This window comes from Oxyura jamaicensis, chromosome 2, assembly GCF_011077185.1.
Source record: "Oxyura jamaicensis isolate SHBP4307 breed ruddy duck chromosome 2, BPBGC_Ojam_1.0, whole genome shotgun sequence".
Taxonomy (NCBI): Eukaryota; Metazoa; Chordata; class Aves; order Anseriformes; family Anatidae; genus Oxyura; species Oxyura jamaicensis.
In genome coordinates, this window is record NC_048894.1 from 15,370,698 (window position 1) to 15,514,876 (window position 144,179).

General features: G+C 42.3%; 1 protein-coding gene across 9 annotated transcripts; it reads left to right on the forward strand.

Moving 5' to 3' along the window:
* Positions 1-13,484: 13,484 nt before the first annotated feature.
* ARHGAP12 (Rho GTPase activating protein 12) lies at positions 13,485-90,992 on the forward strand. Of its 9 annotated transcripts, none has more exons than XM_035318829.1 (19): positions 13,485-13,553; positions 19,311-20,065; positions 46,385-46,648; positions 51,919-52,059; positions 53,645-53,725; positions 61,399-61,524; positions 65,305-65,379; positions 68,553-68,614; positions 70,232-70,313; positions 72,754-72,876; positions 77,378-77,482; positions 77,865-77,963; positions 80,321-80,420; positions 81,345-81,464; positions 84,339-84,437; positions 86,447-86,524; positions 87,590-87,724; positions 87,993-88,095; positions 88,527-90,992. In XM_035318829.1, exons 2-19 carry the CDS (start codon positions 19,397-19,399, stop codon positions 88,699-88,701), a joined length of 2,637 nt encoding a protein of 878 aa, XP_035174720.1. In that variant the 5' UTR covers positions 13,485-13,553; positions 19,311-19,396; the 3' UTR covers positions 88,702-90,992. The 9 variants fall into 9 exon arrangements, with proteins under 9 accessions (XP_035174720.1, XP_035174722.1, XP_035174723.1 ...); XM_035318831.1 differs by having other exon boundaries at positions 77,381-77,482; XM_035318830.1 differs by having other exon boundaries at positions 13,486-13,549.
* Positions 90,993-144,179: the final 53,187 nt, after the last annotated feature.

Here is a 144,179-nt window from a genome sequence, read left to right on the forward strand (position 1 = left end):
ACATCTGTAATTCAGATCTCCCAGTGCACAGCTCACCACTTCTGCAGCTGCATGAGGTCAGTGGGACCAGGGACCACACAGGGCACATGAGGCTGCGCACTTCAGGGTCTGCCCTGGATTCGGCTGGCCAAGAAGGGATGGGGATAAACACAGGGGGCCCCAGTGCCTCAGGAGAGACATCCCTGTCCCCTTGGATCTTCTCTTTCCCAACCCTGCAGGTTTCCAGGGAATCATATGGATAAAGCCTGTGAGGAGAAGTGAGGGATGGTCATGGGGACGAGGTGGAGAGGAGGAAGCCACACTGACAAACCCACCAAGCCATCATTGTGCTCGCTGCATGATAAGGGTTCTGCCAGGTTGTCATGCTGACCCAAACCATTGCAGCTGTGTCCAGTTGATCAATAAATCATGTCTTGTGAGGAGACCTCTCCTGAGTAGCTGGGAAACTGATGCTTGTTGCTTCCCCTTTCCCCATCGGGGATGTTGCGAGTGGACATGAGCCTCTGGTGCAGCTGGAGTGCAGGTCCCATGGCGCACAGACCCAGCACTACTGAAGAGGACGGAAAAATTGTCTGTAAGGGTTATTTGGTTGCCTATGCAAAGGCCAGAGGTGGGAGCCTTCGAGCAGGTGGAGACCACGTGCAAGAGACAGCAGTGAGACAAAACATTTTCCAAACAAAAATCTAATTAAGGATTAGAGAGACTGCTGCACAGTGTAATTAGGAGATTACCCCCTGGCATGGTTTGAACACAACAGAAAAATCTGTGCCCTGCTCTATAAAATCTTCCAGGCTTGGAAATGGAAATCCATAAGCAAAAGTTCTTCACTGCCATAACCCTGTGTCCTGAAGCGCTGCTAAGGCACTGTGAGGCTTGCTGGTCACGGAGAAAATCGGCACCTGTGAGGTCTCCTGGGCTGGAGGCAGAGAAAGCCCCGTCAGGAGGTGGCCGGCGGCTCCATGGGCTGCTGCCTTGTCCCTGCAGGGAAGTGGTCACTGCTTGGCCTGGCATCGGGAGGGAGGAACGGGCCTGTGCCCAGCCCAGGTGCTGCAGAGCGTTGGCCAGGCCAGACTCAGTCAGTTAAAGAGAGAAAACGTGAGAAACAGCCACAGCAGTTAAATTCCCAAAGCATTTCTGAAATCATTAACTAAAAATAAAGCCAAATTGTTCCTGAAAATGGACTCCCAGCTGGATGGGTTGTCTGGAGAGGAACCAGAGAGGTGGGGGAGTCTCTTCCTCAGAGACCTTCAGAAGCCGCCAGGACATGGCCCTGGTTTCCCTGCTCCTGGTGGCCCTGCGTGAGCTGGAGTTGGGCCTGCTGGGCCCAGAGCTCCCTGCCAGCCTCAGCCACTTTGCGGTTCTGTGATTAATCCTCGCTAAAGGTGAATGAAACATCGCAGTAAACATCCCTTGGATCAAGCGGCAAGACCAATGCTGTTATTCAGCCTCAGTGTCTTCGATGGTGCCCACAGCTGTAGATTCACCAGACGAGAGCAAAGGGGAATATGGAAGATCAGCGCCCTCCCGCAGCTCCGATCCCTTCCCTGTGTTTCCTTGTCACACAGTAGGGTTGCAGGGTTCCCACAGCATTGTCTTCTCTCCCCATACCACTTTTTTCTTTTACCTAGTATCAATTTTTCAGTGTAGGATCCACCTACATTGTTTACTGTGGTATATCTATGACTCGTTTCCAGCAGTACAGATCATAAATGCTTACAATTTTAACTAGTTCAGGTAACTCCTCATATACTCTCCAGCACACAGGTGTATAATAAAATAGTGATCTTCATTTTAGTGCCAACTAACAATGATAAATTAATGAATGAAATGCACGTGGCAAAATGCCAGCTAAGGGAAGGCCCTGAAACCTCTGCAAAACTAATTTATTTTCTCTTTTGGAAACTCAAAAATAAATGTAAAGTTTCAATGCCCATCACAGGTGTCAGGTAATAAGAGAAGATCTTGAACAAATCAAAGCTTCTTTTGCTTTTGGGAACGTTGATTTTAACCAGGTCATTTGCCTTTATCTTGCTGTGCAATCACAGAATCAAAAATTGCAGAATTTACAGAAAATAGATAGTCATCAGCACGCCATCTTGTCAGACTGATTTGTCTGGAGACGAATGCCTGTCAGATTTCCTCAGCCTTGGAAGCTGATCTGAATACTGTCTGTGGCCTAGCAACCTCGCCAAACACCCCAGCGCTCACACCAACAAAATATTCAGGATACTGAAATGAAGATATTTAAACATGTGGTTTTGATTAAACCATCCTCTTTTAAAGTATAAATTGGGATTGTTTTGCAATTTTTATCTATAATATGAACTAAATCCATGTCATACACTGTAGGCTTGCCTAGTTAGGTTAATTGTCTCCCACCTGCACCGTACTTTCTTGGTCGAGATTATTGCTTCCTTGGGTACCTTACTCAGCCTTTTGCTACCTGACAATCCAATCAAAAAATAAAAAATGTTTAAAGTTGTAAGTAAAGGAAAATTTTAGAACTAGAAAAAGTAACCTGCTTGCCTCTATAAAAGCACCTATCTGTGGGATATTTAATGACTGCAGCATACAGTCAGGAAAAAAAAGGTAACAGAAAATTGGAGCTGTCATCTCACCTGCCATTAAGAGATTAATTAATTTTCCTCTGACAGTGATATCAGTTGAGCTTCAACATAAAGACACATGATATGAAACCATAAAAGTTCTTTTTAAAAGTGTGTGTTGGTAGTCATCTGCCTCGATGCTACAAAGCACAGTAGCTGTTTTTTTTTTTTTTTTCCTTCACTTTTGGCCTACCAGGACCATTGGGTGGTTTGTCAGAGGCCACAGAAAGGCAACATCGGTGCTATGCTGGAGCTTAGCAGCTCTGAAAATTAAAATGCATTCCCATTTCTGAGTGCTTTTTTTTTTTTTTTTTTTTTTTTTTTTTTTTGTAGGATATTAAAGCTTTTATTGCTTATAAAATATCTAATTGCTTAGGGGAATTTTAAATGAGAGTCTTCTCACTTGTTTTTGGAATTAATTAACCTCTGGGAGGAAAAAAGTCTTCTTGTGTATCTAAACAAACGCCCTGGAAAGACCTGTGCTTAAAAGAAAGCCTCCCAGCTGCATGACAGCCTTGCTCCATGTAATAACGCCGTCGCAGCAGCACTTCAGTTGCTTTATGGTTCCCCCAGGGCTCCAGGGACAACTTGCGCCCAGAAAGCCCCTGGAGATCCCACCTTGTGCTGCCCCAAGGCCCAGCTCCCAGCTCAGCCTCCGACTTGCTGGCATCCATCTGGACTGAAGCGTGCACATTTCACAGCTGTGATGACACCCAGCCAGTGCCTGCTGTTAACAATTTAAGTGGCCTGACTCTATTTCCAGGAATTTGGGTGAGGTTATCTGGCAGTCCACCCTGCCTTTCCGGCAGATGGCAATAACCCATAGCGGGTGAGCAGGAGGGTGGGAATGCACCCACGGCGCTGTGGGGCATCAGCAGGGCTGGGGCAGAGAGGGCAAGGCAGGAGAGAGAGCAAGCCCATGAATAATAGATGACTAAAATCTAGCCAGGCTGCAAGTGCATACACAGGAGAGGGGGAGAGTGCATAATTCATCTGTAATTGCTTTGGGGGGAATTTTAAATAAAGAGGAGAGACAAGTCACAGAGTCCCTTCATTTCTTTCCTAGGTTTTGCAGCTCTGGAAGCATGCTTTTGTGCACCCATGCAGGCCCTAGATCGCAGAGGTGACCTGGCTGCAGTCGGATATCTGTCAGGTGGTGTGGTGGCCACACCGGGGTACAAGTGTGACTGAGGCACCACGTATAAACGACTGCTGCATGCACCACTGCGGGCTGAAGGTGGTGAGTGTAGGGGATGCGCCTTCAGGAAGAGCAGGATGCAACAGTGCCTCGCTCGTGGCAACTTCATAGCTCCTGGAAATACCACGGAGGAATTTCTATCCTGTGATTCACTGTTAATTATCCTGCTCACTTGGCAAACCGTCCCATTTATGTCAGATTGGTTTTTGTCACAGCAAATGGAGACCTGTTTAACTGTTTTGTTTTTCTCTGGAACAAACAAGGAAACAGGAGGGTACACTACAGAGTGACTAACCTGGAATCTATAAGTAGTTATTTCCTTGGAAATCAAGCATACTGGTGTCTAGAAGTGATAATTTTATGTGATAAATCTATATCCCTCATTTGTTAAGATTCAGTTCTTCAAAATCTTGCTGGCATTACAGACCCATAAACACAGACCCATAATGCCAGATCAAAGGTCTGTTTGTGCCGAAATCCCGGCTCTAAGAGCCAAAACATTCAAAGTTCTTTTGGAGTAAATGAGACAACCTGCCCTGGTTTTCTATTCACTGAGGGGAGGTACAAAAGACCGGTTTATGCTGTAAAACCTGAGGGTTTACAGCCGCTGCTGTTACACAGGGACCTGTGTAAAGCTCCTTTGTTTTCTGAGCTTGCTACACTCCTGGCCTCAGTGAAAGACTCGGGCAACAAGTCCTGTGTTCTCATCTGTGTGAAAAACATTCTCAGTTTCTAATTTGTAACATTTCACTATCACTGAATGTTCCCTTCTTTTTCCTTCTTTTTTTTTTTTTTTTCTTTTATTTTCTTTTATGAAAAAGAGCAATTGGCAACTCTTGATCTGCTTTCCTTCTTTCTTTGTACAGCGTTACATTTTTTCTTATCATCTTTCCTTGTATGGGTCTCTCCCAAAAGGAAAGTCTCTTGCCTGTCTCTTAAAAAAAGGCAGAATAAAGTAGGAAGAATGGTTAATGCCCAGTCATAAAACATACAGAGCAACCCTGAAATATTTTTTATAAGTTCTTCTTTTATGTGTCACTTGCCCTCTCCCAAGAAGCAAATTAAAAATGCTGAGGAGAATTGCTTTGGGTGGCGGTGTGGTTGAGATCCTAATAATAACATAACTGAAAGTGTAATAGCCAAAGACCTCTATCTGTTAAAATACAGTGACTTTTTATTATTCAGCCACCGCCACGCCAGCAGACCTGTTTTAACTTCTATAGTCATGACAGCTTCTCAGCCTGCACAGCAACAAGTTGTTTCATAATTATTTTTGAACGGTTGGGTGTTCAGCACCTCATGAGACATTCATCTTGTGGCATGCATGGAGTACGTGCTCTGGATTGCCAGCTCTGCCTTTTTTGCTGTTCTGCTACACAGGAGCTGCTGCAGTGACGAGTGCTGGTGTATCACTTGGTGCTGGACGGACTGACCCAGAAAACTGCAGTCTGAGAGACCTGCTACAAGTAAAGAGGAGGAGTGGGTGATACATTTCCCAGTCAGCAGGAAATTCACAAAAAATATGCTCTCATTCATTCAAAAACGTAATCAATTTGATCTGAATTCATTTGAATGATGCTGTCTAGGGAGAGAAAAGGACCAGGGATGTGACTGCATTTCCATCACAGAGCTGGGGGAGGAGGTGCCTCTTTTTTCATGTTCACTAAAGATCTGGAAGACGCAGGTTCAGTGTCTGCTCAAGGGCTTTCAAGACCCCTCCAACTCCTCTTTCTAAGCACGTCACCACTAACCCCTGTGCCATTAAATGTTCGGGGGGCTTGCAATCCTGTTGCTGCTGTTACAGTTAGCATTAATTATTAAAGATTCACTGGCGGAGGGACGCCGCTTCAGATATCTCCCCTCCTGGAGGAGTGCTCCAGGCTGAGAAGCATCCGCAGCCTTTGTTTAAATGACTGCTGATGTATTTTCCACGATCCATAGTGGTGCCAACCCAGGGGAATGAAAGTAGCCCACTTCAGAGCGACTGCCCCATGGCCAGGATGCTAATCTGGGGGAGATGGCAGATGGTTTTCAATCCAGTTTCTGCCGCATTTAAACTGAACTACAAGGTCTTTGTTTTGCCATGAAAACTCTCACATTTAAATTTGTTTGTCCCAAGCTGGGGCTTGTTTTTAATTTCATTTTCCCCCTTACTTTTTTTTTTTTTTTTTTTTGTCTCAGCAGGATGCCTGAGAACCTTCCCTCCCTTTTCTTTCATTGCAAATGTAACGATAACAAAGCTCCAGGCCAGTGAACACCTCTTGCTTGGCTTTGGAGTTTATTTCTCCCTAAGGTGTAGTTATTATTTCGTAACTGAAAGCGCCTTCTAGGTATCCTTTTATCAGTGGGATAATAGATACTTGTAGCTCCGCTGTTACTTCCTGGTGAAGCCGCCGTGATGCCACCGGCTTTCATCTCGGCTCAGCTGTTTGCAGTGGCTCTGGGACTCCTCCCTTTCAGGAGGCAGTTTCATCACGAACGAAACCAGCATCCTACGCAGCCTGGTTCTGTCGCCAGGGCAGACTGGTGCCGCACCAGGAAAAGATCATGATCTTCACAGTTGGAGCACACGTATTATGTATTGCTAAAGTCATTACCTAGTAGGCACAGTGCTCCCAGACTTTCTAATTAGGTACTGAGCTAATTAAAACTGGCTAAGGTGTCTGCATTTTGGACATACTTTTATTGCATGGGCTTCAAGGGAGGTATAAGGCTCACCTCCTTCCAAAAATGTTTATGTTCACCATCAACATTTTCACTAAAAGCTTTAGAAATTATTAAACTGAAACCTGACTTTTCAAATGAAATGATTACATCATCCAATGGTTTTGATGAAGAGACTTTGGGGATTGGCTTAATGAGCGTGGTACAAATAAGAAGTTTCCATGAATGCTTTAGGGAATGCCAGTGCAGTGAACCGATGTGGCCGGGGGAAAAGGAATTAGGCAGAGGCTGTGGAGGAGACGTGCAATGCAGGGCCATGGCTAGCACAGTTGTTCTTTTCTCCCTTTCTTCAGGATGTGCCAGTCATAAAGTCAAGCTATGACCCAGCTCAAACATACCAGGGGATCCTTCACATCGACTCAGTGTGTAAACAGATGCTGGTCCAGCCAAAGTAACAGTAGCTTTCCATTCTTTCTAAAGACAAATCAGTTTTACTATTAAAAAACACATACAAATAAGGAAGACCGAGCCAATCCCTTTTTATGAGCTTTTTTCATGATCTGCTCTCCAGTGAAAAATGTGAATGACTCATTTCTGGCTCAAACCAGCTGATCCAACAGAACGAGAGACAGCATTGACTGCCATCACCAACAGTGTTATTGCTACGCCAGCCTTAGAGCAATAAAATACTTTGTAAGGGTTTCTTTTCTTTTGTCGGTGGAAAACAATTGGGCAAAGAGAAAGAGCAAGGAAAATCAGCAGAGAAGCTTACAGCAAAATAAACATATGACAAAATGAGGACTTGGATTCCTGAAGATAGTGTTATTGAAGGAAGGAGAGACGGGATTGGAAAGGGTCTGTTCCCTGAACTCCAGTGACTCCTCGGGAATGGCTATGATATGCTGAAATTACTAGGAACCCCAAGCCAGCACATAGTTTCCTTCATACCAGCCCACTCAGGGACTTGAAATAACTTTTTTGTCAGAAGCAAAACACAAAATTGAAAGAAAGAAACACAGCATGCCGTGGAAATGTCATAACCTTCCACCTGCTAATTTCTGCAGTAGCTGTCGGCACAGAAAGTTTCCTTTATCTTTTATGAAGTAGGAAATGAAACAGGCAAGAGGTGGTGCAGGGGCTGTAATGGAACAAAGGGACTGGATAAGGAAGAATAAAAGTTGACATCTATACCAGCAGATTGAACATGCTCACTGGCACTGGAATGTGATCATCCACGTCGTTAACTTGTAAGAACAATCCCTTCCTACGGTTTGGCTGGAGGGTAGCATACCGTGTCCCACACACCTCCTGCAACAAGACCTTTCCAGTTCTGATGTGAACGGCAGATTTTGAGGAGTTAAGAGCATTTAATGGTGTGGCTGTGGGCCCAGCAAGGACAGTTGGCTTCACTCTCCAAGGCCTGTTTAACCCTGTGGTATGGACACAGCCACAGAGGATGCAGGGACGCCCACAGGGATGCCTTCCTTTCACATACGCAACCCAAGTCACATCATTGTCTTTTCTCTAAATGCACCTTGAAAAGAGTTAGATTTTTCCTGACTTCAGTGTTCCTGATGGCAGGAAGCTTTTTCTTAGGAAAAAAAAAATAGAGAGAGAGAGAGGGAGAGAGGAAAAAAGGTCAATTTGCATCCAATTTGTTTAGACAGAAAAGCTTCTGTTGGTGTTTTTCCTTGACATATTTACATGAAGTATTTTTCTGAATCACCTGGATACACAGAGGGCAACATCTTTCATCAGGATTGCTCTCTAGATCTGTCCTCTTCAATCCCAGCCCCAGGGGTTAGCATGGCCACCAAGCAGTGAGAGAAAGTATCACACATTCAGAACAAAAAGATGTCAGAGAAACTGAAAACCATTACACACACATCCATGTTTCTGAAAACATGTAGGATTAAACTCAGTGTACACAGCTGAAAATCAAACATCTGCCTCTCAATTTTTTCTCATGAATTTGTCTATTTTTTTGAACATGTAAACTTCTTGAATTCACTGATTCCATTCATAATGACTTCCACTGTTCAACTACATCAGCAGAATCTAGAGTGTGCTCGATCTGATCACATGCAGGCATCCACGATGAGGTGAATTATTCTCCAGACTTTTGACTTCTTTTTGACCCCTACTCTTTGAGTAGAATTCTACTGGTCATCAAGAGAGCACAGACATCTGTCTAGATGTAAATACATATTAATAGACACCCACAAACTTTAGGCAGAATGGATCTCTCACCTGTCTTGAAGCTATGCCTGTTAAGATGACTCCTACCTTGTCTACCTATTCTGGTGTTCCTCAGAAATAACATCCAGTTGAAACGGGACAACCTCAAGCAACTTCTCTTTGACAGTCAAGCCCTTGAGAAGCTGCTGGTGGTGCCTGGGACTCACAAGGCTCAGAGTAGCTTTCTGCTTTTAATTGCAGATGGGCCTGGAAGCAAGCATGTTGCTGCTGAGCCAGGCCAGGCCTTGTGCTGGAGTCAGCTTTGAACCTCTATGATTTGGGGAACCAGGAACTCCCCCATTTTTCTTCTTTAACATTGGATTGCATGCATTTTTACAAAAGGAACTTCAATATAAACAAAACATTTAACACAACAGATTCATTCTTTTGGCACATCTTTACATTTCTTTTGACTCTGCTTATCAGTGGTTCACAAATGCAATTCCTTCCTTTTCCTTTAACAAAAACAAACAAACACAAAACCAATCTACCTACTTAGAAATTAAAGAAACTGCTGCAGGGCCCTCCTTAATTCTCCAGTGTATAAATGGACATTTATGTTGTGCTTTTTGAATGTCAATACCTTTCATTATAGTTTTATCCCAGGAAAGAGACACTAATATTTAAAGGATTAATTGTGCCTTTTGTATGGTTGTCTGTTAGTGCAAACCATGACTACACTAAGACACAACTGGCTGTGTGGATATGACTAAGGTCCGGCTTAGTGTTTCTGTGCTAAGGCAAAGGGCTTGAGTCAAGGCAGCAGCAAGGAATGACCTCCTTCACCTATTGCTTGCTCTAGAGAGTGTATCTGAAATAGATTTGGTACCTTTCACCATTTTTAATTCTGTGCTGTGACTCGGAGGTACATTTTCATGCTCAACATAAAAGGGATTAATTTTGGAACACCATGACCAAGAAGAGAAAGGCGACAAACAACGTAATGCCATGGGTGACAATGTCACAAGTGTCAACAGTGAGCCTGTTCCTGGCAGGAGCAGACCTAAAGGATCTGTTTGACCAAAACAAGTACTACTTTGTACTTTAATAATGCTGGCAATTGGATAGTTGATAGACTGCTCATGCAAAAAATAGTCATATTTGAATTTTTGTCACAGCTTCCACTAAATGGTCTCAGAGAGAAATACAACTATTAAACACCACAGTGACCCTGTGGCAAATGAACAGAAGAAAGTAAAAAAGCATGTGCTGACCACAGTCCATTCTTACATGATTAAAAAAAAAATGTGCTGGAAAGATGGAAGAATCTTACAAACTCTTCCCTGCTTTTTCATAGTAAAAGAAATTATCTTCTCTGAACTGTGGATAAAAATTCCTGCTTAAGGTAGAGAACATTCCTCTGCAGTGTAACAGTGAAAGAAGCTCTTCACTGAACTTCTGAGAAATCTGGGTTCCTTTGCTATATTCCTTACTTTCTTTGTTCTCCTTTCAATTGATTTTCCTTATAATGAACGGTTATATAAATAAAAATGGCTCATCTCTGAGTCGAGGCAGGAGATGGGGAGTAAATTGACAAGTTCATGCAAAAAGCCCACAGCATCTGCACGTCGTTAAAAAGTGCTTTTGTAGTAGTTAGAAAAAACAGAAAGGAAGAATTGATTGTATGTACATGTGTGGGTGGTAGAAGTATTTTTAGCTAGAGGTGAGAGGCTAGAAGCTGTCAAAAAACTGAGAGTAGGAGCAGAGTAGATAGATAGGAGATGCCCCAGGTGATGTATTTTAGATCAGGCTAGTCGAACCATTTTATAAAATAAACCTGTAAGTAGTACTGGAACTAAAAAATATTTCCTATTTATATCAGAACAGTTTGCTAATTAAGTGCATTTCTTTGTCTAAATTTGGAATGGTTTCTCTATTGCATAGCACTATTGAGGTCATAGTTCCAAACACAAAATCTCTGAAAAATGGGCTGAAAACCCAAGGAGAAAGGAGAAGGACTAAAGTGGATACTTGCAGTATCTGCCCATTAGATGTAAGAAAGCCTTTTTTTTTTTTTTTTTTTTTTTTCCTTTTCAGCCATTTCTGAAAAAAGGAATCAATGTAGGTCATAATGAGCTTAGCCTGTGCAGTGTTAAATCCAGGTTGTTCATTTATTGTTTCCCATCCCCTGATCGCATTTTAGGCAGCACATTTCTGTTATCTAACATCAGTTCTGGCACTATGAATAACAGGATGGCAATGTCCAATCTTAAATATGCATTTCAAATGAATTAAAACACAGTGTTCATCTAGCATTACTGCAACTGAGTCATGACCAAAATAATGGACAGCTGAACTTGTAGAGATTTGAATTTGAGGGAAGAAGAAACATAAGTGGGATTTTGCCCTTCAAATTTAACAGACTCAGGTTTTTATACACATGACCTTGCTGTTTCAGAACTCTTAACCTAAGGAGAATAAGTATTCTTTCTATTTCTAATTCAAACACACAAAAAAAGATTTTTCCAAGACTGGATTTTCAGAACTATGACACTTATTTTCTGTGGATTTGTGTTTTATCACAGAGGTCATCAATGAAAGTACAGGGTCAACTTTTTCTCCACGATTGTGGATTTTATAATGTCACTTTCTTAAGTGTCTTCTCCTGCCTTTCTATATGGCTGCCTGCTTTCACAAAACTTTCAAGAGTTTAGCTACCTTTACGACAACTCCCTTTTGGCAAACACAGATAAATTTGGACAATGGTATTGGAAGATATGAGGTAGCAGGACCGACAGAAGCAGATTGAACACTGGCTTTATGTAAGGAATCACTTTACAAAGGCAGAAATTGATGTTTAATGTTCAATTGATGATATAAAACATTCCAAATGCAATAGATACAAGAATTAAGAATCTGTAAATTGTATAACAGTTCACATTAGTACCTAAAGCAATTGTATTTAGCAATTCTTTCAATCCCAAATTCATGAGGTAACTGCACGTACTGGATATTTTCACCTAATGTATGTCTCAGTCCTACCTGAGGCATCAAGTGTGACAGCAACACTGCAGTTGCACATCTCAAGGAAAAAACCAAGTCACAGTGAGTACAGGTTGTGAACTCTAGCTCTTTTTACTCCAGCAAAATTATAGAGAAATCCTTTATACGCAGAGTACGTAACATGCTAAAATTGGAACTTGAGCTGGACAGTTTGTGTGTGTTGTGGAATCTTTCATGACTGCACTTGGGCAGGGACTCAAAATTATATATCTTCTGGCACCTTCGGCTCTATTACACATGTTAGCATTATGTGGGACCATTGGTTCAACACTGACTCAGAGGGAAGAGTGCCTCATTCTGAATCACTGATGCCATATCCTGCAGCACTCTAGCGAAGCCCTGGCAGTAAGAAAGGATAATTACAATGCGGTTACTAAGACTGATTTTTGAGATGCTTTTATGCATACCTCAGGCATGTCAGTAGGTAAAATGCAGTCAGCTTGCCTAGAAATACCCAAGTGCCTTAAGTATATTATTTTCTACCACAAAACCGGGCATGCGAGCTGAATCTTAGTAGAAAAAAAAACAACCAACTGAACACTGTATCCGGAACTACTGTGCATTTATTTTCATACATATATTTAAAAAATACTAGGTATGAATACAAAACGATTTGACAAGTTTCTTTTGCCTTTTAAGGATAAATAATGAACATCAATATAAAAGATGTTGTTTCCCTTGCAGCAGAAATAGTAGTCTCTATTGTTTTTCTGGACTCTTTGAATAACTTCTGAAGAAGAAGGTGTGACAGTGGTATCAGCCTTGCTCCATCAGCAGACTTCACAGGATTTTAGTGATGTTCTGTGAACAGTCAGCCCAAAGTCAAACCATCCTTGGTGTGAAGGGACACTCGCATAAGTATTCAGGCTAAGATACACAGAAACAAAGCTTCAAGATATTTGCACTGTTTACCACTTGTCTTGCATGTTGTCACACATCACCGAATACAAAATTGCAGGGAAATAAAATTCCTGGGAATATGATTCAGTATGAAAAGGTGTCCACATGTTCATTTATACATACTCATGTCATTTTTCTTTTTTCCCCCTCAAATACAGCCTCTGCTTCTCTTTTCCTCACGTGGAGTCTGTTTCTCTTGCTTGCACCCTTCAGGTGCTCTCTTCCCATTGCCTGTCCTTCCCTTCAGCGAAGCCTCTTTTTCCCACCTCCTGGCGATTTTATCGTCTCCTTCTGTATTCCATGTGCTAAAATAATCGACACAGAAGTTAGGGCCAACGTGAGTGTTACAGGAACAGAGCGCAGTTTACATGTCTCAGTGCCATTGTTTCAGGATGTTTGCAGACCCACGCAGATACCCCTGTGGGTTACGCTCCGTTCATGCTTTGTAGTCCATGAGGACTAGAAACTGTTTTTTCGAAAAGATAAATCACAATTTGAAAATGCCGCTAAGGTCACGTAAACGTCCCCAGACTGGACGTGTGACGATTTTAACTAGCCGAGGAAGAGACACCACACGAACTCTGAACAAGCGACGCTGTGTATTTTTATTATTTCACACCAAACACCGTGATTTTTTTCCACAGGTGCCCCCCTGACGGACACCCCCCCGTCCCCTCCCCGCTCCCCACGGCCGCCATGCGCAGGCCGCGCCCCCCTTCCCCCCTCCCCCCGCGCTGCCCCGGGCCAGGCCCCAGCAGCGTCCCGGGGCCCGCCCGCCCCCGGCACGTGACGCGGGGCGGTGACGCCGCCGTGCCCGGGAGCTGGCACTGGGCGGCGGGGACGGGGCGGGGACCGGGGCGGGAGGGGAGGGGACGGGACGGGACGGGAGGGGAGGGCACGGAGCGGCCGCCGCCGGATCGGGGCCCGCCGCCACCCCGAGGCAGGTGAGGGGCTGCGGGGCGAGGGCGAGGAGGAGGAGGAGGAAGAGGAGGAGGAGGAGGAGGAAGGTGGGGAGGTGCCGCCGCCACCGGGAGGGCTCGGGGCACGGCGGCGCCCCGCTCTGCCGCCGCCATCCCGCTCGGCGCGGCGGGGAGGCGGCTCCGGGCCGCGGGGAGGCGGCGGGGAGGCGCACCTGGGCGCTGCGGGGCCGTGCTCAGCCGAGCCGAGCCGAGCCGAGCCGGGCCGTGCTGGACCGAGCCGAACCGTACCGAGCTGGACCGAGCCGTGCTGATCCGAACCGAGCCGTACCGAGCCGTACCGGGTCGTACCGAGCCGTGCCGAGCTGTGCCGAGCCGCCTGGCGCAGCCTCCCCTCACCTGCGCCAGCCGCAGCCGGGCTGCAAACAAAGGGAGCGCGGCGCTGCCTCTCCCCGGCTCCCCCCGCTTACCCCGGTTCCCCCGGCTGCCCCCCTCCATTTTGGGGGTTCTCGCCCCTCTCCCAGGAGCTCAGCACCGGCAGGGTTTTGGAGCCGTTTGGAGGCGGTGTGTGAGCCCGCAGCCCGGTGCCAGGCGCGCGGTGAGGGCAGGTGGGCTGGCGGTGTGCTGGGGGCTCGGGCAGGGGTGCTCCAGGAGCCCCAGAAGTGGCCCTGGGCAGCTGTCTGAAATCCAGGGCTTGTGCAGGGCTCTGAGTCAGTAGGCGATTGTTAAATGGTTACTTATTAAGCTTTTTAATTTTGAAGGAAGTCCAAGCTCTGGGAAGCTGCTTTGCTTTGCGCTTGTGCTTGATTCCTAACCTGATGGTAGGTAGCTCTGCGAGGAGGCAGTGCAGGAGTGAGCTTGCCTTCAGGAGCCTGCAAGTTGTCTGTGCTGCGTCTGTGTTTGTTGGTTGCATTTGCATTTGGCATCTATTTTTATACAACTTCTGTGAGCCACGAGCGCAGACATTGCAGGCAGCAGGTTTGCAGGTGCTGGTTGGGTGCTGGCTGCTCGTCTGACCCACCAAGAAGGTGGCTGGAAGGGGTCCCCAGGGGAAGAGCAGCATCAGCAGGGAGAGACTGGGACAGACAGGGCTGCTGTGGGGTCAGTCTGTTCAGAAACCATCATGCGATACATCTTGAAGTGCTGAGAAAGCTGCCAGTGGAGAAGCAGAAGCACAGAATCCAGTGAACTGCAGCCAGTTTATCTCATCTGGCCCAAACTGATAATAATTTATCCTGATTTAACCTCAGCGATTGGGTTTATTTCTGCAGCAGGACCTCAGAAGGGTTCATTTCAGTAGTGGGTGAAGTTTGATGCTGAAAATGGAAAAAGATGGCGCAAGTCAACTGCTGCTCCTTTGTAGGGCATCATGAACAAGGTCACAGGAAGAATTTTAAGGAGATCAGTTAATATCCTCAGTGTTTTGTATTCAGTAATTTGCTGTGTTTGTGTTATAAAGTAAGTAGTTACATAGCTGTGGTGAGTAAGTCTCTCCCAAGACAAATATAGAAGAGAAAGACTTGAGATATACCAGAAAGGCTTTTACTTAATTAGTTGGCTCTAGAAGATCAGGAGAAATTACTCTTGTGTGTAATAACTTCGGGAGAGGTAGGAATCTTACATTTTGTACCTCCTGATTTTTATTTTTGTCTTCAGTTCTGGGCTAGTGCTGAAATTAGGGATCATCATACTTAATGCAGTACATAATCTTACGCACATTGTACATGGTCATATCTGTGTGCATGTCTGTGTGTGCTAGGGCTGTGCTTCTTTCAGGTCCATTTGCACGCGCTTCAAGATTAATTTAGTGAACATCTTTCTGCAGTTAGAGTGAGAGTTCCAGGCAGATGAACTGCAGGGTTTCAGTTGCCCTAGGAAAGGCCTCCTTCTAAACAAAGATAGCTAAAACAAACCACTCCAAGCAGGGCTGAAGTGGCATTGCAGCTGCCTGGATTTGGTGAGAAAGGATCTTGTTTTGGTGAGAAATGCCCAAGTTCCAGCTGGGCTCAGAGGTTGGTTGCAGAGCTGATGTGTGCCCGTGCTGAGGGGTGTCAGGGCTGGGTGCAGGCAGGGCAGAGTTGACCTCATCGAACACAGCGGGCTGCCTGCCTTGCTTGCTCTTCGCTGAGTAACAGCTGGGAATGGTTTGTATTGGGAACGGGAACCTGAAGAGATCCACACCACGATGTTGAGTGAGAGAACTTGTAACCATCGGCCCTGGCCACGTGGGGATGCAGACACGGGTGTAATCGTGAACGTGCTTGTTCTTTGTAGCAGCCCAAGTGCTCTGTTAAGTGGCAAGATGTGTTTCTATGTGGGGATGTGGCCCACCTTAAATTAGTTACCTGTAGCATTCAGGTTTCACTTGCCAGATGGAAAACTTGGCCTGAATCTGATCATTGGCATTTGTGAAAAGTTTTCTCATGTTTTTGTTGTTAGTTGGGGGCATTCATTGTTACTAATCTGTTCCCAGGTATTAAGACTTTATTTAAAGTATTAAAGCTTACAGAAGTCCTCTGGGGCAGTTGATGGCTTTTTCATGCCTATTGTCCTCTAATTAGGATTCCTCAGCCTTCTTTACTGACGTGGGTCTCATCCAGCATTACAGGTAATGCTTGAGAAAACAGCTCAGGGGCTGCGAGGCCTGACCTGCTGTATCGCTTCCGTGGCTGACCAGTAGCAACAAACTCACGTGCTCCAGATGTCACTGCTGTGCTCTCAGGTCTGAATTCTTCCGTGCCCTCTGCTGTAGAGGCTCAGCCCAGGCTCCCAGGGCTCTGTAACCAAAGCTCCACGAGGCAGGCGGCTTCGTCCTCTGAGGATGTCACCAGTAGCTGTCCCCCGGGCTATGCACGGTTGTAGGCAGTCTTGTCTTCTGTGGTGCAACAGCTGTGTAAAAAAAATTGAAGTAAAACTTCCTGCGTTTGGATCTGTGAAATCAAGGCAGTGCTAGTTGTTTGCAGACTTAGAGGCTTAAGTCAATATTTATTAATTAAACTTGGTGAGAAGGATTTCCCACCTCTACCATAGGTGTTTCTCTCAGGGGAGGTGGAGAAGTAGAGCCTGGCTTGATCCTGATGATGTGAGCTATTTATAAATCTGTTTCAGTGTTCTGGCCAGCCGCAGAATACAGCCTGTCTCTTTTCATCCGATGTTCAGTGTTACAAAATGCTTGCTATTGACTTGATAATTTTGCAGCTCAGCTGAAAGAACAAAAAACTCTGCCTTTTTTTTGTTTTGTTTTGGAAAAGGCATGGGGTTACAGAACTGACTTCAGAATTGGGTAGAGCTATTTTTGTAGCTGTTGCATTTTATTTAACTTCTATTTCTTAAAATTCTATTAACTTTTTTGAAGTGTAAAATACAACTTACATTGAGCCTATCTATCTTGAAGAAAAAAATAAACATTAAGCATGCATTCCCACTGAATAGTTATATGAAACAGGCAAGAGAATGAAAATTCCAAGCTTTTAAAATGCTTGGGAGCCCTGTGGGAAACTACGGGTATACATTCTTTCTTTTGGGAGAAGTAAAACCAGTGTGAGTGGGTTGTCCTCTTACATTTTAATATCCAAGGCAGCATACCTTAATGGTAGACTGTAACTTGGAATTGCTTCTATTTTTCTAGTATATGACCTTGAAGCTGTGAAAGGGATTGGTAGCAATGCTGAGGAAGTGTTGGGAGAAGTCAGATTTAGTAACAAGGAGCAAAATAATGTTTTATTTGAGAGTTTCCAAAGCTACTAAGAGAGTGGGCATGTTTACCTGCTGCTGGAGTTGCTAAACAACTGCAGAAGTGCACTTAAAAATACCTATTTATGTTGAACAGCAGGTAGGCTAGCTGTTCTGTACCCAGACTGTAAATAGACAGCAGTGCTGCAAATGTCAGGGTGCTGTTTTATGGGGGAGAGAGTAAAAGGAAAAAAAAACAAAACGCGCACACAAAACCCCAGACAATCCGAGCATTCTTTTCTACTGCTTTGTGTCCCTCTCATCAGCTTTGTTTGAATGTGGTACCATCTTCCTTTCTGCCAAGTCCTGCAATAAAATTGCAAGCCTGATCTTATGACTCCATTTGGAATCTGGTAAGCACTTGTGGCTTTAAAGCTACCCGTAGGAAGTGTGTCCTGGGTGTCGGTGATGGACTGTGGGAGAAGGAACAACATGGTTTAAACATAGACCGTTCTTTCTAGGCTTCGTACTTGAGCTTTTCAGGGTTGTCCCTATTGAGTTACGTGGGAAACGCAACGTATTCGAGGATGCGATCGAATAGCAGAAATAGTGAAAGAAAAATCGAGGAACTGTTAGGGGTTTCTGCTTCAACTCTCCCCAGAAGTCCCTTTTGTTGTTTGTGCACTTAGTCCCTCTAACAGCCTGCGTCTGTGTGCCTGCATGGAATTGCATTAGTTCCGCAGTGTTTCAGGGTAAACACTGCAAATCTCATCATGAAGTCTCAACTTGCAGAGCAGCGAGTTTCTGAATTGTTTTTCTCATTCACGGAACGTGTGGGATTTTTTTAGATTTATTTGTTAATCTTTGGGGTTAAATATGGCAGCATTTTATTGAATTCTCCTAAACTCTATTTGAATGTTAGAGGTCTTCCCCATTTACTTATCTTACAATGAACACTGTAACTAAACTGTATCTTACAATGAACACAACACAGTGAAGTAATGTGGAAGTTGCTAAGCCTGACACTTACCAATGCATGAATCGTGACTTTGATGTTAACACGATTAACTAGAGGAGAAATGGTAGTTCATGGATATGGGTACAGCTGTAGTTGTCTAGACTGTAGGATGCTAAAAAATCCTCTTCAAAATTGTCATGTAGTATCCTTTTATTATTTATTTTTAGTTTTGCTTCATAATCCTGTTTCATGATTTTTTTGGTCTTTGCTTTAGCACATATCACTCCTGGTTATATCAGGTTTTCTGTGAGGTAAATTAAAACTAATAGCTATAAAAGTAATTAAAACTTTCTTCTAAGAGCAAAGTAAATATGTAGAATTTAAACTGCCAAAACCAGAGTATCTTGGAAACTTTAAATATTTCTTTTTAATATTAAAACAGTTTCAGATTAAATAGTATATTGCAGTTATACTAGCAGTTTATAGAAGTAAATCAGCATTTTTAAAGACTGGCTAGGTGTAGAGGCAACAGTGTGCATCCTCAGGTGGCACAGGTTGCATAGCTCCTTGGGGATCAGTTTTGGCACTGAGGTGGAGGTCAGCAGAGCCTGTATACAGCGTGCAACACGTGGGGCAGGGATTGCCAGCCCATGCTGAACTTGGTGACTGGTGTGTAGCACTGGAGGAAGAATTAAAGGATTTTGTAAGGAATTCTGAGCACTCTGAAGGGACTTGTGAACTGAAGGGCAGCTCAAAATAAGCAAACCATAATCTCTTCCTTTTAAATATGTTAAACCCAGAATAGTGATGCAGTTTCATAAGAAATTAAGCCTGTATATAAGCAAGAGAGAGACTCAGACTAGTCCCCCCAGTGATGGTTAACCTTGTGTAGTGATAGAAGCAACAGGGTTAACGGGTAACTTGGTAGCAAGAGGCTTGTGCGAATACAAGGGTTAAATCAGGGATTCAGTTGTTTTGATGACTTTGTTTTATTGCTGTGAAAGGTACCTGAAAATCTTGCCTTTTTCATCAATCTCTGTCTGAGATTGACACAAATTGAATATGCAGGGTTATTTTTGAAATTATTTTCCTCTAAAGTGCTCTTGGACAATTACTTCATTATGTAGATATAACTTTTTTTTTTTTCCTTGCAGCTCTGATTATTAACAGGAAAATAACACTTCTGAAGCAGAATGTCGCTTACTGTTTGCCGGAAAAGGTGAAATCTTTTCAAAGAGAGATGGCTGATAAGGGTGGGAAGATCCTTCCAGGACAACTGTACATTGAAGTGGAGTATGACTATGAGTACGAGGCCAAGGACAAGAAAATTGTGATTAAGCAAGGAGAGAAATACATCTTAGTGAAGAAAACTAATGATGACTGGTGGCAAGTCAAAAGGGATGAAAATTCCAAACCTTTTTATGTGCCAGCACAGTATGTGAAGGAAATACCACGAAAAGCACTGATGCCACCTGTTAAGCAAGCAGGAATGCTGTCAAATAATGCTTTAAAGTTGACACATGGATTACATAGATCGACAGAAAATGTGAATAAGTCACCAGAGCTTTCTAGTTTTGGAAAATCTTCTCCAGTTCAAGTGTCTTGCTTAGTTCGAGATGCCAATCAAAATCTGGGACCGAACAATAGCCCTGGTCAAACTCTTGGGTTGAGTCTGGACCTTACTCAAAACAATGGAAAACTTAACAATGAGTTGCAATCTCCCAAGATTTCCAATCAGTATAGAACCATCTCCATGGGTCATTTCCCGTGTCCAGAGTTCTTGGAAATAGAGAAGACCAGCTTTTTGCATGAACAATCTTGTGATTCAGCAGGAGAAGGCTCAGAAAAAATTCATCAAGATTCAGAATCTGGAGATGAACTCAGTAGTAGCTCCACAGAACAAGTGCAGGTAAGCTTAAAAAAGGTTTGTGTAGATTTGTGGTTTTTTTTTCTTCTTCTTTTTCCGTGTTACCATAATAGTTTGTTACTGTTTTTTTTTTCCCGTAAATAAATTAAGTCAAAATGTCTTGTCTCAGCATGAACTAGCTGTTGAAATTAAATGGTTGGTGTATGTGGTTCTATTACTTGCAGAAGTACTTTGGTTTGGGGATTAATTCCATTTACGATTCATGCGATTGAATGTTACAGAAACAGCTCTTTTTTATTAAGTTTGTTTGGAGATGATGCTGAATTTGGATTATACTCTTCCACAGGAAGCGAGCCTCTTGCAGTAACTCGCTTGGATTTGTGAAAGCAGAGGAAGATAATAGTGCTAGTTATCGTCAGCTTTTTCTAAATCTGTGTGTAGATTGTGTACGAGCTGTAAATTGACGTGCTAGAGGGTTTAATAGCTTAAAAATGGTACACTTAGATTTGTATGGAGTTTAATTTCTGGCTTGATTATTTTATTTGTAGACTTGTAATGAGTCAGCCTTGCCAATTCTGCTTCTCACAACTTTACACTGGATTAAAACTCAAAACATGTGAGTTTTGTTAATTAGTATGGAAGAATCTCAGGAATGATGTACTCCCACTTCAGGCTAAAACTGAGCATTGATTTCCCTTTTCTTTGGTAAAATGGAAGTAATTTCTTTTACTTCTTTTTTTCCCCTTATTTTTAATACCCCCTTTAAAAAATAAAAAGCACTGATTTAGATAATTAGGTCATACATCTGGTATGGATAACCAAGTTAATTGGTCTGTTGTAATTCCAGATTTGTTCTTGAAGTATTGATGTGTGTGTACATGTGTATATTTATGTATTTGTGTGATACAGAAATTCTATTCCCCAGTATACAGAGATTTTAAAACAATTTTAAATGCCCTGCTCTTAAACTTCCTTACACTTTATTGTTTGCCTGTGTACAAACCGACTCCTGTAATAAATCCCATTTGTCAGCCCCTTGCTTGCCACATTCAGGACTCAGTTAAGGGTGGTATTCGAATGAATGCTGACGTTAACTTTAGAAATGAAAATATTACTGTGAAGGGTTGTGCCATCAGCACTGCTTTGCTAATAAGACACAACTCGTACAAAGCTGCTTAGTTAATGTGAGTATAGAAGGTCTTAAAGATACAAGATAGATGGGGTGACTTACGTAGTCATGAACTCTTAATATATATTATTATATAATATATTGATATTTACTGAAGTACCCAGAATCAGGAATTCTTAAATATCATACTCTATGCTTGACCTCTTGAAAGTCAGAGTTCCTCTAGTTAGGGGATTTCATGCCTCTAATATTTGTTACTTTTTCTAAAAATTGTACTTCCACTTTTTTTTTAATGTGAACAATATGGAATAAATGGGATTACTGAATTTTGTTTCTTCATGCTTTTAGTTTTAGTTTCACTTTGTACTTTGTTAATGTAAAGATTGGTTTTCTCCACTTTGTTCATAACAATGTGCTAGTTCACAGTGGTTGATAGCTGCTGCTTAGAACTAAGGATAACTGTTAGGCATTTATTTACTTTAGAAACGTGCAGTGGCTCATCTGCTGTTGGATTAATTGATTGCTGAATGAATGACAAAATGCTAAGGAATGGTTTGAAAGTATATTTTACACTAAATAGTTTGTCACATTTACGTTTATGTTGTGTGTCAAGACAGTTTCCTCTACTGTGTTGAATAAGCGTCACCTTTTCTAGTTAAAGTAGGTAAGACTGACATTACATGGGTGTCTTCTGCCACACAGTAATTAACATTCGGGCCTGCTGTTCAGTTTTCGTGCAACTTTGTGGTACTGATACAGTGACACAACCTTTTCACCCTTCTCTTCCATCCCACTCCCCACTGCCTCACCACTAGAACCTATATGTAAGTGTGGACTTCGGTGGGACAAGTATGCACGCATATGTAGACTTCATGGGGTTATAAGGAAGGTCTGACAATGGAAGGTTTCCTAGTGCTTAATATGCTATGTCCTAAAAATGTGATGTTTCAGCTGTAGGAAAAATCATGGTGGTGTTTGACGTGTGTTGCCGTGGAACTTGTCCTAATCACAGTCTCAGACATCAAGAGAGCGGGTGATCAGTATGCCTTGCAGTTGTCTTATTTTAAAACCATGAAGTAACTTCATCTCGTCATGAGGAATCATGGGCTCTTTCAATATGATAAAAATATTTGACATTTCGTAGCCACAGGGATTAAAGCGGTAGTAGAACTGATGTCACTGCAGCTTAGTCTAGATACTATGAGTGCCAGCCTTCTCTGGAACAGACCCATTTTTTTATAATTCTTTCAATAATGAGCATTGTTTAGTACAAATCAGCTGTGCTGAAATTAATGGCTTAGAAAGCTGTTTTCATTGCTTTTTAGTCTGTAGTGAGAACATCAAGTTCCCTGCTTTCGCACACAAATAGGATTTCACTTCCCAAGTCAGTCTGACAGTGGCTCTTCCTTCTCTCTGCCTGCTGTGGAATTCAGTTTTGTGCTGTCTGTATTGCAATGAACTTCAAGCTACAGGTGTTTTCTCTTAAATTTGTCAGGTTAGAGTCTAGACTGGCCTTGATAGTATCTCTGTGTGGGTGACTTTGTATTTCTTCCTAGACTCATGATTTAAGAGTGTGGCTGGAAGGGGAGTTATCAGGGATGTCAGCAGAGAGCTGGTAGTGAGGTAGCCTGAGAGTTAAGGGGTGTGCTTTTGTGGTCGAGTTGGTTTGGAGAAGGAAACTTTGAACTTACGCAGCCCAGTGGCATGGTTTCCAGCCAGCCACGGAAGTGAGGAATGGGTTAGTTTGAGGTGACGGTAATTTTTTATTCCTATAAAAAACACCTGCAGTGTTTTTTCAGTATCCTGAGTATGAATATCCAAGAGGCAGAGGAGTGCTTTACTATGAAATACTTCTAAGAGATGGGTACGCTATTCTCTGCAGATTATCCTACTTCTCCTTTCCAGTAAAGTACAGCTTCTGTGGATGAACAGCCTCCAGCCCATACATTTGTTGGCTGTGGAGATGTTGGAAGATCCAGTCTCCAATGTACTGCATAAAGGAAGGATTTTTTGAGCAGCTGAGATATGATATGAAATGGAGGTTAGGGAGGTGACAATGTGAGCAGAAGAAATTGTTAATGAAGATGAGTGCAAATGATCTGATCAAGAGGGAGGAAAAAAAAAGGAAAGGGTAATGAATACTTCTGGCTCTTTGTATAAAGAAATTCTAAGTGCTGGGTGTAACTCAGATGCATAAGGTGTGCTAAGAATCAGATGTTTGCTTCTGGACTTGAACTGTAGGAAGGCTGGAGGTAATTAGAGAAAGCAGGGCTTGAGAGGAAACGTTCCAATTTAACCAGATTTAAATCTGGTGGAGATAGTACCTGCCAGTCGAACTGGTATTGAATGAAGTGGATCAGGATTGCACAGATGGAATCACTGGCATGCTGATTGTGCTTGAATCTGAGAATCCATGAGTGTTTCCAACAGAGTTTTAGGACAGTGGTGTCACGTATGATCTCCTGATCCTATGAAAAGCACAGAAAAGAATCCTTTGAGATGCTTGCAGTGGCAAAGAAGGAAACTGAGAAGAGAATTCTGTAGCAGAGGAGGCACAATACTTGAGAGAAGCAGCTGAAAGGTTAGTGATGTGCAGTAGAGGCCAGAATAATTTTAGTGTAGGTGTGTGGGGGAAACCCCAAACCTACGCATTTAGGCACACCTGATTTCTTAGGAAGGAAGGGTTGAAGCAAAAGTGGAAAAAATTTAAAAGTGGTTTAGAAGACTTAGGGTCAATGTTTGCAAATAAAATCTATTTGCAGGTTTTGAGAGAGGGTGTGCAGAGGTGGAAAAGTTGGTTATGAGATCATGCCAAGTATGGTATATTTATATAAAGATGATGCTTTGGAATAAAATAGCTGCAGACCGAAATTAATCTGCTTTCAGCAATGTTAATGTATATCCTACCTCAAATACTTTTTCTGATGAGCATGAGTGTAACTTCCTCCTGTGTCATAAGAGACAGGGATTACATATGTGATTATGTATGTGTATGAGTAAAATATTTGCTCTAACTTAGTGTTACTTCTTATGCTCATTAAAAGTTACTTTTAGTAGCAGGCTGTTTTTAATCATTATAAATATAGACGGTGACCCATTTGCAAAGATTGTTCTGTCTTTCATCCTCTTTAGTAATTGACTATTGCATAAACTGTCAAGTGCTAAAGGGGATTATCACTAGGATGACTGTTTCGCTTTGATTAATTCTGAGTAGTAAAGATCTCGCAAAGAGGTCCTTCTGTTTTACTGTAGAGATTTCTGTGGGAATTGCTATAACTTTTTAAATGGAGACAACAATTTTGTGTGTGTGTATGTTTTGGTAGATAGTGTGAGTGCATCATCTGGATGTTTTAGCATTTTTGTCTATTTTACCACCTAGTTAAAAGGCTGGTGGTAAATCTTCAGCATTAGACTACCTTGGCCAAATACTAAAACTCTAAATAAATGTTTGTTACTTTTTTTGTGGCCCTCAGATTTAGTTTGCATAATAACATTTTTTAAACCTCATTAACTAAGTTAGAATATGCTGAAATATAACTATTATAATGAGGTGAAGAATAAAACTTTTAGTTCCTTGTTGTTAGAAGTTATCTGTGGTATTTTGTAAAGCATTAAAACAATTCTTTTTATGTGATTCCAGTAACTGCTGTTAGAATTTAGAAAACATTTCAGGCTGGTTAGGAAGTTGTATAGTTACTCTGAACACTGACTGTTCAGATCCTTTCAGGTTTATTTATTTATTTTCTTTCTTTCTTTCTTATCCTATGCTAGCAGGTCTGGATAGCTTGCATTTATAAGGGCTCTGCTTTTGAGCAGCTCTGTTAATATTTTTAATATGCAACAGCTATTAAGCCAGCTAGCAGATAGCTGTCCCTCTTTGTCTCAATGAGCAGTTCTGGATGTGGTTGTCCTCCAAAGACAAGATGCCATGTCCCGCTATCACTGCCTATAGCCCTTGTGCTCCTCTGAACTTCCCTGCTGCAAATCAGACCGGCCTTCATTAAAATAAACAAATAAATAAAATCCATATAAGGCAGCTGTGGGCAAAAGCATAACCTGGGAGACAAGCTGGGTTTTGCTGACTAGCTTGTTCAAATACTGGTGTATGAATGCTCATCTGGGTGAGGTACAAAGCTACCTGGATATATGTGGTTTTGTGCTTTCAGAGTTTAAACAGGATCTACAGTGTGGCTGGATTTCTGCAAGTACCAACGTAGTCTTCTGACTTGATGCCCTAGTTTACATTAATTTAGTGCAGAAGATGGTAAAGTGGAACTTGCAAGGCATCAACTTACATGCATAAACTTCTCTATGCCTTTGTTCTGGTGGGGCTACTTACTAGCTCAAATGAAGCCCAAGCTTCAACAATCATAATATGGAAATGAGTTTTGTTTTTCATCTAAAGTGCCATTCCTAGTGTGCAGTTTGAATTTTGGTGCCTGTTGTCCTACCTGCCTTTTCTTTTAAGCAGTACAAAATACCTCCTTCAGCTCTGACAATGGCAAATCTCTGCAGCCAGTAAACACTTATACAGAAAAGCAGCACCAGGAAAATGAACTGATGTTTTGTCTGGCTGCTGCATAAACTTAAAGCAGCAGGCGATACTGCAGAGTTGCTTGTTCTCCATTGGCAGTGCTTCTGTCGGTTTTTGAGCTGGGAACTTCCAGATGCAGAACAAACTCAAATTGCTTTGTAATAAACAAAAACCCTACTTGAGAGTATTTGATCCTATCTTGTTCTTGCACATTGCGTAACTCTGAGAATAAACAATTGCATTCTGTATATATTTACCTAGTTGCTTTCTAGACAGCTGTTTAATGTTCCAGTGCTTGTATGTTAAATAAATGTGCTGTTATTTTGTAGAATTCTAAAGAAAGTCTCACTTGTTTCACAGCAGTGTGACAAAACAGTAGGGAACGTATGACTGGATAGAATAAAATGCAGAACGCTTTTTTTGTCAGATGGGCAGCTCTGGAATAGTAGACATTTGTGCTTAAAAAAGGAAAGTAAAGTCTATGCACATCTAGTACCCAAACAGCTGATATTTCTGTGTGTCTTCTCAGAGGTGTTTGATTTAAAAGTGATAGACAGAAGTGGGTTTTGTCCTTACATGGATTTTATTCTAATACTAAAGCACAATACTTTTAAACAATATAATTTTCTTCTGAATAGTAAGAATTGATGATGAAGAGTTTCAAAGACTTCTGTGATAGTGAGTGATTGGGCAAGGCAGTGTTAGATTACAACTGTAACTTTGCATTTAGTCTATCTTTGTGTGGCTTCTGAGCTAGTTCTTGGGAAAGATTGTAACTGTTCAGTACACCACTTTATGGAAGTGTTAGGTTAATATAAAGAAGTGATCAAATAAGTGTGGATAACGTCAGTTGTAGAAAACATTAAAAAAAAGTGCAGAAGTTTGTAACTAATTCCGTGGTATTTCAGTATCTTAAATACTTTGCAATTGCAGTCATCTTTCTCACTGAAAATCTCTCTCATGGAAAATGAGTGCTGAAAACAGCATACAGAAAGGTGAAAAGTATGAGCAGAGGCATGGAACAGTTCCCATGTGAAATCTTTGCAAAACCTTTTCAATCCGGGTGCACATTTAGTGTTACAGCCAGAATTGGTGTTGTAATTATTGCTGAAATGGCTGAGAGATTGTTCAGAAGTAAAGTAGTCTTATTTTTTTTTTTCTTTCAACCTTTTTTATCCTGCCTGTCTTTTCTGGTGTAAACTCTTGAGGGTTGAGAACTTGTGTACAAAGATGTTCTGATGATGGGTGTGGGTATTCTGAGTGTCTGTTTCAATGAATTGTAGTTCTCCCTCAGATAAAAGTTTTGTAAATGAAACCTTAAAGCTGAGGGGTTGAGCTTATTGCTTATGTTGGTTTTTGATGTTGTATTATCTGGCTTCAACTGCTGTTTGTAAGCAAAGTTCCTGATCAGAATTTACTGGCACCCCTCTTTAATCTGAAATTACATATGACTTTTGAATTTAATTAATAGTTTTAATTGTTCCCTTTTTAAATGGTTTGCCTGGGGCTTCTGGATGATCTTCAGATCATCCAGTTAAATTAAGTAGCTTCCCCATGTTCTGTTGAAAGGCACTGCTGAAGAGCAGAGTGTTACACAGGTTTTCTGGCTGTGGCTAGCACAAGCAGATGTCATCTTTCTCTTGCTTTCGTGGATTATCATTCAGCTGAATAACTTTGCTGCTCTAGTCACCGCACGGCTCTGTAAATATTTATTGCTGGTTGAGCATGGAGATGGAACGGTGCTGGCTGGAGGAGTGCTGTGATCGAGTATGTAAATAGCGGTGCAGCAATACCAAAGGCTGCGTGTATTCCTTTATTACAACTTGAATAGCTATAAATAGTCTCATGCAAAGTTTGCAAGCCTGATGGACTGAAGGACACACTTGCCTTTTTAGTACAACTTATGGGCTGAGATACCTACAACAAAGGTACTATGTAAAGGACAACGTACTGCCTGATAAAACCAAAAATACTACTCCCCAAAATCTTTCTGAACTTGTTCAATATATATAACAGTGTTGTATACAAATTTATTTTCTAGACAGCTTGACAGGTTGCCAGGATGTTCAGAAATGACGTGTGCTACACAAATTTCACACCATGTTGCACATAACCAGTGTGACTACTTTGTCCCTACGCTCACACCCGTGCAGATAAAGCTGGAGGCTTTTTTGCTTCCTGCCCAGCCCACTTGTCGTGGCCGGGCCCTGTGGCTGTGGGGCGTTAGGCCTGAGGCGAGGCAGCCCGGCCAGAGCTCCCTGCCAGCGGCCTGCCATGGCTGTCACACTGCGCTCTCCTTCCAGCCCTGTGGTGCAAGGCCTGTCGTGGCGGGCAGCCCCTCACGGGGCAGGTGCTCGTCAGTCACCCGCTGCTGCCCTCGCAGCTCCCGGCTGCGGCCTTTGGTCTGACTTGCTTCCTCCCCCTTGTTGACTGGAAGGATTATGTTCTTCGTTTCTTCACCTTTGAGAAGAGAGGACATTTAATGGGGGGGGGGGGGGGGAAAAACTTGGAAGGGATTTTTTTTCTTGGTATTCTTCCATGCCCTTCTCCCCAGAAGAGAACTGTCTGTTCCTTCTCTCCCCAAGTGTTGGAGTACTTGTTCTTATAGCAGGACGTGGGTTGTGGTGTACCAAGATAGAAACTTTAACTTTGTTTTCAATTAACTGTGTGTGTAAAAACTGTATTGCATCCCTTTCCTTCTTTTCTAGTTTACAAGCTGCTATTGTAGCTGTGGACTGAACAAAACCGGGGTATGTGCATTTTTTTTTTTTATGGAGAAAGAGAAAAAAAAAAAACAATTCCCAAGTGCTTTGCAAATATCTTGTTTCTTGCTTTGTAAAGCTCTAAAGCCTCAGCAGACTTTGCCCAAACTTAGGGTCTGACGAAACTCCGTGTAATATTTATGAAGGATGTAAGACAGTGCTATCCAGCAGCTGCAACTCTTTGGCATGCTGTTTGTTAAAACAAATAAAGAGAACATTATGAGGAAAGATGATGTTGCGCTGGCAATTTATTTCTTTGCAATTGATTTCAGAGGGAAGACTTTTTTTCTTTATTTGCGACTCATCAGTTAACCCTTCTGTTAACTCTTCAGTTAAACCTTCCTGTGGCTACTTTCACTGTCTGTTTTGTGGCTCTTCCCTTGCCTTCTTGTAATGTGCTTGCTTCCTGCAACAAACGGAATCAATATCCATAAGATATTTCCAATTTTACTTCTCCAGCACTGTATACTAGGCCAGGCCATACGTTGCTAATTGTATGCTTCTTTGTGACACATTTTGAATTTCGTAGCAGGAGAAAACGATGCAATACTTCACATCTTGAGCTCTATGTGTATACTTGTTACCTATGTAGTGATAGCTGGTGGGTAGAAAGGATAGATCAAAATCATGTTGCTTTTTACACTTCCATAAACTTTCTCTTTAGTCTTGACTGGTCATAGCTATGCTTAAAAGGATCCAGTTACATTACTGCAGCACATAAGGATAAAGCTCCAAATCCTGGAGTGCGAGTCTCATACTCAGTCTGTGGGAACTGATGTTGGTTGATAAGTCTTCCTTTTGATTAGAAACTTACCCACCTTTTTCACCTACTGAGCATCTGCTGAAAATTGTAGAGCATCGTTTTGGTGTTTATTCTGCAACCAGTTGTTAAAGGCAAACACAGAGGTTGGGTAGAAAGAAGACAGACCAATTGCTGTAGCTTGAAGGGCTGAATTTAAAAACTCTCTGGTGGTGGTCTCGGGAATTGCATACACTTATCCTCCCCTCATTTCATCTTTTCACCGTGCCTCCTTACTGTCTGTCTGTCCAGAGTGCTTGCTGCTTTACTTCACCATATATTATGTGGTAGACTGTGATTTGTACACCGAGGGCCAGGCTTCTCTGTTGCCCTTGCTATGGTTGGATTTGGGTTGAGTGCAGCCTCCGAGCTGTAGTAAAGTTAATAAAATTCCACAAATACTACATTTTCTTTATATGTTTGCAGCTGTCATAGGGGAAAAAAAAATCTGGTTTAGTATCTAATTTCATTGAAGCATTGTGGTAGCTGCAGACTTGGTTTAAATTATTTTCTAATGTTGAAACACAAAATGAAATGACAGAAAGTATACTTCTTTACTCTGGATACTGAATTGCAGAAATAACTGTTCTTAAAAATGAAAGAAATTCTTGCTAGTGTAAGGAAAATAAAGGGGAAGAAAGAGTACAGAAATGTGTGGCTGTTAAATGCCTTCTGCCCTAAACCCAAGTGCCAACAAACTGAGTGCAAGTAGAGAGAAACAGTGAAGAATACAGTCACAGGACAAATATGTATATTTTTAGTTGTTGCGAGGGGGGAAAAAGCTGCAACCTGCTTGAGATTCCCATGAGAATTTTCTTGCATTGCTTAGCTCTCCTGTAAGCATTATGTACAGACTGTTGCTGTGTTCGTTGGGATTTCAATGTAGTTTTTAACAGTACAATTATGTACTTGTTTTTAACATTAAAAACAAAAAACAAAAAACAGGAAACTGAAAAGTGATCTTAGAAATCTCTAACTTGCTGAAGTTATGTTCTGTGTTTTGGATGTAATTCTAAAAATATTGATCTATTTCTAAAAATATTCATCCTGCTTTGTACTCTTTGCAAAATGGAATCAGACCATTAAAGTCAGAGGTACTGTAATCTATTCTAGCACAACTGAAAATGGAGAATTAAAAAAGAAATCAGAAGCAACATGGCACAACTTCTTATAGGCTGTATGACTTCAAACAGCAATTAAAGGAAATATTCTTTGCTCAAATTTTTAAATACTGTCTGAAGTACGCTGACAATTAATATTTCTTTTTGTTGCTCTTCATCCTATTGCATCTTTTAGGACAGAATTTGAAGCTGAAATCTTGATGTAAAATATTGCCTATGTATTGTCTGGCAAGAGACTTGCTTTCCTACTTCATAAACAGAAAAAAAATATGCCTTGTTTAACAGTAGACATTCTTTTTCTTATGCCTCTAGAATAAATGAGTACTTTGGGGGGGGGGGGAGGGGGTGATGTGAGGTGTTCAAACAACCCTAACAAAACTTCAGAGTTTCAGTTTTGTGTTCAAGAGAATATGTTGTGTAGGCAATGTTTTCTGAATTTAGAAGGACTTGGAACAGTTTGCCTTAATTCTTCATCTTTTCAATACATATTTGTTCATATTCTTCCTTCTCTCCTTCTCTTTCCCATCAGTGCTAATATATGTGGGATTTTTATGGTTTATTGGGAACTTTATTTCCACAAGTGTCAAAACCAGAAGTATTTTTCCTGATCAGAGAGGTTTTAAGCAGAAAACTCATCTAAAATGTGTTTTAATGCCAAACTGTATGTTTTGCCATTTTTTTGCTTTTTGCCCTCAAGTTTTCTTGATGAAGGCTGATAAATGTCCTGTTCCAAAGTACTCCAAGAGAATAAGGATGACAAATGCAGTGTCTTGAAATACTAAATTCCTTTGAAAGTTAAATTACAATCTCTGATCTTGGTTGTTGTACCGTGACTGTCTTGCACCTTCTACAAAATCGTGCTGTCTGTCATGGAACCCACTAATTAGATGCAGTGTTAGCAATAAAGATGTGAGAGAATACTGCATATGAATGCAGATTCAGGAAAGGGACTGGTATAAAGCAAATGGTATTTAAAGACAAAGTCCAACCTGTTCACTGTTGGTTGAAAGCTGCTAGGTAAAAATCAGTTTGGATTTTAAATACAGAAATGTAAAATCTGTTTTAATAGTGTGCTAAATGATTAAGGGGAAGCGTAGTGTCTTGTTTTAAATTACATATTTAAAATGAAATAAAAAATTAAATGTTAGTTGAAATAATGTTTAAATATGTGAAAAATGAAGTGTGTGTGAAAACTACTTCTGTATCATCTGTGTGCTTGGCAGAAGGTTTATGTGGAGAAAAGCCTGTGGAAACAGGCAATCCAAAACCTATCAAACAGCTCCGTGTCCCCAGATTGTTTTCAAGTGGGGAACTCTTTTCATACCAACTTATGCTAGGCATCTCAGTAAAGGTAGTTTTCCTTGTAGTGACAAAAATGTGGGTGTGGCATGTCTTTTTTTTAATGAATATTTTCTAACATTGCTGTTACTAAACCCATTTTGTTATGGTGTGCCAGTGTGGCCAAAAGCTCTATGTTGTTGCCTTGGTTAAAGGCAGCATAAAATGTTAACTTCTGCTCTTAGATTACTTTATATGCTACGGTGTGAAGTATGCACTGGGGTTCTTAGCAGTGATTAGCGATTTAAAATCTTCCTGCAGCTCTTCTGCGTTTCTCTGTAGGACAAGTGATGGCTGCAAGGCTCGTGGTACCGCAGGTCCAGCTGAATGGCTTTGTTGTAGGTTGTGTTACGATTGCTGTGCCAGATTGATTGCCCATCCTCTAGTCCCTCGATTTTAATGGCATTCTAAGAAGCATAATTATTAATACTGCCGCCTGCAGATAGATCTCAGTGATTGGATCTCGTTAAGTGTTGAGAAGATGCAGGTAACCCCCTAGATACTCAATTGCAGCTCTTGTGAAGACAAAATAATTGGGAGCAATGCTGCTCTTAAGCATGTATTAAAAGGTATTTAAAGCTTCCCAGTAAGCCATCTATGTTTAATGTAGCTGTTGTACTTGATGTGACTGGACAGCAAATGGAGCTTTATTTAATGACAGTGGTGTTCCAGGAAGGTTTCTGGGTAGCTGGCTGGTCAGGCGGCAGCAGCACTTCTGCAAACCATCCTGGGACCTGAGCCTTGTAACAGCAGGCAGGCACTGTGGGCCCTCTTTTTTTTTTTTTTTTTTTTTACCATTTTAGAGAAGCTCGATGGTAATACTGAAAATATCTCCAGAAAACAGCATTGAAGCCAACTGAGAAGTATTATTGTCAAAACTTACACATGGTAATTCTAAATCCATTTTAACAACTTGCTTTTCTGTCTGCCTTAATTCATGGCAAATTGTCATTTTTCCAGAAATGGTAGTACTTTAAATTTCACTTGTGATACTTGGCTTTAGCTATATCATCAAACAAATGCAATGGCCTTCTAAAGGTGCATGTTTATAATAGAGAAATAACATGCCCTTTACCCTATTACCTATTTTTCATGGAGACTCCGAGAAAGTTCAGTTTTCATGGAACCTGGTTTCCATAGCTGAGCAGCTGCTTTCCATCAGCTCTCAAGAAAACCTTCACATGCTGAGCTTTGCCATATTCCTCAGTGCAGAGATTTGCATGCATAGGAGTCCTTAAAAGCATTTTTTTTCCGATAACTTGGCAGATATTGCTGTGATGCTTTCTAATGCTTGCAGCTTCAATGGGAATGTTCTGTAGAGGCTCGTGGCTTGCTGATCCGCTGACTGCTGAGCACAGGGTTGTAATTCAGCTGCCTGGGGGAGGGTGCTGTTTGCTCTCAGTGCTCGGGCACCCGCTCGCTGTGTGTTGCTTAATCAGCATGAAACTATTAGCAAATTCTTGCCATCTCAGCTATAATGCATTGCTAATAGGTTTGCTTTATTGCACAGTATAGTCAAAAAAAAAAAGTCTGGAATGTTTTAGTAATTTTAAGTAGCACAACATTCTGCTTAATGACATTAGACGTCATTTTCTGAACTCCCTCACTTAGTGCACTTGTACTCCTGTTGTGTGTAATGCTGGTAACTTACTTGTACCTTTTCTGAAGGAAGGTTTTAGTACTTAGAAGCTTTCTACGTAATTTGAATTTATAATGTATTACATAAAATAGATTCCTGCCAACAAAAACATCTGTATAATTAGTTCTTTTTAAAGCACTATCAGTTGTCAGAAGATCTTTCAAATTTTACTTCAGTCCAAAATTTTGAGTGCTTTTTTTTTTTTAATTGACCGCCCTCATATTTTAGGAAGTGCTTTGTACTTTGTAAACAGGCGTGCAATGCACAGGGAGTGCAGTGGCCTCACTTGCACCATCAGCAGTATATTTCAGAGGGGGCTAGTGTTAAATGTCTTGATCCATCTTTTTCTTTTGCCTGTTCTCTGCCTTTTGCTTTAGAGAGAGCAGTAACTTTTGGTTTTTGTGGCCGTTTAATCGTGTCATCCTTTTACCAATAAGTCAGAATGGATCTCTGACATGTAGAGGTTGGGACAGTTTTTGGCTTTAGTTGTCAACATTGAAATTATGTGGCAGAAAGCCAATTTAATTGTTAGTTTATTTTGCTTCTTTTAGTAATTTGAGAAATTGGTTGTGGTCTCCTAATAATCATGGCAGAAACTGGAAGGGTGCCCTCCCACCCCACCACTTGCCAACTCTGTACTGGATAGACTGCATGAGTTCTCTGCGTTGTGGTCAGAAATGTGGCAAAGAATGAAGCTTTCAATTTGTACTGTGAGATCTGGTCCGCTTACGGCTGCATTAACTCATTTGGAAGTGTCCTATCCCGCTTCTGGAGCCAGACTTTGAAATAGACTTTTACAATCTGAATCCAGAGATGGGCAGACGAGATGCCACCTTCCTGATAGGTGCAGCTGTAACCGACCCTACCGGGATTGATCCCAGCGTGACATCAGGACTTTGGAGATGGAGCCTTTACTGGAAATACCAAAATGCTTTTTGTTTTTCTTTGCTATTTCTGGCAGGCTGTATCTGTTTGGTACTGATCTTCTTAAGGGATCTTTCACTGTATGCAGGCTTTGTTTGAGAAGGACCTGCTGACAAGAGGATTTCTGTTAAACCTCCGAGTATGATTAGTTGCTGATACTTGTATGAGGGAAAGAAATCAATGCAGAAAGATGGAATGAGATTTTAAAAGTCAGTTTTACTTCTGTGTACTGTTCCTTAACAGTTTCCTGCTGTTGTAAATGCAGCATTTTTTGATGAACAGACAGTTCCCAGCCTTTAAATGAAAAACTTCAATTTAGGATGTCAAAATTTTAAATAGTTGGCTAATTTTTTCTTTTCTTTTTGAGTTATCGAACAACTCAAAGATAGCACACTCAGTGATACTTGTAATAACTTCATACGATGATCTATCACTAACATTGTACACCTCGTGAAACATCAAATATTCTTGACAATGTTAATTATGTCCAGTCTGTTTTCACTGCCATATACCCTTTAAAATGTGTGCATAAAAAGAAAAAATAATCCATGAGCTATGTTATGGGAAACTTGGTTGATGTGCTCTCCAACCTTCCTTTGTTTCAATTTACACCCTAGCATACAGCTGCAAATTCTGAAGTGGGGCTGTTTTTTGGTATAGTAGATCTATTTATTTATTTATTTATTTTCAGTTTAAAGCTTTTGAATTTGAATTGTTCAATAGTTCATGTAGGACGTAAGGGACCATTAGAATCTGTGCTGGCAAATCTTCTGTAATGCATACCAGTGAACATTAAGCAATAATTTTCTTTGTGAAATGAAGAACCGCTCTGATTGAGGAAGATTGCTGGAGGAGGGGAAATAGATAAATTTTGTTTTTTTGGGTGCGGATGGATGTGCTGAGTCTGTGGGAATGGGCTTAGTCCATTGCTGAGCAACCAATTCATTATTTCTTTGAGTATTTTGGCATAAACTTTTTTTTAAAAAGTAAATTTCTGGACTGTGACTCTGCCTTGTCCCTTCACCAGTTCTTTTAGCTAAGACACTGTAGACAGTAGGCATTGATGCTATTTTGTGGTTCTTTCTTGATTACTGTAGTATACAATCCAAACTTTTTATCTTAATGGCTACATTAAAATTTTATTGGAACTTGAAAAAAACAAAACCAACTGCTTCTGGAAAAAAATAAATACTTAAGTTTCGATTGCAATGCAGTCGAAAAGCCCTAAGCCCCAGTTCACTTTGTTTGCAAGACCTCTATTTTGTATTACAAATGAGCGAATGATGAAATAAGTTGCATTTTGTAACTTCTCAAGGAAGACCAGGGACTTGAAGTTTCCTGCACTGCAGCTGTGACAGCCAGCGAGGGGAAATAGTTGCAGGTCTCCGTGAAACTGCTCTTCGTGAAACGTGTGGTTTTACCATCTAACTTCTAAGATTTTGTTTTTTTTGCAAATTGCACCTGAGTTGTCTTACCCAACTCTATTTCTGATGGTTGTGAAGTGATAATTCGTAGTTAAGGAAAAGTAACTTCAGTACAAGCACTGCCTGTTGTCTGGCACATTACAGGATACTGGAACGGGTGATTTTATGTTCTGTGCTAGAAAGCTTTCTAATATAGATATGGTTTTACTGCCTTTCATCATCTCGGAACATGAAAGTGGGTTTGCCCCTTGATGCACTTCCCTGCTCTAACAAATCTACCTAATAACTCCAAAGGGTAGTATTATTGAGTTGATTTTCCTGTCTGGTTTGGTTTGCCATCATCTTGCTAACTTTTTGAGTTAAATGCCTGGATTAATGGGACAGGAACCACTGTGGGGTTGGTATGACAGAGTGAAGGGGTACAATTTGTCTGAAACCAGAGAAGCCTGACTCCTGAGCTCTGCTCTGTGATCTGTGACAGTGTCTGAAGGCAGAAGCACGACCAGATCCAGTGGAAAATTCTTGCTTTATCCAGGAGAGTTTTGCTACAGGTTCAAGAAAACCATCTTCAGCTTAAAACTAGCTAAATATATCCCCTTTCCTTACTGGCACATTTCTGAACGTGTTATAACTCTTCTGGGTTATAACTTATTTTAGGTATTGATACACCCTGGAGGTTTGAAAAAAAGAGCCAAAAATATAACATCTCCCTTGTTTAAATTGATGAAGATATTCCCAGCATACCTGACCCAGGATTTTTCTTTCTGCTGAATATTAATATTAGTAATACGGGTTTTGTTAATGTTACAAGAAGTGACTAAGCACTCTGAGCAACATAAAGTTTCTTTCTTCTGAGAATAAGTCTATAGACACAGCAGTTTCAATTTACACCCTAGCATGTAGCTGCAAATACTGAAGTGGGGCTGTTTTTTGTTATAGTAGGTCTAAGGAGTCAGAAAATACTTATTTTGATTACTGAGCACTTGATGAGATGCTTGTTCTCAAGGCACCTCATTTCTTTTTTTTTTTTTTTTTTTTCAAACCAAGTAGTTTTTTTTAGAGCAGGCCTGTAGTCTCTTGATTCTCTTGGTGCTTGGCCACCAGTCCATATGGTTGCCTATTCCAAGGTAGTCACACCAGCATGAAACATAATGTTTCGTTCTTCTGAGAAATAAGAAGTCTATAGACACAGCAGTCCAGCAGAGGTAAGAACGTACGTTAGTCCTTTACCTAGCTCCATCTTCTGTTCGATGACAACTGTGGCAAAAGTATCCCGTGTCTTTCTAATTCTGTAAAGTACCACATTAGACAGAGGGATTGGCATTTTTTGTGCTGGTCCATGCAGACCTTTGGCATACTGGAACCAGTGATTGCCTCACGAGGAGACATGAAGCTTGTCTCTGCAGTAGCTGAGCTTGCTGAGGTACCTCGGTTTATCTGTGCTTGGCTCTTTGCATGGAGTAGAGGGGCTGGCCGACCGCTGCTGCCAGAGGTCAGGGGGCAGCCACTCGGGGCTGTGGGGTCGGGAGGGGGCTCACCCCTTGGTAGCGGTGTGCTGGCCCACCCGCTTGGCTCTGGCATCAGCCTTCTTCAGAGGTCTTTTATTTTCTGAGATAATTAAATTGGTGTTTTTTTTATGTTTCCTAAACATTGAATCGTTGGCCAAGTCCTCTGAACGGCGTGCTGTATTACTCTGGCGACACGAACTGAATTAGCAAAAGTATTTGCTGAACTCTGGGTGTAAGCAGAAGTGTCAGCGAGGCTTCTGCCTTTATGCACAAAGGAAATTCTTCTCGGGCGTGCAGGGGGAGTTAGGGTAACTAACGCCTCTAAAACAGCAAATTACTTTACTTGGCGCTTCCCGTTCTGTTAAGATGAACAGACCAGTTTTTCAAAAAGGAAAGAAGAGCAGAAAACTGTTTTTTAGAGTAGATGTTTTGCTGTGTTTAAAAGGACAGCTGTTGAAAAAATTGGCTGAAGAAAGAACTGTGGAAACAATTGGGACTTCGCATATACAGCCTTGAGAACGGTTGCGTCCTGAGATCCCTATCTCCCTACCATGCATCTGGTCTGTGTTAGGGTATGGCTAAACTACTTGATGAAGAGTATTCATCGTAATTTTTCTAGATTTTGGGTGTACAATTTGATTTTTAGGTTTGTGGAGATACAGAGCTAGCTTGGCAAAATGTGGTGTGTCAATCAGAAATTGAATAGCTGTGCAGAATCCTGCGAGCATACTTCTGGGATGTTGCTCTAGTTTATGAATGGTGTGCCTACTGGCGCTTGGTTGTCAAGTTTTTGATATGATTGCTTATGGAAGTTCATTTAAGTGTTTACAGGAGTTGTTTTCTGAGGTGATTTGCTCCATTTCATGCCAAGTGGGATGCCGATCAGCTGCCCACCGGAGGTCTGGGGAGCACGCGTAACGTGGTAGCTCCAGGGTAGTAGTTGCAAATAATAACTGGAGAAACCTCCGAGCAGCAGATGTGGGGTAGCAGCTGTCTTAGCTGTGTGAAGTACAGCTGCCTGTCTGCTCAGGAGCAGGTAAAGCCCGCTGCTTACCCAACAGGTTATATTCTTGTCCATATATGAGTAAGGTAAGACGACAAATTATTCTAGCATCTGATTTCGTACTGTACTGTGGCAGTTTTCTAGGCCAGCTAGCTGTGTTAGTAACTGGGTTTTGCTTTTATATCAATAAGTGTCCTCGTACTTTAGCATTTTTTCATACTGTTTAAATACTGGTGATGTCCTGCAGCTGCGTGTTATTAAAAACTTAATAAATGTTGCAGTTCATAAGAGCAACAAGGTGTTTTGAAATCAGTCTAACACCTAACAAAAAACTACTACCATAACAAATTTTTACAGAATTTGCTGCCACAAGCAACATTCTGTTGAAGTAGTTTCACACAAGTGAAATCTGCTGTAAAAGCAGAGTAGAAGGACAACAGCTGTAAATAAAGTGTGTGGGAGTTCTGCATTTTCTTGTGAAATGCTTGGAATTAAATACCCTTTTTGACAGAATGCAGTTTTGATGACTGCTATGTTTTGGAACAATAACTTGCAATTTTTTTTTTTAAAGCTTAAATATTTGGTAACAGCCCTTATTTATATTAAAGCTCTTAGTGCCGATAGCTTTTTCTTTCTCTTGAAAAGTGTAGGGCAGTATAATTTCTGTGCCAGTGCATCACAATTTTTAGTATCTTACATAGTATTAGATTTCATTATATGTTTGATCAAGTGGTTCTTGAGCTATCTTTTAGGCTTTCTGATCTATTAATGCAACTTCAGTATCTTCTCAATAACCTGGGAATCTTACCAAAGGTGATGTTTACTTTCCCATCTGCACTTTCTAGGGGTGCCTGGCTTTACTCAGCTTTGTATAAGCACTGAACTCTCAAAAGTACACTTAAATGCTATGGGATCTGTTCTTCTGAAATTAGGAAGTTTAGGAAAAAATGCTGTTCAGTCGGCAGTGATGTAAACTAATGGAAACTTTTTTTTTTGACCTTTAAGCTACCAGGAGGTCAAATAACACCATTCCAGCCCCCCATGGTATGTTGTAAGAGAGAATTTTGTGGAGTTGCTGTTGTACTGTGATGGTGACAATACAGAGGAAGCTCAGAGTTGCTAATAAGCTCTCTTAAATTATTTTGGCTGCTATGAGGCAAATAAGATTTGGGGCTATACATTATTATTATTATTATTTTTTAAACAGGGAAATATCTTGTGAACTGAGAATTTCTAGTACTTCTGAAACTTTTATTTAGAGGTTGTTCTAGTGTACCAGTTGCTCTGCTGTAAGGCTTCTGAAATGCCTAAAGCTCTTGCTCTTGTGATGCTGTCCTGCTGAAAAGGTGGTAGCTGCTGGCACATCACACAACACTTTTCCACTGGAGAAAGGAAGCCAGGTTTCTGTGGTGTTTTCTTAATGTGCTTAGATTTTTTATTGGAAATGAACCTCAGGAGACATCACAAACAATGCCAACAGCTTTCTTCTTTGCAAACCTGCTTTTAAACATGTACTTCAGGTTCCACAGCGGTCAAGAATTGCAGGCAGTTAAACTAAAACACAGAATAAATTGTGTTTTTATGAGTTTTGTTGACCTTTCATTACTATAGGACCAACTTTACATCACTTTTATGAAGCCTGGAGGAAAAACAAATGTGTCAAGTTACTACTGCATGGCACGTCCAGGTTGTTGAAGATGCTGTCTACATTTCTGAAATATGTTACAGATACTACCTTATGTTTGTTGAAGGCATCAGTGCTTTGTATGGTGAATGGACAGTTGAAAGTGAAGGAAGTTTACTGGCTGACTCTTTAACATGTTAAATTTGGCCCCTCTTTCCTAATTGGGGTAAACTTTCTGTGTAAGCGTGCATGAAGTAAAGTGTTTCATATGGTATTTAAATTTCCTACTATAGGAAAAGCAGCTTTGTCTATAGCCTTGGACAAAAGCTTCTTTATTAAATGGACAAGCTAGATTGTGCAAGTGGTGGAGAACAAGTATGGTAAACACTGTCATCTTTGTGCATATTTTACAAAGGATCCCATTGTGAGGCCTTACTTCCGCTTTTCATAAAATATTTGACATCACTGTTGCAGTCCTTCGATCAATTATATACGCCCTTGTATTGCTACAGAACTCATACGCTGATGTAAGTGGTCCTCACTGAGATGGTCAGGAGCACTACAGAAATGTGAATGATAAATCTGTGCTGTGTAAAGAGGGGGAAAGAATGGTTTTCCATCAGTTTTCTTTGATCAGTCAATTATGATTGATGGAGTGTTGTCTCTGGCAGGGAGTGGAGTAGCCAACCACTGCCTGCAGCAACTGGCCAAGTCGTCCCAGAGCTGTCCTGCTGGAGAGGCTCTCCGCTTCTCTTCCGAATTGGATGTGAATGTGACAGGAACAAACCTCTTCGCTTTCTGTGCTGCAGGATTTTTGCAGTGCAGTTTAATGAATCGCTGCCTTGATGACTATTAAAACAATTTAAGTTACTTTTTTTCAGGTTACCGGGAAAAGGGAATGTGTTTTACTTTGATATTAGTCAAATAATTCACTGTATCCCACTAAGGTGCGTGTGTAGTTTTTTTTTTTTTTTTGTTCTTTTATTTAATACTATTCTCAGAGTGTTACACACTTTTTGTTGAAAAGACATTATGATATCACCAGATAAAGAGTTATATATGGGATAACTTTTTTTAATGGCTGAAACAGCACAAGAGCTTTCTGGCAGATTGTGATGTCCTATGTTCTGCAATGCTTTGCTCTGTAATGTAGTTTCATAAAGCAAAATATGAATAGACATTTGTAGTAAAATGTAGATAAGTATTTCCAGAAATAGAACAAATAGCTTTGGTTGTAATTCAATGTAAGTAAATGCAAAATTGACCAAAAAATGTAATTAGCAAAAATAAATTACATGCTTGCTTTTTATTATTTTCAGTCTGATGAAAAGTTATTGGCCAGACGTTTAAAAAAAATTACTTTAGATTATCTGCTTATTTTTTTTAAGTGGTACACTAAACATTTAACTGTCAAGTCGCCTTTAATAGATAAATATATACTGAGGAATCTATATAGAATGCTTTTCATTCTGTATTACTTCACTAGGTCATTTAAATTTTCTTATCACTTTATAATCACAACTCAACATGAAAACTGTAGTGGAAATATTTAACAGCATTAATATTGCTTGCCCTAAATTCAAAGTCAGCTGTAAACAGGCTTATAATATTTGTTTCCTTTTGATGCATACTGTAAGCTTAAAGTTTAAAGCATTACCCAGCTAAAAGTAATAGGTTAGTGCATACAGAATTGTCTGGGATCCCATTCTAACTTTTTTTTTTTAAATTAATTTAGCTTTACCTGTGAAGTAGCAGCAAACTTGTTGAAAATCGACCTCAAGTTTGTTGGGCATTAAAAGAAGTTTTAAATGTGCCTGAATACGTTAGAAAGAATTTAGGATCCTGAACATGTTTTAGGAACCTAGGCCATGAGCAGAAAGAGGAAGGAGGAGGTAAGCTAATTATTCCAGCTGAAGCTGTCACTTCATGAAAATGAAAATGTAGAGATTTTGAGATTTCTTTTATATCATTATTATGGAATAAAGCTGGTATTGAAGTCCCAGGCCTTGCTAAAAGGACAGTGGCAATTCCTTGGCAAGAAGCTCGGTTGTTGAGGGAACTGGGATTCTTCGGTCCCCCTCTGGATGCTGGAGAATAAATAGCCTGTGCATCTGCCTGCTCACTGCTGCAGAGCACCAGTACACCCACGGGTTCCTTCAGTGCTACGCTGCTCTTTTGCATGCTGTTGAATGTAACTCAGGAAGCATTAACATGAGATTTATATATATATATTTTTGTTACTTTAGCAGCGCCTCTCAGCAATCTGAATGCTGTTACTGAAATGGAAGCTCTTAATTCCAAATTTTTAACATTCAGAAAAGCTGTGAAAAGAAGCAAGACAAGTAAAACTATTTGTCATGGAGGGAAAGATCACGTATGGTTTATTCTGAAAAAGCTTATATTTTGAAAGCTAGCATTGCAATCATACTTGAAGCAGTTATGTTCTAGAAGATTTGTCCTAGGATTTAAGTGCTGTTAAAAGAAAAAGGTAAGCATCAGATTAAAGGGAATTTTGTCTTTTAATTGCAGGCATCTTTAATGCAGAATGTTCTCACTGGATTTAAAAAACAAAACAAAACAAACAAAAAAACAACACGTTTTTAGGCAGTGGATAGGAGGCATGTGTTACCCTTCTCCCAGAACAGCAGTTTTACACTGTGGTGTGCATCGAATTTTATTTTTATTTTTTTGAATGCTTGAACAAATACTGGCATCTGAAGAAAGCCTTTTGTATAAGGTAATATTAAAACCTAAGGTATTCTCTGAAAAACTGATAATGCATTTTGGTAATGAAAAGTACCTTGTGAAGTATAGCAAGCTGGCTTTTCATTGCACTGAGTTCAAGTAAGTGTTCAGAGGCCTGATAGCATATCTGGCCGTTGTTGAAAATGTTGACTGCTCATTCATGAATGATTAACAAGTTGTTTTATTTAAAGGCACGTATCTGCTTCCTACTGTGTCAGTGTAAAAGCTAAGTCCTGAAAAAGCTGTGTGTAATGTCTGTATGTGAAGAATGTTTTGTGTTGATCCTGGAAGCTTTGTCCTGCCTGTGTGAAAGTCTTCATTGTCAGTTTGCAAGTATTTATTGCTAGCAGTTTTTTCTGTGCAGATATTGCAACAAGACTGAATTTAAATACAGCGGACTTGTAATGCTCGACATTTTAACACATTACTGAGTTCAGGGAGAGGTCCTTGTATTCATAAAGTTGTCATTGTGCTTAGTGGGCTGTGCAATTTTCACTCAAGTTGTGGCACTGTAGAAATACTTCTGCTTTCTGATTTTCCTTTATCACTTTCTACCTAGCAAGAATTCTTACTGGCTTTAGTAGGAGAAAGCAACATGAAAAAACTTGAAACCATACCAGGCAGCAGATGAAGTTTGAAATGTTTTGAGTATAAGCTACCTTGTGTGTGTACGTGTGTGTGCATGTTGAAGGACATGTTTTACATATTCTCTCACTATCAGAATTAAAAGAACAAGAAGTCTCAGTAGATTTATTTCCACGTTTATGAGCATTCTGAGTCCTTCAGGACAAAAATGAATTTCAGGGAAGGAAGTTCTAACTGGAGCTCCACATGTACATACCAAAAGGTTTGGTGGTTAGCATACATTTAAGTTTCCCCTAACTGCATATGTCTGGATATGGGAAAACAGCCAAGGAAGCTGTTACAAATTATTTCTATCTACGTAATGCTTTATCTATTTGGACTTACATACTAGTGATGAGTAATGGATTAAGTAAAAGAAACTTAAATGATTTTAATACGCTTTTTGGCTTGAAATTAGTAAAGGCTTTTGCAGTGTACAGTCTTTCACTGCAACCATTCATCTTCAAGGCAATGGCAAAGTTGTTCGAAGCCTGAGAGCTCTACAGGGCCACCTGGAGGGAGCTGGTCCCTGTGGCAGTCCCCTTCCCAAGGGGGAGAGGGACCTGCCTTGCTGGCACCGTCTGGGAAGTGCCATAGGGGTACTTCAGGAAGTGACAAGCTTTGTAAAAGTTGCGTTGATTTGTCAATAAACAAGAAAATCTTATTGTATAAGTTTAGCACTGATGTTGGGTGCTGCTGAAGGCAGCATTGCAGGGAGCAGTGTACCTTGTTGCGTGTCCTGAGGTATGAGGAAGTACTGCTGCGTGCTACGTGGTTATTGAAAGTAGTTCCTGATAAGCATGTCGGATCCCTCGTACGTGTACTTCATAGCTAAGCTACGTGTTGTACTTAAATGTATTTTTGTGTTCTCCATGCTTAGCTGAAAACAGTAACTTGGAGGGTACGTTTTAAAAATCTTGAAGTTGTACCAAGGCAATCTCTCAGGAGAGAGCTTGGCAGGGAATGGCGGTAGCTGGGCCTTTGGTTAGCAGGATGCTTAGCTGGCCTGTTTGTCGTTCAGCTCAGAGGTTCTGGCTTTCCCACTTGCAAGCCAGAGGTTGGTATTACGAGTTTAGTAGTACTAAACATTCAGAAGAAAAACACTCATTAAACTTTAATCTCACGTTTCTGTTTTAAACTCAACCAGAGTGTTGCTTGGGCTACGTGGCTGTGCATCGGCCACGAGCTCCCTATATCTGTGTAGGGTAATACAGGTCCTGCAGTTTCATCCGGCGCTGTTCTGGTCATGATGCTGAGACCTTGGAAGACCTCAGAGTGGAAACTCTGAGCCCTGGGCCTCCTGCCTCCAGGCCACTTCTTGGTGCCTGAGGAGAGGGGTGCCCTCAGGCCTGTGAGCTGCCACCACTGCCTACAGCCACTCCGCACATGCTGGGACGTGTTTCACAAGCTGGTTGCAGTCACGCTCATGGCATCTGGTGGCATGCTCAGGCATCCCTGAGGACAGTGGGACAAGTCTTTACTTGTGGCAGTGCTCCTGGTGGCATTCTCGGGCATCCTTGAGGACAGTGGGACAAGTCTTTACTTGTGGCAGTGCTCCTTATGCTGTTAATGCCCTCGAGAAACAGAACTTTACCAAAGACAGGCATTCCCCCTGCCCCTCTTAAAAAAGGGAGACTTTAGATTTCTTTCCTTGCAATTAATGGAAGAGGATACTTATTGTTTTCAGCTGATTTTGTGAGTGCTGCAGAAATCCCCCCCCCCTCCCCCCCCGCCAGTTTGCCTTGTATTCTTGTTAAACATACTCACTATATCTAATAAATTGCCTTTTCTCTTTTAAAGCCTCGCAAAACAAGTCCATGCCTGTTCTAATCTCATTAAGTTCCTCTCTAGCTATTTCCCCTTTTGGTTGTGGATATTGCCCATATTCGGTTCTAGCTGTGGCGCAATCAGTTTATATCTGATTGTGTGGTACAATATGCTGTCTTGCCTGAGCAAACCCCAATAATTTATGATGAGATGTGGCTTAGATTAGCAATTTAAGATTTTGATGTTTAAAAGCACATTATAAAGGATCTTTTATGTAATGCAGTATGTTCTTTTTTCCTTTGAAAGATGCAACAAGAGGCACAAGGACTTGCCTCCAGCAAAGCTTCTGAATTAAAACTGAGTGGGGGGGAGGAATGGTATGAATGTTATTTTTGCTTCCTTTGGATGCCTAAATGAAGTGACCAGACACAGGGAGATGGCACTGTGTGAACAGGCAGCTATTCAGTTTGGTTTAATAACAAGTTGCTCCCACAACCTCTTAGTTACAGCTTTCGTGAACTACTTGTCTTCTGTGTGGTGTGCTTTATGTACTTGTATTGCACTTAAAAAATTGGTCAGAAAGAATATTTTTCTCTTAAACACTTCTGTGACTTATATGAAAGTACTCATGGTTTCGGTAAGAGCCACAGACTTAACATGAAGCACAGCAGAAAGCATGGTTATCAAACTATGAATTTGAAATTGTCATTGGTGTTTTGTTTTCTTGTGGACATCTGTTATCCTTATGTGCATATGTATGAACAAAATTATCTGCATAAGAATAGCTGCTTAATTTCTGTAAGAAGGGAGTGGTAATCAGAACACTGTCAGTAATATTACATAAACTACTTAAGTAAGCATCTACTTGGAAAGGCTTGCAGGTAAACCACCCAGGTGTTCTCTGGAGTTTCCTTGTCATAACACTGTGCTCATCTTTCAAACTGAGAAGTGCTGCTTCATATTCGCCATCATCTATATAGCAGTAGGAAAAAGGCTGGGGAACCATCTTTGCTTAAAAAGTGACATGTAAGAAATGCTATGTTTGGTCTTGAACAAAAACATGTTACTTATAGTTACTGAGCAATACTGGAACTGTAAAGCTGAAGTTTTTAAACATACAATTATTTTGACGATGATGCCAGTGTATTTCAAATCCACTGCAAGACATGATTATCAGCTGTCAGCTGGAGAAATGCTAAAAAAATGTTAACTATAAGGTTAGCATCACAAGCTATATGTATTTAATATTGAAAAAATTTAATGTTTTCATGCCCTGGCATCTTGTGGCTGTCCTTTGTGCTTTTATATGTAACAAAACGGGAGTTTGTTGGTTTGTTTTACTACTGTAATATATACTGATTTGTAAGGGAGCATTATAAAATTCATTTGCTCTTTAATAATACATTTCTTCTCTCAATAGCCAACTACTCCACCAAGCCAAGGGAGGCCTGATTCACCAGTTTATGCTAATTTACAAGAACTGAAAATATCTCAGTCTGCACTTCCACCACTACCTACAAGTGCTCCAGTCCAAATAAATGGGGAATGGGAAACCCATAAAGATACTACAGGACGCTGTTATTACTACAACAGAGGATCACAGGAACGAACTTGGAAACCTCCGCGTTGGGCCCGAGATGCAAGCATTAATAAAGGGGATTCCCAGAGCCATGCAGATCATGAGGTAGTTTGTTCTGAGATCACAAGCAATGAGATTGTAATGCATATGAGTATTGTTTTGTTATGGAACTTGATATCTCTGAACTTTGAGGTCTCAAGGAGTGTCTTTTTTTGTCTTTTTGGTCATGTGGCTTGCTATGAAGTAGTAAAGATCAACAGTTTCTCTCTTCAATTTCGTGTATGAGTGTGTACATGAAACGTGTACGAGACAGGTCAAAAATCTGAGTACTAGTTGTAAAAGTGCCCAGCAGTCCCTCATTAGGTGTTGCAGCATTGCTTTTAAAATTAAAGGAAAGCTAAGAAACCTTGAAACTAACAGGACTTCAAATGACAATTGAGTATGAAGGCCATCATAACTTTCCTGATATGACGTGTTCTCTTTTTCAGTATATTCAGCATATTTTGGGGTGAGAAGAGGGAGATGGGGAAGGAGAGGGAGGGTTGGAAGGGGGATGAAAAAAGCCAGGGGAATTTTTCTTATCAACCTCAGTTAACTATACAGTAAAACAAAGGCAGATGATATATAGGTACTTCCTACTGCTTGCTTACTGCTGTGGCAGTAAATTTAAATATGGATTATTTTTCATAGAGGAAAATATTTCTTTTTTTTTTTTTAGAGAGGGATTTAGGTGGCTATAGAGATGGAGTCTAGGTGTCAAAACTAGACTTTAGAGTTCCATAGCATGTTCCTCCAGGGTCAAAAATACTGATGTAATTGAGGCTTCTATTCAATTCCATTCATTAGATCTAATTGTTTGATTAGGAGAAATGAATTTGCACACTTTTCAGTGATTTTTGTGTCGAGCCTTGGATAACTGTAGACCAAACTAGAGGAAAAGGCAGTCAAAGGAGCAATTTTTGGTTATGGAAGTGTGTTAACTGAGAAAATCGTTTTCTTCATTCTGTGAATGATAACTGGGTATCCCAGAAAAGAAGAGAAGACAAATTATGGTGCTAGCAGGTCTGCCAACCAAATGTATAGGTCCAATAGTGACAAATGCTTGGGGTGGGGAGGTTCTGTCCCAGCTTTTGGCAGTTGGCTATAGGAACTTTGACTTGAATAGCATTCATGGTTGGAATGTAATCTGTAGGTATATCAATAGATATTTTCTCACTGTGCAAATGTTTTACCTTTTGAAGCATTTTTCAGTTGTTCAGCTTTGCCACAGATTTTGCTTAAGAGAATTGAAGCTTACTATGAAATTATTAATGTTAAAAGATTGTTTAGGATAATATTTGAGGTGCAAATCTGTGTGGCTGATTGCTAGGGAAAGGCAAACAGTAGTGTTAGTCTATTTGAGCTTCTGTCGTTCAGATAAAGAAATGGAATAATTGGAAGATGGATATTACTGTTTAAATATGCTTAAAATAGTGCTCTTGTATTCAAACAGTGCTTAGGTTAATCAGTTTCTTGATTGAAAGAAAAAGCAAACATATTTGTCAAAAAGTCTTCCACTTTTATATACCCTTTTCAAATATGTATAGTTTAGGTGGATTTCCTCCTGAGCTATTACATTATTTAGTTTTAAAATTTAATTGTGTACTGCTCAAAAATTTTAGATTGCTAGGAGTCCTGTTGTGGAAGTCTGCATTTGGGCCAGTAGTGCCAGAAACAGGAAAGAAAAAGGGAACCTCTTCATCACCACTGGGAATGGCCTTCCTAGCAGCAGTGACATTTGCAAACATTTAAACAGTCTTTTCGTGTCACGAGCTAGTGGCTGCAACAGGTAAACTGGCAAAATGTCTGCAACCGTCTTACAGTTAGTTCTCTGTTCATTTCTCATTGGCTGCTGTTTTGCTGTTCTTAGTGAGGATGAGATGATTGCTTTTCTGAGTAGTAACTCACCTAGCAATGGGAGTAACTGGTTTTCTAGTGTGATGATTATTCCTTCTTCTCATGGAAGGACTTTGAATAATTCTTCCTTTTCTCCACCATCTGCAAATAATGCCTGACTTCTATGCCCACGTCTGTACCAGCACTTCACTGTGCAGTTGCATGCTCAGAAAGCTTAACGTTTACTGCCTGTGTATTATATCAGACAGCTCGCTTCTTCCATTTATTTGTGATGCTTAAGGTATCACAGCTTGACCTTCAAACAATTTTATCTGTCAAAATCTCATTCTTTGTAAGATCAATGGATGATGCGTACTTAGATTAACATAAACTTGTTTCGAGCTGAAAAAATTGCAGTAGCACAAATTCCTTACATTATTTGTCCTCTCTGACTAAGGTATTAAAGTTTTTGTTGTTTTTGAAGCCATTTTTCTTCTTCTGTTCTGCATTTGGGAGCGTACTTCACACTCCACTGTTGGTGTTCACCATTTCATTTATGACCTTTAAGTACTTTAAGTACTCTAATACCTTAGAGTACAGGTTGAGATCCCAGGCTAAGCTACAGTAAAATATAGAACATCCCAGATTTTGTCTGACCATGAGGATTTAGATTGCTGTTAGAACAAATATATCTTAATAATTAGCAAAAACTGATTTAATTTATTTTCATGAAATTAAATAGGCTTTTACATACGAGTCAGTTCTCCTCATTCCCTTCAGATTTAGCAATACAGGAGCATATGCAGAAAGGTTAAATGCTAGTTGTATCTCTAATGATTTGTCCTCAGACGAGGTTGTATCTTATTAGGGAGCAAAATGACAAGGTGACATCAATATGAGAACTGTACATGGCTATATATTATAATGTATGTATTCATATGTAATTTATTGGAACATAAATAGGTTGTAGTTGGTCTTAAAACTCTGGGGTTAGGAAACGGATTTTTTTTGATAATTAAGAACAGGCAAAATTATACTTAGCATGTTGAAGCTGATAAACAGGTATGACACAAAAAAAACACCCTTAAGTTATGGCAGTTATGTGGACTTGGGGGTGGGGAACAGTGCAATCCTAACAGGGCCTTTGGTAAAGTAAGGCTAAGTGTGGATAAAATTGATCAGAGGCAGTGACTTGCTAATCTTTTTGAGGAAAGAGCTCCAAGCGGTAACTGGGAGAAACTGGTCAAACTGTGAAGTGGTTTAATTAGGGTGGGACTGTAAGTGGAATGAGATGTGATGTTGGATCAGAGAAGGGAAAGCCTCTGATGCATAGCTAGGAGACCTGAATGTGAAGTAGAGACCCATGAATTAACCAACAGCCTGTTGAAAAGCAGTACTATTTCATTTACATTGAAATCCACATATAAAAAATGTGGCCTAGATGCTCTTTCATTCCCTGTTTTTAATTTGTTTCAAAATAAACAGGGTAATAAAGGGATGCTAGTTTCTTTAAACACTTGTTTTTTCTCATTGTTTTTGGAAGTAGTGGTAACTTTCAAAACTGGTTTGATTATAGAGAAGAGACCGTAAATGTTCCCTTTTTTCTAACTGCAATATGCCCTGGTCTCTGCCCTGAAGAATTTTCAGCATAAATGGAAAAAAGGCAAGAAAGGCAGTAGAAATGATGAGGTGGGGGACATTTTTGTAGTTTGCTTTGAAATGTCACAGCAAACTTCTTAGGAGGTGTAAGGTTTTGGCAGCTGCCTGCATAAGATGGTTTTAGCTAAATGTGGTATCCTATAATTGAGGATGGGACTCCACAAACTATCACGGAGGTTACGTGAAGGGAGGGTGAGTTAGAGAGCTCACAGGCAGTTAGTGCTGACAGAGAAATTGAAAATAGCTGAGCGTGCTTTGGCCGGTGTTCTCTTTAATCCCCATTTAGGAAGCTTTAGCAGCTGTTCCTACTAGCAGGGGGATGAAGGATGCCGTGGTTTGATAAACTTTGAAATGACTCAGGCATTTCATTTAAGTTTGTCAGCCAAGGTTAAGGTCTAAGATAGTGTGGTAGGTGGGGTTAGCTCAGTCTTGGCCCTTCAGACATGATATAGTGGGTTACAGACACGTGTTAACTCATTCTTACTGAAAAACAGTTTTGTTTTCCTTTTTTTTTTCTTCGAGAATTTTCATCTTTAAGTCTAATGGTTAGTTTTAAATGTGTACAGTGCTTCTTTAGCATCAGAATTACGTGGAAGAAGCATTATGTTATTTGTTCAGAATTCCTGTTAAATAAAAAACAAAACCAATAAAGAAACAAAACCAACAGAAACAATACCCCCCCAAGTCTACTGCTTTGATTGAACAAATGTCATCAAGTCATTGGTCTCAATTCAGGTGTAAAAGTGTGGCTGAGGACTTCTTGTAGTCCCAATAGTTAGAAACTGGCAATTCAGATTTTCATGTTACCGTGCCTCTGAGAGGTGAGGTTGTTTAATGCATAGTTTAAGTGCACCCATCCTTTTCACTGTAGAAGACACGCTTATGTTGCTTTGTTAACGACCAAATTGGTCATGGATTTTGCTATGGGTTTTGCTGTGTTTGGTAAGCTAGTTTGTGTCAGTTTAGGCAGTCTCCCTCATGCATGTGGTAAGCTATTCAGAAAACTAACACCAAAAGCCCATATAATAATTTGGAAATGTCACTAATTATGTAGTCTCTAAAAACAGTCTCTTTAAAACTGGTGAATTTCTGATGCTTGGATTTTTTATTTTATTTTTTTTTTTTTGTTAGGGGAGAGAAGCTTCCCGCCCCCCCCCCCTCGTTAAAATGGGAATTTGGAAGGTGATCTTACAGTTCAGCAAGCTGTACCTTCAGTTGGTGGAATGTCTTGCTTTTTGAATCACTTGTTGTCACATTGGTCAGCACTGGAAGGAGAAAGGTGGAAATTCCTCATTATGGTAGGATGCACTGCAGACCTAGACAGGTGCAAATGAAGTTTGAAGTTATCCTAAATGACTATTGTGTTTCTAGGTACTATTTAGGAGGGAAAGGAAAGAATCTAGGTATGAAAGCAGGGACGTTGCATGGAAACCAGTAAGTCTTCTAGGTTTTCTGGGGCAACAGAGTTTACTGAAGCTGACTTTCTTCATCAATCAGTAATGTAAATTTGTGGGAATAAAATTTAGATTGTCAGAAAAATTGGAGTCAAAATTATATTTGAAATTATTGTATGGCATTTTTTAAATTTGAGAGTAGGAATCTGGTATGGTAGAATAAATAATTATCAGTATAAACTCTATTCTAAAAATGTTTTTGAATTACCTAGCAATTTTCAAATCCTTATGAACTGTAAAAATGTCTCTTATTTTCTGATGTAAGGTATAAAAATGTGAACTTCTCTCAGTTATTGCTATTCTTGTTCTCTCCAAATAATCTTTGATCTTTCAGATTTTAAAGCATTTTCATTCTCAAAACTGCCTTATGTTTCTGACTACTTGTAGCATCTTTCATCAGAAGAAAACGACCACAGTTCTTGTTACAGCCAGTCAGATAGTCAGTATGGTTCTCCTCCAAGGGGTTGGTCAGAAGAGTTGGATGAACATGGTCAAACCTTATATACCAATGACTATACTAATGAAAAGGTACTTTTTCCCTTCTTCTCATCACATGTTCAGCTAATTCACTATTAGAAATTCAGATTTCATTTCTAGAAGTCAAAAGCATTCCTTACTGGTATCTCCTTTTGTTTTTAAACTTGCATGAAAATTTCACAACTGAACTAACATTTTTTTCTTATGTATGTCCTTTGCCATACTAAGGACATATTTTTTTTCCTCACCTGCCATCCTCTCGGTTACACTTCAGGAAATTAACTTAATACCAATATGATGCTTTTATCTTTTAAGAGTTGTTCTTGACTACGAAATAGGTCTTCCAGATAGGATGGTTTCAAACTGAAAATAATGCTGCGTTCTCAGTTTCATCCTTGCCTTATTTGAGGTTTTCAGTACTGGTTTCAGATACAGACAAACTTTTTATATCAACCATAGCAGTATCAGTAGATTGATGTTCTATTCTAAGGAGATAATTGCTACTGATAACTTGGTATGATTCTGGGCATATCCTAGAAATTTCTACCATGCAGGAAAAATGATGATGGTATTTGTATATGTTCGTAAAGAAGTTTTTTTTTTTTTTTAAAAAAATTGTTCACTGAAGTTGTGTTTTGATTTTTAGCCTTCAAAAATGTTTATGGCAACAGTAGTATAATTACCATGTTGTAGCACTACTTCGTCTGTACTTGATACATGTAAGTTTTTTAAAAGAAGCTTTTGAAGATTGAGTTTTGTGTCAGCTTTGGAGTTGTGTTCTTAATCTATTTCTGCTAAAAATCTATAGCTCATACCTCCTTTGGCAAACATGAAAATATTGTTAAAAAAAAAAAAAAAAAGGGACCGATAGAGAACAGTATTTCCTATCACAAACAATTTATTGGAAGGCAGTTTTGTGAAAACTACTTGACCCAAGAAGCTTGATGTGAGTTTTTCTTCTCTTTTTTTTTTTTTTTTTAAGAGACCATCTTGTAGAATTTTACTCATTACAATTCTGTCTTTTCTGCACAACTAGTCATGATCACTGTAGTTTTACCTCTTTGGTTCTGGGAGCTGCTGATAGAGGTTACATAAATTATATTCTTCATGATATATTTAGATACTGCATCTCATGCTCGTGTCGATGGTACAAAAATGTAGTTGTTCAAATTGTGCAATAATCTCTGAAATTATCAGTTGCTGGTTGAGCTTCTTGTAATTCTGTAATTTTATCTATACAGTTCTTACTCAGATCTGGTGCAAAGATTGTGCCTCCTTAAACTGATGTCATAATGTTGATAAAAGCGAGATGTAATCTTCAAAATATCTGTTGATCACATTCTCTTGGTAGGTTATGTGAGTCATCAGGAATTCCATAACTGTGATATTGCAGGTGTTTTTCCTGAGGTGTTCCAGAAGGAAAAACTGATAGTGAGCTCTGTTCAGAAAGCAGAAAACCAAAATGTTGTTCTCATTGTTAACTAACCTTGGTTAGTTAATGGAGGTTGCTCGCTAGGTACTGCTGAAGTGGATGGAACTTTATTAAAAATTAATTTTAAATCCCAAATACCAGAGACGAGCTATGTTATGCCTGTCATGCTAATTATATTTCCTGTCATCACATTTCTTTCTGCAGTGGTTAAAACATGCAGATGAACAAGGTAGACCATACTACTACAGTGCTGATGGTTCCCGATCAGAATGGGAGTTACCTAAGGTGAGTGACTTCATAAAGAAACTAACAGTTTGGGGTTTTCCACTCCTCCCTAGGAGATGTTCTATGAAGCCCTTAATGGGAGTTATTTGCAAGAAGAGGGCTTAGTTACTTCTAGCATTTTTGTGGAATTTCTGATTGAGGAGAGAAAAAACGTACTAAAGGACATACAAAATAGATGTATGTAACTATTCAGATGTCAAAAAAGATCTTTTCTGAAGTGAGCTTTTCATTTACGACTGCAGAGTATTATCTGTGATTCATCTGTGAAATAGAGAATCTTTGTAGGAAAAAAGTTTTTTTTTTTTTTTTTTAAACTACAAAGTGTTCCTTAAAAACTGCCGTCTATTTTTGTTACCCTCCGAAACGAATGTTTTTTTGTCATATATTTCTAAATTTGGTGATTTAAATCTTATACTGAGAGGTGTTGAAAAACAAATTTCAACAGTTTTGTGGTGTTTTTGAGGATGATACTTGAGAGCTTCACCAGAAGTGTGTTCTGGTATTTATTAACTTTGGAATAAAAATAAAAATTTGTAGGAGATTGACGTACTTAGGTACTCTGAGAATGTTCCTATTATTACTTCATTTACATTTTCATGTTGAAAAACTATAGCACATGTCACAGGCATGTAGTTGTAGAACTATGAGGGTGTTTGTTTGATCTCATGTAGTAAGGTTATCATAAAAAATGGTCCACAGGGAATTTCATGCATTGAGCATATCAAAGCGTGTTATTGCTTTCTCAGTACAAAAATTGCTCAGCTATTGCTTTCTTCAGTACAAAAATCAATGTCCTTTCTACTTAAAAAGGAGCAACTGTAATAGTGCTTTTGTAATACTTGTGGAAAAATATATAAAGTTACAAATGAAGCTATACACTACCCTATTGTTACATCAGCTAAAGGATTTGCATCTGAGCTGAGCTGACATCATGAATTTTCCTATGTTCATCTGATGCGTTAAGTATCTTGAATTTGGTAACATGTCAAAGCTATTTAATCTTTAACTATTGTTTTTAAAAGCTACTTAGCTATTGATTAGCTATTAGATTAGCAGTGTGCAAATCTGCTAGGACAGGTTTTACCAGAAGTAATTGGTAGTCTATATAGTTGAAGGTAATTTGGGGGAATGATGTCTTGGGTACTTCATTTGGTGATTTCTGAACAGAAGGTTTTGACTGTGAAGAAGTTGCTTTCCACCGAAATAGATTGGATTTGGATTTAAACTAAATACCAAATTGAATTGGCTTTAATCCAACTGTAACAAGTCACAAAGAGAATCTAGCACTGTTAACCCGAGGCACCTTAACTACAGGGGTGAGGTCTAGTATTTGTGTGTTTGTGCATGATGTTCTAGTGGTTCTACTGAAACCTCTGGGCTCCCTGGTATTATTAACCACCTACAGAATGAAACAAAGCCTCTGTTTCTTGGAGTTAATGGTCTGATATGGTTTAGTTGATATTTATATGAAAATCATCAAATATTGTTGTTAGGATTTTTGTCTAAATTATTTACCTTGGGCTATTTGAGTAGCAAATATTCTTAATTTCCTTACTGAGCATTCCTGAAAGTATTGAATTGTGGTTGGAAGCAAATACAAGGTTAACAGAAGTGAATGACCAATCGACTTCTCGATTCACAGTCCAACTGCCCATCTGTTGACAGAAATCCCTAGCTTTTAGCTTTGAGTGCGGTGGAATATATTAAATGTTTTAGCAAAACATTTAGCTAGTCTGTGTATCTGAAAAACATACAGTAAAAACAAACGTTAAAAACTTGTGAGTAGTTGAAGCATGATGGAAAATCAGTCTTTTGAAAGACTCGCCGAAGCGTGTTCTAAAAGCGCTTAGGAACAAATGAACTGGAAAGACAACGCAGACTGCAGAGCGACGTTGAAGAAAAATAATATCTATCAAAAACTCTCATGAATGGTGAGACGACCTTAGAAAGACTTGCATTTTAACTCCTGCTTAAATGAAAAGTTAAGTTACTTGGAAAAAAAGATCTCTAAGAAGAAATTAGATACAATCTACAGTAATTCTCTAGATCAGTTTTTTCCCAAACATATTTTGGAAGGTAATATATGAACCACATATTTTGTGAAATAAACAAATAGAATAGTATGGTCATGTAGTGTTGTTAAACCAGAAAAAGATGGTAATCCTTTTTGAGGAGATTCTTAGAAATCTGGACATCGATAGAACTAAAAAAACATCCAGAGGCTTCTGGAAATAGCACATTAGCTGATCTAATACATTATATGAAAAAACCTCACTTCTATGGCATTAGCTGTAAATGTGAACATGCTCCGGAATAACACTTCAGTAGTCTTGAATGTGTGTTTAAAAAATATCTGATGTTAGAGGATGGCGGGAGAGTTAAAAAAACAAATTACTTCAGACAGTCTCATAGAAAACCCTCCAGTCATGTATATTTAAATGACATCTAGGAATAGCTGAATGCCTCTGGCTAAAAGCAACATCTCGGATGGAGTAGCTTTGACAACCGCTGCAAAATTCTATTAAGACTCATGAGTGTGACCCAGCTTTTTGTAGTGGAACAGAAGAACGTGTTGAATTATTCTTTAAATTGGTTAATAGTATTTACTTGTACTACCTCTTCCAAAAGACTTTGTTTTCGTCTGTGATTTCTGCTGTATTCAGTTGTCAGTTCTTGCTGATTTTTTTTTTTTAAATATATAAGGTCTTTTGTGAATACTTACCATGATAAAATTTTTTTTTTTTTTTTTTTTTTTTTTTCATTTTTAGTGAATGAGTAATATCTAAATCATAGCGAGGAAGGATATGGCCCTATTCTGTAAGCCTAGTAGTTTTCTAATACAAGTTTTATATTTCCAGCAAGTGAAGAACTCTGTATTAAGGGGGAGGAAAGTTAAGTTGGTCTCAGGAATAGAAACCTTCTAAAGTTTTTAAATGCAACTTATCAAGATGACAAAAAAAAAAAGGCAAGGAAACCTATATAATAAATATTGAATAGATAGCTGAAAGGGGAGGAAAAGAGGACAGCCTAATAAAAACTAGAGATACTGAATAACTGTCTTCCCAGTTTTCCAAATGCATTCCTAGTCTTATATCTAAAAAGAAAAACAGCGTAACAGCATGGTTATTGGACATCAGCTGGCTGAGTTCCCTAATTCAAGAGTAGACATCAGAAGAAAATGCTATAAGCATCAGGAGTGAACTCATAGTTTTGGCTGTTACTATTTAGAGACCAATATCCCAATTACACTTTCTCTTCTCAGAAGTTAGCTCACCATTGGCTTCCCTCACTTGCTGTATATACAGAGGAGGCAGCAGGTAGAGGAGCTTCATTTTTGGATGTCATCTTAGACTGACAGTTTTCTTTTGCCATCTCTGTGCTCCAACATCAAGTGTGAGCTCCGGGGCCTCAGTTCTGACGCTCAGGGTTTTGCTACTGGAGTCCTCAGTGCTGTCAAACAGCGAATGCCACCTGAAAAATTATAATAAACCATGCTGGTAATAGGAAAAAGATACTGTGCAGTCAGATGGCGAAAGAAAAAAGTGAAAATACGTATACATGAACTTGTCTCATGGCCAGGATGTGAACAGGTCTTATTGTGAGTAGTGCTACTTGGTTTGAGGTAACATAATGTGCATTGGCATTCGTGTCTACTCTAAGTCTGTACACATTAGTAATAGAGAATAATCCTCACATTCTCTATATGAAGTTTGGGATAGCTTGGAGGAAGTTGAGACTGCCTCAGCAGATGTGATGATTTAGAGGTATTTAAGGACAGAAGTGCAGGTGGTATTCTGACAAACCTGAGATAAATCTGAAAATGCAGTCGTTTGCTCGTTTCCTTTCTCTTCAATGTGTGTACCTGTATCAAAGAGGCCAGGTCAGTACTGACTTGGTGCTGGTCTTCACAGGCTAGCAGTTATAGTGAAACTGTGGGTAAGAAAGTGAAGCAAAGAACATCCAAGGCAACAAAGTCAATAGGGCAGGTATCCAGAAGGGTCTCCAGTCGCTTCTGCTTCAGGTGGAGCTTCCTTCTCCAGCAGCCTCTTGCCCCTGCACAGCCTCTGTTCCTTCAGCACAGCTGCTGCAATGCAGATCGAAAATGAGTCCCATTTTCTCCAAGGAAAGAAGAGTATTAGGTAGAGATGAGGTCCATGAAAAGACCAAAAAAAAAAAAACAAAACACCCACAAACAAAAAACTTACATTTATGTGTTAAGGAAAATAGTGTATTGATTTAGCTAAGAAGAACAAAATATGTACATCAGTGGTACATTGATCACAGCACTAAAAAAAATGTATTCGAAGCCAACGATTTTTCTAGCATTGGAGAAATACTTCTGATGCAACATTAATACAGTTTTTTTTTAATATGCGATTTCAGACTATCTGTTGGGAGAACTTCAAATGGGTAGAATAAGGTAGTAAAGAGGACTAGGATATCAGAACATTCTTAAATGTCCCTATTTTAATCTCTAACTGCAAGAAGGTAGAGTAAAATATTTAACTTTGGGTCTTTACCAAGTTTCGCTGTCAGTTGCATTCCAAACTTCTCTCCCTTCACCCGCCTGTTCCTTTCATTTGGCTGTGGCTGTTGTTAGCGCAAACAAGAATCTTTGTTCTGTTTCTTGAAGCTGACAGATCTGTGTCATCTCCCTAAAAATGGGGACAACTGCTACAAATAACTCGGAGGTGTTGCATTTATTCCAATCACAATTAGGCTAGGACAGAGCCTTGAGCCATGCCATATTATCAGGTTAAAATTAAATATAAATAATTAAGCTAGTTGTGAGGGTTAGAAAATTTTATACCAAAGCAAAGAGAGATTTCAAGTAGCTGGTGAAACTAGCTACTTGAAAAAATTCAACAATGAAAATAACCCTCTGTTACCCAAACTTACACCATTAGTGTCCTTACCCTGCACCAAGAGCTGGTGTAACAAGAAGCCAGCTTCACTTGGCACATGCCGTAAGGTTATGAACAATTTGCTGATGTTCTTACTTCCTCATAAAAAGAAACTGGTAGTAAAATAGGGAAAAAATGAATGCTATGTGCTGGAGGGGGTGTAGTATAATGGGACAAATTTTGATTTTCAGGGAAAAGATTAAAGGAGCAGCAGCCTGCATTCTTAGGATTCTCGGTCACGTTATCAAAAACTTTAGGTTTAAGAAAATAATAGCATCTTCTGATGTTTAGATGCATAGTATCATCAGATGATCTCCGTATGGCCCTTGCTTAATCTCTTGCTTCAAGATTACATCAGAAATGCCAAGGAGACATCTGACTGCATCACCAATAGCCCTGGCTACTTCTCTGTATCCAGTGGCATCTATCTGTGGTGTACAGGATGGCTAGTTCAGTTGGGTAACGCGAAGCCTGAAACCGTATCTTTATCTCACTGTGATTCTCTTTGGAAAATCACAGATCAGACCATTTATTTCAGAAGCTATGGCTTGTCTTGAGCCCAGAAATAGATTTTTTTATTTTTTTCCCTCAGTAGTTTATTCTACTGTTTGCAGAGGGTGGGGAAAAAAAAACAAACCAACCCACACCTGACAAACAGGCATGAACACTTGAGTGAAAATTGTTTACTTGACACCTATATTGTGAATAAATGGGGGAAGATGTCAAATGTTCTCTTTAAAGAGCTGTCAGTTTATTAACACTGTTTGTATCACCAAAGCAAAGTATTGAAGCTGCTAAGATATGTGGCACATTGTTCCCGAACTGTTGGAAGTGCTTTGTTAATGAGCTCCATATATACTGTTTCTTTACTTTCTTGCTAAGTGTTTTGTTAAACTGGAATGTCACATTGTGTTAAAGGCCCTTTCTCCTTCAAGATGGGGTTGTCTGTAGAGATAAGTAGACTCCTGGTGGTTTGTGGTGGTACAAAAGGCACCTTTTAAATATAGATCACCTGTAAGTAGGCTGTGCCCACATTCTGACTCTTAAGACAGATTTAAATTGAAGACGCTTGAAGTCTGTATTTGACTGTTGTTCGAACCTGAATTCTTCAAGTTACTCAAATGGAAAGTGCATAGAGGATTTCCATAAATAATATTCAACCGTGTCACTTCAGTATAGATATTTTAAAAATAAATAGTTCCTTTTATAGCAAAACATGTTTGAACTGTCCATTTAAATTCTCTAGAACTGTTGGTGAGGAACACTGGCAGCTTTCTGTGGTGTAGGCATTGTTTCATCAAAACTCGGTTAGATTTTAGTTGTAATATGGGCAATTTTTTGCATATTGCGAATTGTATATTTGTTGAGTTGTAAAACCATCTCCAGAATGGATGTTTCTAGAACAAGGAAGTCAGCTGGTTGTAGATTCCTTGCAGCATGAATGAGAGTTCAGCTTTGATTTAGCAAACTAAAAGTTTCTTAAACCTCACTGTTACAACATACCTGTTGTCGTATGAATGTAACTGTGCAGAAACCAATGCAAAGTCACTGCTATCTCCGATGTGGATCTCCACAATGATACCAGTACGCTTCTGCCTGTACACAAACCACCATGGCGCATTTCTGTTATTTAACTTAAATCTTACTGTGCTTTGTCGGTATGTGTTACTGTCTTTGAAGGCCTCAAACTCCAGGATTACAGTAGTAAATCTTCAGCAAAACTGTGGAATTCAATGTGCTTACAAAGATTATTGTTTTGTCCTTTTTTAATAAAAAGGACATTTGATTTTCATGTGTTACATCTTACCCAGTGGGTTTCAGTCCTTTATGTGACTCCACAAATACTTCCATGTGTTCCTATGTGCAGATTTTGGTCTTCTAACACTGAATAGAGAGAATGAGAATTTTATTGCCCTTGTAAAACAAACAAAATTTATCTTGTTTTCCCTTGTTTGTATTTTCAGTGTTAAACTCTGCTTGAAATATTGTTATAATTCTTTATAATGCTACCCTGGTGATGATGATGATGATTTGAAATGGCTGTACTACTGACAAGTATGCTGCAGTGCCGAGACGAAATTAATTGCTAGGTCCTTCTCACAGTTTTCACATTTTCTTAACCTCTTGATCTTTTTGGATGCTGTTGAGTTAGTGGATTTATCAGAACACAGGTCTTCTATTTCCTTGGGCTATTACAGCTCTGCCAAGTCTTAAAACTATTTCCTGCTAAATACTTACTTTCTGTGCTGAGGAACAGCAAATCCTTCTATCAGTAATTCTGTGTAGTTATTCTGAAAAGCAAATCCTCACCTCTTTGTGTCTCCTCTCCTAGCCATACCAAGCCTTTGGGTCAAAGAGAATTATATTCAGTCAATCACCACTCTCAATCTGAATGGCTTACAGTAGAAGGGTTTTCCGTGTTTTACACAACACCTGACAGGTGGTATAGTACTGCTGGTGTAGTACCAAGACTGAATGTTTGTATCTTGTATTTATTCTAATGCCATGGTGGTTCTCTATGTGCCAGTTGGTTGCAGAATGATACGCTGTTGCCTAAGAAATCAAACATCTGTCTGTTGCCCAAGAGAGGCACTACAGCAGACAGGAAGTTCTGAAGACTAAAAATAAAAGATAAAGAAGGCTATTTTCATACCCTTGAGTGAAATAGGGAATCTGAACATTTGTACTGTTAATATATATGAATGGCATGCTCAGGTGTTGTTTGTATACATTAGATTCTACTTATAGTTTGATTTTTCTTTTCTTTAGTATAATGCTTCACCACAGCAGCAAAGAGATATAATAAAGAGTAGGAGTCTGGACAGGAGGCTACAAGAACCAATAGTTTTAACAAAATGGAGGCACAGCACAATTGTGTTGGACACCAACGATAAGGTAGGAGTGAGTTAAACAGCATGCTCCAATGTGAATCACTTCTGATTTCTAACATATTTAACAGCAAATCGGTGTGCATGAATTTCTGAAATCTCATTTGTTTGTATTCTGCTGTACTGCTGTGTATAACATTCACTGAATACAAGGACTGTGAGATAGCTTCACTATTGTTTGTTTGTAAGTAGTAGCCTTTTTCTTGTTATCCTTGAAATATTTTAGTTCAGGTTTTGATGTGTACAGCCATTTTACTTATAATTGGGAATTTCCTGCAATTCAATTCACGCTGTAGAGCGTAACCAGGGTTTGAATTCAAGAATTATGTGGGTGAGGTTCCCATGTAAGGTATATTGATATTTCATCTCTGAATATCTTAATTACAGAAGACACCCAGTGTAAGTACACCTTAAGGATTGCAGATGCATAACTGAAGTGAAATATTCATAGAATTGAAATAAAAGTTGCACTTGCTAAACTAAGAAATCTTCTCTAAAGGTAGCAGTAATGCTATTACACAATGAATTTATCCCTTTAATGACCTCTCTGCCAATCTCCATTGTGATATGTAAAGAGGAAAAGTTGTGCTTGATTGCAGCAGGGCTGTGATGTTAGTAAAGGACAGAGGACGGTACTGAAAATGCTAAAACTCTTGGTTTTAATCCAGAGCTGAGCCAGGAGTTTAATCTGAAAAGAGCTGTGAGTCAGGGATAACAGAAGCTGTTTTCTGTGCATTGTTTATGGCACATTCTTGGAAGTCTGTTTTGGACTATATGCTAACAGATGCTGCTTGAGCAAGCATGGAGACAGAGCCTCTCCCTTGTTCTTCCTCTGCCTGTCTCTTCTGACTTCTGTCACCGCTGTTTCTGCCCGTGCTGTGATGTTCCGTCAGCACGCTGATGTATATAAGGAAGGATGTATACAGCAGAGCTGATGTATGTAGGGAAGAACTGAAACTGGTGGCGTAGGGTGATGACTTGTTTTTCCTGGAACTTCACAGGAGTCAGTCCCAAGTTTCACGGAAACTGAAATATGTTGTAATGCTGAAGTCTTAGCGCAGGCTACTCAGAATAAGATGCCAGCAAACTGGCTAATAGACTTCCTTTTTCAAAAGATGCAGGTAAAAATATATATATATAAAAAAATAATGTAATTTTGGGAGCATGGCAAAACACCTCTATAAGTTGGCCTGTGTAATTGCAGATGTTAAAGACAAACTTATATAACAAAACACAGCAGTAGTCATGAAAGTGGCTCTGTTGCCCAGAATGTCACATTCTTGACCTGTTGTTTCTGGTATGTTTTAATAATTCTCCTTGATGAAATGAAGAGTTCCTTGTGGACAAGGAGTTGAGTGGGCTATCAGGAGTTGATGTAGTTCCTCAGAATTTATTGGATTTGATCTTAAGCTTTTGAGCTGTCAGTTTAGAATATGTCATACGTGGTGCTGAGGAGCCAGGGACTGTGCTTGGCTAGCAACGGTTCAGCACCTGAACATGTCAGTTCAGTGATTGCAGTTCTGAAGTTCCTCTACTGCTACTTCACCCTGCCTTCATCTCCTTTGGCATCTTTCTGCACCAAATGTGCTGTCACATGTACATAGAAGGCTAAATGGAGTCCTGCAAAATTGAGGCTGAGAGGACCCTCCTAGCCTCATGTGACTTTTACACTTCATAGGTACGAACAATTTTATTGGTGAAAACTTAAAAATTTGCCCTTGCTTTAAAAGGAAGATTTCATTTTTTTTTGGTAAAGATTTACTTTTGGAACCACCTTTATGTAGCTCAGCACTGAAGGAAGAAGCTCTTGTGGAACATTGAATAAGAGGAGCTGTTTACTTTTCATCAGGACCCAACATTCAATACCAAGGCCTTAAACCCACTGAAGCAAATGTGCAACTGTACAAACGTCTGGTGTAATAACCAAAAGAAACTGTGTATATAAGTCAGACTTATAAGTCTGATAAGTCTTATAAGTCTAAGGCAGCTTGAAGTTACTTTAACAGCTTCAAGATATGCGGGCAATGTGCATTTGTTAATAGTAAGGAGTCATGTAAAGCACAACATTAATGCTTTTGGAAAATTTAAAAATGTGTAGTGGAGCAATAAGCTAGTGTTTTGTGAAAGGACCCGTGGGTCTTAAATTTTAGTGCATTGATGGACCCATTTTATTACCACTGGTACACGCACTCTTATATGCACTGCTTAGAATTAGCATCTGGTAAAGGAGTAGTTCATGCCTATTATGTTTGGCTTCTTCCAGAGCTCCTTAGTGTATGAAAGCTATCTCAAATTTGGAATGAAATAGAAGGAGAAAAAACAACTGGTATTTGGCTGGATAGGTGCATCAACCCCAAAATAGCTTTTAGCTGACTCCTAGGGAATTTGTTTTTTAAAGATTTCTGAATTTGTTTTTCCTGGAAACACAGCAGAATTCAATTCTATGAAAACGTGCTGGTGAAGAGTGGTTAAATGTGTCAGAGGGAAGGCTATGGGTTACCAGGGCTGACTGGGACTGGATGACACCAAACGTACTTGCTGATTGTTTAGTGGCTGTGGCACATACCTGCATATAGCCATCAGGATTTACATAGCTAAAAAGTTTAATTAGCAGAGAAAAATATACGTCTCTGAGTTATCAACAAAGGTGATTTCCTTAGTTTGAGCTTTCTTTTTTTCCCTATGAACATCTGAAAATATGGAATACTTACTCTGTTCTTAGGAATGTTAGTGGCGTTTATCAGTGCAATAGTAAAAGAAGTGGTGGGCCACTACTGCAGGTAGATTTATAAGTGGATTTTAAATTGCAGGTGTGCAGGGTTTTTATATAATACTGGAAAAACAAACATTTTGTTTTGCTCAAGCTGAAGCACAGAATTTGGGAGAGCTGTCAGGGGAATTAAAAGAGGAGAAGAGGAGAAATGTACAAATAACAAGTGTTGGTTTTCTTCTATTTGAAATTCTTTATCAGATTTTCATGCAGCATAGTTCTGCAAAGCAGCAGTACTTCAGTGGAAACATGCATGCCTTTTGGGTTTCAGTATTTTTTCTAGTCTTCAGAGATTTAGTAATTTTCTTTTGATCCATCATTAATGTTTGGTTTAAAACAAGAACCTGAATCAGTGCTTGATTATATGGAAACAAACTGTCACGACTCACAAAAACTAAATAGAGCTGGTATACACTGAATGTATGAACCATGCATGTATAACTATTTATTGTGTAAATTTCTCTGCATGTATGGGTATTTATTGTACTAATCTTGCATGTATTGACCACACAAACATAATCTGTTCTTTAAAATCTTTGTGTTTTTTCAAATGTGCCCTGTAAAAAGTTAGTATTATAAACATGCTTAATAATTTGATAGCCATGTCATGCAGAAAAATCTGCTTCTTAATAAGGATGGAAGCTTTGCTTTAAGCTCATGAAGTATGTATTAATTTTTTTTCGAATGGACATCTGCTAATTAGCCTGGATTGATTGGTCTGTAAATCTTTTCATAACACTATTTGGTAAGCAGGTTTATAATACAAGCATTTCAGAATATCATGAATACTTAAGAAATAAAACAAAAACAACCAAACAACAACGTAACAAAAGACACAACTTTTTCTGTAAAGTGTTTTAGAGGTTGGACTCGATGATCTTGAGGTCTCTTCCAACCTAGAAATTCTGTGATTCTGTGTGTGAGTGGGGGGAGAGGAGAAGGGTGTCTTTAGGTGTGAAAAAAGTCAAAATTGTAAAAAAGGAGAATAACTTATAATTGCATTTTTAAATTCTGTAGGAATCATCAACTGCTTCTAAGGCTGGTTTTCCTGAAAATGAGTCCTCTCCTTCTTCACCGAAGCATCAAGCCACAGTCAGTATGAAAATTGTTTAAATAAATAAGTAGATGTTGTAGAAACTTGGCTGTTCATGATCAGATAATTGAGGGCAAATCTGCTTGTTACTGGGGAAAGTAGTGGAATAAAACTAACATTTTAAAAGGAATGTGCTTTTTTTTAAAAAAGGGGGGGGGGTGAAAAAAAAGCTGGATATTTTTGATTTAAAAACAGCTTTGTGATGGGAGATTATTCCGCAATGAATTTTTAGCTTAAAGTTATGCCAGATTACGTAGTTATTCCCCAACAGACATGTCTTCACACCTAGCAACTTGGAAGGTTACAAGCAGAAACAAACTGTCCTTACCCACAGAGTTTATCGTTGTCAGTAAATGTTTGTAGGATCTGATGTCTTTATTTTTAACTTCTATTTTTCATCTGCTTGAAAAGATGTAGGAATCATGAAAACATTGCATAAATAAATCCTGGTCTTTTTAATAGGATATACACTGGGAGGAAAACCTAAGCTTGCTAAAGTCTTGTTTTGAATGCTTAGATGTTTTTGCTTCAGTTTAAATTGTAAATGTGATCTTTTTTTTTTTTAAACAGTAGGGGATACTTCAGAAATATATATATATATATTTATATATATATATTTCTTTTTGCTTTAAGCACTGCATTGCAATAGCATTGAAATGTGTGCCTTTATCAGTTTTAGCATTTCTTTAGTGGGTAGCTCAGGGCATTAAAGGCAACTAGTTGTGTTTCATTCATATGCTGCACACAGAGGAATGGTTCTCTGGCTTATTTATGCCGATCCATTCTTACAACTCTTAATACTGCTTTCCACAATGAAATTAGCATTGCTTATTAAGCAAGCATAGTCAACAGCCTTACAAGCAATTCTTGCAGCATATGTTCTATTTTCTTTAAATATGTTTCAGAAAAATTTTCAGACCTTGAAATATTAAAAACTGGATTTTTGTAGCAGAACTCACTTCTGGCTTTAGATAATAGAAAAAAATTCTGTGTTTTCTTTAACCGTCCCTGGAACATAAATATTACAAAGAAGCTCTTGAATTTTTGTTTTGATCCATAGACTTTTCTTCTTTTCCCTAATTAAATATTACGTTAATTTTCCCATTAGTACCCCAGGTGTTTCTGCTAAGTTCTGTGTTATGATACTTTTTCTGAATAGTTCTTCTTTGGAGCATTCCCACAGGTTCCATATGTAACTTGTTAATGCCATAGAATGTTTGAGAAAGTGGGCATGGGTTGCTCGAACACTGCAAAAGGTAGTAACAGCCTGTTCCACTTAGTAAAGCCAAAAGTTTGTTAGAAGGGTGGAACACACAGGACTGCTAGTGGTGTTCTGCATGGATCATGAATAAAATGATTTAAAGAATTTACTAATTTTTCAGGGAGGGGAGGGAGATGTGACTAATTTCTTCTGTTGAAAATTCTGGCCCAATGGAGACCTTAGATTAAGAGTTGCAGTGGCTGATGGATCAAAACAACATATGAATCAGTAGATAAGTGGTGTTATCCTTGGAAACATCCCCCTTGTTTTATCCACGCTGCATAAAACATACAGATAAAAGCTGTAAGATTCCTGAACTACAGATCAGACTCTGGTAAGAGTACTGTCAGAGTTTTTGAGTAAGAAATTTCTATTCTGTATTCTGCAGTTCTGGTCCACTTAAATTTGAGATTTAGAGAGAATGTTGGAGAGAATATATCTTCTGTTTTCACTGGATCTAAAATTGAGGACATTTTTGTTATGGTAAAGCTAATTTGGATCCTTTCCCTAGTTGATTATTCCAACTAATAGCTTAGTTCTTAAATTAGGAATTATTAAGAGCTATTACTGAAAAGGAATAAATTAAAAAATAATTTAAGATTCCTTTAGTGCAGTTCACGGGTAGGACAAAGCTGGGGTGACAGGAGAAGATGATAGAATTCATTACCTCATTTCAAGAGAAACAAATAGTACAATTTTACAATTCCCTTTTTATCCTAGAATATTTTTTTAAACATGCCTTAGTTTTCTTATTCTTCTATAGAAACAAGAAACATTCACTCCTTTGAAACTTGAAAATACCCCTCTTGTTCAATGTTCTTCTTTTTCCACCACTCACTGCCGGATCTCCAAATTTATACAGATGCATACAAATATAAATGATTTTCATCAACAAGACATAACTAAGCCAATTAAAATTCTAATGTTTTGCTTGGGGTTAGGAAAAAATAAGTCATTAAATGTTTCACTCATCTGTTTTGGAAATGAATATATTAATATGAATTAATAACGAATATTATCCACAAAGATGATCAGAGGGCTGGAGCACCACGCCCATGAAGAAAGGCTGACAGAGCTGGGGATGTTCAGTCTGCAGAAGAGAAGGCTCTGGGGAGACCTTGCAGCTTTTTCTTACAGGGAGCTTGTAAAAAAAAGATGGAGAGCAACTTTTTGCTTGGGTAGATAATGACAGGACCAAGGGGGAATGGTTTTAAACTAAAAGAGGGGAGTTTTAGATTAGATGTTAGGAGGAAGTTCTTCACTCAGAGGGTGGTGAGGCACTGGCAACGTTGTGGATGCCCCATCCCTGGAGGTGTTCAAGGCCTGGTTAGATGGGGACCTCAGCAACCTGATCTGGTGGGAGGTGTCCTTGCCCATGGCAAATGGGAACAAGATGATCTTCAAGGTTCCCTCCAACCCAAGCTGTTACATGATTCTATGAACATTATTATGCAGTTCAGGTATTGTTTATTTAAAATATACAGCTATGTTAAAATAACTTGGGAGAGTTCTGTCAAAGAACTTGGGCTGGCTGTTTGTCAGATACCTCTTCTTTTAATAAAAGACAAACACAATTTTGCTATTACACAAATTATTATATCCTTGTTTAAAATTTCCAATGTATTGTACCACAAAGGATTTAAGTTTGGCTTGTCAAAAGAACCTAGGCCATGAAGAAAGAAGGCTTTTAACCTCCTTCATGTTGATACGTACTTTCCCAGAGTAATCTTGACTTTGCTGATCTCTGCATATTTAAATATAACTTCAAGAAACTGCCATATGTAGCCGTATAACATGTGCAAAGATGGCTTGTTCCCAGAAATTGATTATTTGAGGGATTTAATTCCGTGATGTGATGGCAATGGAAGCAGATTTTCTTTTTAATGCATTATGCCTTACTACATCTTACAGGGTCAAGAGAAGTACGGGTTATTGAATGTGACGAAAATTACAGAAAATGGGAAGAAAGTTCGGTAAGTCTTGGAGTTCTAGAAGTACATGTACATAAGACTTTGTGTAAGATATCTGACTTCAATATTAGGACAGCATTGAGGCCATTGCAATTACTTATGTTAGGACAGCATAGAACATTTTGCAATTTTTTAGTTTTTCTCTGAATTTCCCTTAGACTCTCCTGTAGGTTGCATATCTCCTTGTCCCAAAGTGAAGTATGTATTTTTCCCAGTGACTTAATATTGGGCTTCAGGCATCCAGAGGCTTGTGTGTGCCAGGTCTTCATAGAGGGCAATGATTTCATGAAGGTGTACTGATGAGAGACAGCTTTTTTTTTTTTTTTTTTTTAAGGGATTTATTTATTTAAGGAAAAATCTTTGTAGCTTATAGCCTGTCTTATTCCTAGAATAAGAGGGGTGTAAGAGGGGTCTTTAGACTTTCACTTCATCTTGTTTAATATTCAAGGCGAGTGTATTTCATGTTCCCCCTAATTCTTCCTTCACTTCTCCTGTGAAGGATTTCCTACATAATGTCTTACCCAATGTTGTTCTCCCTGTAGGTGATGAATGACCTCATTTCTAACTCACAGGCAGACATCTGCATAAATCATAATGTAAAACCGAGTAATGCTGTGCAACTTAAAATTCTAGTATTTTGCAAAGAGTCAGTGCTAAATAACGTGTAAGCGTGTTTTTTCCTCGGGTTTTATTTAGGTTGACTTTTTTTACTTTTAATTAAATTTTTATCTCTAGTACTGTGTTACAGAGATCAGTGTTCCCAGATTTTTGATATATAGAGCATACTTTTCTTCAGGATTAAATTGTTAGCACATAAGTGATCTTCAAGAGCCTCCCTGACCAAGTCCAGTGCAGATGGGCAGCAGATCTTGCCCCCAGCTTGGTTCCTAAGAGCCTGCTGGGAAAGGGTGGACAGTGGCTCACGCAAGCTGCTGCTGGTGCAGTATAATCTCACCACTTAAGTCACATCTGTTGGGAATCACTGATCTGGATTACAGGGTTGCTTTACAGAAAGATGCAGCCTGTCACTGTGAGAGCTGTTGAATAATAATTAATGTTTGGGCAGTAGGAATAGATTGTCAGGGCCTGTCAAACTTTTTTTTTTTTTAACCTCAGGACAGGTATTCAGGCACAAAAACATATCATCAGACAGCTGGAACAACTGATTTGTTCTTTTTCCATATCTTTTAAGACGCGTAACAAGTATTTCATTGCCAGTGTAAATTAGCTTATTGCATACAAATGGAACAGTTGCATCCCAGTTAGATGTGATCAGTCAGTTTCAGAATTATGCAGTACTTTGGCACAATCTCCCTAGTACACAGTAGGCTGAGCATTCCAGATTAGCCCTTTTGAAATTATAATTGTATGGTATTCCTCCTGGTAAACTGCCTCCACTGCTAATTAGCTTTGTTTGATTTAGATTTTGATGGTCAGGCTGGGACTATTAACATATGTTACCTTCTACAAATACGCTAGCAATTAAGACTTACTGATGGCACTAATGACTGTATGTATGGTTAAGTTTTATTAACATGCAGGTCAACTGGGCAACACTGATAGCTTAAATATCTGCTTTCAAAGTCAATTTATCATATGTTTGTTTACAAATATTTACAGGAAGAATTGGATGTCATCATGGGCGGTATTACAAGGTTCATCACTGCTGTTCACTAAAACCCAGGGAAGCGGAACTGGCTGGGTAAGCTCAGGAACAAATCCTTGCCTCCATTTAAGTGTTAATCGCATAAACCCCAAGAAATGAAAGCACTGTTTGGGCTTGAATACCAATATATATGCGTAATTTAGAAAAAAAAATAAATCACAATGTGTGAGTATGGGAGGTAGAGTGGGGAGACTGGAGAAGTTACCAGGAAAATAGTTGTGATGTAGAATGAGAAGAAAAACAGATGTACTTTCTTGTAATTCAGAAACATTTTCACGTTTAGTAAGTATGAAACAGATGAAGAGGTATTCAGGTGGTCAATAAGCTGATTTGTTTTTGCTGCAGACCAGGTATTTTTGTGTTCCTTACTAGTGTGTTTATCTAAACAGTTCTTTTGCTTTACTGTTCTAGATATTTTGTATAGAATACAGATAATTTTTGATGTGGCACACGTAATTAAAGTCTGACACTGACACTTGGCTTATTGCATTGGAGTGTTTGAATAATAATATAAATAAAATGACTGTCTGAAGTGGTATTGGTAGGCAGCAGTGCTTTGAACTTACGGGAGAAAGTGTACGTTTAGTATTGTTGTCTTTCTGTTTAGTGGTTGCCTTGTTGAACTCCTTGTTTTGTTTTATATCTGTGTAGTGGGTGACAAGTATTTGTATCTATTCTGATGCCTGATAAAGACCTAAAGATAAAATATCACACCAAATGTGTTATCTATTCAATTTTTTATATCATTTCTAGTTTAATAGCACTATAATTAAATTGGCTATATTTATCCAGCTACATTCCTACATTAATCAGTATAGAAATGGTTCATTAACTATGTCTTAATTACCCACTTTTGGAGGTCTGATACTAAAATTGTATGTGGATCTCCTATAATACCTCAAGATAGGTCAGATAAAGTGTTGGTTATTCCAGGATATTGTCATGCTGATTCCAGCAAATTTGCTGATCTTTCAACTTGGCTCACTTTCTCCTGCTACACTTCTTTTTGGACAGTGAGTTGATACTGACCATTCTTTTGTAAAACACTGAGTTCATTTCAGAGGTGTAAATGCCATTTTTCTGCCCTTCTGTTGCTGTAGAAGAGGTGGTTGCAGGAAAATGGGTGAGAATGGATGAATAACAACATTGGGGATAGCAGAAAATGGAAATAGGGAAGTTGAGCGAGATGGTCAAGCAGACTGAAAGGAAAGGGAGGAAATAGAATTAGGATTAAGACATGGAATAAAGTGAGCTGTGCTGTCTGTCGCAGAAAATGGGCTTTGAGACCTAAGGAGGTCTGCCTGTGCTGTAAGTGGGCAGGGGATGAGGATGTAATGCACAGAAATATGAATAGAAACAAGTATATCCAAAAGTGACTTTCACAACTATAAACATAGGGACACTGGGTAAATATAATAAATATTATTTGTGAGAGAAATATTAAGAAAACTTGTAAACTACTTTTTAATATATAAATTCCATAACAAAATATGTTGAACAAATATTGGAGGGTTTTTAAAAGGTGAACATCAAAGTAGGAAGTACTGGGATCAGAAGGCTTAAAAACTTCCTCCCTTGTCTTCCTTCATGCTCTTCAGTTATTGTCTATTGCTCAGTCAAGTTCAGTTTTATCACCCTACTTTATGAATTGGGAAATTCCTGAACATTCAGGGGTGAGGTTTAATATTAAGTCTCTGAACACAAAGAATACTATTATTATAGCAATAGTGATGTTTTTATTCTAAAATTTCTTAATATTCTTGATCCAAATTTAGCTGTAGATTAAAAAAACAATTAACAATATGTTGATTATATCATACTGTTCATGAGTGTATGATACAGTTATGAATGGATGTGTGCCTGTCTGAATTATCCATAGGAGATAGTCATGCAGATCTACTTATTGTTTAAGAAGACTAGTGTTAGTTGTGTTACACCTTACAAATACAGTCATTCAGTGAAGAGGGGAAAAAACAGTTATCAATTCTGATAATTTAAGTGCAGCAAAAAGTACCACGGTCAGTATCTGGTAAGAATATTTCTGTGTGAAACTGTCAGGTATGTGGCGTACTGTCAACTAACTACCTGACACTGTACACAGCTTTATTCAGTTCATACTGTTCATGTCTATGATTAAGTCGAAAATGTCAAGGGAGAACATCTTTCGAGGGCTGTGTGTGCATACTTACCCTGTTTTCTAAATGTGTAAACATTCAGCACACATTCTTTTTCATCTTTGTATAGGAAATTTTTTTAGGATGTTAAAAATTCTGCCTCACACGTCATAAACTTGGAACTGTATCAGTATTTCAATAAGGTGGAGCCAAGTCTAAGTCTGACATGTGAGAAGAATTACATTTCTTTCATCTTAAGAGAAGAATATTTGTTTAGCAGTGGTCTAGTAATTGATATAACCGTATCATTTTTTGTGCATTGTTTTGTGACTTCATCACTTTTCTTCCTTTTTCTCATCAAGTCATTTTGCCAAGTGGGCTCAATCCCTGAGCTTTTGCTCTCGCTGCTTTCTTCTTGGAAAAATGCTCTCAGTCGTCGACCTGCTGTCACCTATGTAAACTCTGACCGAGTTTCAGCTATCAGTGTATGTGTTCTTGTTGCATGTCTCTTGTCGCTGTAAGGCTATTTGCCACTAATCTGGAAAGTAAAGCCGAACTTTTTCCAAGTTTCATCTCTTCATATAACATCTTATGAATACTATTTGTTATTTTTTCAACTTTTTTTTTTTTTAAAGGTAGAAATTAACAAAAGTGAATTACAATAATCCTGTAATTGTTCTAATAGAACAAACTACAAAGATTGTCTGGTTCATTCGTGCCAGAATTATATTACAACCCCAAATATAATTATAACCCCAGATTTGCTTACTGTTTGAACCATTAGTGTCTTGACTACTAAACAGCACGATATAAAATATCTGTTAAAAACTGACCATTTCTAATTCTTTCTAACACAGCTAATTTAGGATGTTTGTAATGTGCCTATAGTGCATTTGATACAGGGATGCACATGGTATTGGTTAATTCTAGCTGTAATTGAAATACACAAAAACAAATTGTATACATTAAAAAGCTGAATGGAAAACTCAATGTTCTGGCTATATACTACATATAGGAAGCAGATCTAAATTTGTAAGACTTCTTAAGTATAATGTAAGCATTTGTGGTTAGTCATATTTTGAAGTGTAGCTGCCAAGCTTAGAAGTGGTACTTACCAGAAACTGGCAAATGCAGGTAGCTAATACAGTAGTTTGTCTAAGGTGGATGAGGAGAAATTAATAATCCTCTTTGTAGAAGAAACAAACATGCTTGATGGGCTGTAGTAGTTTTTGACATCTTAGTTCTGATTATTGATATAATTAGAATCAAACTAAAGGTTTCATTTTAAGTTATATCCTGAAAGCATTAAAAGCGGTTTCATTTATTTGCCTTCTTGAGGACTAAAGTATTGGTGGTCATTAAAACTGTTTTGGTTGTTGGCTGTATTCCATGAAGAGTGGAAAGTGCTAAACCTTTTGAGTTTAGGTATGATTCCCGAGACTCCTTCAGTAGTTGAAAAGTTCTGTCTCTTGGTGTGAATGAGTTGCTGTAGCTACTGACAGATTTTAGTGTTGGGGCTTCAGAAATCATGGGAAATCGTAATTACTGAAAGGTTTCATCTATCAAACTTCTGCAACAGCTGCATGTCACCAGTGTCAGGTATGGTGGCAGTAAACCAATAGTGGGTAAACTTCCCATTTAAAGATCAAGGAAGTAAGCAATCTTCAAGGTTGATTTGGGCAAACTGTTTACTGTGTTATACCACTGCTTATAGACAAGTGTGTGATACTTATGTTACTACAGTTCATCAGTGTTGCACGGCTGAGTATTCAGGAGCTCAGATGATTATCATAAAAGCTATTGGTAATGTAAATACTACTATTGGAGACAAATTTCCCCAAACTTCCAACATTTTGCTATGACAGTAAAGAATATCTTAATATTTTTCGTTTTTTTGTCAAAGCTGTAAGTTCTCAGTCTCTGTTACCAGACCTAAAGCAGCCACTAAAGAGCCCCACAGTACTGTTTCTGCAGTTGATTGCAGGTGAAGAAGATTTGGAATTTATAAGTTTTACTAAACTCTAATTAGGAACAGAATATTGAGAATGGCAGGTGTCATTTGTACATCTCAAAGCCTTCCTACAAGTAGTATCTGACTGTTTCCAACGATTGCTGGAATATATCACCATACAGACTGCATGGTTCCTCCTCTGGAGGCTCCCATGATTTGGAGACAACCTCTAGAAAGCCTTTTCAGTGTTTTTAGCTATTGATACCAGCACACATCTTCAAGGCAGTCCTTAAGCTACTCAGCATCTACTGCGTCTGAAGCAACAAAAAAAAACACCCTGTGCTTTCCAGAAAGTGAAAGGTATCTCTGCCATGGAAATAGCATAAGCGCATCCCATGACTACTGTTTTTTGTTCCTAGAAAAAACCCGTCAGAAGTGAATGTAGGACAACTTCCCTACACAGGACAGCTCACAGCACAGTGTTACAGACCTCTCCCCTCTTTCTGTCTCATTTCTGCTGTCCTTTCCAAACTTCCCAGACAGCTGAAACAAGAAATCTGGTAAGAAGCAGAGGTCTGCCCAGTAAGAACTGAATGTGACCTGACCAGTGCTGGCTTGACAGCTCACACTGAGAAAGCAGACTTTGTTTAGGTGGCAGCAGGTGCTAAAGGGACGAGCTTTCTTTTTACTCTTCTCAACAAAACCTGCATGCTGCAGAAAGATTCGATTGCCTTTAGCTAACCTTTGTATGCTGAGCACCTGAACAGCCATGGATTTGCTTCTGGATTTTTTTCAGGAGGGAAATGACTGCTGGCTTCTCATTTTCATGCAGCCAGGAGCAGAAAAGAAAGAAGCTCATAGGAGAGACTGAATACTAAATTTAATTTCTTTGTGCAAGGAAATTCTAAGTTTATGGCTTATCAGAGGGTAGTTTTGCAGAGAAGCTGGAGTGTTTGCTTTGTTGTTTTCACCTGCTTGGATCCTGATAATAGAGTTTTGACACTGCTCATGTGAAGGAGCTGGGAAAGAATTATTATTATTATTTTTCCTGCTCAGGGAAACACGGCTTTTGTTTTTTGTGTTCTGTGCTCCTCTGATATGCTGTAGGTAGACAGCCAGAAAACAATGGTAGAGTGCAACAGTGTTTGACGTAGCACTGGGATCTGTCACCTGGAGTTCAGCGAACTGGACAGTATTGCAGGGCAGGAGGGAAGCTCTCCTTTTGGTCAAAACAGTAATGACTGCTGTTTGTTAACTTCCCCTGTAGCAGGTCATCTCTTGTGCTGCTCAGCATCATGTGGGAGGTGTTTGTAATAAATCCCTTGATCTTGTAGAGAACTTTGGCACTGGTCTGCTGTCTCCAGTGGCAAGCTCTGTAAATCTTTTTCTTGTCTTTTCCAGCATGCAACAAAGCTGTAGGCTGTCAGGTGGTGGTGTGTGGCTGGTGCGCTGCAGTTGTGGGTCTCCTTAATAGACAGCTGTTGCACCGCTGCTCATGATTGCAAGAAGTGTATCTGTCCAACATTTGTTTCTAGCTTCTGAGAACTCCATTTCTGAACTGGACTACCAAAAACTATTATGAAATATTCTTAGATGAGATATCTGAGAATCAGGGTAGAAAGCAGAAGGTTTTTTCAGACATTAGTTTGCATTGGGTAAATTAGAAATATTCCCCAATTCTGATATTTCACACGTTAAGTTGTTTCTTTCCATTCAATGCTTAATTGCCCTTAGGAATCAAACAGGGAGATTTTCTAGTGGTAAACAGCCTTTCTAAAACACAATTAGCATTAATTAACATCCTTGCTGGGAATTTAATCAGAAGCAGCAGATTAATTCTGTTTTCTGTTTTTTTCCTCACTTGGGATATGATTGTTGTGGTACAGACTGCAAGCCTTGTGTTCACAGCAAGGAGGTTGTCCTGAGGCTCAGGTCATCCTGAGCTCTTGCAGAAACATCAAATTTATTTTTCTTTTCTTTTTGGTTTCTTTCCAGAAATCAAAAAGAATCTTTATGTTGGATCAGATACTACATACAGGCTGTCCTCAGATGTACAACATTAAATTTCTGTACTGCAGCCACTTGACAGCTTTTCCTGTTCATTTTTTTGCTTATTTTATTCACAGTTGGAGCTTCTTGTTTGTGTGGTTCCCTAAATTGGTTTCCTTGAGGAATGATATTTCAAAGCTATGTGGTGTATGCTGAAACCCTAGTAAAAGTACTTGGCTTTAAAAATTCGCCATACCCAGCATAAATGTACAAGTAGGAAGTAAAAATAGCTCCCTCATGCGTTCCTCGATTGTTAACCCACCAGCAGCCCTTCAGAATGCTTTTTAAAATCACTTTGCTTATTTGCTGTTTTTCTAAGTAGCTAGACAGTGAAATTGATCTGTGTTTACTTAGCAGGGTATGCTCCAGTATCGCATTAGAAGCATTAAAGGAAAACATCAAATAGATTTAATATAGAAAGCATCATTGGAAAAATTTAAAAAGAGTATTTGTTCTGAAAATGTAAGGACTGAAAGTGCTTTTTCAGTGCAAGAGGGATGTATTGTGTGTAGTGATTCCTATCTGGCAAAGCTACTGTTTCTGGGGGGATTTTTGTTTTTATGTACTGCTGTTGTTAACTGACAGAGTGATTTGTGTTTGCTTGTGTTAGCCTTATTTCTTTAAAACCTGGGACTTTTGACTAAAATCAAGCTGTAATCAAAATCTCTATGGACATCTACTACTTTAGACAGAAAAAAAAAAAAAAGCTTCTGCTAGAATCTGGCATTTAAAGGGATTGAATTTTAAAGTTAAAATTTAGACCGAGCAGTTTCTAATAGGCATGCTTAAAGATTTTTTTTTCAGTATTTTTTTTTTTTGGGGGGGGGGTTTCCTGGTATCATGTCAGTTGGTTTGTAGCAAAGTGCTGTATATGGGTTCAATCGTTCAGGCTGCAAATAAAGTGCTGGTTTGTTGCATTTAGAGAATTGCAAGGCTAATTGTTAGAAGCTTTTTTCTCTTTTCATCATCATTGTTCCTTTTTCCAGAAGTTTGGTGTCAATCAGTCTAAGCCAGAATTTACAGTGGATCTCAAAGGGGCACTGATTGACTGGGCTTCGAAGGACAAATCCAGCAAAAAGAATGTTATTGAGGTAAATTATTTTACTTAAATGCAAAATTATAGGCACTTCAAATGACTTCAGAAAGTGTCTCTAAGCTTAACGTAAACTTAGTTTAGTTCAATTAGTTCAATTTTCTGCATTTCTTCTCTCTCAAATGTACATGTATGTTTTTTCTAGTACCTGCAAGGTACTAGACTAGACTACAAATGTCCATTCTTGCATGTCTGCATAGGCTATGCATGCATTTAAATTTTAAGCAGATGTTTGTACTGCTTTCACTGATCGTTGAGTAGCTATGTATCATCTAAAAGTTGTGTCAAGGAGATGTTTAACTTGGTTTAGGTAATTTCAACTGGGAGTTCAGGTAAGTTTCTCAATTCTGATGACATCTATTTTTTTTGTTTCTTTAAAGCTAAGAACCCGCCAAGGAACTGAGCTCTTAATTCAGTCTGATAACGACAGCTTCATTAATGAATGGTATAAAGTTCTTAACTACACCATCAACAATCAGGTATGTATTGGAATTGTGAAGGTTCTGTTTTCAAGGTAATACTATTTAGTAAAACGATTTATGTAACGACTCCAAGTGCTTCATACATATCTTGTTTCTTCATTTTTCTTGACCATGGGCTGGTGGTTGAGGATGTGGCAGTTTCTGGTGATGACAAGTGAAATCTAACTAATAGTGACAAGGGAAGAAGAATGGTCCACTGGACTAAGGACCAGGAGGTGTGGAGTGATCTCCAGCTCAGCAATGAGCTTCCTGCTGTGCCCAAATACTTTTTCTGTCTGAGCAAGCTGAAAGGTTCTGACAGGAAGTAAAAGGGGGAAGGACTGCCAAGGGAATGCTTACCATAGTGACTTACCTTAGTCAGCATCCGTTACTGCTGTTCAATTAATAAGACTACATTAAAGTGTAAATCAAAAGCCGTGGCAAAATACTGTGTTATAATGCCAACTCCTTATCAACAGAAGGGTGATCAAGCATTTGCTCTTGACTCTGCTGAACAAGATTGTACTATCTTTGAATTCAGAAGTTGGAGGAGGCATTGGAGAAAATATTACCCTCAAATTGAGTTAATGCACGTTCTTAATTTGTGTAGCTACAGGTCTGGCTCCTTCCCAGAAGAGCTCCATTTATATTGTCATCTCCAGGCAGCCGATAATTAAAGTTGATGCTTTGTCAGTCAGTGGCCTTCATTTCTCTTAACCCTTGATAGCGTTTTCCACCCAAACACAGCAGGTTAATACCAATTGTTTAGTTTCTTTGTGCTCACAGATTGGGCCCCTAAACTTCTGGTTCAAAAATGTCAAGACTGTTAATAACAGGCAGTCAGTCACTCAGCAACACCTTCCTCCTGTCTGTCACACATAACACAGCTGCAGACACTTCTCCCTTGCTGAAATACAAATGAAAATGGAAAGGCTGCGATACAATTGAGGCAAGAGTAGGCTATTACGTATGCTGAGGAAGTAGAACAGAACATAACTTCGAAATTTATCAACCCTAAGGAGCTTAGAGGCCTCTTGAAGAGAATATTGTCCAAACGATATCAATGATGGAGACATCTTCAGGAGGTCCAAATGATGTCAGTGACAGAGATCCGTAGCAGGGACATTAACTGAACTGCTGAATGTATTGAACTTTGACATACAAAAAATGCTATCCAAAGCTTTTGAAAAGCAACAAGGAATTAGTTTTTTTTAAGTCTTCTCAACCCAGCAAGTTAAAATGCAGCCTGATTTATGTCATGAATAGTCATGTTTCTGCTCATTTGGTGTGTTAAAGTACACAACCTTGCATTATTTTTAAGATGCGAGGCACTTGTAAGAAAAATAGATTACTGATGTTTTTGTAATTGCATAGAAATGAAGTCTTTCCGCTTTAGTAGAAGAGCGGTTAGAAGAACTCAATTACAGAATGAATATTTTGCACTGAGACCAAAGAAAATTTCTTTTTCTATTCCTTTTCTATTTATTGATTTGTCTGATGTCATGTGCAGTGTAGGCATAAGATTGTAGATAGGCAGTTGTACAGACTTCGGTGTCTGTCTCCACACTACAGCATGATTTACATTTTTCACTTAAACATGTGTGTAGTTTTTTTTATTGGCGCCCCCCCCCCCCCCAAATATCAAAGGGTGGTGAGGCCCTGGCACAGGCTGCCCAGAGAAGTTGTGGATGCCCCATCCCTGGAGGTGTTCAAGGCCAGGCTGGATGGGGCTTTGGGCACCCTGGTCTGGTGGGAGGTGTCCCTGCCCATGGCAGGGGGTTGGAACTGGATGGGCTTTAAGGTCCCTTCCAACCCGAACCATTCTATGATTCTATGAATTTGCTGAGAGAACAGTAACACATAGAGCAAGGTTTTTTTGGACCTTGGAATACTTACTGTGCTGGGGTGAATTCAGTGTATGTTCTGACAGTGAAGAAGTTTTCCAACTGAATGTTCTCTTTTCTGTCACAGAAAATGTTAGTTAGAAGTTACAGATAGGGTAAATGTTCTAGAAGTGGTTTTTAGACCATATAAACCAGATGCTTCTGTAGTAGACCATATGAATAAAATAGCTGTTGCTTGCCTACTGATTTGAGGAAAAAAGTCATTTATTAGTTTATGTAATTGAGGTTTTGTCTTTATTGGGTCTTGTGATCAAATAGTTTCTGGCAGAGTTACTCAGTGCCAATGAGAATGGTATAATATCAGATACCAGCTGAAAGATAACTTTCGCATCTAGAGTTCAAGAAAGAACCAACTGAATATTGTTAAGGGGGGAAATAAAAAGTATATTGTAGAACTGTCTTCATGTAGTGTGTTTTAATGCTATGTTCTATAAATTGGTAAACTGACCTCTGTTGTCTTAAATCTAATAGGTAGAGTCTGATGAAGCTTTAGAAGATGAGGTACCAGATTCACCTGGGGTAGAAAAACAAGACAAAGAGAAAGAGAATAAAGACTCTAAGAAACTTCGTTGTGAGTAGAAAATTCTCCAATAATTGATTTTAGCAATGAAAAAAAGTCTTCACTATTAAGAGTAAATAGAAAAGAAATGAAAAGGACATTTAAGAATGAAACAACTCCAATTTGTAAAGATGCTTTGATACAGTTCCTTCTCCACCTTGGAGACAATTACTAACTTTTTATTCATGTTTTCCTAATCATACTTTAAAACTAGGAGAGAACAGGCAGTAGTGAAATGGATTATTTTCAAGGTGCTGTCAAATGTACAGAGGTAATCAGATGTTTTCTCTGACTCTTATGAATGGTATGGATTAAGAATCTTTTTGTCCTGTTACCTATTCAAAATTGATTTGGGTAGTTTTACTCATTTTATTTGTGGTACAGCACCTGCAAATATTTTCACTTAAACGTCAATTTCACTAAGTTGTTAGTGATGTTATTTTGTCTTTCTTACAGAAACTAAGCATTTTTAATCACACCTTCAGGGAAATTTCTTTTTGCCACAAATTTCTGTCTGTGCAGAGAAATATATTAGACTATTTTCAATATTTTATTTCTGGGCTTTATGTAATTTACAAGAAAGTACTTATTTCATGTAAAATACTTAATGAATGACAGGACTGGTTTTGAAACATAACTATACAATTTAAATGCCATGTTTAGTTTATATGCATGTAAATTACCTTTTAGTTAATTTCACAGGTAGAACTTGGTTTTAGAAGTTTTATGTGAAAGGTTATTGTCTTGGCAGTTTGAAAAGTGGATGCTATGTGCAAGGAGTTCAAAAAAAAAAAAAAGGAAAATGCAGATGCAGTGCGCATTTGAATAGTTTTTTAATCTTCATGTGTTTTTGAGATTTTTTTCATATTGATTCCTTGGCAGAGAAATTCAGTGTTGGTTTGTGGATATTAATGCGAAGTGCGTTTCTGTTTCCAGCAATGAAAATACCTAGCAATATAGATTCCACAGATCAGAAGAAGACCAAAACGAAGCTAAAGAAGTTTCTTACACGACGACCTACATTACAAGCTGTCCGTGAAAAAGGCTACATTAAGGGTAAATGAACTTTTTTGACAAAGGAAATAATTTGAAAAGCTGAATTTCATAGTTCAAGTGTAAAATAGGGTTTAAAATGTCTAGTTTTAGAGTAAAACACATGTATATAGCTGGCTTAACAAAAGTCTTGTATGTATAGTGGAACTGGTGTGTGTTTGTCATTCCTCTGAGCAATGCTGTTAGCTGCTAAACTTGATGAAGGATGTCCTCTTCAACTCTCATTACTGGCAAAACTGAAGTGGAAAATGAGAGTTAAGGGACCTATATGGACTTTGAGTGTTTCTGAGCTAGAAAGTCCATTTGGTCTGCAGTTCTGAGCTGGAAATTTTGGATAGCCAGATAATCATTCCTTTATACAAGGGAAAGGAAAGTTGAGCACGTGCATGTGCTCATATGTTTCACAAGGGTGTTCTTAGTCTGAATGGAACCAGACCATCTTGCACCATCTCATAAGACAGGAGATAGTTAGGCAAAAAAAAAAAAAAAAAAAAAAAAAAGATGAGGCTAAAGGAATCTTAACTCTAATACCCTTTTTCCCTAACCTTTTTCTTTGAATGTATACATTTTTTTTTACAAACAAATGTTTGACAACACATATTCTCAAATGCAATTTTTGAAATATTTGATAATTTATTATACTTTCATCTGTTACACATGTAGAAACTCTGAAAGAGGTCAAAGTTAATGTGTTTGTGTAAATTTCTTCTTGTTAATTTCTGGTGCTTACTGTAAAACTTCCTTTGCTTGTTTGTATGCTTTAGCAGGACTTGTAGGTGGTGCTCTACTAGGGTCAAAATAGCGTGTGGGTAGGCAAATAGCCCAAATCTGACTATGACTTGCCTAACTGCATACTTAACAGATGTGCTTCTGTTGCATGTGGCATTTGATATATTTGTGTATCTGCAAATATAACTTAACCGTAAATTATGAAATTTTTGTTTGGGATAAGAAGGCATTATTCCCAGACTTGGTTCTGTTCTGCTTTACAGCTTAGAATTCATGTGAATTCTCCATGATATAACTTCTGACATTAGCAATGGTGAATGCTAAGTCAAGTTTAATTTGTACGCATGCATGCTGATGATTGGATTTTTAATAAAGATATTAAGGAAAGAAGAGTTTGTTTTTATTTAAAAGCATGATGTAAACTTACGAAGTTGGATCTGCACTGTACAGTTTTATGTTTACTGTATGAGTGAAAAATGCAGAGGTCTATTTAAAGGCCTAGTGTACTTTTGTGTCTGCTACAGAATAAGCTTAGTAAATGATGACTTGGCAAATGTAATGCGAGTTGAAAAATGAAAAAATTTAGGAAACGGGCTTGAAACAGCATGCATTAAGCACAAAAGTAACTGCTAAAGCTTTGGTACATGGAAAAACAAAATTACAAAAGCTACTTTTAAGATGGGAGGAATAAATACAATTCTGGTACATGTGGGAATTATTAAAGTCAGAATCAGTTGTAGCAAAGCCTTTTGTTACGTACTACTATTTCCTCCTGCTACCTAACCGGCATTGTTTTACCTGCTACGGCTGCTTGCTATCCTGGCTTTCTACTTCATGGGCTTTCTCAACCCTTTGCTACTGTTTCTGCTTATACAGCTGGCTGCATGAGTAGCAGCAGCGGGAATGAGGTGTTTTGGGTCACTGACCTTATATGCCTACAGCTAATAATATCATTATATGCCAGTTTTCATACTGTATGGTTGGTTTGGTGTGCTGTTTGGATTTCCCAAAGTGCTTGTCAGATGCAAGTGTTGCTAGTGAATCTGCCTAAATTTCTAAACGTGATCAGTGGGCTAGATGCTATGCATGATGCAAATGCAAGAGCAGTTTCTCTCTTGCATAAGCTCTGAAGTAAAATGTACTAGATATTGCAAAGATGGTCACTTACATGCCATGTTTAAAAGGTAAAATAAAACTTTCTTCCCTTTAAGAGTGTGAGCTTTGCCTCTCTATTTCAAGACCTTGTTTCAGTCTCATGCATCTGAACCTGGAAGGTCATCAGTTACTTGACTGTCGTTGATAAAACCATAGAAGTGGGTCTGGGAAAGATTTCAGTGCTAGCATACAATCTGAACAAGAGGAGTTCACATGTTGATGGCACTTACTAAGACATTACAAGAACATGTTCTCTGCCCAGGCTGACTTTTGTTTTCACTCCAGCTGGACAGAAAACATTACACCTGGCTTTTGTATCATTTTGAGGACAAGACTCAAAATGATGTCCTAATATATGGACTTTACCGATAAATACCTTTATTGAAATTCCAACCGTGTGGCCAGGTTGCATATACATAGTCGCACTTCAGAGCTCTGCAATATAAAGGTTCATCATTTACAAATCTATGTCAGAACTTAGTCTTTAACTCCTATGTTAAAGCCTTTCTCTGTCAATGGATGTGTAATGCAGGGTTAAACAATAAGTGTGATGGAGGATGACTTTTTACTTTTTTCCCCACAAAAATCCACAAAAGCATTAATTTTGGTTGAAGTTCTGTATCTCTGTTCAGATTGTTTAGCGAAGGTTGCAGTAAATGTATTTTGAACTTGGAACAGGAATGAAGTACAACAGAACATTTGAATGTTACACTTCCCATTACAGTAATGACTATGACTCTTTCAAGTGTTCTTCTGGATGGATTAAAATTATTTCAGTACTAAAAGTTCCCTACTTATGCTTGGGCTACTGTTGACACTTTCTCACTGGGAGCTATTGGAAACGCTTTTCAAACCTTTTCCCCCTTTTCACTCTAATAGTGCGACAATTGTATCCAGTAGCCTTTGTTCTTTGTAGAGGTTTGTTTTAACCTGAACTAGTTCTGTCACTTGAATCCTGTTCCACTGTAAATCAGTCTCTTTACTTGGTTCCAGATCAAGTGTTTGGTTCCAATCTCACCAGCTTGTGTCAAAGAGAAAACAGCACGGTGCCAAAGTTCGTGAAGCTGTGTATTGAGCATGTTGAGGAACATGGTATGGTGAATTTTTTTGTTTGTTTCCAAATCTCTATTGCTCACCACACTGTCTAATTCTGAACACTTTAATCTGTAAAATGCTGTAGATTACTTAAGGAAAATAATCTGAAATCTGTATCTGTAGTTAGCAGTGAGTTTTCAAGAGTGCATGGGTGGGTAGGTGGGGAGAAGAGAGGAAGTCTTGCATCTGAGGAACTGATCTACTTAATATCTTTCAAGATGAGGAAAAGTCAGTCTCCTAACAGTAAGGGTCTAAAAGAGGAGGGATTACAAGAAGTAATAGAAGATCTCATCTCATCAAAATTTTCTTCCAGGTGAAGAGAGACTGAATGCAACCTTAGTTTCTGAAAGGTTTAAGCATGTTTACAAAGTCACTTATATTAACACTTCCTTGAAGCGAACTTATAGAAAAAAAGTGGTGTTCTTGCTTTGTATAAGCTTTGGCTGCCAGAAGAGGAATCTATTATTTTGATCTCCTTCAGCCTCTTAAATGGATTGCTGTGTGAAATTTCATGCTGTTCTGGAGGTTGTCAGTGTCCACATATTGACTCAGTTTCTGCTTGCTTTCATTGAAAATAAGTTTATCCTACCTAATAGCTGGGAAAACAGTACGTTTGAAAGCTATACGTGGCATTCTGGATTGTCTGATGTAAAGGACATCTTCACTTTTTTTCTGTTGGAAATATGTTGGTCGTGACTTCTGACTTGGCTATAGTCTGGATTTGTTTCCTTGCTTGTTTCTTGCTATTGCCATTGCCATATCACCTGAGAGTGGATTTGCCATAACTATCACTGAGATATACCAGTCTGTTAATTTGAGAACATTCTCTTGAGAATCAGGGTAAGTGTTTACAAGGGAATACCGTAAGTGAATTTTAAGGTATCTTCCATGGAAACTTCATTTAGGACTTTGTTGCAACCCGTAGTCCTCTTTCTCATCTTATGGCCTGGGAGGGAATAGATAACTGCTTACTGCCATTTGTGGTCTGCAGTTTGAGAGAAAGGGGTTATTTTGCTTTGTTCCGTTTTTAATTTTTTGTATTTTAAAGACAGGACTGCAGTGAAGATAGTGGTGAAGTTTTCCTTTTTTAAATACCCAAGGGAAAGCTGACAGAAATGAACAGCTTTTTTCCCCACTTCCTCAACTTCTTGCTACTGCCAACACACTTCAAATCAGTTCTTTCTGTAAAGGAGTGACTAGTGGATTATGGGGAAAAAGGGATATGTCAGATGGTGCTGGTAACTGTGCTGTATTGCATCAGACTACTCCTTGAGGAGCTACAGGGACTGAAGGTATTCTGGCAGCACTCACCCTCTCAGTGGCACTGACTCACATGCTGCATTCAAGTGGCATTTCAATTAAATTCTTTACCTGCTAATCAATCACTTCTGCATAATTGCAGTAGCAACACAGGGACACAGTTTTCTTCTTTGCCTGGTTGAATGTTCAGTGCTGTAAAGGCAGGGGCTACCTGTTTACTTTTGAAGGCTGTTGAATAGTGAGTGTGCATGCATGTCATCCTTCTTGCAAACCGGGTCACTTGACAACTTTGAGATGCTCTGTGCATGACTTGATTTGATTTTTCTTAACCACCACGCATTAAAAAAGTTGAACATCCATGAAATAATTGATTCTTGCATGTTGGACTCTGCATATACCCTGCCCACCCATGAAAAGCATTCGAGATCCCTCTTCTCATTGGGAAAACTTGGAGCCGTTGCCTCATTTATTACCGTTCTACGGGGTAGGAAGCATAGAGATTACTTTTGAGCTTGATGTTACCAAACTCGTGTCTGCAAACTAAACCTTCTCCAGTGTGCCCTGCCCATCAAAAAACCTAGTTTAACTTCATTTTTTTCATTGTTGAACAGGTGGTCATTATTACCAGATTAGGTGGGTTGCTTTTGGTTTTAATTTTGCAGGCTAGACCTATAAGCAAGGAGTCTAATAATTTCAGAATCTGTATATACATAAGGTATCAAAATGCATTTATCCCTTTGTTTTAGGACTAGACGTTGATGGCTTATACCGAGTTAGTGGTAATCTTGCAGTGATACAGAAACTAAGATTTGCAGTCAATCATGGTAAGTTTTTTTGAACTATATTACAATTACATAGATTCTTAGATTATTTGAAGTTCATAGAAAGCTCGGGGGGGAAAAAATCTTAATGTTTAACTACCAGCTTTCATGATTGTCATCCTCAAAGTAAAATTACTTCAAAATAGCAGAAATTAATGTGTAGTAGACATAGATCATTTAAAAAGACAAACAACAAAACTAACATCCTGGAGGTTGTTCTTTCATGGAGCACAGAGGTATTGCTAGAACATAATTATGAAGAAAGGTGGTATTAGAATTCAAAGAGGGCAAAAAGATTAAAAAAAAAAAAAAACACCTGCATACCTTATAGTAAAACAGTAAGTAAGCATATTAAGTTTTCACTAGCATTAAGCTTGCTTTTTAGCAAGATTTGCCGTGCCCTTATAGTAAGGGGATTGTGAGCTGTTGTTGACTGTACTCTCGTGTAAAACTCCATGTATCCATACCTTAGTGTTTTGTTCAGTGGGAATCAAGGTGGCTTGCAGCTGGGAAAAGAACAGTAGCCCATTTACTATCTGACCACTCATTTCCTGATTAACAGGTTCTAGAACTAAATTTTGTATTGTATTGGAGTTCATATTCTCCTCTGGAAAGGGAAAACTCTCCTTGGTAAGGGAGTGAGTGGCATGCATTGCCCCACCCGGCATTTGACTGCAGAAGAGACCCTGCTTCCAGGCTGAGATGGAATTACTGTTGAGATTTCTCTTGTTGGTTCCTTTCTGAGCAGTTTGGGGCCTCTAAATTGCTGCAGGTCTCCCGAGGACTAGATTGTTTGACAGTGTTTTACCCCTTCTAAGAGAGCATGCAGTGTTATTAGAATGCAGCCATATGAATATCTCACACAATGCTTGTTCTGAAAAGTATTCTCCTAGCCACCTATAAAAACAAAAGGTTTTACACTGCTACTGCTCTGTACAAAGCAGAGAAAAGGCTGAAGGAGAATACAATCTTCACTGCTTTAACAACAATAATATGGGAAAGAATACTAAGTTATATATTAAAAAAAAAAAAGTTAAATTATTAACATTAATTATTTTTGACTCTCAGATGAGAAACTTGACTTGAATGACAGTAAGTGGGAAGATATACATGTCATCACAGGAGCTCTAAAGATGTTTTTCAGAGAATTGCCGGAGCCGCTCTTCACTTATAATCACTTCAATGACTTCGTCAATGCTATCAGTAAGTCTGGAAAACATGCATGTGTTTTTTATGTAACTGCTGCTCAATATGTGCAATTCAGTTATCTTAGCAAAAAAAGAACGTTTTGATTCTGAATGTCTTGTGAGGGTTCCCTGCGGTTGCCGGTCAGTAATACACGGGCTGGCCAGGAGGTGGCAGTATGTTCTCTAACATTAGCCCTGCAAAACAAGCTTTTAGTCCCAGTCTCTTAAATTTTATGGTAAAGATTTAAACAGAAATACTGAGGTTTCGTTTCTTCCTTCTGCAGAGCAAGAACCAAGACAGCGTGTCCATGCTGTTAAAGACTTAATTAAACAGTTGCCAAAACCAAATCAGGACACTATGCAAGTACTCTTTAGACACCTGAAGAGGTAAGTATTACAAAGAACACTGACCCTCCCTTAAAGCTAAATAATCAAATCAAAAATAGTAGGTGACAGTTTACACTGTGCTTTTCTTGCAAATGTTGGACTTGATAAATGCAATATATGGGTCTGTTCTATACAAGCTTGCAGAGCACTAATGGACTTTAGACAGTCTGTGTTATAATTGTGATACTGCACAGTCAGTAAGGACTAACTAACAGGTAATTTCTCTAACGTAAGTTAGAGAAATTGTGAGGATTTCAAAGTAAAACTCTTCTGTGGAGAAGGAAATCACAGCAGGTATATGTCTTAATAACAAGACCAGTAGTTAAATATTATGAATAGTAGTCATTTGCTTTAGACTGTTTCTTTTTTCCTGTCATCCCATCACTCTTAACACTGATGTCTTTTTGTGTGTGTGTGTTTTTCCCTTCCAGAGTTGTAGAGAATGGAGAGAAGAACCGAATGACCTATCAAAGTGTAGCAATAGTTTTTGGTCCAACCTTATTAAAACCAGAGAAAGAGACTGGTAACATAGCAGTCCACACAGTGTACCAGAATCAGATTGTAGAATTAATTCTGCTGGAATTGAATGCCATCTTTGGACGCTGACATTTTTCTCGGAGTAGTAACTGGAAGTGATGGGTTAGCAGCAGTATTCCATCAGAAGGAAAATCTCTCTGTATATGATGTATTATGTTTGTGGACCAAGCAGCAACTTGATTTTTGCACTTTTGGGAGAGGGGAGAAACAGGAGAAATGTTTTACCACTTTAATGCAAATTAAAGTCAACACTTTGGATTTCTTTGAAAAAAATCAGCGTAAAAAGTGAATTGAAAAAATTAGTTTGCCTTTTTTTAATAGCATTTGAGAATTGCAATGTAGGTTCATACACTGGATTTCTTGAAGAGTAAAGCTAGTAATCTCAAACTGGATAATCTGGAATTTAATCTTAAAATATTCCCACTTGATATGGAAAAGTTCTACCAACTGATATGAAAAAAGATCAGTGAAGTTACACTTTAGGCTTGTGTATTACAAGCGATACAGATTTGTCTGACACTTTTTCCATGAAGTTTCTGCATGCAGTGACTGTCTTAAATTTGTGCTAACGGTTTGGTTTAGTTATTCTAGTCTAATTTCTTAAATGACATCTGCTGTCCTTTTTCCTTTTTTCTCCCCCCCCCCCTCCCCAGCAACCGTTCTGGAACTTCGTAGTTGCTTTATAGAACAGCACACTAATTTCAAACACTGAACTTGTACCAGTATCCGGCTATGGATATTTGTCCTGTGGCATAACAGAAGTCATATTTAATACATAAGTTCATTTTTTTCAGGGCGTTTTCTGAGCTAGGTTTTGTGTTATACTGATTTACAGCTAAATCCTAAGTAAATACCGACTGTAACACTGTACTGAGAACTTGGTATAATGCTGTGGTAGTGGAAGTTTCTTGATGTAAATACAGGCTGTGCTTTTGACTCTTGTATATAATTCAGTTCTTGTATAGTTTAAGGAGAACGTTCTAGTCACACATTTCTAATCATGGGTAGATTAGCTGTAGTAGCATAATGTTTCCAGTTATGTCTGGGTTTCAGCAGTGAAACAGGTTATGGGGAGGGAGGGGGGACCTAACTGTGTGCACTTTTAGATGTTAATTACATTTGCGGGCAAATACCTGTAATGCAAATGGTACTGGAAAAATACTGAGTGTGCTTGCTAAACTGTTAATGCACTACAAGAAGAGCCTTTTAGGTTATTTAATATGTACAGGATACATTAGAAAAAAATGTATTATGAATTCTAACATCTGCAAATAGTGAAACTCATGTTTTGATAGATGTTTGATGGAATCCATGATGCTAAATTTAAGAATTTCTTTTTACATTAATGTAGAATAATTTGTAAAATTGGTTTTGAAAGATTTTGTTACAGGGAGCATGGTCTGCTGAAGATTTTTTTAAATGTATTTTTCTAGACTAACTGCTGTATCTGACATATTTGTTATGTCTAACCTGAATAAAGAAAACCATTAGTTATTTTGGAGTTTGCCATTCCCGCTTGAGACAACATGAACCCCATTTAAAGAGTAAGACTGGTGGATTGTACTGCTTAGCATGGACACTACTTGCGGCAAAGAGTTGTCATGCTGGATTAAAAGATGAAAGGTTACTTTATAGCCTGACAAGTTTAGGAACTTTACAGTCCCTTTCTTTAACAAGTTTAACATGAAATTCAGAGAGGGCGGAAGTAATTTATGGATGTAAAACTGTGGTCTTTAAAACATCTCAGCTCCAAACCTATTGTAAAAAAGCAGATACATTGGGAAATAATTTTGTTTCACTTTTGATCTGTTGTATGCTTTTCACAACAGAGTTCCAGATTGCAGCTAAAGGGATATGTGGTGAAGTAGTGAGGTGTAATCAGATGACTGGTACAAGAATTTCATGAGCATGAGGCTCGGATGAGAAGTCTTCATAGATAAAAGAGAAGATGAGTTACCTTGTGGCTTTCTCACTGTCTTGTTGTGGTAATGGTGAAGTCTTGTGGTTTGTTGCAAAGCAAGGTGGGTGAGAATTGTGATAGCTACATCTGTGTTGTATTTTCAGCCTCCTGTTAGGCTTTCAAACAAGAACGTTGCTGAGTGGTGGATGTGCCCCCATCTACTAGAAAATATAAACAAAGTTGAAATATGTTGTTGTAGATTATTCAAATCCCAACTTCAGCTGTAAAATAAAGAATTCCAGTTGCTAAAGGAGATAACTTATCGACAGGTCGCCTTTTCTGTATGAGTGTTTCTGTATTCAAAGAAAGAATTCCTTTTTAGAACCATTTGGTAATGAGGATGGCCATTACGCTTTCCCTTGTATTCCCAGAAAATAAAGCATTTTGTTATTACAATATATAGTATGGTTTTGTGCAGTGAAATTGTTGTAAGTTTTAATTTTCTCACTTTTAGTTTGGGGAAGTGAATGTATTTTTTTTTCATCGAAAGAGGTGCAGCTAAACACTCAAACCGTTCAGAAAGAGGAGGCTGTCCAAGCTGATGGTCTTGACTAACCTGAAATTGTGTATGTTGGCACATTGTTTCTTCCCTACTTGAAATACCTTGTTGCCTTGTTCCTACGGTTAGATTGCTTTTAAAAATCAAGAACAGATCTTTGCACAAACACAAGGAGGGAAAGCTGTTTGCATTAGAAGGGAACACATGTAAAGCCTGAACTGAGGAATAGATGAACCAGACTGGATTTTAGACTAGAATCCAATTTTAAGACAATACAAACCCTTGCAGTCATAACTGCTCAAAGGTACAATGCTAGGCATGGGTGCCACTTCAAGTTTTGTTCCAGTACTAGAGCTGTGTGCCTCTGCAGTTCAGCCACATAATATTACCACCAACAGACTCCCAGACTTGCTTGATTTATACCAGTTACAAGTTTGTTCTCTTTAAAGCTAGAGAGAGAAGTGGATACAAACCAGGCAAATACACTCATTTCATGTTGAACTGAAACTAATTTTAAATCAGAGGTGGTGTGTGTAGGTAAGCCTCCTTAGTGCAAGTTGCTAGGTTGTGCTTACTGCCTAGAACCAAACTTTCCTCACCATCCTCACAGAGAGCCACGCTTAATTCCCTTTTTATTGAGCCCTTTGTATTCCGGCAAGGAAATCCTCGACTCTTGTAGTGTGGGAGAGAAGGGGGTTTGTAGGTACTGTAGCATCAGTTTATTCTTACGTGGAGCACTGACGTTCTTCCCTTAAAGGGAACAGTTTTAGCCCCGAAGTAATGATATTTTCAGAATCAATCGGTTAATTCATCAGGCATGCCGTAAAGCAGGCACAGTGGGGCATTCTGCTCGGTGCGGGGGGAGGTACAGCATGTCTAATGAGGCACTCTGTAACTGCCAAGGAGAGGAGAGCTCCTCTGAGGAATCTTAATTAGCCTCCACAATTGCAAAGTTTTGTGGGCAAGCAGCTGGTAGGACTGGATCAGACCTTTACAAAAGTAGCCCTATGTGATTGTGGGTCTTAAATGAACATTTTTTTTCATAGCATTCTTGTAAACAGAGCACTTGTAAAACAAGATCACACTGTGTAACAGACCAACATGAAAGACATGCAGAGGGAACTTGGCCTCTTGGTCCTTTTTATTTTGGTGAGAATTAAATGGCAGCTCTAATATTAGACTTTCCTAGGACTTCCCCAAGTGCAGTTGGGTTTGTTAAAGGTACTTAGCTACTACTTTCAAAAGAAGAAATCTGTGTTGAATTCAGCACGTTCAGAGCTGCAAATTAGAACAATTAGGGATAGCACTGGGTTTATTTAATCTTGCAGCTTATTGCACTAAAACGTCATTCACCAGGGAAGGGGAGAGCAGATCCTTAGTGTGGGAATAAGGACATGCAAAAGAGTGAAGGCAACCGGACAAAGCAGGTGTGATGGACAACCAGGAGAGCAAAGAAACAGTTGCTTAGAAAATCTGCAGCAATACAAGACAGAGACCTGGGAGAAAGCCAGGCTGCTAGCAGCAGGGTTTTTTCGTTCCTGGACAATGTTTTACAAGGGTAAGTATAAACAGGTGGAGTTCAAGTGATGTGTAACAGCGGTGCCCACCTTCCTTCAAACTTTTCCAGAGCAGCTTCTGTGCCCTCTTGTCAGGGGTGAGCTGCAGTCTGGGTTCATGTGATACAAACACCTGCATGCTAAGGGGAGTCAAGAACTCTGTTCCTTCAGTGTAATCATGGATACACAGCCAGAATCTGTGCAACGCGGAAATAAAACTTGTTGCATTGCTTCAGTGGACCTGCCCATGCCAGCCACATGTCTGACCCTTGTGGCACCACCTCCTGAACAGCACAGGTAGCCCTGGCTGTACAGTGTCAGCAAACCAGAAGAAAAAAAACAAAACATATGAAGTTGAGAAGTGGGAGTATGCAGAAAGAAAAATAAAGCTCTGAGCTAAACTTTCTTCAAACCCATTTTAGATTTTTATGTATAGTACAAATCTGCTCGGTCAGAAGTTTAACTGATAGTGTAAAGGAAACAGTTGTCCTCTTAAAAAAAAAAAATCTGTAATTAAAAGCTTTCATTTTTTACACCAGGCAGTGGAAGATAACGTTAGCCACTGACACATCTCATTTCTCTAGTTCACCACATGCTGCAGCCTGGGGTTAAGTCTCAAGCTGTGAATGCTGCCTTGCCCCTCCTGCGGGCTCGCCTTTCCTTTACCAAGGTGGTAATTCCAGACATCTCTCCTATTCCTAGGCGCACGCCCAGCTCCTGCTGCTGCTCATCACATCCTTGTGACTCGGGCTGTTGCTTTCCCCACTTGCACAAAACCTCCTGGGGCTGGGCCATGCTTGGTGCTACCTGGAGTGCTGCTGTGCCGCCAGGGGCTGCTGCATACTCACGCCAGCCTTGAGACTCTTCGTTAGCAAGCAGTCGTCAGTGTTAACGCTAAATGTACTGTAGTTAAAAAAATAAAGAGTAGAACAAGACAAGGGTCCCTTCCAGATAGTTACAGGAGGCTGCATGCTGCTCCTGTTTTCCAGAGGGTCTGTCCTCCTGGATTGTAGAAATGAGTGTAAACTAGGCAATTAGGTGTTACATTTGGCATTATGCTGAGGCACAGCCATGTAATCCCCTGCTCCCGTTTAATCACCACCTGTGTCACCTGTGCAGGCCGCTCCAGGAGCCAGCTGCCCCGAGGACAGCACAAACTTGCACTAAACCACTGCGGCTACAGACTGGGATCATGCATTTCCCCTTCGTTAGCCTGAGCTTCCCGTTCCCACCCACCAAATACCCCAAACTAAACTTTCTGCCCCCCTAACGGAGTGCATCACAGCGTGCAGCGAGCTGAGTGCTCGGGGTGTCCCCGGGTACAGCTTTGGCATGTACGCAGTTGGCTTAGGAGCAGTGCGTGCGCTATAAACACCCAACAGCGGGCGGCATCATTAGCTCTTCAAATCATAACCAGCTCCCCAGGTGGCTGCCTAACGCCTTCTGGGCTTGCTTTGCATCCCTGAGTTAAAGGAAAGCTTGAGTGGGCAAGGGAGGGATGCGGAGCTGGGGCTGAGTGCCGCTGCTGCTCGTGAGGGGAGCTCCATTTTGCCAGCACCAGCCCTGGGTCGAGAATGGATGGAGATGGGCCTGTGGGCCAGAGGAGGGGATGGAGATGGGCCTGTGGGCCACAGCAGGGGATGGAGATGGGCCTGTGGGCCAGAGGAGGGGATGGAGATGAGCCTGCAGGCCGGAGGAGGGGCCCGGTGCTCTCCTTCCTGCCCGCTTCCTCTCTCCTCGCTGGGCTGTGAGCTCAGGCTGTGGTATGTCGCAGGCCAGACAGCGTGATTATAATGGTCCTCTCTGGTTTTAGAATTCTCTGAATGAAGCTGGCAGGTAGCCTGCCACTTAGACATTGACTTCCTTGTTCCCACTTAGTCATTCATGCCCCGGATCAAATGAAAGCGCTTCTGCTGGCTGAAGCTGAATTCCCCTTCCTCTCCTGAGGTAACACTGTTCAGCGGGGGGAAGCCGTCATCTCCTCCGCCAGCAGCTCCCGCAGCCCTACCAGGCACCAGGGGTGGACGTGGTGGCACTGGTGGTGGACGTGGTGGCACCGGGTAATGCAACTGCTCCTGGCAGCAATGGTGAGATCAAGAAAAGTGCTATTAAAGCTGCTCGCTCTTTCCTGCAGCCCGAAATGAGAGAGCTGGGCTCTCGAAGCAAAAAAAAAGGTTTTCCTCACCAAGACATTTCAAGTACTTTTTTTGCATTGCTGTGCAGCAGAGCCGAGCTCAGAGGGCAGCTGGCAGCGGCGGGGTGCCTCTGTGGGACTGGGGCAGCACAGCCTCCTCTGCCATCCCCGTGAAGGAAACCGCGGTGGGAAAAACCCTGCACAAGGAGCTCATGGGCAGCCAGCCAGGGTGCACAGCAAGCACATCACTGGCCTGGCCGCTGGCACCAAAATCAGGGCTAGGAGGGACACAGCACTGTGTTTCTCCTGGTCCCAGCAGCAGTCTGGGCTGCTTTCACAGACCCCACTAATGGAGAGGGTGGAAAATCACAAACAGGCTTTTCTAGCATGTAGGTCCCCTCCCATTTAGAAGGTTTTTCCGTTTTGCATATCTATGCACTCATTGCTGCAATTTACTTTCGTCTTTTTCCTTATTCTGTCCATACCCATGGCTTTTATCCAGTTCCACAAAGCACATGGAGAGCTATTTCCCATTCATTTCTGCGCACGCAATAGCAGCCCACAAAGCTATAAAAGATTTCTGAGTCTCGGTTTTCCCTTCTCTAGACTAAGCAAGCCCAATCCTTTTAATCTTCCCTCAGCTGCCATGCAGCCTGCTGATTAGGGCATAGGACAGGACAGCGCGAGTTCATGTTCCCCTCAGGGACAAGCCCTCAGCACTCCCCCACCCAAGAAGCCCAGCACACCTCCTGCTGCCCCTTCGCCCTCTGATGCCCCCTGCACGTCAGCCCCATCTCCCAAGCTTTTCCTCCTGAAGCACTTGGCCAGCACCATGGCACTGGGTGTCACCAGCAGGCAGGTGGCCGTGACCCCACTGCCAGCACGAACAGAAGCTCGGCTGGAGCAGCGGGGAGCACAGCAGGCAGGAGGTGCAGCTCCCAGGGCTGGGCTGGGGGCGAGGGGACACAGCCAGGAGCAGCACCAGCAAGCTGCCGTCCTGGCTGTCACCGTGCCACTGCAGCGGGATGCACGGACCCCCACCCTCCCCAGAAGATGGGCTTTGCAGTGCTTGGAGATGAAGAGTTGCTCTTCTTGGAGAGCAAAATAGCAGCCCTGGCACTGTTTACTGCTGCATCCCTGGAGCACCAGGAAAAAGCCTTGAGAGCATCCCAGATAGGGCCAGTGCTACAAATCCTCAGCGGGACCCTGACATCGGAGCTCCCCCGCCTGCTTGCTGTCCCTGTCACATCCCTCTGTCCTCCCGCTGCCATGTGCTGCCCTGCCCCAGGGCTCACTGCTGGCACTGCGGAGCCACCGCTCGAAGGCTCGTGCTGCCAGCCAAGCTGTGGCCACTGGAAGCAGTGCTGGTGACAGAAACAATGTTTGAACTCATTGAGCTTCGTTATCATTCTGAAGATAGACCTTACTGTGATAATGAACCATTTAACTTGGAGAGGATCTCAGCATCTTGTATCTGTGTACCCCCCCCCCCAAAAAAAAAAAATAATAAAAAATAGATTTAAAAATCAAGGTTCTAAACATTAAGAAAAAACATTGAGGTAAAAAAGAAAAAAGAAAAGAAAAGAAAAAAAAAAAAAAAAACACACAGATGTACTGCCTATTCTGGCAGTTTCATTTGACAAATTAAAGGCTGGCAGAAATGCTCTCATTTGCCCTGGCCCGGTGAGAGGTATTACACCTGCATCACCACGAGGAACATGACTAATCCTGAATTCCTTTCACTTCCAGGCACCTATGAAAAGGCTTCATCTATCCCAAAGCTACAATTTAAATGCTGAAAATAAAATACTTTAAAGCTACGCAGTGGTATTTCGGGGCTAGTAATGATTTCGCCTGGCACTGGCTGTGGTATCTGTGTCTGTGCCACCTTGCTGGTAGCTCGCTCAGCTCCCAAGCCCTTGGCTCCCTTTTGGTTCCTGCACCGTGCTCCCCAGCCAAGGCACAAAACTCTATGCCAGGCCAGAGGAGGTGGAAAGGCTAGCCAGGGGCAGAGCAGGTGGCAGGGCCATTGTGGTTGTTACTGGGCTGGTGACACTGCCGCAGGGGTCCCTTCCTCCTGCCCTGCAAACAAACCCCGGTGAAGCTTTTAGCCCCCTTCCCAAGCCCTATTTCCCACCTAGCTGGCCGACAGCACCTTGTCCTAGTCCACAGGGCCACTCTTTATGTTGAAAGCATTGAAGAGAGAAGGAACATGTAATTAGGAGGCCCCGAGTGCTCTCTTCACAACCTTAATTGGGCTTGTGTTCAGCAGTGCTACCACCTTCCCCCAGGATAACGTGCACAGGGCTGCTGTCAGGCTCGTTCCCAGGGAGGTGAAATATTTAGCAGATCCCGGCCCATTAAGCACAAATCGCTTCAGAATTGCCTTGACCCAACTGCAGCGGTCGTCCTTCCTCCAGGCATCGTCCTCTGCAGAGCACAGCTGCAGATGCAAAAATGCCCTGTTCACATCCCTCTCCGTCATTCCTAACCGGGACAGAGCCCAGGTGGGGATGGGGACCCTGGCTCCTCACCGAGTCACCTGTGGTCACCCTGCCAGGCAGCAGGGTAGCATGAAAAATACACATCCAGGGGGATTTGTATCTGTAGGGCCACAGCTACCCTTCTGCCACCAGGTTGTTTTCCAGGCTTCCAGGACTTCTGGCAGCAACAGCACTGAGCCCTCGGTGAAGCAGCAGACCCCAGTGTCAGGTCTGCTTATCCTCGCTTGCCTCCCCCTGAAGGTGCTGCGAGAGGCTCTGCTTCACTTCCACAGGGCTCTTGCAGCATCCCGAGCACACAGCAGCCCATTCAGGGCAATTATTCTCCTTTAAGGCCTCAGAAACTGTGAAGCTCCTGGCATTTCTCATTCTCTGGACAGGTGCAATTTTTCATCGCTTTCCTGAGGACTCCCGTGCTTCGCCACAGTAAGGGAGCAGCCCCTAAGGGAGTGAGCCGCAGCCTGCAGTTTATTTTTATCTCTTGATGGACATAAGCTGAAGGAGTTCCAGTTAAGTCAGGAAAACGGGGATGTGTAAGCGAAACCATTAAGCAAATGGTTGTGGAAGCCGCGTGATTTTGAAACTGTACAATAACAATACACACTTCACCCGATACTATAAATAAAAAGTAAGAGGGGAGAAGAGACTTCAGGCTGCCCTAAAGTGGAGAAAGTCCCAAAGGCAGCCGGCAATGCCTTCAAGCCTCGGCTCTGCCCGTCCCCAGCTGCAGGGACAGGAGCCCAGAGGTGGCACTTGGGCAGGCCCTGCGCCTACTGTGCCACTTGCTCTGTTTTTCCCTGGGGCCTGCTGAAAAGAAGGCAGCTGTCACAGAAAAGCTCCAAGCTTGTCACAAGCAAGAGCAAATGGAACAGAAACGGGCTGAAATCACAGCTCAGGTTTGAAATGCTGCTGCACGCAAGAAGGGTTTTCTAATACTTCTGAAATCTAACATCCAATTTAACTCCCTGAAAGAGGTGACCAGCAACCTATAAGCCTGAAAAATAAGAGCATCAACATTTTGCCAAACGATGATTTGACATAGAAGGAGCATTCTGGTTCCAGGCTCTTCAAGGGCATTACCTATACAAATAAAGGAGCCTATGCTGTCAGGCAAAAATTAAATTCTCTTTTCATGTATTCCTCTGGTAGCATTCCCGGGGTGCTGAGGAGAGGACGGTGGCTGCACGGCACTTTCCACCTTGCAGAGCACAGAAGAGGGGCTTGGGGGTACACTTGGGCTGCAGCAGAGCTTGGGGACACTGCCCTGGGCAGGACAAATCCCCTACACCATTGCTCCCACCTTGGATTAGATTAAGTTTACTTCACTTGCAGAGTTAAAGTCATTTGACTTTTCCCTAGCACAGGCTGGGGCAACAAACAAACAAACAAATAAATAATAGTGTGATGCTGCTTTGCTCCAGACAAGGTGCTTTTTGTCTTTTTTTTTTTTAAACCCAACCCTAAAATTCAAATTAGGCTCCATCTCAAAGCATGCACCACCAGGGCATGAATGCTAAACAGCCTGCTCCCCGTCCAATCTGTTCACTGCCTGGCTAATGATTATTCTCCATAGAAACCCTACCGGAGTCAGTTATTATTCTCTCCTCATGCACTTGTATCTCTCTTGTATTTATATAAGATTAAGTAGCCCCGTTAGGTTTTTACCTCTCTGATTGGAGCTTATTTTAACCTCAATTAAGCCATCATCCCTGCTTTCTGAAGGCAGAGCAATAGCATGGCCATTATCATTCTCTCCACCTTTTGTACGAAAACGCTGCTGAGGCCCGGCCGCGCTGGGATCGCTGTGTGGCAGGTAACCAACGCGCGGCGCCGGGGAGGATAAATGGTGCCAGACTCCCAGAGGTGCCGTGGCACTGTGTAATTATTGTTCCAGACAGCTGAAAGCAGCAGGGTTGCTGGTTCCCCTGCTTAGTTTCAGTCTGCCATGATTGCTGGCACAGAAAGATGCTGATTATAAGTAAACATTAATTATGCCCTGCTACCCCACTGCTCGCAGCGCTGTGCTCACAGGCAGTGGAGCCACAGAGCCGCGCTCGGCTCCTCCTGATGAAAAACCATCCAGATTTCAGCGCCCAGGCTTTCCTCCTGCTTGGACAGGGGACATCGCTTCTGTTATCCCCACTCATAGCTAGAGTTACAGCACTTTCTGTACCCCTGTGTTGTGGTGCTGTTGCTAAAATGTTTAATAAAGTGCTTGTCACTCTCCAAGAAGGTAAGCTGAAGTGATGCAGCAAGCAGTACCGTTATCTGCTCCTCAACAGACGAATCATTTTAGTGTCTTCTTTAGGGGAAAAAAAAAAGCAAATAAAACTTATCAATCATTCTATATGTCAAGGTAATTTTTTTTCAGATGATGTCCTTCTTTTTTTAAAAATGGCATCCTATTCCTGACTCCATTTTTTTTTTTTTTTTTTTGAGATGTTTTCATTTTTTCTTTGCTAAAGGATGCTTGGAAACAGGGAGTCCATGGAGCCGTGGGTGGTGATCCCAGCTCCTCGAGTTGTGTGGACAGTTAGCAAGCGATTTCCCCGTCCCTTGAAATGCAGCCTCCGCTGATGGGATTGCACTGTGCCGTGATTGCACCGCACTGCAGTGGAATAGGTTCAATTTGATTATCTGGCTCTTCCATTTCGCCTATATTTACAACCTGCCTGACCTCTGGGGAGAGGGGAAGACGGGCAGCCAATCATGCCGGAGACATTTCTAAAGGTCAGAGCAATGCAGGGGTTGCTGCCATAATTCACAGGCTCTACAATTCGGAGACTGTGTTCTCATGACAAAACCTGACAGAGGAACATAGTTAATGTGAAATATTTGTCCATTCCTTGAGCAAATGAAGAAAACAGTCTGTTTTAAAAATTAGGCTCCTCCTCCTGAAACCTGTGACAGATGTTTTGTGCAAGTGCATGTGAAGCACCCATGGGCAACGCGGCGTTTGCAGATGTTTGAAGCCCTTGGGAGATGCCAGGGGGTCTGGGCAGCACTGCCCTGCTGCCCGGCCTCAGCTCCAAAGACCTGTCAGTCCACCCCTTTCCGTACGCATGGAAAATAAACCCCACTAAATTCTTCCCAATATGCACTTTGCAGCTTTGAACTCAGCTTCAGGTTCAGTGCTGGCACCCCGCAGTGCTGGTGTTACAGTCCTGGACAACCAAACGGTTAGCTAAGAGAAATGTGTGATGGCTCCAGAGCTTTGCTTTTAAAGTCTAATGTTCTTCAAAGGCCCCAGACTCTGGAAGGATCAAAAGTAGCCTCGGGCTCAGGCAAAGCAGGACAGCCACTCTACCCCTATCTTTCAGTCCCTCCAAGTTTGGGCCCTGGCTCTCAAAGCCCCCACACTCTGGACACAAACGTTGCACCTCTTGCAAGATGCTGTGTAGCCTTAAAGCCCACCCAAGCCAGGCTTGCTGGAGCCCGAGGCCTGGCCAGTGTGAGCTATGGCAGTCTCATTTTGAGAACTGGGCTTGGCCGTCACACGCTTCTCTTAGCTGACCAGCTGGTTGTCCATGGCTGTAACTCCGGGTAGCTAACAGGCCTAGCCGTTGGCACAGGGCTGGGGGATAGTTCGCTCTCACCTAGAGTTCTTTTTAATCATTCTCGTTTTGCTCCGTCCCCTTCCTTGCCTTTGCCCACACTCCTCATTGTCTGTTTCCTGACCTTCAGCAAGAAACGCTCATCTCCCTTCAGCCCTTGTCCGAAGCATCTCGGTATTTATAACTAGTGTCAGTTCAGGCTGCCCAAAATTCTTTAGTACAAGCCTGTTTTCCAGCAGATTATAAAGCTACCCAAAGCTGAAAAGTTTGGCATGGTTTTCCATGTGGGATTTCTGCTTTGGCTCACAATCTCTGCGAGCAGCCATGGAACAGGGAAAACCTCCTCTACAGAGGCTTCCTGAGGCAGCCTCGGCACCTCTCATTTGGGTGAGAAACCTGCTGAGAGATCACTTCGTGTTAGGGATGGGCCTCTGCGAAGGCCTGACCCCAGAAGTGACCAAACACAACCGATTTTGGGACCTCTGAAAAACCTCAGCCTGCACACAGGCGATGGATGTGGGCTGGACTTTGCCAGCTGCTGTAGCTCCGTGCTGCAGGGGCTTTGGCTGGTGGAGGTGGCAGAGACCTTACCATGCAGGTGGTGGGATTTGTCAGAAAGGAGACAACTTCAAGTTGTTTTAGCAACCTTTATTTTAGACTTCCCTTTCTTTGAGTGCTCAGCTCTAGAACACCACTTGAAGCTGCGTGCACTGATCAGTTAAAGATTTCCACTGCAATCAGGCCTTTGGAGAAGTTAGTAACTACTCAATATGTGCAACTATTAAGGCTTCTGTGAGAAAGACGCTAACATCACCAACAATGTCAGAAGTGTCTTTATTCTTCACCAAAATCATTGTTCAGTTTGCAACCCCACACTGTGTTTCTGAGATTTACACACCCCTTCGAGTAACAGAGCTGCTTAAAAGGGCAGGAAGACGTCAAATGCTTGCCCACTTGGCTTAACCTCATCCTGGCCAGGCTACGTGATCGATCCTCTGTGATACCAAGTTATGGGGACGGGGCGCAAACGGGAGGGAGGGCCAGCGGGCTGGAGCTGGCTGGGGCTGGCAGGAAGGGTGCAGCGGGACGAGAGCTGCTCCGGGAACAAGGCTCAGCAGAACCCCGTGTAACAGTGAGGGGAGGGATATAAATAGCAAGGCACAAAATGAAAACAGAACAAAAATACCCGCGCCAGGAAACAAGTGTATCTCTGAGGCCGGATGAGAGAGTAGCTCAGGAAGCGTTTCTGCAGATAAGACAGCTCAGTACAAAAAGGAAAGAAAAAGAAAAAGAAAAAAAAAAAAAAAAAAATAAAAACAAACCCGCGCGCCCCCCCCCCCCACCAAACTTGTGCATTGATCATGGGAGGATTTCACACACCGCAACGTCCGCCTCAGCTAACCAAGGTGACAGACGGGCGCTGCCTTGTTTTTACAGCTTGCAGAGGCAACAGCTGCAGCAGAGACTGGCCTGCAAAAAGTGTCAAACCAAGCCAAACTAGGCAAAAAGTGCAGCCTGCAATGCCAAGCACGTGCATGTGGAGCAGTGCTGGCAAATGGGGCTGGGGACAGCCGGAGCAGCCCCGGCCCAGCCCAACACCCTGCTCCTCCCCAGGTGAGAGCAACGTCCGTGAGCAACAGGAGGAAACACCACACCACGGACATGAGGTTATTTATAGGAAACCTACAAAGGAGAAAAATACCCCATTGTGCTTCTTGCTAACAAGCAGCCTTTCCTAATTCATTTCTGCTTAATTCAAAAGGTGAGCAGAAGAAAAAGCTTTAAAAGGAAAGAGAACAAGCGTCAGACCCAGCACAGTCTCCTATAGGCTATTTGCAGTCTTCTGAGTAACTAGAGATATGCAGCTTTTTTCCTGATCTTTTACAACAAATTGATCATTAAAACAAGACTTTCTTTTGCTTTCTCCATTTTGCAGAATTGAGAAAGGACTAAAAGCTTTGTGGCTGCACTGACCCAGACACAGCAGCACTCCTGCACGATGCCACATCCAGCCCCGGGCTGGCACTGTTAGCTCCAGCTGCTCTGGAAATGCCATCTGCACTGGTGGCTGTCACAGAGCTTTCCTGCCATGTCTGTGAGCGTGGCAGACGAAGCCCCCAAACCTCTGGAGAGCCACCAAAGCATTAGGGCAGCCCTGTGGTCCAAACCTGCCATCACTGCCTGCCTGTGGACATCCATGGCATTAGGGTCCTGGAGCTGAAGTCAGCTCTTCCCATGCATAATCTGACCCAAAGCCCTGAATTTGGCATTCTCCCTCCACCTGATACTCTTCAGAAATGCCACCCAGGAGGCTTGCTCTGTGCTCAGTTCAGACCCTGCAGAGCACACAGCAGTATCTGAAAGTCCCCTTTACCACCAGATGATCACTTCAGGGCAGGACCAGTGCTGCTGGTACCTCCCACCCTGCTCCTGCAGCCTCGCCATTAGAGCCCTCTTGGAGCACTCAGGAGGTCAAGGCACACATCCCTGTGCCGCAGATGCTCTCTCCTCACTGCTCACATGATGGCCATGGCTGCAGGAACTGTGGCTGTCCTCTCATGGGCCCCACAGCCCAGCACCTCCTCTTTCTCCTTGTCCCTCCTGCAGTTAATCATGGGGCTCTTCCTCTGGGTTTGGGGCACCTCAGCAGGAGAGCACGGCCACATTGATGGCCGGTGAGGGACTAGAGCTCAGTGGAGAAACAGCGGCCACACAGGACAGGGGGAATTTTGTTCATCCCTCCCCATTTTGAGCAGGCAATGCTCCCTCCAGGATCACGGGACTGGAGCCATCCTGTCTTCTGGCTGGGTCTAGGAAGGAAAAACTCCCTTCCATCTCCCTTTCACTGGTTGCTGGAGCTGTTAACAGCTGTTGGGAACATCTCTGAAAATACATAAAGCCCTAAATTGGTCTTTCCCTGCGAGTTTAGCATTGTAATGCCATGCCAGCACAGTGCCGCTCGCAGTAATCTGCCAAGCCAAAGAAAATAATTAACGAAGAGAAGGGCCCACAGGGAGGGACCTCCACTGAGCATCCTACCATCTACCAGCTCATTTGTAGAAAGAAAACAGCTACGTGTCAGCTTAAGGGCAATACAAAACCGGTGAAATTTTGCATTTACCTTGATTTAACAACTCAAACCCCCTCCACATACCCAAAAAACAGCCTCAGGAAGATCACAAGGAAAAGGGGGAAGGTGGACTGTAGGGTTTTCAATAGTTTCAATAGTTTTAGTGTTAAACAAACCTATGGAAAGAAAAGGACTGCTTACACCGAACTGTTCAACCTACTGCCCAGCTAAGAAGAATTTACTCTTCTCTGTGTGCTGGTGCTCTTTGAAAGTGTGCTGGTGCTTGAGAGACGGGGTCTTAAAGAAAGGCTTTGACGTATTTTTCCACAGAAATCAGTGCCTGAAATGCAGCAATAGAAGGAAATAGAGGTGGGCAAGAATCAGCCACAAAGAAGGAAAAAGGCAAAAGCCAAATGGAGCTGGAAAGGGTCAAAGAGCACGAGCAGAACCCGAAGCAGCCGAAGCAGACAATAGCAATTACTTTGTCATTTTGCTCTCAAGCCCGTGCTGCAGGTTGAAAACACCGTGTTTGTCTGTGCTCGGCAGCGCAGCCCACAAAGTCGCGGGCTTGCTGTGCCAAAAGCCTTCGAGTTAACACGCTATATATTTATATCATTAAAGCAATAAAAGGCCACTTCATTCACGGTATTTAAGCCTATATATTTGAAGTCCTAAACAGGTTTTTGAGTGACAAGGCTTAGTGAGGTTATTCTGTAATTACCTGCTACGAAATTCCTCTCGAGCTGCTGGCTGACGGCTGCTGCAGGCACGGAGCACAGCCCGGCAGCAGGCTGCCCCCACAAGCCCCTGCCTCTCTGTGCATCCTCGTGCGTGCCCCAGCCCTGCCTCGGACCCAGGACCCCTCCGTGCCCCATTTCACGGCCCTACAGGAGCTGAAACTGGGAGTGACATGTTCAGAGAGCGGTCATTTAGCACCAGCACGGGCTTCAGGAGTTTCCCCTCCGGTTGATGTTAACCAGGTGTTAAACAGTAGGCGATTTTATAAGCTTCTTTTAACTGGAAACTGTCTTGAAAGCAACAAAACCCTCACGGAGGAGGTTTTGTGAAATGTCAGAGGGAAACACCTGGTGTTCGAAAACCTAGTAAGAGGAAAGCAGTTAGAAGTGTCTTTTTTTTTGCACATTTTTCCCGTGCTGGGAAGTGCTCCCCTGGGACTTTTGCTCTCTCTGCCTGCAGCGTTGAGGGCTGACGTCTGGCTCCGAGAGCGCTGGGGCCTGGGGCAGCTCCGTGCTCAGTCAGCACCCAGGCCTCCGGGAAGGCAGCTCAGCACCACGCACCACCAGCACAGGAGGTTTAGTGAAAAGAAAGGTGATTTCAGGGCCTGTCCTTTAACCGAAATTTTCTGAGGACATCAAGGAGTGACATCAGGAATGAGTGACAAGCACTTACAGCACAGGCAGGTCTATCTAGACACAGGGCTCGGGGTGTGAGCTGGGTTTAATGCACACCTCGATGTTATTCATATGCAAAACCAGGAGATCTGGAGCAGATCAGAAGCCAAGGCACGCTCAGATCCCTGTTCCTACAGTCATTTCTTTATTCTGCAACTCAACCTGAGAGCAGCAGGGGCGGGCCGCTCCCACGTAGCGGGAGGGAGGTTAGCAAGAGGAAACCCGAAGGTTTTCCTCTGCCCCACCAACAGGTGACAGCCAACGCCGAAAACAAACCCGTCCTGGGGGATTTCCGTCAGCTGCCCTTGGCAGAGGGCAGACTCTCAGAGCCAAAGACGCTGCCTGTTTACTGTTACACCGTCAGCTTTAAACTGCTCACTGTGACCATTTGGGGTAGAATAAACAGCTTTTGTTTCACTCCTCAGTGTCTTTGGCTCCTGCACGCCCCGGTTTATTGGATTAAGGCGCACAGATTAGGGGGCTAAGCTGGTCGGCACACAGGCCCCGTGGTGCCGGAGCAGATGGCTGCAGGCCGCACACTGCCAGCCCCGCGGGACGCGGCCGTGCGGGGCAGGCGACTGTGCCTCGGCCACCTCAGGGACACCCGTGGGCACCCTGAGTGAGCAGGGAAGCCAGCTCCTGTGTGCCTGGAGCCACCTCCTGCTGGGTTTGCATTTGGTCTGCGTCAGGCACTGGTGCTGGGGCAGCCTTGGCATTGTTTGAGACACCATCCAAGCACACTTGCAATGTCTGTCCTGGCAAAAGCCTCAGAAGTGACATAAAACCCTATAAATAGGACATGCAGGCACTTTTTATTCACATTTTCTCACGGCGTCCTCTTTAGCCAGCAACAGATGACTGGCACAGGACAGAGCAGACATATGAGAAGACCCCTGATGGGCATCCCTGGGATGAGGTACACCGGCACCACAGCCGTTTGCTATGGCGTGGGTAGCTGGCAGGATCAGGGTGCTGGGTGACACTCATTGCTTCAGCCTTTAAAACAAAGCAAACCCAAACAATCTTGTGTTTTGCTCAGCAGTCATTTATTGATTTGGGGTTTGTGGATAGCATGGCTGTGGTACTCCCTCTTGCAGTAATGACAGCACAATATACATTGTAAAAGCATCATAAAAGCCTTAATACATTATAGAAGATGCTTCAGCTGCGGTGCTTCCCCACCAGGAGACCAACTCCAGCAGCACAGCAACCCCACCTGGAGCCGCCCCAGGCTAAGGGTGCCCAGTGGCTCTGGTTGCTTCCCATGCCCATCCAGCCACTTCTTCAGGCCCTGCCAGCATCACCTGCTGGTCTGCCCTCAGCTCCAGATGGTGGCAGGGAGGGGCAGAAAAAAGTGGAAAAGGGAGTCTCACACACACACTTACTCAAGCCCAGATATGGGCTTTTTCATTTTCCTCTGAGTAATCTCTGGAGACACCACGCTCAAGTTGTTCCAGCTCCTCGCATGCACTGCCGGCTGCCACATTACATCCCAACAGTGTTTACTATAAGCCAGGCTCCTAAAAGGCTTAGCATGAAGTCCCTTTTAGGAAAGTGATTTGCCATTCATCTGATGCTCAGTTCCAGGAAGGCTTCGTTGGGCAGGCTGCAAAGTTATGATGTAAACAAATGTGGCTTTACATTAGCAAACTAACTCGGCTCTGCCTGGGGACCTGCAGCTCAGCTGCAGATGCCTCTGCAATGCTTCCACAGAGTGTTCTGCCCTCCCTGACAGAAGCAGGACCATATTTTGGATGACCAGCAGACCTCGGGCCTCACTCTTCACAAACCTCCTTGCTGCAAGAGCATGACCACAGTGCCTGACCATGCTGTGACGTGGCCATCACCTTTGCCCTCTCCTCGCCTCTGCCCGCTCCATTGCAGTGCTGCTGCTCGCATCCTCTCTGGCCTGACCTCAGTAATTGCTTTCTCCCCCAAGGAAGATATCATACACAATAGAAATAAGCTTAGTTCTCACCCAAATGTGCACTTTTATCTTGCTATGTACATATGAAGATGATGCAAAAAGCCCATCTTGTATCTGCAAATGTTGCACAGGGCTGAGACAGCGCAGGCTGACCCAGCTGGGCACAGGTTCTGGCAGTAAATAACATATCCTGAAAAACCACTTCAGCATGTGCTTCTACCAGAAACATGGCCAAAAGAGAAGTACCAGGTGCACCAATGGACAACTGCTGCATCTCCAGGGGAAGCCAGGCCCACTCTCTCTGGAGCTCCGTGCCCGTGCTGCACAAACCTAAAGCCAAGACCCCGCTCCTGCCTGCGCTGTGTGTACCAGGCTCTCCAGCTGCTGCCCCATTCCTCTCGTTGCTATTGCCTTGATTTTGTGGGCTCCTTTGCAAACCTGGCTGGCAGTAGATACTGCTGAAACCCATGGCTGCTTGCCACAGGAGCATTTTACAAAAAAAAAAGCAGTTTTTGCGCAGAGCCACGACCTTTGAGCGAATGTTTCAAAGCACTGCTTTCACCTTCACTAATTGGGCACCCTATTTTTAAGGATATATTTTTTAGGCTATACTGACATCTGCAGGTGCACCATAATGGATTTTGGAAATGAGGCGTGCTATGGTTGAAAAATCAGACTCCAGGTTTGCAAAGAAAACCATTGTTGTGCTGATGTGTGGGAAGGGAGCAGAGAACAGTGCAGGTTTCCACAAGAGGGTGCTGCACAGTGCCCTGGCCTGGCTCTGCTCCCATCTGTGCTGATGCTATATGAGCAGGCTTAATTACTTCTTGAAATTGTTCTCAGGCCAGTAAATCACAGCAGGCCAACACAGTAAAGTGCTTGTAAGCTGCAGCTCCTCAGGGTTTTCAGAGACTTATGCTTAGGTGTATTTTTGCTGGTATTCAAAACTGTGTTGATCAGTGCTGGCATCGATTTATTTTTAAACTACGGCCAGAGAAATCTACATTTGGAAAAATGTGGGAGGTTGTAGGTGAGTGAGGGTCAACTTACCTTAGGTCATTGATATTTGAACTTAGAAACACTCTTTAGAAATTGCATTCAGCCAGAATATTGCCTGCTTTACAGAAATTCCCAAGTACACATGGTTCTGCTCTTACAATGAGGTGTTACATTGCTGCTTGCAAAACTGCAGCAAGGTGTCATGTGCGCTTCAAATCAAACAGGATGCAGAGTCTCTTTTCTGTATTGAAGTTGTACTTAAAAATCCCAAGAAATGCAACTGCAGATAGTTGGAATGTAGTTGAACCAGGTACCAAGAGAGGCAGGTGACTCTGCGGGCCCAAGGCATGCCCAGAAGCCACAGACCTGAGAGAAGCTGGCTGAAGCTTAACCACCCATGACATCAATACAGCAAAACCTTTTTGCAGAGGTGAGTCCTTCTGACTCGTCTGTGCTCTGGTGAGAGACTTTCAAACATCCTGTAGAGGGGATGGAGTCCAAAACCCCTTGAATATCAACATATTCCCATTGCTTTCTCTCAGTTTCTGTTGGCCATCCTGACAGACAGAGATCTTGCTCCAAGGGTGAGCAGCTCAGCAGCCTGCAGGACATGCCCCAGAAGTCCCCAGCAGCACAGCACCTCCCAGGAGCTCATCACTGCGCCTTCAGTTTGCAGTGTGGAAGCTCACTCCCTCATGCTCAAACTCAACAACATGACAAGCAAACCAACACTGAGCCCATAATTTCCATCATAGCTTTGCAAATCCAGAGAGGAAGCAAATCTCTTCATTTTCACAAAAGAAAGAGGACAGGTAGGCACTGTGGAATGCCAGCCAAGCACAGCTGATGGCTGAGAGCATGAGGCAGCTCTAAAAGGGGTGAGGAGAGGATTGTCCAGTTCTCACACTGCAATCCCAGCAACAGGAAAGTCCTTGGCAGGTGATCTACAGGAGAATAACTTATACAATATTTATACACTAAGAAACGGAATATTCTTTACATCGAAGACTCCCTGAAGTCCCTGTGCTCACCTGCTGACATGACACAGCTGTAGTTCAGCAAAGGGCAATAGGAGAGCAGGGAAAATCCCAATGCAAGCGCTGCTTGCTGAAACTGATGGAGAGAAGAGAAAGGAAACCAGCTGGGAGAATGGACCCAGAATTTGTGTTTTGGATTGTGTTGTAACAGTCTAAACCTGAAGTCTGATCTGAGAGCTTCTGAAATTCAGGGCATTCAAATTCAGGTGCAGACTTTGTATATGGATCCATTCCAAATAAAATCCCAACGGAACAAGTCTTCTGCTCTCTGAAGATTAAACACCTTTATCTGGCAAATTATCGGTTACCGAGCATATGGTTACGCAGGAAAGAAAGGAAGAAAGGAAGAAAAGACTGAAGGATCAGTGGAACACATTTACCTGATTTTTAAGCAGTGAATTAATAGTCTAGAATTGAAAGTGCCACATATGAGGAAACAATAATCTAGCCCAGTGCTGAGCCTGGGAGTTTTCCAAACTATTAAACAAAACAGCCAACATTATCAAAGCAAGTTACAGGTAAACAACCATACAACAGGTGAAAAAAGTGTCTGCAAGGGGTGTGATGACAGTTTTGTTTCCACAATACATTAATTTCAAGGTGCTTGAGCATCTGTTATATATTTAGTTCTTTTCTGCTAAAGACAATAAAGCAACTGAGCATCACTTACACCTAAAAGACCATATGTTTGTGAGATGCTGGGAGGTGCACCCAGCAGAGAGAGAAATGTTTTCCCTTCAAGGGGGAGCAGAGCAGATTGAATTTCTTCTTTACACAAACTACTCTTTATTAACATAAAGTTATTAATGCGAGCAATTTAAAATTATGTACACAGAACAGAGCAGCTGGGCTAAATGCCTCTTCCTTGCTTACAAGAAATCAAATGAGAGCATTGCTTTGGCTTTTGTGGACCAGGAAGGTGTAGAAAGAAAAGTTAAAAGTGGCTGCTTTCCTCTCTCCTTTGTGCTGTCTTCTCCTGGACTGTCAAGAGGGGAAACTGAAGATGAAAAGGTGGCTCCCGGGCAGGTTTTGACTACTAAAGAGAAACTCACAGGTGCTCAGCTTAAAGCCTCAGCTGGGGACAGGAAAGGAAGAGGTAACAGATTTTTAAATCCTGTTTATGATGTCCCCATTCCCAGAAACACAACAATAGTTGCTTTTGCTCCCATTATTTACGGTATGTTTTGAGGAAGCCAGAGGCTAAGCGAAGCCAGAGAAAGCGATGACTCCCCTTTAGTCACCTGGTGTGAGGCCAGGACCATGTCCAGCATGAGGCTCTCTGGTACAAGATAGACCCCCCTGCTGTGAGGGGGGTTTGGGTGAGATCTCCCAATCTCCCAAGGTCCCTTCCAAACGTTATTCTGTGGTTCTAAAATTGAATGTTCTCCCAGTGAGGAGCAGCCTGCTATCTTTACACATCAAATTTTGATAGGAAAGGCAAAGAAAGGGAGAAAAAACATATGAAAGAGAAGATCCATGTCTATCTGAATATTTGATGATATCCAGGACAGTTCAGCTGGAAGGTCCCGGATAAATAAACTCCCTCACTTCTAACTGCAGCAATGTGAGGTTCACCCTGCTCAAAGAACCAAACGGGTGAATGTGGCCAGTGTTTATCGACAGCTGCACAGCTGAGCCAACCAGGCCTCAGCTTTGAGACAGGTTATAAATGTGGAAATGGAATCTACCTGTGTGCACTAGCTGGCCAAACAGTTTGATGTTAGTACGGGTGCAAGACTCAGACACGGGACTCACTGCAGTGGAGGAGCTGGTTAAGTAGCAACAGCAGAATAGGGTGAGAATAGGGTGGGTTGTGAAAGTCCCCAGAATGCTTGCTGGAAAGGTTTTGGAGTGCTCAGAAAACAAATAAGGTGATGCTTTTTTTTCCACAGGTCCAAGAAACTCAAGTGCTACGTGACAAATCATGGTTGTGCTAGGAAAAAAAGTATCTCTGAAAGCCGCTTTGGGGGAGGATTATATTTACATGTGTGCACTTAAGTACAGAATTGCAAGTGTTGTGTTGTAGCCTTCTATAACAAGTGTGTGTAATGGTAACAATGGGAAATTATGTATGAAGAAAGCCAGTGGACTTATTGCCTGAATGTATTTTTTTTTTAAAAGTAAAGCAATGGCATTCCAAATAGTATGTGAAGTGGTTTTTTTTTTTTCCTTTTTTTTTTTTTTTTTTTTTTTTCTTTTTTTCTTTTCCTTTCTAAAGCATTAAATGTTTGCTAAGGAATCACAGTCTTCTCTCTTTGCTGCTAACAGGGGCTGTGGATTCCTCCAGTTTTCAGTAAGACAGGTGTGATGTTTTCAGGACAGAACTGAAGTCTCTGTTTCAGGACAGCGGTACACAGAGCTGCCAAGTGAAGGGGCACGGGATGGTTGCAGTGGGGCTGGCCCCAAAAGGGACCTTCACCTTCCTCTGGCACCTGTGCCCCTGAGGGCGGTGGTGATGGAGACCTGGCATAGGCAAGTCAGCATGGGGTGCCCCTGCACAGCCTCGGCACAGCCCACAGGAGGGGACCACACCGACACTAATAAATGCTTATCAGCACTGCAATCATTAGTTCCTATGCTTTTTAAATAAAGAACATGAGCCTAAATAAAGCTGGAGAAAGCATATACATGAAGTCATGGGAAAAACTGGGGACTTGGAGTAGCATGTTTCCTATACTTGGGGGTTTCCTTCTGTGTAAACACCTCAATAAATAACTGGGGCATCAATTGCCAGCTATAAATAATGCCCTGGGTGCACGCTCACGTGATGTACATGCTTGCCCCAGAGCGACTGGGCTGGAACAAGCTTCAGCCTGCTCCCCTTCCTACATGGCAGGAGTTCTCCCATTACCTCAGCTTCATTGTTTTTATTCTTTTTATTCCTGGGCTTCACGCACGACTTGTTTCTGCTCAGTTCCTTCCCGTGTCCAGCTTCCCTCCTTGCCAGCACTTCCAGCCACGGAGATGACACCTGATGGTGAGCCGGTCGCTGGCTGGCTTCCTTCCTCGGGTCTTGCCCCGTCCCACACGCACCATGCTGCAGCAGCCTCACAGATGGCTTTGTAGGATATTTGAAAACATTTCTAAGCCACCAACTGTTGGATGAAAATAATTCAGGCCCCAAGCAACTGTGCTGGTTTTAATCGTTATTTTTCCTTGAAGGGAAACTCCCCTTAGTATGCACCCAGAGTATGCTGCTCACGGAAGACAGACGTGGACGTATATAACTGGTAACATCATTTCCTCTGCCCAGTACCTTTAAAAGCACCAGACTCTGTTAAAATATTGAAATGTAACTTCCTGTCCAGTTCGTACGCCTCCAGTTAAACAAACACGTGCACTGCGCACACAGTTTTTGCACAAATGCACATATAAATGTTTTCTCATGTAACAAGTATGCCTTTTCTGTTGGTTACTCCTGGTATTAAACAATATCTTTTTGGGTCAAAAAGTACTGCACAGCACCAACAAGAAGTCTGTATTCTTTGGGTTGTTGTGGAAAAAGGCACAGATGGAAATTTCCCTTGGGAAAATGCATAGCACTTGAATTTTCTCCTTGCGTTCATGAGCATATTTAAATGAGTCTTGATTGTACGAAGTGCTCATCGAGAGGATTCAGCACAACTCTTCTTGCTGTCCTCACTTCCTTGCTGTGGAATTTGCCTTCTTTAAAGCTCTCCTGCCACCTCACCTAAACGGAGGTCAGCGAAGGGGAGCTGCCTTGGTAAAATGCACTGTTGCCCCAGAGCAGGGCTTCACAACCTTTTTATTTTCATATGCCAACTCAGCCTTTTGAGCTACGGCTCCACAGGTAAATGCCATCTCCTCTGCAACCCGCGTGTTGCTGGATGTGGTTCAAAGACGTATAGGGAGTTACAGGGAGAAGACAGCACCACTTCTGAAGGCAAGAAACTGGCCAAAGAGGCGCTTGTGATTTACAGATGAAATCGAGACTGTGCCTGCTTAGCCCGCTGCTCTGTCGGCCTTGGCAGTCCCCACAGGCCCCTGCAGAGCCACAACCATCAACTGAGAACTGTTGGCCTGAAGTCATCAGCTGCTTTGATATTTCACAGAGGGGGACAGGGTGGCAGACCTCCTGGTTTATCAAGGTCATCCTTGTTGGAAAGCCCCCGTAGGTATGGCACAGGGATGTGCCTGGGCTGAGCCTCCTCACAGCTGCAGGGAGCTGCTGGAGGCACTCCCGCTCCCGAGGATTGTTCGATGCAGCTGGATTGTGCACATGGCTGCTCCCAATGTCCACAAAAGGTTGAAGAATGCAGAGAAAACATCTTAGACAATTGCTCATTTGTGTTAAAAAAGGAAAAGAAAGAGACTCTCAGCGGAGAGCGTCAACTCATGGCCAAGCACGTGTCTGTGGGACTAGAATAAGTGGTGTCTCCACCAAAGGAGATGAAAGCTGGTATCTCCTGCCCGGCTGGGCCAAGACACCACCTCATGCTGCTGTCTCGCCTCAAGCGACCGACAGCCTCTCCCTACGCGGGGTTTACAGCAGTAGGGCCTCAACCTCTTTGTGCATCTGTCAGTAGAGGGCAATATAGTTACAAACAACTGACCCACTCCAGGTCCCCACCCAGCAGAAGGCACAGACCTTAACCTCATATTTCATATTGCCATGTGTGACCTAACAGTGTATCCTGCTGTTCTGTGCCATGTTTAACATACCAATAACACTATGTCATGCAGCTGATACTAGAATTAAAGTCTAGGGTATTTGTTTATGAAGGCAGGTTCCCTTCCAGTCACTACTATTTGCGGCAGGGGAAAGGAGGGGATGCAGCGTTGGAATGGGCTTCCAGTGGGCGTTTGTTTACTGTACTTTTGATGCACTGGTTGATCAGCCCAGGGAATAAGTTATAGCTTCCCAGCCTGCCTGTCTGGTTACAAATTCCAGTCTGCTCCTCCAAGCTGAATATAGAGAGCAGCTGGCTGGAGCTAAATGAATAACACTGCCTCGTGAAACAATAGTGCTGGGCTCAACATGTTGCACAGACATCTATTTTGAGTTTGGATATTTAAAGACTAAGGAGGCATGACAGGCACATTTATGGGGCAGCAATTACCAGCAGCCTGCAGACTGTGCCTTGGATGTGAACAGATTAACACCTTCCTCCCTGCGTGCATCAAATACTCAAGTAAAGGGTTCACCCCTACAAAGAAAGTGTCTCTGAAGAGCTGACAAGTCCTCCCACTTCTTGTACATCCAGCATTTGCACGCTGGATAACCTGAAGTAGAGACTTTCTGTGCTACAATCAATCATGTCTAGAATAAATTGAGGAAATAATGCTGCTATTTTACTCCATCCCAAACCTTTTATCAATCGGGAAAAGTAGAAAGATCTAACAGGGCTTTATGGTTTATAATTTTCTAATTTCAGGCAAACTCTTATCTCTGGAAGAATGAAAAGCACTGCTCAGAACATCCTTAGCACATGAGGTATCCCAATACTTTACAGAGGTTATTGCTCTTTGAAAGCTAATGGACAAGGCGGCTATTTTCTGGTCTTCAAGGCAATCAGAGCTGGATGTGAACTGGTATATAGGTTGCTTTTGGAGGCACTTCATCTCTTTCTGTTTTACCACCCAGCTACAACTGTGAATTCCTGCATATACATAAATTCCAGAAAGAGAAAATTTGGGGCAAAACCTGCCAGCCTCTATGAATTTCAGATGAAGCTGAACATGTGCAGGAGAGTTTCTATAACTTTGTGCCCTGAGCCTGCAGATACATACTGAAAAGCACAGCTTTCGGGACACCATCAGGGCAGACTGAACTGCTCTCATGTGAGACAGTGATAGGATGAAGTCTTAAAATATATTTGTTGTACAATACAGTGTCGTAACACAGCATACAAGCAGTTACAGGAACTTGCCAGAGCCTTTATAAGCTCACGGTAACTTCAGGTACTTGAAAGCTCCAAATGTAGACTATTATCTTCAGCAGGAAGGAAGAATAATCTTTTAGAAGGTGCCTAAGGGAAAAGTTCAGGATTTCTTAAGCCCACTCACCAGTGAGGCTGAGGACAGAGAAAACTCCCAATCCTAGCTGACAGTGACACTATAACCCAGGTTTATGGTCTGAGGTGTAAATGAGCACAGGATAAGACGGCTCCTGGCCCAGACTTCAGCTAATTAGCAATGTGGACTGACCCACAGCTAGCTTGTGTATTAGTAGTAGCATGACAAGTAATTTAAAATTCCTAGTAAATGAAATTGAGATAGGTAATTTAAAAGAAAAATAGGAAATTCAAATTGGTTATTCACTCCAGCATTTACTGTCTTTTTCTTCAGTTTTGAAACCAGCACAATTCCCACATCTGATTATGTTCTGCATGTAGCACTCACAACTAGGACAGTAAAAACAAGCAGTGGACAGAAAATCCCAGTGAAAAATACAGCACACCACACTTCGGACTTTTGTCTGAAGGTGGCACATGATATGAATGCTTTGGTCTCACCAATAATGTCCATATTAATAAAGTTGAACATGTGATTAAAAGCTTTGCAATACTAATGGTATTCACTCAGGCTTTTGGAAAGAAACAAAAAGATTTAGGTTTGGGTCCTGATTGCAAGAAAACGTAGAACTAGCATTCCAACAGAATTAAGCATTCACAGCCATACTAGTGTCATAGAAGATAATTAGGGAGCATATTCCCACAATCCAATAACACACACCTATTTACCTGGCTAATCTCCTGAAGGTCTCAGAAAAGAGTGGTCACCTCAAAGGACCTCACCTGGAACCTGTGCTCTGTTCTGTGAGGATCCTCACCTCACCTGTGCTCTGCAGCACTCGCTTCCCATCTCTGATGGCAGAGGCTTGAGGTGACCATCTGAGCAGGTTAGCCAGGACTGTGCCTCAAAGCCATGGAGTAACCTGGGTCAGAAGGGGCCTCTGGAAGTCATCTTGTCCAACCTGTCACTGTGAAGGTCATTTTTCCCACGTTCTGCCTCATGTTTGTTGCCCCTAGTCTTGTCATTGTACACCTCTGACAGTCTTTCTCGGTACCTGTCAGGCTTTAGATATCCAGGAGTGTAGGACTGCTGTGACCGAATGTCTGGGGTTCACTCTGGTCTATCTAAAGCATTTATAGTTGCAATATGCCAATGTTAGGACAGTAAACAGGAGATAAAAAGTCACTATGTTTGTTATCAATCCTTTTACCATCAGCCAGCACTGCTACTTTTTTTACCAACTATGGTATATGAGAGGTAGCTTAGACTCTGTAATTGAGCTGGTGGTTGCCCCTAATTTTGACCATTTTGTATCCCATGTCTCATCCTGATGTCAGACTTCTTTTGCTGGGACCAGCTCCCCTCTCACAAGATCTCAGCTGGTCTAAACCCAACGGGCTGAGCTCCCAGTCCGTTCTAGTCTCTGACAATGGTTGACTGCCCAGGTAACTCGGCCAGAGACATGTCTCCAATCCGAGTTGGATCTAATAGCCGTCCCAGTGTCTAGACAGGGAAGCTGATGGCTCAGGGAAGGCCTGAAGCTGGCACAGCCCCTGCCGTGCCCTCCTGTGTGGGCACAGGGAAGGGCTCTTTGTGTCCAGATGCCTCCCCTGCACGAGGGAGCCACCAGGCAAGGACAAAACACTGCTCCTTACCCATGCAAATGCTATTCAGCACAAGAGGCTATGCCGTTTCCCAGGGATGTGATGACAAAGCCATGCAGACATGCTCACACTGCCTGTTAATAAAGGTTTAAGTTAGACAACTTAAACCTCCTCTTTGCACGCCAGGCTTTGGCAGTGCAGGCCATGCAGGGCTCCAGGCTCCACCCCGCAGGCACAGGCCAGCTCCCACTGCTGCCAGGCCCCAGGGACCGTCAGCACTGCTTACGTCTAAGTGGCATGCCCCTCATCCAAGTGCTGAACTCAGACTTAAAATGGTTTACACCCAGCTCCCTGACAGCGGCAGCTAGCAGCAACACCAGGAAATGCTCTTTTTCTCTAGCACAGCCCCGTCCCCTCCGAGGCTGCGCGCCCCTGACATTGTGGGGACCAGGTCTGAGCCCAAAGGGCTGGACTCTCCTGCTGCTTGTTCCCCTTCCGAGAGATCACAGTCTGATAATTTTGTGTCTTGCATATTAGATACTAAAAAAAATAAAAATACACCTTGCATTTTCAGAGATGTACGATATTCATTTAGGGTGTCCAATAGGCCTTTTCCTAACGTCTTTCCTATTCTCAGGTGCACACTCAATACAGATTGACCACATAGCCTCATGGTTTAAGGACTGATGCATATTTTTTTCCATATAATAATATGATAAAAGGTGTTGTATTTTTAGCACCTAACTTTGGCCTAAAAGGCCCCTGCAGGGGAGCACAGGCACTGCCAAACAGTGCTCTGAGGAGCAGAGCCTGTCCTGAGCCAGCTCAGGCAGCCTGTCCCCAGCCACCCTCAATGAGCTGGGGTCCAGAAATATCAGATCTCGGAACAGCTTAGGCCAGAGCCAAGCCAAGCCATCTTCCCATCAAGGAAGAAAGCCTTGAACCTTCTGGATATTTCCTTTAGCTCTGATTTGAGGAAAGTATTTGGTGGTTCACGCTTTTATAGCAATTTTGACTTCCAGATAAAAAAAAATTACATTATTCATATAGCTGTTCAGGGTCTCGCAGCCCACATGTATCATACACCAGGGCTTAGGCTTTGAGAAGTGAAAAATACCAAATATTTGATGAAATTTTGAGGTAGAAGGAGGAAAGACTAAGCAAATGTTTATCGTTCAGGTCCTGAAGAAATCCATGTGAAGACAAATCTTTGAAAGCCACTGTAGAAGCAGTGTTTAATGTGTTTAACTCCAGACTATATCTGGCAAGCTGGAGCTGAGTGTAAGGCATTAACAACAGCCTTCACAAGCACTGTAAAGCCCTCTGTGCAGTTCCTTTCTGCTGCTGGTTATGAGCCTGGTCGTTAATAGTGTGGAAGTTGTGCCAAAGCTGTAGCCCTGTAAATAGGACTTCAGGCTTGATCACTATGGGAAGGATAAAATAGCAATAGCACTTAGGGCACCCAAGTAAATGACAAAGTTATGAATAACAGCATTAAAATATTAATGATTTGCAAGTTGCTTATTATTTGTTGAGTACTGAACAAAAATAGTGACGCTGCCTTTCCTGACAACCTTATGGACCCTGGTTTTGAACCAGGAGCATGCAGCCAGACAGCTGTGGCTGCAGAGCCAACCACTGCTTTCATGTGCACTTTACACCAGGAGACCTACACATAAAGGAGCTGCTGCCTAAACAGCAGAGCCATCCAGGAGGAAGGATGAAAGGGAAACAGGGATTTTGAAGACAGTCTTTCTATTCCCTGCTTTACCTCAGAGACTGTGGGCAAGCTAAAGTCTCATGCTCCCCATCTTTAAAAGACTGGTGACAGCACTCTGCTACCCTGCCAGGATAGTGAAGGTACGTACATTAAAGACTGCAGGGCTATCTGAAACTAAAAAGAGAGGAGCATCCTAGACAGATACCAAAACAGACAGGCTGCCCTCGAAAGTCCCATGTGAGGAATGTGGCTCCATGCTTGCAAATAATAGCTGACACTTTTTTTAGGAGTTAATATTTTCTAGCAATGCTAATGCTCTCAAAGGAACAGACCCACAGTCTTTTTTGTGCACTGGAGCAGATGTCATATTTCCAATGCTTTGGTCCATTACGTATATTTTTGGAACTCTATAAGCTCTTAGATCCTCCAAATCTAGACTGAACACCCTATCTGTGTTGCGACATAAATATACATAGCTGAAACCCTGGTTATGACTGTCACTACTAATTAGGGAACCTTAATGTGCTTAAATTTAAGCCCACTTAATTTGTACAAAACTATTCAGATGCTGTCACTCAAGCTGGGAATTTGAAGAATATTTAAGTTGTTGATTAAGTGCTTAACATTACAGATTAATGCAAAAATGTCTGTCCTACATTTCCTGCGGTTATATGATGACCTGTATAAGTATTCGAGCTCTTCCTTCTTACTTTCACTGCAGTCAGATTCACAACACACCAAATAATCTAGGACCGGAGGAGGTGTAAATACACATCCCCTCACAGGGCTGCCCGTTAGCAATTCACTTGTGCTGCTCCCTTGCTCTTGCCAACGAGATGCAGAAGTTTGCTAGTCATGCACGCCAGGCCCAAATGAGGTGGAGGAAGAAGTAGAAACTGCACAGAGTTGTTTCTCTTTCTTGGCCTGCAGTGAGGGCTCTGTGGGAAGGAAGAAGGGCAGTGCCAGCGAGGGCATGGATGGCAGGAGGCATGCTCTTCCAAGAGCCTGGGTTTTATTAAAGTGCTGTGAGTCAAGGTGAAACTGGCAAATCTGCATCCCTGCTCAACTCCCTGCCCAAAACAGCATCCGTCTGAGAAAATCCTGACTCTGTCATCATTTTGCACATGAAAGTGGGAAGGTGAAACTCTCTCCCCTCTAGAGGTTGGGGATTTGTGTGCAGGACAGCGGGTCAACATCACAGAGCAGAACAGAACATTTGCATTGCCAGAGCTTTCACTGTGAGTCTTTGATATCTTTTTTCTCCAAGTCATAGACTCCAGAATTAAGGGCTTACAGGATGTTTTGAGCATAAAATAGGCAAAAATACACCAAAAAGCTCAACTCTATAACCCTTCTACTATAAGAAAAAGCCAGAAAACACAAGTGAATGCAATGTGAAAGTCTTAAAATTCAGAAGATCTCCCATACTTGTCATGTGCTATTGTAAAATGGTGTGGCTGCCAGTCTTGTTTTGTGGAGCACCACATAGGCTGGAGCATCTCTGTACTTCTGGACTGGGAGGTGGAACTGGCCCAGTCTATAAAGCAGAAGTAGAATGTCCCCATGACCAGGAATCACCCCTGGCACCTGGTACTCCATGAGGCCGAGTCTGTCCCTTCAGTCCCTGCTAACGGTGCCGTGCTGCACAGCTTGTGCCCAGGTGTGTTTCTTTCTCTTGGAGCTCATTTAGAGAAGAGGAAACTGAAGACCTTGGATGCTCTCTGTCCTCACAGGCCTCACTTGATGTGTTTGAGGCCAGGAACAGCTCATGTTTACCTCCTCCTACCATTGCTTCCATAGCTGAAACAATCCAGTGTGGGGGCTGAAACTCATTAACTGGTTGGAGCAGAGATCACCTGGTGGCAATGTCCTCCACCTCCACACATGGTCACAGAACCCACCTCCTGCCTTCAGCTACTGACATGCCATCCCCATAGCTGCTGCAATTACTTACACTTCTGTGTGACAGCTGGGAAGAGGGTCATTGATTTCTTGCTTGTTTTAATGGAGTTTAGCAGCTAGAAAGGAGTGAGGACAAGTGCTGCATCATCAGCCAGTTCCTGCAGATAAGCAAGTGGTCCCCAAACCTTAGCTAGGAAAGCCATTGATAAAGGTGATGTGTACTAACATACACATGGACTCAGTGTGATGAAGGTGTTCCTGGCACTATTCAAGGATTTGGATAGGGGCTAGCTACACACAGCTATGCATTTACTGCGTCAGCTTCTCTGCTGTTAAAGAAATCAGATTGCCATCTGTCTATCGGACTACTGGGCTGTAAGGATGAAATGCATCATTCAAATAATGCTTTACTACAACATGACACACAGGTTTATAATTGGCTAGAAATTTAGGTCTTGTAACAGAGACATATAGAGTATGTGCCCTTGGGTTGGTTTAGTCCTAACTGTACACGTGAACTGAACCAGTATGTTTTTGTTGTTTATTTCAGTGTTAAAGAAATATGCTCATGACTTATTTCTGAGTGCTAATTCTAGTATGTGTTCACTTCACTGAAAGTTGTTTTTTTAACTGTATTCCCAGGATAGTCAGGATGTTGGTAAATATTCATTGGCAAAACATCCCCACATGGCTGGAATTCACTCCCAGCAGGCATTAAATTGGAACAGAGGAACAAAGGATATGCCAGACCTGATCAGACCACTGGTCTGTCAAGCCTGGTACCCTGCCTCTGGCAGTGGCCCATTCTTTACACTTCAGACAAAAGAAAAAAAAAAATCCAAAAACAATAATGCACCTGTCTGCAAATGCATCCCAGATACTTAACTCAGACTTATTACTTTGTCTTAACATAGCCAGGGCTGGAGTTGCTGAGGTCAAAATAATTGTATACAGCATTGCAGGGAACGATGATTATTCACATAATTTTGACTGCACTTTATTGATCATCTAATTAGGAGAGACCATGCTTTAATATTTATGCAGCTTCTGAGTTTCCCTGAAACCTTTGAAAATGAGCTGTGGCTTCTCAGGGGTAATTCTGGTGGGTGAGAATCTAAGAAATCAATCAGATTGGACTCTGGCAGTGTGACATGCAAAAACAGCCTTCCTCTCATATCTCAGCAGCCTAAATCCCAGTGAGCTGGGCAGTGTCCTGAAGTCAGCACCTTGGAGGGCCTTGGCAGAAATGGATTGGAAAGTTTAGTTTGATTCCAGCAGCTAGACTTTGCTTTTATTATCCTAGTTTATCCAGCATTAAGGCTTCTCTGTGTCACCCTGCTCAGTACTCGCTGTGCTGCCTTGTGCACGAGCCTGGCTCAGGTATGACAGTCCTTGCCCTCAGAGATGTAAGTCCAAAAGAGAAATTGTGGCATGTGAAGGAAACTCATAAGGTAGCAGGAAAGATGGGAGGTGGACTAGTATATTCATCAGGGCAAAATTAACAGGTTTCTCCCACACTGGAACAATGACAGATGACATCTACCAGTGAATGTGATGCTCTCAGCCCAGATGTATAGCACTCAGCACTCAGGCGTGGGTGGCAAATTAAAGGCCTCCAATACCTTGTTCTTCATGGGTAACACAGGATGAGTTTAAGTATGCTGTACTTTTGGCTGCATATGCACAGTCAAGTCCCTTCAGGTGTGTGAGTAAGCAGAACACCTGTTTCCAGGTGAGGACGGAGGGTCTTTAGGCACACTTTCTTCATATTTGGAATCCCCCTGCCTCAGGTTAGTCTCAAACACTTCGGCTGGGAAATTTTTGATCCCTGTGCACTATGTTACACAAGGGATGTGTGTCACGAAGCCCTTGCTTTTGGCCCTAATCAATTGTAGCCATGTATGCCTTGTGCCAGAGCTGCATGAAACTAGTGAGCGTGAACAACGGTGCTCTCAGAGGAGTGCAGTGAACACGACAGGCAATGAGCGACTGGCTGCCAAGGAGGATGGGCATGGTGAAAAGAATGGGTGCTTTGACCTTAAAAGCTGTTCTGAATGCATCCAGCCCATGTGGAAAACTCAGTCAGGAATGGACATCTGAGTTTTCAGTCTGCTAACCTGTATTTGACAGCTTGGATTTTGGCAGCCTGAAAAGATTAAGAAAAAAAAAATGCAGCTCAGTCAGGGCTACTCTTGCACTACAGCAGATAGCTGTTAGAGGATTAGGGAAGAAGGGAGGCTGAAACGCCGAACCAAGAGGGGTGGACCCAAAGCTCTGCAGACAGCCGCAGCCCTGACTGTTCCTCGGCTGGTAGCCATTTCGTGGAGGATTTGGGCTGCCTGGTGACAGCACAGCCTCTGCCACCTGCTGTCCCTGGTAGGCTCCTTTCTCCTCTGCTGGTGGGCAGGGATCTAGGCTCCTTTCTCCTCTGCTGGTGGGCAGGGATCGGTGTCAGCAGCCCTTTCCTGGCTCCCTCCTGGTCAGACACACGGAGGGGGTTCATGCGGCCCCTCGTGGGTGCTGGGAGAGGCTGCCTGGCTGCCGTGTGCTTGTTTGCAAAGTGCTTGTGAGGAAAATATTTCCATCTGTGTCTCAGGCACTGGAGCGTGCTGCCTGCAGCTGCTGGGAGGGACAGGAATCCTGTAAGGATCAAGTTCTTCCCAGTACTCACAGAGGTGGTAGAGAGTGGTAGTGCTGGCTGCTGTGTCCTTCCCTCTGCCCCTTGGGACTGCTCTGTGCTGCACTTGATTCAGAAGAGGGGCTCACATATCTGACAATCATGGGGTATAAAAACGTATCAGGAGAAAAAATGCTGAGCCTGCAATGAATAACATAAATGTCTAAGATTGTACCTGCTGTCTTATTGCCCTACAAAGTTGTTTTGTTTCTTTGCCTTAAGAAAAGGAATCGAGATTTTTGCCTGACTGAGCCCCTAACAGGACAGCAGATTTACAGAAAAGCACTTGTCAACTTTTTGCTGCTAGGAGGCTAAAAGCCAAGAGGGATAAATGTATGCAATGCTCACACCAAGGCATTTGTTAACCCTTGCCACTGCTAGCACTACCTCAGGCAGAAATACCTTTTACCATACTTGCACATCTAATTGTGGTATACCGATAATGACACACTAACAACAAAAAAATTTGCAGGCATTCTTCTTCCCTCAGCAGCAAGAACCAAGAAACTGAGACCTCTTCACAGAATGTAGAAATACATATAACCTGGTAAAGATGTACTTCTGTACTAGGAGCTGGGACCTCTGAGTGCTGCTGAGCATGATCCTGAAATATGTCAGTTTGGTGGAAGGGGAACTGTTGTAACACCCAGCAGTGCTGTCTTCTGCTGGTGGAATGAAGGCAGGAGCCAGCTGGATGCAGGGATCTGCTGGCTGTGTTGTTTCAGAAAATCCTCCTGCAGCTGAGTGGCAGTGATAGCTGAACCTTGTAGACCTCTGACAGCCCATGACCATTCCAGCTCAGGGTAATTTAGCAATAACGCCTGACAGAGAGGGCATTTATGACCAGCTAATATGTGGCTGCAGATGTTTTGAGGCTGAAAGATAATCCAGTCAGTAGAGAGCAATAGGAAATAGTTGGTCATTGTAAATAAACAGCTTGCTTAAAGTTGTGACTGGTAATAGGGCAGGGTGACATTCCCAACATCTGTAATGCTTATAATGAAGCAAGGAATAGAAAAGCATCATAATAGCCCAGTTCTAGTCTCCAGCAAGGACAGGAACGCTGAACATTTGGAATTATTTCTGACTGCTCCTCCAGAACAGCATGCACAGCCCTGATGGAGTGTCCAAGCTGCCATGTGGCTTGCTCGGGTGAGTCATGAGTGGCTGAGCAGACATATGGTGAGGTGAAGCACCAGCCTGTGCAGGTTGAGCAGACGCTGCCAACTCGCTTTCTGCCACTGCTGGGCAATTAGGCACATCAGGACCTCGGTGATTTTTTTTTTTCTCTCCATGTTTGTAAGTGAAAAGACATAAAATATCTGCAGGGCTCGTGCTCACTTTCCCTGCCATTGTCTATGTCTACCCCACCCCCCCAAGAGTCATTAAAAAATAAGACAAAAATAACACTGTTTGAGCTGAATGTATCTCTGTGCAGAGGGATCATGTAATGCCCTCTACAGTATGCAAGCCTTGCCTTGGGACTGCATATGGCTGATGGGTGACGCAGCCACACAAAGAGGGCTGTTGTATTGACAAGCTCCTTCGGCACAATAAAAGTCTCTCCCATCAGCATAAAGCTCCTTTGTGTGGGCAGCAGTGCATTTTGAGGGGCCAGTTTGCAGCAGTGGAGGGAACAGCCCTAGAAATCAGGCAGTATCGGGCTTTCACCCTCTCCCTTTCCCAGCACGAGGCGCCTTTCTTTGACACTGTAGTGTAGGGACACTAAACACAGAGGCATCGAGGCTGGAGGAACAAGCTACCTTGTACCTTCTCATGCACACACTTCTTCTGTCCAGGCTTGGGAAGGGAGCCTCCATCTCTCCCTGCTGTGACACCCTGGGGAGGAGACCCCCCAGTCCGTGCGACCCACCCCTCCTCAGTCAGTGGCAAGTGACAGGAGATGTGGTGAGACCTTGCTGCTGTGTGGTGGTCTCTGAAAGAGGAAGGGGAGGCTGGGAACTGCTGCTGTTGTGTATCCAGGACTGTTCTGGAAACTTCTAGCAAGGACACCAGGCACGGGGGGGACACCAGCAGCTTGTAAACCCTTCTCTTGAACCATCCAGGGCCAAGGTTGCAATTCACATGACAGCTGGAGAGCCTGAAGGCCCCATAAAAGTGCTCACACCCTTTGCAGAGACGCCTGTGCTCAAATCTTCTTCTGATGCTGGTCCAGCTCCATCTCGTGAGCTGAGGGAGCTCCTCCTGCCGCTCCTCCCCAGATGAAAAGCACTCTGTCAGGACAGGAGCGCTTGTGAGGCCTGCGCTTGAAACCACATCTAAAAACAGACAGTGTCAACAGAATATCAAACCAGATATTGGCTAACTCTAAAACCACATGTAAGGCCTGGTTTTAAGCTGAATCTGCCAAATGTGCGTGGCCAAATGGCTCATGTGACCACATTTCCTGTTGTCCCCAGGACCGGAGCACTGTGGTGCCATGAAGCAGAGCATTCATCACCAGCAGCTCCGTCTGGAGGATGGAGCAGCCTCAGGCACCTCCGTACGAATGCTCCCGTCACTGTGAGAGCTTCCCAGCCAGGCAGCAGCTCCCTGGTGGGACAGCAGGCATGGCACCGGTGTCCCAGCCTGCTCAGGGCACTTTGGTGGCTTGTAAGGTGGGAGGTGGAGAGGAATGGCCCAAAACGAGTGGAGAAGCAGGAGCAGTTCAGCAGCAATTGCCCTCCCAGGTGATGAGCTCATGACAGGGGGTGCTGTGAGCATCCTGAGAAAACATTTTTGTCTGGGTCCAGTTGCAACAGGACCTCTGGGGTCTTGGGGGGATACAGCAGGGGCTACAAGTAGAAGGAAATGCTTCTGGATTTCAGGATTCTCCTTGGCATCACTGAGGAGGGAGGCTGGTGCCAGGGAAGCCAAGCTAAAAAATCCCACTAGAACCATTGCTTCTGGGCTGCAGACACCTCCAGACAGAGTGTGCTTGGGGGATTAGTGCCTGGAAAAAGCACAGCTCTGAAGCACCCAAGAGTGAAAAGGAGGGCCCGATGAGAAGCACACTTGGCAAGTGAGGGAGGCTGCCATGCTGCTCACTCCCCGTCACTTCAGGCAGCGCTTCTTTCCTGTATGTTTAATATGCAAATATTTAATGGGGGTGTATTAGAGCATAAAGGCCATAACTTGAGACCTTTCAGTCAAGATTAAACAGGTGCTGAGGCTTTCTTTTCAAGGCAGGGAACAGCTGTAAGCCTTCCCTTCCCCATACGTGATTACAGTATGTCGCCGGGGCCTTTTCCGTGGCCCTCCCCCTCTGTGCCACTCTCCCTCAAAGACCCATTTTTGTCTTTCCACAAGACACCTTCCTAGCAATTCAAAGGGAGCAGGAAAAAAAAGAAGTGTGATTTATTAGCTCTGGCATGGAGGGCAAGGTTTTGACCTCAGGTGTGAATCTGAGAAAAATATTATTTTCCTGACAGCCAGCCCTCTCAGAGTGAATTAAAACTGCTATTGTGAGGAAATGTATTAAAGCCATTTCAGCTTTTATGACAATATCAGTGCAGCTAGTCTATAGAGTGCCTAGGATGTAGAGTCGCCCCAAGGTGCTTTATAATCATCAGTTTAAAGGGAGAGAATTTGCCTGCAGAGATGAATCAATGGGTGTGTTTTATGAAACATTAATGACTGCTTTTGTAGATGTAAATTTGGGGGTATGTTCCTGCATCTCTCTGTGCTGTCCTGCAGCTGCAACTTAAGCCCGCTTGTTGTTAGTGAGGATCATCATCGAGCAGTACAGTTTTGCTGGAGGAGCTTTACATCATCTCCTAATGTAAACAATATTGTAAGAGAGTCCGACAGCCCCACAGGATTTTCATTGGGCAATGATTGATGTGGAAAGGGATGGAGCTGCAGTGATTCTGCATCAGTCACAGCTCTCGCTTGGCTCTCAAACTGACCCTGTTAGCACAGTCTGACTTGGATCATTTGTCTCAGAAGTACCAAGGGATTTTAAAACAGCTGTGGATTCGACCATTTCGAATGGGAACATATTTTTGGTTTGTGGTAAGAACAACATAAACCGTATGTGTTTCAGAGCTCGGGCCCCAGCATTCCTGGCTTGTTTTGTCAGTGCGTCTTTGCTTTCCTCTGTAGCATTCACACATGCGGCTCCACAGCTGCTTCTTTTTGGGGGTTTGTTTTTCCACTTCAGGTCTTCCTCCCTTCTTCTCCCTCCCCTTCCCCAAAGAAAGAAAGAAAGAAAGAAAAAAAAGAAGTAGAGAATAAATCAACTTAGCTTTTTACAGCTAGGCAAGTGTTCCAGCAATGCTTAAGCAAAGGAAGGTTTTGTTTTTCAGCCTTTGATGCATCCCCCATCTGATGTGCTTTCTCCTCAGTGCTGCTGATCACACAAGTGCCCACTGGTAAAAACAAGTACAAGATGTCATGGCCAGATCCTGTGCAGTAACTGCGTGCTGCCAGCCCCCTCTGTGTGTCCAGATGGGTATCCCATTTCACTAATGTGAAAGTACCCTGATTTTCTTCTCTTCTCTCCAGGCCTTCCCATCACTCCTCCCCTCCTCCTTCCGCAGGTCCCTTCCCCAGTGACATCTGTTCCCAGGAATGATGAGCCGAGATTTGGAGCAATTACCACAGTTTGCATTTCCTGAACCAGCTTGCTGTGTGCACATTAAGAACACAAGCACTGAAAGTCAACAGGGTGTAGAAGGTAACGTCGTCCCCCACCTCAAAGCTAATGATGTTTTGCTGTACGCACAAGAGCTGTGGATCTTAATTTGCTGGCTCCTTTCTCAATTGTACAATTTTCAGCCATTGCTTAATGAAGCCCGCCTGGCTCCCATAATGTGATATTATATTATCACAATGCTCTTGTTAAAGGCCTTATATTTCACCACAAGCACCTGTGGCTGCTCAGCAAGGAGGAAAGCTCTGATGTGCCAACTTGGATTCCAGTTTTGCAGGAAAGCCAAATTTTGGAAATGCTCCTCTGCCGTCCTCACAGCCAAGCACGGCAGGGGCTGGGGAGCTCAGGGGTGCCTGGTGCCCGAGGCAGAGGAAGGCAGGTTCTGTGCTACAGGCAGCCGCTGGGGATTAATATCACAGGGAGAGGCAGAGCCGAGTTATTTCCGCAATCCGTTCACATAATGGATGGGGATGTCAAGATGCCGCCATCTGAAGTATGAGCACCTTGGAACAAAACAAAAAATGACTGGTGGTGTCAGCTTTCAGGAATGTATGAGCAGAGGTGGCGAGAAGCTGCACACGCAGCATGGGCTTTCTTCAGCATCTTCCTTTCTGCACAAAGGCTGACCTTGGGCCCTCTCCTCTTCCCCGCAGACAGTCACATACAGATCTCACAAACTGAACCCTGTGCACACTTATACAACGTGAGTGGCTTCTCAGCAGGTGGTTTCTCAGACAGGAGCCCTGCTCAGGGTGGAGTTGTGGCTCCAACATGTGCGGACTCTGCCAGAGGGCTGTGGACAGATCCGAGCATCTACAGATCCTGCCTGGGGCTTGATCCCTCTCTTTGCTGCCAAATACTCAGAGCCCATGTGGGACATGACAACGCAGACCCACTTGGCAGCATCCCTTGTACAAACACCACTCTGCATCCAGAGCTGCAGGACCCATCTGAAGCTGCAGCAAGGTTTAGTGCTAAGCAAGGGGTGGCTGCAATCATGCCAGTGCTGAGCTGAGCCTCTGTGTGCGTGAGCTTCCTGGCTGGAGGCTGAAGCACTGACCGCATCAGCACCATCACCGCAGTCAGCCCGAATAACTCTGACTGTGAGCTCTGATTACACTGGAGAGCCATCTGGAGAGCCTCTACCTATTAAAGTCCTTCTCTCTCAGCCTGAAGACTCAGGTGGAGAAAGCTGCTTTGCTCACATCTTGGCCTTGCACGGCCAGCAAGCCTCAGCCCCCAGGGCTGTAGTAGTTCTATATGGCATTAGTGGGACATTTCAACTCACATTATCCTTTGAAAAAGGCTACTGACTGCAGTGGGTCAGGGTGCTGGAGAGCGCTGCTCCCCTTTTGGAAGGATGCCTGCACAGTTCCTGTCAGAGCTGTGACCCACACAGGGCCATGTAGGGCAAAAAACTCCTTTTCCAGGAGTTCCTGGATTCGGTGCTCAGAACTGCATGGTAACTGATGAAATAAAATTATGTCAAAAGAGCTGTGACAATAATTGCTTTCCCCCAAATAGACGTTCCCCAAGTGCTGCCCAAATGCTTTGTCAGTAGAAACCCCTCAGAGGTTGGATACTGCTCCTCCCTGTCCCAGCTCAGTTGCAAGGATCACCAGTAATGAAAGCTTCATATGAAAAACAAGTATTAGATCCATGGATCAGACCCTACCCACGGCCTGTTGGGGTCCTTCAAGGGCTGAGCAGTATTTCCAGTCTCCAGCCCCATGCCACCAACAATCCCATAACATAATGGAGGTTCAATTCTAGGAGAATGGGGATGCCCTGGTCGTCAGATCTGATTCCCTGATTTGAATTCAGATTTCCTCAAGGTAATAACAAGATGTAGGATAACAGTCTGCTGGAATAATTTAGTAAGCCATGCGAGGTCACTATTGCTTCTTGCAAATATGGCTTAAACATAATTTACCTGGCAGCAACTTGACCTGGAAGAGAGAGGTTTATCTTCTTGGCATGCTGTGTCTGGGTAGCTCAACAACCTCTACATAAATTTGAGATCTTTCATTCTCCAGCTGGTTGTTATTACTTATAATCTCTTAATACAAAAAGTATTCCTTCCAGAGGCCCCTTTCCTTGCCTTTTTTTGCCTTTTATTTTTCATTAAATAAATAAATAAGCATTTACTTTTTCTTAGGATCTCAGGCCCACACCCTTGCAGTCATCACAATTTGGTCATTTTACCGTGGCCTTTGTTATGCTTTAGGTGCCTCTTCACTTCTAAATGTTATGCTATGTTACAGCATAGGAATTTCAGGCATTTAGGAAACACTAATTAAAGAACCGATGTTGAACACTTTTCCTCATGGATGTATCCTGCAGCATTGCTTGAAATCCTTTTTGCAGGGAGTTTGCAAGTAGAAACATGGATAAATTGCTGCAGGGATCCTGGCCGTGGGTCAGGGCCTGCACTGCACCGCTCTTCTCAGGGTCTTAGGACACCCTCCCATCCCTTGTCACCCTCTGTAGTGCCAGAAGGGACTAAATGGCTCCTCACCCCCCTCAGCTGCTCCTTTCTGACACCTGAGGTGCTGCCCCTTCTCCCACACCTACCGCTTTGGTTAGCTGCAGCACCGGGGGATTTCTGCTGCCCTTTGCGCCTCACTGGCTGCTGGAGCATGAAACACCCCCTCAGCATTTCCATGTTCTAGAAAGGGCAGTTTCACTTCTCTTTTGGGTTTTTGGGTGTTTTAACCCCAGGAGAGCAGCCCCCTGCGGGCTCCACCTGCTGCTCCCTCACCAGTATGAGCCAGTACAGAAGAGCTGCCCCATCCTTGTGATGAGAGCTGTGGGGAACCCTGCGCTGCCTTTGCTGTGGTCAGGGGAGAGAAGGGGAGACAAAGCTGGAGGCAAATGGTGCCTCTGGTGTCCCACCAGAGCTGGCACTATGACTGAGCGGGCTGACTGGTGGGTTTTGGTCACCGGTGGTCCCACACAGTGGTCTGGCTGCTGCACTGACACAGCCCCGGGAGCTGGAAGGCAGCAGACCTTGGTGTCCGGGCTCGGCTTCGCTGCCTCCACATGGCCAGCACCATGCTGGGCCAAAAGGTGAGCACCGAGTGACTGTCACCCTAGAAGAAGGTTTCTGGAAACAATACCATTCATTCATCTGGACACATCGGCCTTCAATAAATATTTTGCCATGCAAACCTGCTTTACAGTTTGATACAGTGATTAGGGTTGTTTGGATATATGTGGTTTCTCAATCCTTTATCCTTTCTGTTATGATTATCTGGACCTCAGTCACTATCAGAGCCTCCAATCCATTATCACCGAGTTTCATTTTAGCAGTGTGACAAACAGTGGCAGCCTTGGAAATGCCAGTTTTAAAGAGGGACTAAATCCTCACACTTTTATACTGGGACAGCTGAGAAAGAGCTTTTATGTAAGATGATGCAGAGCTTTATAACCACTCCATCATTTTTTTCCCCTCCTCCTTTGCCTCAAGAAGCTGCAATTTTAGCTTGTATTTGCTTTTTTTCCGGCTCATGACTCCACTTCTGCCTGGAAGGTGCAGCCTTTGAGCACAGCTCTGCTGATGCCTGTAACATCAGGGCAAGGCTGTCAGGGAGCAGACGGCCTGTGAGCAGGAGAGGCTAAACTGGGACACTGTGATGCAGAGAATTGGCTTCCCTGTTTCTGGCTCCTGCTTTGGGAGGCCAGGGTGCTGTGCCCCAGCAGCACACCTCAGCTAGGCAGGCACTGCAAGGAGCACGTGCATGAAGCCAGGCTTTGGCTGCAGAGGGGGAACTGGTGAGGGGACCCACTGGAAATACCCCAAGGAACAAAGGTTTTCACTCCTCCCATTGCAGAAACTGAAATATTTCCACTTCTCCTGCAGCTCTGTCCCCTCTGGCTCCTCTCCCACTGCTTGTGCTTTCGCTGTGCGTTTCTCAGCAGCTCTTCCATCACTGTATTAGCCCTAACTCTTCCTCCCATGGCTTAGTCGGGTGTCTGTGAATGATGGCAGGTGGGGGGGATGCTCCTGGGGAATTTAGCCAACAATCTTTGCACAAAACTGTACAGCTTTGGCAAAATTTTAATCTGTCCCTGAAAACTGTAGGTTATTTTTTATTGAAAGAGAGTTTAAATTGAAAATTCAGGGCTGTGCCTCCTGTTGGGCTATTACTTATGATGAGTGTAATCACTTAAAGTGAATTTTACTTTTAAATTATGGGGCAGTGTCATAAGACAGGAGCATAATTTCGTTCCCGTAAAGGGGTTGCCCACATAACGTCTGTGAGCAGCGACCTTCCTCTGCAGCCTGCCAGCGGCTGGAGGCTGACGTGCACAAAGGTACAAGGGGCAGAAAGCAGAAACGAAACCACTGCTCACCAACCTGCACTGTGCAAACGTGTTAAGAGAAAAAGGTTCCTCTATCCAAAATGCCTGTTTGAGTCTGTTCTGCCATTGCAAGTATTATGGCTGATGCCAAAAAAAATGGAGGGGGATTAAAGCCACTCTCCTTTGATGGTCAGTAGGTGGCTCAGTGCTCAGCCCTGGGATGGGTTTAACGGGAGCAGGTGAGTTCACGTTGTAGAGGGGATATAGTGAGGAAGGGTGGAGAGGCTGAGGACCAAGTGAAGAGGCAAGCAGAGCTGCTTAAACTGGAATGAGCTGCCCTGCTCCTGCAGGAAGTCCCCACAGGGACGTGGCATGCACATTGACACCTGCACCTTGTGGCCATGGGGGCTGTTTCTCCCACCCTGAGAGGTTCAGGTGACAGCACTGCTGGCAGAAGTAGCTGCTGCTATGTTCCTGCAGGAAACTCACGCACACTTGAAGAGAGAGATGAATGGTGACAGCCCTGTGCCATGGCAGTGGTCGCAGTGGCCCCTGCCTGCCCCAGAAAATGAGGCCATGGCACAGGTAGGCCAGCTCTTCTCTTGCCAGAGGATGGGAGGATGCTTCTTAGCTTCACCTGCAAGGAGCCCCTTGACACCTTCTTCCAAGGACTGCTGCTCTACTAGCAAAAATGGCTTTCCTTCTTGTCTGTTTCTTCCTCCCTCTCTGGGTTTGCTCTTTGCCTGCAGTTGGTCACATTCCCCCCGGCGTCCCTCCAGCCACCAGCCGTTCCCCCAGTGACAGCCTCCGGGGATCACTGTGTGGTTGGACGGTAACAGCACCCGTTCCCCTCCGCCTCTTGGTCCTGGTGCCACGCTGTGCCGCGGCTCGGTGCGGATTCTGCAGGAGGATGCTCTGACCTCGGCAGCTTGCAAGTTTCCTGATGAAGGTGACAGGATACTGCCAGGCAAACAGGGGAAAGAAGCTTGTCCTTTGTCCCCACCTGGCCTTCTGTTTGCCAGGCCTTCCAGTCCTTCTTCCTCACCTTCCCTCATTCTGTCATAAACTTTGTGTCAACGCGCCCCAGATTGATTTTTCAGTCCAATTTGAATGGTTCAGCCCTCTCGGTCTGGCCTGATTTTATTTTCTCAGGAACTTTTGTCACTTTGTTAGGAACCTTTTCAGCTCCCTCCAGCTCTTGCATGCTTGCCTCTCACAGGGCTCCTCCCCTATTTTTGTTCCTCCCTCTCGCATGCTATGCTCAGAGCCATATTTAGATTAGTCTCAGAGATGTTGTAACAGATTTATCTATTGCCCGGGAAACCGAAGCACCCCACCTGCCTTCTGGCCCTGCCTCAGCTGTGACACGCACTTGGACTCAGCCAGGCTTGATGTAATTATTCCTTCACCACGTCTCCCTGGGCTTGTTATTTATCCCATGCAAGATCCCTTCTTACCTTTTTGTCCCCGACACTGCCGGCATCTCTTCTCCCGTGCCCTCTCCCTTGCCCCCATGTCAGCAGATCACTCCGACTCGATTCTTAGCAGAAATTATGTTTCTTCATAAATCTCTGCCATCGTGCTTCTCTTTCCAGACAAAAGAAAACAGAGGTGAAACGAAACTGAATTACTTTGGGTGTTTTCCCTTACAAAGTTTGTAGTCTCATTCTGCAGAGCACGTCAAAAAAGATGTGAAAAGCTTGTGGTGACAAACAGAGCAGCCCTGCAATTAGCACTGCACTCATTTAATAATCTTATTTAATAATAATCGCCATTATATCAAGAAAAGTTATCAAAGCACCCCAGAAATTAACCATCCTGCCATCAAGATACCAGTTTTTGTCTCATCTTTTCATTCACCTGCTGCTGTGTAACCCAGGCTGTTTGCAGCCGGTCCCACTCGGGGATAAGTACGGTGATTTCTGTGGTGATACCAGGTGTTGGACATTTCAGAGGAACTTCTGAGCTTTGCTTGCACGAAATAAGGCAATTTTTTCCTTTCTCTACCTGGCAACGAGGTTATGTGCTTAAGGAGAAAGATTGCCTCTTGTGAAGTTTTATATTCCCCAGCCTAGCTACAGATACAAACCAGTGCGTGGACTCCTCTGCTTTGCCCTGACTGTTGAAAAAGCCACTGCAGCCTTCTCCCACTGCAAAGCTCCCCGGTCCCTGTGGTTTCTGGAGCATTTTTCCCCACACAGCCTGAGCTGGAGCCTGCCTTGCGGGGCCAGGCCCGGCAGTGCATGGAAAAAGGGTTTTGGGTGCATCTGTCAGCAGCGCGGTGGTGAGCGACCGGCTGGGGCCGCGTCAGGAATCAAAGTGGTTTTATGTGCCGTGACTCCGGAGGAGAAACATATGCTGCGGCAAGCACGGGGTCTGAAGTAATAGACACTAGGGGGAAATAAAAGCATGTCGGTGGGCAGGCTGTTAAGCCCACACAGCCGGATCCTGAGAGGTCCTAAGCCCTCACAGGCAACTCCCATTGACTTCAGGAGGGCCTCAGGTGCTCCTCACCCCTCAGGAGCTGGCCACAAAGTTTGTCCTTAACAAAAAGGTCTCCAGTGACTGGGTGGAGATTGCAAGGTTTTGGAGCTCCAAAACGGGATCTGTGCAGCAGGGATTGGGGTCTGTAACAGCAGGAGCTGCTGGGCATGGAGGCTGCGACTCCTGCTCTCCAGTCGCTGGCTACAGCCAAGCACTGCACAAAGTGGGGACAAAAAGAGCTGCTCTCAGACGTGTTCAGAGGGAGCAGACGTCTGCTTGGCTCTCCGGAGGGAAGCAAGTCCCTTAATTGAGATGGCTTTGCCCTTCTGGCTCCCCAGCAAACTGCATAATATGCAAACCAAAACTTACATTTCTTCAGATGCAAGTTTTGTTTCCACATGTCCTCCCATACGACTCCTCCCAGGGATGCAAAGTCATCGCTAATAAAAAAACATTTTTCAGCACTTGTGAATCCCACAAAGTGAAAATCTTTACCACGAGACTGTCCTAATATTGTTATTATTTGAAGACACTGAACAGAAGCGCCCTAACTCGCAGCGTTTCTTTCAGTAGTTGCAGCGATGTCTGCAGCACACCTGTTCACCACGGACATTTCAGGCCAGCTCCCGCTCTGTTGTTGTTGGCTCTGTACCAAGAGCCAGCAAAGCAAAAAATTTTTCACTTAAGCCCAAACTTACTGTTCTCCTGTCAGCTTCCCTGTAATGTATTACTTCATGCTGTCCTTTGACCTCTCACATTTCTTTGTAGAGAAATATAATTAATTGTGAGCCATGGCTTACCTCGGGGGTTCAAAACAGTTTCACGTGTTTACCCAAAAAATTAACTTTTTTTCCTTCATTTTTAATTTCCAGGCAGAAAGGGTGATGAGGGTTAAACAAAGCATCTCCTTCCAAGAGCTCCAAACCCCAGCAGGGCTGGAAGGAGCTGAAGGGAGGAAGGAGGGGTTGATGGGCAAGGGGGTTGCTGAGCTGGACCCCAGGAGTCAGAGCTGTGCCTGAGCTCAGGTGCAGCAAAGAAAGGGGCACGTCTCTACCATGCAAATAGCCTCAAGAAGGAAAAGATGATGTTCTAGAAAATCAGCTCACGACAAGTCCTTCTCACGTGGGCTCCCTCATGGGGAGAGCTCAGCTAGTATGGTGACATGTCCCAGGGAGCCGGGCAAACACCAGTATTTCTGCTTCTCACTGAGAAATCAGGACACAGAAGAAGTGTTAAAGTGAGCTCACTCACATATTAATTCATGAGGATTTGTCATTCAAATGAGGACAAGTCTCATTGCTGGAGGAAAGTCTTATTTACCAGTCACACTGATAGCACTACCAATAGTGTAGAAGTCCTCCTTCTCTTGTGGCTTATCATAAGGAGGCCCAAGGTTTCTCTAGAAATCCTGAAGTCACTTTTTTCCATCCGTTTTCTGCTGCAGACTCATTTTGTACATTGCAGAACATGCTCACAGCCCGTCTGAGGGCAGATGCTGCAAATCCAGCATGTGGGTGCTGCTAATCTCACAGGAATTTTCTTAGGAAACTGTGGAGGGGAGGGGAGATGCGCAGAAGTAGAGGAATAAACAGAAAAACCCTCATGAAACTTCAGCACATTTCTAATTTTCAAGCACCCAGAGCAATCCAGCACCGTAAGCAACAAGTAACTGGAGGGAGAGAGATACTCAGTAATCACAGGAGGTGATGCACTCAGGATTATACCCTCAAAGGGACGTGAGGTGGCTGGTCCTGATGAATTTAACAGCAGCCCTGTAGCTGATGCTCCACGGAGAGCCATGATAACCCTTTGCAAGTCCAGGCAGCACCTTTGAAGTCAATGACAACATTACCACAGTAATAGCTCTGAAGAGCCATGTTGGCTCTTACGTTGCTGAAAGACCGTCTATTTTGTACCACTCAGGTGCTTTGAACTAACACCACTCCCCAGGCTTACAGCACCCACACCTCTGCCATCGAGCTTCTTTGCTTCTTTCTTACTGCCCTCCCCAAGCAAGCTCTCCTGTATTTTTTTCTCATTGTTTTTAATAGAAAAACAAAACAAAACAAGAAAAAAAAAAAAAACACACAAAAAGAAACAAACCCAAACAAAAACCCTTGTTGCATAATAAGCTGAATGTCTAACTTTCCTGGAATGTTACACAAGCAGCCCTTCGGGGACTAAAGCAGCAACCAACTGCTGGAGACTGGTGTTAGCACATCCTCTTGCTTTAATTCCTTTTCCTCAGTGCAGTCTGGAAAACAATCACACATGGAAACCCCGAAGAAAAAAGTCTAGATTTAATATCAAAGATGTGCAAAACTAGTTGGAAAACAGACTGTGGGTTTTTCTTAAATCAATATTTCATTGTCATACTGGGAGGATTAAGTAAAGTCCCAGCAAGTTTTGTCACAAAGCTGGTGCAAAGTAGGCAAAGGCAGAGGCCAAATGATGTTATAAAAGCCAAAGCTAGCATTTAACGTCATGCATCAGCTAAGAAAACATGAAACCTCACAGCACAGCTCTGATCTAACAGCGATACATTTGAGAGCTGGATGCAAGAATGTTAGTGGCAGCTGACTTAATGGCACAATGGAATATGGGAATGGACGAGGCTGCGTGGCTTGGTGTGGTGCTCTCAGCCACAAGGCTATGGCGTGAACCAAACCTACAATGTCAATGCATGATGCCTTGCACGAGGAGGATGTACTCACCCGTAGGAGTGCACACCCAAGGGTGATTCACACTCAATTGTTTGCTGTGCACATAAGAGGAAGCAGAACACCCATTCTTGGCACTAGACTGGATCCATGTATGCCTTGGCAGCTGCTCCTCCCCTACCATGCTGCCCCAGCAACCCGAAAGGCAAACCCAGTACTGAACCGAGCTGCAGGGCCACGCTGGTCCAAGTACTTGGTGGTAACCAGGGACCAAACAACCTGTATATATATATATATGTATATATATATATATTTAATCTGTGAAATATCTGCTATACATCTAAATCATCATGACTTCTAATAAGTAAGGGAAACCAATAGTAGTTTAGCTGAAGTGCTATGGTCTTTTGGGTAAACTAATTCTCCCTGCCTCTCAAGCACAAGTTCATGCAGCCAGTGCAGATTGGCAACTCTTTTAGTACTCAAACTAAGATAAATGATCATGTTGTCCATGAGTTTCCCTTAGGAAATTCCCCTTGGAATTCAGATTGATCCTGAAAAGCCCAAGGAACAGACAGAAATCAAATAGATGACAGTAAAAAGCACTTCAGAGGGAAATGTCAAATGCAAAATGTCCCCAGCAAACAAGACCAATATGCAGCCCTTGTGAACCTGTCGGGCAGCAGTGGGCAGAGACGGACCCACAGCCTGTAGAAATCCAGAATCTGTGGCAGTCCTTGGTATTGTGTGTCTGCAACACACGAAAGGGCAGATGTTATCCTGGGAGAGTTATCCTGGGAGATGTTATCCTGCAAGAGTGCTTAATGTAAGTCACGGAAAAAATTACTGTGCTCTACCTGGCACCAGTGCAGCCTCAGCTGGAGTCTGGTGTCCAGTTCTCAGCACCAGGCTTTAAGGGAAGTTCTTTTGGACACGGCCCAAAGGAACTCACGTGAAAAGACAAAAGTTTTGAAGATGCAGCCTGAGACAAAAGGCTGATGGAGAGGATGTCTTAGGTATGGAAATGGGAAGACGTGGAAAACCTAACAACATCTACAGTTGGGCAGAAACCTGACTTCTTTCTGCCCATTTTAAACTGGCAATGCGAAGTGTGATGTCTTCCACTCTCAGCATTCGTTTGATGGGCTGGGCATACCAGGCCAGCTTTTGCAGTGCAAACTCACACCACCTGTTGGAGCATTTGCAGACCTTTAATACAGCCTTAGAGGAACCAGATCTTCCATAGATCAAAGTGCCTTGAGATTCCCCTCACGATCAGGTTTTGCAGCAGACATTTATCATAACCAACTGCTTTTAAACGCATCACCTGTCGAAGAGATTGCACAGTTTGCTGTGGTTAAGCTCTGGGATGCTGTGATCCTTACTGCGCAGCATCACTATGGCTAATGACTTCCTGCTCTAGGAAACCCGAACTGGACACACAGGGCTTGAGATATTTCCAGCAAGGACATCTCCAGTGGTGCAGCTTCTGGGGCTGGCAGGTAGGACATAGGACCTAAAGAAGACCCACAAGTTTCTGGTCCTGCATGACTCCTGTGGCACTTCCTAGGGGAAAATGGGAACTAGCCTGCACTCAAGCACCTGTATTGAGCCTGCTGTCTCAGCAGGGAAAGAAGCATTGGAACAGCAGTGTGTTTATTAAATCACTTATAAGAGGAGTACCTAGTGCATGGATAAAGCATTACACCGCGCTGCAGCAGCACTGCTGGGCCAGGGAGGGAGTTCCTGTCCGTGCTGCAACACAGGCTCCCAAAACAAAGCCCGGGGCATCCATAAACACAGCTTGTGCAAAGCCCAAGTGCAATGCAGTGCTCAGCAGGGCTGGCAGCAGGGTGCACGTGTGGAAGCCAAGGAAGGCAAAAGTACAAGGGCTGTGATAGGGGCTATTGCCTTGGCACGTTACTGCATCCACATATCCGGCCTGCTCTTCCCTCACTAGATGCAGGACTCCCAAACCTTCTGCTTACTCAGAGCATGGAGCTGGCACAGAATTGCATTGACCCCAGATCCTGTTTCTGGGTCACACTGACCAAGAATGCAATCATGCACACTTCCTTCCACATTTATGCAAAAAGCATCCACCCCACACATAGTTCCACTGTATTTTAGGCCCTGTGAAGTCTTGGCAAAAGTGGATGGATTTTGCCCAGAATACACAATTTAGTGCTAATTATCTCTTCCTGCTGGGCTTTAGAGCATAGAGCTTTCAGTTCAAGAACAACAGCTACCAGAGCTAATAGATGGCTCTGTTACCAGGAAGCGAACCCTTTGCAGAGCGTGGAGAGTCCTGCCCTGCACTGTGAGTCCTGGGGAAAGCCCAGCTGAGCAACAATAGGAAGATGGAATTCGTTAACTTTTCAGGGCCACAAGGAGCTTCACCAGCATCATAACTGCCTTCCGCTGGTGCTGCTGGGAGGACACTCCAGCACAAAGGAGCATCTCACCCCTCCCAGGCATAGCAGATTACGTTGTAAAAGAAGGGAAATAAAACTCCCCTCTTCAGGTCAGTAAGAGTCTATAGAGAAGAAGCGGAAGGAAAAACTGGCTGAGGTTCACTCCCTTCCATGTCACATAAAAGTGTATTTTCTGCTTGTGTTTGGGGTGAGTGTATAGGACAACTGTTGCTTTCCAAACCCCACTCTTCATGTGCATTTATCCTACATCCAAGATGTTCTGTGGGTCTCTCTGCTGAGGAACTGAGGAACCACCATATTTTTGGTGATACTCCCTGAGATGAGAAAGAGCTTTGCACCACTCTGCTGGCAACTCAGATGCAGGTAATGAATTAACAGCATATGGGAGTCACACTTGGAGCCAATAATAATTTAATTCACCTGCACTGGCACTTAACTATCCAGCAATAACTGTTGCAGAGCTGCTCTCTGCACAGCTAATTTAGGAGCTTTGTAGACCTACATGTGGTGATCATTTGATTCTAATGCTGACATGTTACCTGAAGGAGAGTCCAAAGTACCTCCTAGAATAGCAAGTATTCTGGCTGGTGCTGACCACATCTGAGCTTCTCTTTCAAAAGCAGTCTTTTAGGTGTAGATGCTCACCTACTTGAATATCCTTACAAGTGTAAGAAATAAAATACTGAAATATATAGCAGATGCTTCGGTACCTTGGACTAGATCCATTATTGACACAGGACCAACATTACACCCTTCTCAAAGACACTTTCTCACTTACTCATATGGTGCACAGATGTAGGCTGCTGGCAGCAATCTACAAGGCAATGTGGGCAACTTCCAGATTCTCAGCTACCCTTTGTCTCCATTTCTTGTGCAAGATTTTGGGCAAGTTTCTTCTCATTTGGGTCTCTGTAGTTATCACACTAAAATATGCTCGTTATTGCTGTATCTTGGGTCCATCCTGGAAACAGAGTAAAGAAACACAGCTCTGTGAACATGACAACACCCAGTGCTGGAGGCGAGGGGTGGTGCCCGGCACCAGGGCGTTACTGCAGGCCACCAGGGTAATCCTGTGCCAATGTGCAGAGGTTTTAGTGGAAGCTCTTCTAGCAAGCGGCTATTGCCAGTGGCAAAGGTATTCAGGGGGTGGAATTGCAGCTATCGGAGCTGAGAAGTAAAAGGTTACAAGGAGGGAGAATTTTTCTTCATTAATCAGTTAAGGAAACAGCTGCACAAAGAGCGTGACGCTCCTTCACCGAGGCGATGGCAAGTGTGCTCCATCACTTTTAAATGCAGTTTCCTGCCTCTAGAACAAGTTGTCCAGCAGTGACTCACTGGGAAACACTGGAAGGAAAAAAAAAAAAAAAAAAAGAGAGACAGAGAGAAATACCAGGTTGATTCCAGGAGAGATTTTCTTCTGTGAAATGAAGGTAAATAACTGCTGCTTTGTGACTAGTGGTATTGCTGTGATGTGTTGCACAACAAGCTTAAATAATGCTGAAGTATGACTGCCTCTAGTTTTATCTGGCTGTAATGTTTCTCCTTAGCTCATTACTTCTCACAGAAGGTAGGTTATGAAGAACAAACGCCTTCCAGAGCTGCAATCCACTTGCATATAAGCACATGGAGTACATGTTAAAGTCATTCTTCATGTTTTGTCTTATAACATTTGAAATTGAAGTAAGCTTTTTACTTTTGCAAATTATTATTTAACTAATTGCATTAATAAACAGGAATAAAACTTGTATATTTTGGTGAATAAAATGGCAGAACATACTATTTCTACCTTATATATGGTCAGCGCCAACTTCCTGCATGAGCAAGTCCATGGGAGACCAGCATGGGTGGCCACTGTGGGGGAAGCTGAAGCACGTGGATGCCCCAAACCCCAAGGAGTCCCAGTGGTGGGCCTGCAAATGCCCATCTCTCTCTCCTTGTTGACCTCCCCCTACTTGTACATTTTTAACAGGGTTTACAGTGGTCTTTTTCCATCCATATGGTCTCTAATTTAGTACTGTCACAAGAGAATGGAGAGAGGTGACCTCAACCAACTTGCTGCCCACTTTGGTAGAAAAGAAAGGAGATGTGGTAGCTGCTGCCTTTGGAAAAAAAAATGAAGACGACATGGTAGCTGCTGCCTTTGGAACAAAAGTGATGATTTTCCTCTTGTCAAGTATGAAGATAATCCACTATCAACTTCCTTACCCATCTCCTCAAAGGCCAACAGTTTTCTTCTCTCCCTTCCTTTGAAAAATTGAAAAACGAATCCAGAGACTAGTCCTCACATGGAAAACATAGCATTTTCAAAAAAGGTAAACATCTCAAAAAAGATTTTGCTGCAGAAGAGCCAGACAGGATTGTCAGGTTGTAAATGTTGACCTGGCCCAGAGATGTACATCTGGGTTTGTGCCAGCTCTTCAGGTCCAATACCCTGTGCTTGCTGTATCCATGCAGAAGAGTTGCCTCACATGTGGGATTTAATATGCTGCAGGGAAGCCATGCCCTGTGTTCCCTTCAGATGAGGCCAGAGATCTGAGCAGTAAGTACAGGACAGCCTGTATTGCACAGGGCATCTGGTAGCTGAGTAGCAGGTGACCTCTGTAGTGCAGGCGATGCTCCAGCCCCATCCACGCCACAAGAGCTCTGCTCTCCTAGATCTGCTACACCTCACTGGCTAGGCAGTACTGAAATTCAATCTCACAGCATGCCCAAGGATATGATTTATATTTATCCTTCCTCTGTAGACAAGGAAACCAGAGCAGAGACGGATTTTTCCTGCTGTAAGACATTTCAATTTTTTCACCCTTGAATGTGGTATCTGTGCTCCAGGATTTCTGCCTCCCCCATGTTATTCCTGCACTTGGGTAGAAGACAGCCACCATGCTCTCCCTGCAGGCAGTTGTGCCACCTGGCTTTGACAGAAAGGAACAAAGTAAGGCAGGAAGCCCCGCTTGGACTCTGTGTTCACCAAATGATTTGTTTGTTTCAGTAGGACAGCATACCATAGACCCAGGTAGTATATAAAGGTGTTAAAATAAAACTTGTCAGAGGAAAACTGCAAGAGAGAGAATGAATGGTTAGGTTAAATGATGAGAAAGCTGTAGTTATAGGGAGTTAAATTCTTAGGGCCGCCCACCCAAAAACTTCAGAGCTGGTCTAAAAGCACCCTTACTGCCCTCTCTGGTATTTGGTATTTGTCTGGAATCCAGCAGAAATGGAGATACGGTGGTTTCCTTTGTGCAACGCATTGGATTTATTTTGTTTTCCCAAGCAATAAGGCAGCCTCCAGCAACATTTACTGGGGACAGCTTGGCTACAGGGCCAGCTTTACAACTCTCCTCCCCTGCCCAGCTCCTGTGAGGTGAGCCATGGCATGGCTGATGACTGGGCTGGCCTCCTCCCCTGGGCCAGTGGGGGAAACACACAGCCAAGTCTCCTCCAAGGCAGGACATTCCTCCTGCGTATGGAAAACCCAGCGAAGGACAGGAGAGGCGTGCTGTCCCTGGCCACCCTGCATCCCCCCTGCTGCTGAGGAGCCAGCAGGGCCCAGCCCGGCGGGCCCCGAGCGCGCACAGATGGCCGCCCGCCTCCCTTGGCCTCGGCCGGGGCAGGCCAGCTGCTCGCTGCCAGGCCGTGAGGCCCCACCACCTGCTGCACAGCTCATGCTCAGACAGAGGGAAAGATGCCGGTCCTGGGGGGTTTTGAAGCTTTGCAGGCTGGCAGAAAGCTATAAACTGTCTTATGTGGGGGCAGGTCTGAAAACATGGTTGGGCCATCCTCTTTTCCACAGTTAATGGAGTCACTGACAGGGCGTAGATAACAGAGGCTAGATCTAAGCCTGACTAGAGTCTATCACACACACTCTGATATTTTCTGCCTCTTGTGAAACACTGGTGCAGCCAGCATTTTCTTCTAAAGCTTAGATGAAAGAGGAACCTGTCCCTCAGGTAGTGAGGCACTCAACAAGGACACTGTGCTGTGCTCAGGTGCTTGTGGTCTCCTGTCCCTTCATGGTGTCTGAACACCCATGGACCAGTCCTTAGGACACAACGATCAGCACAGGGGCATATTCTCCACCAAGGGACTTCTGTGCCCATGGGATCAGAGGCAGGCTCCCTCTGGTGCATTGTTTGTGTCTCCTTTCCCCATCCTCACTTACAACCCAAGTCCTAAATTGCTGCTTGGCAAGAAAAAACTTTTTTCAATGAAAGGGAGCACTCCAGCCCTGCTCTGAAGCAGTCTGTGTCTACTGGGTTTTCATTTTCCACCACATGAGGTGGTGGATGCTTTAAATGTGATGTCCTGTCCTGGCATGAATAACTCCCTTTTGGATGTGGGCAGTAGTGGGGTCTGCAGGTCTGGGAAATAAAACACAGCTTCTCAGGGAGAAAGTTGTGTTTTGGGTTGTGCATAGACAGAGGAGTCCAAGTGCATCCCTGAGCCAAGGCAGTGCTGGCTGATTGGCATCACTTTTTGGTGCA

Bases quoted from the DNA above. Each gene is read 5' to 3' on its own strand.
- ARHGAP12 (XM_035318829.1), top strand. From the start codon at position 19,397: ATGGCTGATAAGGGTGGGAAGATCCTTCCAGGACAACTGTACATTGAA. The intron at 20,066-46,384 runs GTAAGCTTAAAA...TTCTCTCAATAG, and splicing joins GCTCCACAGAACAAGTGCAG to CCAACTACTCCACCAAGCCA. The intron at 61,525-65,304 runs GTAGGAGTGAGT...TAAATTCTGTAG, and splicing joins TGTTGGACACCAACGATAAG to GAATCATCAACTGCTTCTAA.